At 43.2% G+C, this 144,179-nt stretch overlaps 2 protein-coding genes and 1 pseudogene across 2 annotated transcripts; 1 reads left to right on the forward strand and 2 right to left on the reverse strand.

Moving 5' to 3' along the window:
* Positions 1-17,152: 17,152 nt before the first annotated feature.
* Positions 17,153-72,486, reverse strand: LOC147421811 (uncharacterized). Its single transcript, XM_086503736.1, has 11 exons — positions 70,766-72,486; positions 22,919-23,513; positions 22,694-22,824; positions 22,302-22,613; positions 21,981-22,137; positions 21,611-21,903; positions 21,454-21,513; positions 21,250-21,327; positions 19,933-20,137; positions 18,747-18,877; positions 17,153-18,665 (listed from the first exon to the last, which is right to left on the reverse strand). The coding sequence occupies exons 1-11, from the start codon at positions 72,425-72,427 to the stop codon at positions 17,874-17,876; spliced, it is 4,416 nt and encodes a 1,471-aa protein (XP_086359862.1). The 5' UTR covers positions 72,428-72,486; the 3' UTR covers positions 17,153-17,873.
* A 5,981-nt stretch (positions 72,487-78,467) lies between these two features.
* LOC147421812 (uncharacterized) lies at positions 78,468-78,923 on the reverse strand. Its single transcript, XM_086502975.1, has one exon. It carries the CDS (start codon positions 78,921-78,923, stop codon positions 78,468-78,470), a length of 456 nt encoding a protein of 151 aa, XP_086359101.1.
* Positions 78,924-139,288: 60,365 nt separating this feature from the next.
* Positions 139,289-140,156, forward strand: LOC147421813 (uncharacterized; annotated as a pseudogene).
* The last annotated feature ends 4,023 nt before the right edge of the window (positions 140,157-144,179 follow it).

A 144,179-nucleotide genomic window follows, 5' to 3' on the forward strand; every position in this document is an offset into this window, starting at 1 on the left:
AAAATTGGCCAAGAATAGCATAAGTTTGTTTGGCTCGCGTTGGGTTTGCAAATGTTATTCAAACAAAACTCTTAAAATAGAATCAATTGACAAAATAAATTTCAAGTTTTTTTAGGTCATAAATTGAATGAACTACCTATGTTGGCTATGTAGCACTTTAGAGGTCACTAAGATGTGTTTCAGGGTGATCTAATGTCAATTCTATGAAAACTGGCCAAAAACAACATAAGTTTGTTTGGCTCGAGTTAGGTTTGCAAATGTTATTCAAACGAAACTCTTAAAATAGAATCAATAGACAAAATAAATTTCAAGTTTTTCTAGGTCATAAATTGAATATTTGAATATAGAACACTTTAGAACTTCCTTGACATCTCAAGTAGTTATGCACTTTTTTGAACTTAATTGTATGTTCAAAATAAAAAAATTGGGTCTCAGCAACCATAGACTTTGATCAGAAACTCATTGGTGTTTACAGGAAAAATAAGCTCGTTGTCTAGAGATTTTTGTAGCTTGTCTAAATTGGGGTTCACCTAGCAAATATGTTGTTTTTTATCAAATTGAACATCCATCTAGCTAGATATTGAATACTTTTAAAAAATCTTGTTATAACCTTAGATACATGCACAATCCCTTCCATTCCATCACAACTTCAAGCAAGCCATGATCAAAACATGTGAAACCCTACCACGACTCAAGTTTCTATTTTCTTGATCTCTCCTAATGAGGTCTTTGCATTCATCATCATAGTCATTGCCGAAATATCATTATATCTATGTGTGTGATCATCTTGCTTTGTGTGAGTCCCGATCATCATCATCCCTATGGCTATGATCCCTTCTTATATTTGGAGAAAGGGAATCTCTTGGTATATGGTAAATAGCCATGTGGGGCCTAGCCCATATCTCCCTAGTTGAAGCTATGTGGATCTTGCAATCAACATGTACACGTTCCAAGTGAAGGCATTCTAGATAGAAATCCCAACAAGAAATTCTTGTACTTTTTTCAAGGCACCACATTTGGACTATGCTCCTAAATATGTGTCTCTCTGATTTCACCTGCTACTATTGTGAAGCTTCGTGTGTATTCTATTGACGATGCAAATCCTTCTTTTGAGGATGGGATTTTAGTCTGGTTCAAATAGAAAACCTTGTTGTTTTTATTCCCCATCAAGATTAAATTGTATAGTGAGCAAGACCTCATCCCAAGCCTGTGCCACTCCTCTTGTGGGCACAATACAGGCCGTAGTAGATTTAAATTTCAAAGATATTCTTACATAATACACAAATTGAGAACCAAAATGTCTTAACAATTTGGTCTAATAAGATCATTTTAATAAATATTTTATAACAATTTGATTTTAAAAACTATTTTTGACTAAATGAAGAGCCCAAAATATCCAAAATTTTGAAAAACAAATGAGGGCAAGAGCCTCCTAATCATCCGCCTGCATGCGGATGACCAGGGGGCTCCTAGTCCCCTTTTCCCTCCCATAATGTTAGATCTATAACTTTCTAGTGGGCCTCGAACAAGCTTGTGCTTTTTTTTTTGTGCAAAACTGGACTTATACCTTCTAATGGGCTTCAATGGAGCTTTTGCATTAAAAAAAATACCGCACGCAAGAGGGGGGGGGGGGTGTTCCCCATCATCCACGTGCGCACGAACAACGAAGGAGGCTCTGGACCCTTGATTTTTTGTTTGTTGCACCCTCGCAAAGCCATGCCAGGCATCAAAGATGTAAATTTTTTGTTTGTTTGACAAAAGTACTCCCTCTCTCTGTCTATGTATACTTTCTTTTTCTGGAAAAAAGGGGAGCACGTAGATGATGGGGGGGCTCTTGGTCCCCTCCTTTTTTGGGGAGAGAGAGAGAGAGAGAGAGAGAGAGAGAGAGAGAGAGAGAGAGAGAGAGAGAGCTTTGTCTTGCTCGCATCCTTCTCAAAACTAGCTATCCCTGCGGCTATCAAAGATGTTTTTTTTTGTGTAAAAATACTCCCTCTGTCTGTCTATGTATTCGTTTTTTTGTTGAAAAAAAGGGAAGGTCCCCCTCCTTTTTGTTGCGAGAGAGAGAGAGAGAGAGAGAGAGAGAGAGAGAGAGAGAGAGAGAGAGAGAGAGAGAGAGAGAGAGAGAGAGAGAGCTTTGTGTTGCTCGTGTTCTTTCACACCGGCTATTAACTTTCAAATGTGTAAATTTTTATTTTTATTTGTAAAAAATATTGCATCTCTCTACCTACAAATACATTTTTTTGGGAACTAAAGGGAGGGCCAAGAGCCCTCCCATCGTTTGCGCACACGTGGACGATGAGGGGGCCTTGGCCCCCTCCTTCTTTCGTGCAAGAGAGTGATGTCTTGCTCGTGGGCAATGGAACTTGAAAGATCTTTTTACTCCAACAGAGCCCGCAATTGACCGAGCAGCCAGCAGGAGCAAACCGAGTTGAGCGAATGACTGGTACAATAGTGCCAAGGATTGGTGCTAGAGCAGACAACCCAACAGCAATAGCAGGTGTAGCAAGAACTACAAAATTATATTGATTGAAAATGGAAACTAGAGAGCTAGGACCTTGCAGCATGCCCAAGTGACATTTAACATAAGTGCCCAGTAAGAGCGAGCAATGCTCCTCCTGGCACACCATCAGCTTCCATCAAACCACCCCGCTTCCACTTAGCCCAGCTTTTAACCTCTTTTTCCTTCTTGTCTTTGTTCTCTTCAGTATCCTCTTGAGGTGCCATCATAGAATATGCAACAGCGACAAGCTTGCTCGTGCTCATGTTTTTCCACAACGACAAGCTTGCAAGACATTTGTCTTTGTTTTCCGCACAAAGACAAATTTGTGCCTCTCCTGCATCCGCTTCTGTCACCAGGATGAGTTTTGACACCATGTTTACTTCGCCATCGCCACTTCACCTCCTACAAGCATCAAACAAGCCAAGACTATCTCTAGCCCTATCAATACCCACTCCATCTCCAGAACAGTGAAATCAAAGCTAATGGTTTTGATGAATCGTGGAGACCCTGATATTTTTGCCTTTCCAGAAGGAGATAGGGTAGTGTATGAAACCTTTTGTTCAAATTATCTATGAAGGTTCCCACGGACTATATTCCTTTAAGATCTTTTCATCGTGATGTGGATCAATATGGCAATATATGCCTTGATATTTTGTAGGACAAGTGATCTTCAGCTTATGATGTCAGAATGATTTTTCTTTCCATCAAAAATCTTCTTGGAGAGCCCAACAATGATAGACCGCTGAACAGCAATGTATGGGTCAATTAAGAAGAATACCAAAAAGAAATGCTAAGGCATTACTAGGATATTGGGTGTCGTTGATATGAACTACGTCAAGATGAAGGTGTAGGGAATGGTCGTGCACTGACCATTCTCGACAAGGTTGGATGTCAGGGGGCAATGCATCTTGGCACTTTATTTGTTGTCCCTTACAAACAAGAATGTCAGCCTACAATCAATGGATGGACAACACGTCAGTATGCGTAATCTATGTAGGCTACAACTATTCAGGTTACTCTAGGTTAGAGCACAAAATGCTGCAAGTAGCAGACACCTCAACACCTAAAATGGAAGGCCCCGTTGTCAATAGCTAGAATGGCCATTGATGCTACCAACTCATCCCGTGGAATATTGCCACAACACACCCTTACATCTCTACACAGTGTTGGTTTGCACACTTCAACCCTTGCACAATACTGGTATCTAATGTTTGTAATGATTGGTGTCTTGGTTAGCTTCCTTCACAGTGATTGGCCTCCCCCCAACCCTTGATGACTAGGAATGGACCATTCTTCACAATCCTTCTCCCCCATGGCTCCCAAAATCCACCGGTTTCACTTGGTCACCAAGGGATCAAAGGATTATATGGTCTACCCCATTAATCATGGGCGACCAGAAGAGGTCGGGATCCCTGCATTATTTTTATTGTAAACCTTGCAAAATGGATAACGAGAACCTATTTGGACCAGAGAGAGAGAGAGAGAGAGAGAGAGAGAGAGAGAGAGAGAGAGAGAGAGAGAGAGAGAGAGAGAGAGAGAGAGAGAGAGAGAGAGAGAGAGAGAGAGAGAGAGAGAGAGAGAGAATCAGTAGCAAGCAAGCACAAATAGAATACATGGAAAACGTGATGGAGAAGATAGGCAAGAAGCTCCACAAGGGGCTCTTGGCTTCCTCTTTAACATGAGAGAGAGAGAGAGAGAGAGAGAGAGAGAGAGAGAGAGAGAGAGAGAGAGAGAGAGAGAGAGAGAGAGAGAGAATGTTAGTCCAACCATGGTTGGCTGTGAAGACTACAATACACACATTTTTGATGCCAAAATGGAGTCCCTCTATTTTGCTCTTGACGATTACCATCATTTGTGCATTAGCATCGGTAGCATTATCCACTACCCCCAATCCATGCTTAACTTCAAATGTCACACCGCTATTGCATGATGCCTGATTAGATAGAGGGCTGCCATCTCTTCTCCCTCATGAGCTAGCCAAAATCTCCATGTGATCATGTACATGCCTATATTGTGTGCCCATGAATTGCATGCAATCCATTTTGTCCACCCCTCTAGCTTATCACCCGACTCACCCTCGTTAGCCAGTCATCAACATGATAAGTTGCTAGTCACACGTTGAAATTACAAAATAGAGGAGAGCCGACTAGTATGTGTAAAAGATTGCTAGAGAGAGACAAAGATAAAATGGGGCGAGCCCCTGGTTGTGACAAGCTACTTGGGCTCAAGAAGGGGCTGTGGGCACCAGATGAAGATGAAAATCTTGTGACTTGCATCCAAGAGCATGGCCATGAAAGCTCAAGAGCCCTCCCTGAGCAAGCAGATAACTTCTATCAATCTCTTTTTTAATTTTTTTACCCAGCAACACACACACACACACACACTCACACGGACTCACTTACACATGCATGTAGGCACCCCTTTCGTTAAACTATCGATTTTCCCTTCAAATTTGCCATCAATTAAGTCTTGCAACAAGGAGAAGGCAACAAAGAGAGTGTTGACAACTATATTGTTTGATAAATAGAGCTATTTTTTTTTGCTTTAGGAGTTGAGTGTGGGTGTCCATGATAATACATATGGTGCTTATAGTATGGTTGTTGAGATAGTATTTTTAGTAGTGAGCGGTCCTTGTTATTGTATTCTCTATTTGTGCAATAAAATTGGCTAACGGTGGCCACACACTACTTCCACTTAATCCTTGCTTGGAAGTTATGCCTTAGAGAGGGGGTAAAGCTTGTTGATGCTTGCATATGTGTGATCATGTCAAAATTATTGAGGTTGAGTGTAGGAGGATTGGTGGGGCAACGTGACTCCACGCACAAACAAAACTTTGTGGGACAAGGGGTTCATTTATAACCCACCTTATAAAGTTTCACTACAATTTGACATTGAATCAAAGATCTTGTTCACACTAGAGTAATCTTTTTGGCCGTTCTCCCACCTAAGATCTATCACAATATTATGGCCCTGGTGCAGCATTGCACTATTGTGTCACAGTGATTGTAAAAAACCTCCCTAATCTATATAGAGGCATCTATGTTTATTTTGGGCGTGTTTCCCATTCCCCCCTCCAACATACTCTCTCCCATTGTCATTGTGAAAAGCCTTCAATTTCTCGTCTGACTGGTTTTTTGCCATAGCTAGGAACTTCTAAAAGACATTAAAGTATTCATCTATCCTTTTCAAGAAATGGAACCACACCTTTTGAGTAGAGTCATCTCTAAAAGTAAGGAAATATAATGCACCCCTAAAGACTTATGTAGCATAGGCCCACATAGATCACTATGAACCAAGTCTAGTTGTTCAATGGCAAAGTGGTAAGCCTAGTCTATTTACCATATTTGCAATGCTCACACAAATTAAAATTAAAAACATGGATATATCCAAAACATTGCAACTATTTCATTTCCTTCTGACTCATATGACCAAGCCACCTATGCCACAACTCAGTAGAAGGCATCTTGGATACAAAGATTTTTTTTTTATAGATTGACATATAAGGAATAACAAGTAATCTTTTTGGGCTTTGAGCATGACCAAGTTATCTTTTTTTATCATCCATCAGCAACCATTGCCAAACACTATAGTGTATCCAAGATCATCAAGCTGTCCTGCCGAAACTAAAATCTTAGTTAGCTCTAGCACCTTGCAGCATGAACTCAGTACCATTATGCATACACAACTTTACATCTCCAATGCCACATATCTCAAGCTAATGAGAATCACCCAACTTAACTAAACCATGTGTAGAAGCATAAATAGAGAATTTGTGAAGAGAATCACTCAACTTAATTGTAGAAGAATGATTGGGGAACCACTCCTTGTGAGGAGTAACATGAAAATTGACATTTGATTCAAAAATCCAATTTTGTGCATAGCATTTTGTCAAGAGCTAACAATGCCTTTATACTCAAATCAGAAGTGAAGATTAGTACATCTGACGGGTGAGAACGTCAAGAACAACATCAACATGTGGAGACTCAATAACATTTCCTCTATCTTCACACTACTCTTAGGAGATACAAAAATTATGACAATGGCTTTACCCTTCTCTCTTTGCAACAAACAGAAATCTTTCTTCACGTGTCCTTTCTTGTGACAATCGTAGTGTTACTTGTGTGCAGTGATGAATACAAACAATATTTAAGACAACTCCATTACACACAGATAAGGTACAAGAGACAAAAAAAAAACAATAAAGCACTAGTATCATTCTCATCAGAATACATCAGCATCAACATTAGGTACAATACAAAAAATGCAAAGCGCACCTGATTTTATAGATCCACATGGTCATAATAGTACAAAAGGGTCGCACCATTTCCAATCAATGCTCGTACCAATTCATACATTGATTAAAATTTTGATGGCCTAACATTTGGCATGCATGGAGGAACTGATCCCATATACAAGGAAACTACTCCCCTTCAAAAGAATCGGCATGCTGATTGAAAGGGGGAGGTGGTTTGAGATTGACATATGGCCACAATTCAAAAAAGTTTTGATAATTTGAAATTGGAATAGTGCCACCTTAACAAGTTAGAAGCTTCATTCTACTAAGGGTGGAGTTGGAGGATTATAGAGATGAAGAGAATTAGCACATTTTATTGAGTAGAAAGTAGTGCATCAAAAAAAGAGCTTTATACTCCACCACACTGCTCTTTTGTTGGGCCACTTCTTCTTGTAGCTTCTCCTCCTCCTCCTTGCTCAACATCGATAGGGTTTTTATAGTTTCTAACTCCACCTCCGTCACCCAAAGTGCCATTTCCACATTTTGCAAACCAGTTAGTATTGTGTGCATCAGATACAAGGTTTGTAAAAATGGCACTCTGTAGAATTTGATCATAAATCGTGAGCCTTTTTCTTACCTCGGTCCACCGATGTGACATATGATTCACCTGGTTGACCCTTCAATGGGGGGCTGGAACTCCAGAGAGGAGATTTCCACTTCTCAATTTCCCCTCCCAATGCACTTGAGGTCCTCCTTCAACAACAACACTACTACATCCACATCGTCTTTAGTTAAGGGAAGAAAGTCAAAGTTGGCCTTCTAATAATCCATTTTGAGGGAGTGGTCCACCCAATGCCTTGCTAACTCCTTTGAAACACTCTGGGAAAACCCCACCTTCCTTTCCTCTGCTATAGTGGCCGCTTTTGTAACCTCACATATTTGTCACCAATCTTGCTTCCTTGCACTGCTCTGAAGAAAAAGCACAAGACTCAATTTGGTGCAAATGATTTTCCATCTCCTCCAGTCTCTCCATCAGCTTGCTAATTTTGCGGAGTGAGATAAGATATATGCTTCCTTTGTGCCAGTATGGCCTGCAACTATTGGTTTTTTTTCATGCCACTATCGGTTGACATTGAACATAAATTGAAGGCAGTGCATAACATGTTGAGCTTGTAGTTTATACTCGGGTTTCATCCAGGGGTAAGTCAGAAATTGGTCTGAATCGATTGATATCTACTGTAAATTGGAGGTAGTCCATAACATGCTGAGCTTGCAATTTATACCCGGGTTGCATCCAGGGGTAACTTGCAAATTGTCATGAACCAGTTGGTATCTGCTGTAACCCCACAAAATCGGGCATTAGTCACAGAAACTATGTATGCTCATGTGTCATGGGCACTACCATAGATGTAGTCTCTGTAGACATAACGCTGGCCATGGTGGAGATAGCACTTGTCGTTATAGGAACTACTATTGTAGAATTCAACACAAGAGTAGAGGGTGGTATGGATGCCATCTGACCCGTATCACTACTGCCCTGGTTTGGCAGACTGGTTTGCCAACCAATGCCTACAACCACCGCTCCTGCATTTCCTATTTCCATATTTTGGCAGGGGGTTGTTGTATTGCATCATTTGACCAAGAAGTTACTAATGATTGGGAAGTTTTTGTTACCATAATAGGGTTATTGGTGGACGTAACATAGGCAAATTCAAATGCACCACCAGAACCTATAGTAGATAGTCATACGACTGGACTCGCCATGTTCGGATGTAAGGAGCATAGAGGTAACTAGGACATTAACAGCTGGCAGTATCACATAAGATGAAACAAGAACAAAAGTTCAAAACGTGGGGCCATGTGAAATCATCCCAATCATCCCATTCCGATGTCACTAACTTGGTCAACATCCGCATAATGACCTTATTGCTGCTTTCAACCAGATTATTCACTTGTTGCGAATAGTAAGGCATATTCTTCATATGACACAACAATTCCCTTATCACCTTATTTTAGCAAGTGTGTACCCCGATCACTAACCAATTCCACAGGTAATCCAAATTACAGAAACACATCCTAACATAGACATTATGTAACTGAGATTATCCTCTTTCAATGCCCAAGCTTAAACCCACTTTGTACAGTAATTATCCAAGTCAGAATATATGTGGATTGAAACCGTTTTGAATGGACCAAAAAAATTCAATCCTCACTTTTGGAACGGCTCTAGTGGCAAAATTGGATTAAGGGGTAACCGATCCTTATTCTCACTAGCTTTTCAATCCTTTGAATGTCATATTGAGCTGCAAACCACATTGCATACGCATGAAATGTAGGCCACCAAAGCCTGGCTTGGAATACCTTTCTTGCGATTAAGGGTTTGGACAAGTGACCACCTTCATGCGCTTTGTCAAGTATGGCTCTTTGTTGTAGTTTTGGAACACACCGCAACAAGACTCCCCACAAGTTTGATTTTTTATCATAGGAAGAAAAGAAGTGTCTTAAAGAAAATTTTTCAAGACATGGTAATGCTTTTGCTTTTCAACCACGTGAGATAGGGTGTGTTGATCCTTGTGTTGTTGTACCTATGTCGATCTTCACTATAGCTCATGTACCTTGGAATGTATTTCGAATCGTGGTTCTAGAAGCACACATGTCAAAGTTGAAAGAGCTACTCAATGAGAAGATTAGAAAATATTTTTTTGAGCTTCTTGTGTACCATGTTTAATTAAGTGGTTTACAATGCCCAAGAAGATTGGAGCTTTGAATTTTATAAAAGACAGGTAGCTTGTAAAAAAAATTACTATTAGAAATGGCCAATTTTGGACAACTATACAAAGGTGTTTGTAGGAATAGAAAAGGAAGACATATGGGTACTTTTTTAATAATGGGTTTATGTGGAAGCATCCAAGAGGTGGATTGCCACAAATGGTAGAATGTAATAAGGACAGTCAAATGAAGCTTATCAAGGAGTTTTATGAAAGTGTATAGCCATGTTGGTCACAGATGTGTATGGACAACCTTTTCCAAATCGAAAGAAAGGTATTGGTGGAAAGGAATATAGAAATATGTATCTCAACATGTGGATTCTTATGTAAGAAATCAAATCTATTCAAATGTAAAGCATCATGACGGGTTGCACCCTACTTACCCATTAGCCATGCACTACAAATGGGTAGTAGATCTGGTAGCTATGCCTTTGGGATTATAACAAATGAGCTACCTAATTCTTACAAGAGAAGATTTTTTAAACCAAGTGGATGTTTGTACATTAAAGACAAAAACTACAGAGGCAATATGCAATTTTCAATTGGAAGATGTGATTTTCCATTGTGGCTAGGTTGGGAAAGTATAGGAGACAAGGGGTGAATGGGATGCTAAGGAGGCCAAGGAGTTTTGGGTATCAAACTTAATCTCACAACTACTTACAATCTTATATGGAATGGTAAGTGTTATCATGGATTCTCCAATCATTGAATATTTGGCTAAGGCTTGCAAAGGTAAAAATTGGAGGCCAAGGTTATTACCTTCTACTTTATGGGCTGACCATACAACCTATAGCTCTGCCACGAGTTATATGTCTATCGGGTTAATGTATCATCAAAACCCGCAATGAAAATGGAATGCATTGCCTTGTGAGGATAAAAATAAATAGGGAAGGCCTTCTTGCTTTATGTATATAGCAATTAGAAAGAAGGCCTGAAGATATTTAGCTTTCCATAACACAATTGAAAAGTAGGTTGAAGTATAAAGGTAAGTCAAATGAGAGGCAAAGGCTCTCACCAAAACCTATAGAGAATGTTGATTGGGTGTTGGTTTAAACAATTTTCTTGATAACAAGCAAGCTTGCAAAGAGAGGTTTGGTCCTTATGTTGTTAAGCAAATACACAAAAATGCCACTTGCATGAGTTGGATGGGACAGAAATGAAGATTCCCATTGTGGGAAAAAGGATTAAGTTTCAAAAGAAGAGATTATTTTGATCCATTTGATGCACAAGCAAGTCAAGAAGGGGATGGATCTGACTATTTTCAAAGTGAGGATCAAAGTTCCAAGATATGGTGTCTCACGTTAAGTATTGATGCTTCACAAAGATAATGGTGAGACATATTGGAAGATAAGCAGGTTTAGAGGGGGTGGATTTCATACCATGGCATGTACACAATGTGAGATGAACATTTTTACCTCATTTTTTAGGTGTATCTATGCATGGGAGGAAATGCTATTGTGTACATAGTAAGATATGGGTAAAATCGATTGTTGCAGTTGACATCGTATACATACCTTACTACGGATTTTTGCCTTGTACATGGTGCAATTTCATGTTTTCTCACTTTAGACTATGCCTTTTTTTTTAAAGAATATGCATAGGTCGCATATCATGTGTTTCTCCTAGAAAGTTTGATTTAGACAATCACTTTCCAAAAAGGCAACTAGCAGTCATCAAAGATGTGTCCAAAGAGAATGAAAAGTGGAAAATTATGTGTGGATGAAAATTAAGGTCAATGGAAATTTTCAAAAAAATGGGGATTTTTTGTCAAGGCTTTTTATACTCAAAATTGGTCTTTTTGGGTTTAAATGGCCAAAAGTTACCCATTTTTGTTACATTAGTCATGGTGCCATGATGCTAATGAAGGAGAATGCTTTCTTATGGCTAAATATCAGCACTTTCACCCTCTCTAAGAAGGGATACACAGAGTTACTATATGGTGCGCATTGGTGTAGCCCCTCATTGCTTCTACCTTGTTTTTGAGTGTGTAACCATTAGGGTTTTCTCTCTTCAAATATGCAATCATGAAGCACACAAGAGTTTTGAGTGGAGCTTCAATGTTTGGACTGAATTCATTGTGTTTCTCTCTTGAAGAAGTTTTGTGTTATGATTCAAGCCACACTCTCACAGTCAAAGGCCCTGTGGCTTCCCAACCATGCCACAAACTTCTTGATATTGTGTGTATGCATGCCTACGTGTGTGTGTGTGTGTGTGTGTGTGTGTGTGTGTGTGTGTGTGAGAGAGAGAGAGAGAGAGAGAGAGAGAGAGAGAGCGAGAGAGAGAGAGAGAGAGAGAGAGAGAGAGAGATTGTTTTTCTATTTTGATGGTTGCCCTCTACTCTTTGCCTTGTTGGAAATGCATTCCTTGTTATTTTTAATATAGTTTATGCACGTGTTGCCTCGGGCACTCACCAAAGCCTATCACTAAGCATAATTGTCCTCTTTGGCTAGAAATGAAGATTTTTTTCCATGCCAAGAAACATTTATGGCCTCTTTTTGCTACTCAATAGGGGATAGTTGCTTGCCTACCCAATGAAAACATCCATTCCCTCTGTTAGCTCCTCAAAGGGGAAATGTTTTTTTCCCTCCAAGGTAGATGCTAATACTCTTGTTGACATTTATATTGATTCTGATGACTCCAACACGCGTTTGGTTAAGCTTAAATGAGAAGTTTTGTTAGTACGTATATTTGATGTATAAGTATGGTTGCATACTAGTCAAAGTGTTCAGACCTACTCAACGTAGCATACCTATGGAAACAAATCAACACGAAAATTCCAAATCTGTGATTTGTGCTCAAAACCATAGCTTGTATGTAAAAGGTATCGGGAGCTAAAGTTCACAGTTACCTTTTTTGGGAGAAAAAAATGCATTCTTTGACCTCTCGTACACACCCAACATTCTTACACACATTAATGTACATCTATTTGCCAAAATTTTAATCACCGTGTAATCTCAGAGTAGTCATCTTGACAACGTCTCCTTTGGATCTCCAAATCTTGGAACCTCCGAAGACTAGAACTCTGTGCCTCAAAAGAGTTTCTTAGTTGCAAACTTACCCTTGTTCATTCTAGCATAAAATATATATGTGGAATATCTTGATGGTGCCCTTCCTATTGACCTAAGTGCAATGAGCAGATGTTGCTTACAATTTAGCAGAAAGAAAAGTCTAGTAAAGATGAAGTAGACAAAGTTCACCTTAATAACCGTGGAGAAGACGTGCGCCCATAAACTAGTCGTTTCCAGATAGTTGAATATAGAGTAGATTGAAACAAAAATGTATAATTAAGGGATTAAACATATCAAAGGCTCTGATTTGATGGGGAATATATGGTTCTTGGTGAGAAGAGGTATGCCCATAAACTAGTGGTTTCCACGCAGTTGAATATACAGCAGATTGAAACAAAAATCTATAATTAAAAGATTAAACCTATCAAAGGCTCTACTTTGATGGGGAATATCTGGTTCTTGGCAAGGCAGCTTACATAAGCTATGATCACATATCAGATGACGATGCCAGAAACCATTGGGAATCCCTAATCCTAGGATCCTTGGTGTCCAAAGTTTGTTGTGATTGCCTAGTCGGGGCTTGGAGAGGGTGCCAAAAAAAACCATGGCCAAAGGAAGTCTCAGATGGCAAACATGCACCCTCTCCAAGCCTCGGCTAGGCGATCGTAGTAGACTTTGGAGACTAAGGATCCTAGGTTCAAGGATTCCCCAAGGGTTTCTCGCGTAGATAGTGTGTAATCAGAGCTCATACTGGAAACCTCATCAATAATTTGATACCCCCCAAGGGTTTCTCACATAGATAGTGTGTAATCAGAGCTCATATTGGAAACCTCATCAATAATTTGATATCCCCCAAGGGTTTCTTACATAGATAGTGTGTGATCAAAGCTCATATTAGAAACCTCATCAATAACGTGATACCCCCCATCAAAGCGCAACTTTTGCATTGCCTATAGTTCATCTCATGACCCCTGTTTAGATGTGACATGCGACACACAACGAGTTTTACTCTTATTTTGGGACATATTTATGTGAAATTACAAGAAAATATGAATCAAATACTTGGCTTCAAGAACCTTCTCTCGAACACCATTGCTAGGGAGGGCTCCAAAATCTTTTGTCAATCCCTCTGGGCTCAAGGAGAGATGTTGAAAATGGGATCTTGATGTGTGGTCAAGCAACATATTTATTTCAACAACATGAATATTAATTTTGATGCCAAAAGTGCAGAGTGGGAATTTCACAATTGGCCATCATTTGTAGGTTGGTCTATACTCCACCATGTCTTCTCATATACAATATTGCCAAAACAAAAGTAATTTTACACTTAAAATTACTTTTGTACAAATCCAATTTACATTACCAAAAAACTCAAAATATTATAGAGCTTGAGTGCTCTTGCACAACGACAAACAATAGAGTCCAAATTTCTTCACATCAACGTTATCAAGACATTTATGAAGAGCTTACAAGGGGTAGTGCTATCATAATTATTGCATCCATTCCATGACATGGTGTGCGTTTTTGTATTGCCCTACTAGGGCTCCTCACATGTTAGCATGTGGTTCTTTAAGTAGTGGAGGCCACATTCCATTAAACAATGGCATTGCTGCCTTGCAAGAGGCACGTTATTCATGCACACTATTTAACAATGTGAGAAAGCAACCCTAGAATTGATGACGTATTGTTGCAAACACTTGAGATGCTCTTTTATTGTTCCTAGTTGCATATCGATCTCTTCACTCTTTCAGTATTAAGTTTTAACAATCTCATTGTACGTTCTCTTCATTTCATTGTACGGTCTCTTCATTGTGGGCTTATCTCACTTTGTGGTTTCTCACAAGAAAGTAAGTTTTCTTCTTTCTTTTGTTAACAATTTTCCAATTGTATGTCTCTCCCCGCTCTCTCAATATTGAGTTTTAAGAGTCTCATTATACGTTGTCTTCATCGTGGGCTTATCTCAGTTTGTGGTTTCCCAATTGTATACACAGGCTCACAAGAAAGTAAGTTTTCTTCTTTCATTTATGTGGTGGTGGTATTTGTTTGTATGTGTGTGTGTGTGTGTGTGTGTGTGTGTGTTCTTTTTTTCTTTTTTTTTATTTGGGGGGGGGGGGGGGGGGCACCATAGGAACAACCCCAAGAGACCTCAAAGATCTATTCGACTAGCTTCAGCTCAAGACCTAATACTCTAAGAGGGAACTAGTCTTGCTTGGTGGGCGTTGCTATAGAACATAACAGACCATACGCAGATTGACATCAAGCATCTAGTACTGAAGTAAACGAGTACAAAGGGCATTGACGAATTTTTAAAAAACTATTGCATATATTTTTAACAATGGCATGGTCTCTTCCTCTTTCCTACCTTGTCTCACGTCGATCTTCATCATGGTATCGATCATGTCTAATGCAATCTCCATCATCATCTCTTTCACGAGTTCTACCATCATGTAAATTATCACGTTCACTACTGCTATCATGTCTACCATCACTACTACTTCCATGATGGTCTACCACGATCTCCATCATTGTATCGATCATGTCTGTTACAACCTTCATCATGATCTCTTCTGCAACTTTTGCTTGCCTATCGCATCCAGTTATGCTATCATGCCTTCCATCACCATTGCTTCTGTATTCTTCCTCTTCAATCAACTTTGCCTCATGCTCCAGCTCCATTTGCAAAATCTTTGAGTATTCATCTGTCATCAATGATACCTAGAGTCTTGCTTTTAGAGCGGAGCAAAACACAAATGCCGGTGAGCACAAGGGGTTGCTCCATACTCTTGACTTGACAACGCTGGATAGTATTCATCATCATCATCAATGCAACATATCCTTTCTATCTATTCTTGTGATCACCATGCACTCTATGGGTAGTAGCATTTCACTCAAGGTCCTCCATGAAGCCTCCCCACCACTAACGTATTAGCTTATCATCATGGCAGATTTTTTATTCTCTCACTGTCATCAGGAGGCTGAATCTAAATGCTTACTTCTAGGGGAAAGAACATGAAAGAAATTTTTGATGGCCATTCTCTTTATAACATTTATTGGGACCATTGCCTCCTCTTGCTGATGTAGCCGGCTCAAATAATCTTCTCAGCTGCCACTAGATTCCTCGCTTTTGCAGGACCTCTACAAGCCTCATGCGCCCATATTGATTGTCCCTTGCACCACATAATCGACTCAGGAAGCTTAGCACCTTTTACTTGTTCTTTGATTCTTTCGGAACGTTTCCAGCTTCTCAGTACTCTTCTTGGTAGGATGTCGATTATGAACTCTGTTGACACTGTGTGATGAAGAAGAAGAGAGAACAGCAATGCTGGCTTCCAGCTCTGTACAGACCTTCAAAAGTTCTAAAGCTTTCAACAGATCGTCACCCTGCTGTATTGTGGACATATGACATCGTCGCGGATCCTTAGTTTCGTTCCACATGCGGCTTAAGCCCCTCGTCCGGTGTGCACTGTGATCTCCGAGAACAAGAAGCTATGGGAAGACCTTCTAAACGCCCCCTCCAGCAGCCCCTCTGCTGTCGCCATCCGGATATGTATTGCTCAGCGCAAGCTATGTCTTTCACAGAGCAGGCGATTAACCAAAGCAAGCGTTATTTACTTGGTAAACCTAATGAGGTTTTATGGGTTTTTTCTGTAAATAGGCGCACATTATTAACAGAGTCATCATTCAGAATAGCCCGAAAATCAGTGCGCTGATTGTCACCGAAAATCAGTGCGTAAAGAATCTCCTGAGAGGGGCCAGAAACTCAGGCGAGATGTGCATCGCCCTGCATCCGGCTGAGCCAGCTCCCTCCCGAATCTGGTACACACACCCAACTCTGGAGTCTAGCAGAGCCAATGTTGGCCACAACAACACCTAGAGCGATGCCCGCATAACGCGTGTCCAACAGCCTTCAGACGCCGCACCTCTCAGCGCAGCTGTAGGACATGGTCGACATCTCTGCTCGGCTGTTGACACAGGCCTCCATGGGCACGTCATTTACCACCATGTCCACAAACAGCGCCGTGTTCACCCTGGCAAAGACTTCAGGGTAGTGCTCATGGCCTCTAGCCAGTTGTCGTCGATGTTCTTCTGCTGGATGTTGGCTAACAAGGATGACCAGCCTACCACACTAAGCTCTTCTTATTCTCACACGCAAGCGTGCACGCACTCACCCCCCATGAGAGGGGAAGTTTTTAGCATCGTAGGAACAATCCCAAGAGACCTCAAAGATCTACCTGACGAGTCTTGAAATCAAGACCTACTACTAAAGAGGGAAGAGGGATAACAAATTTACACAAAGAGAGAGAGAGAGAGAGAGAGAGAGAGAGAGAGAGAGAGAGATGAAATAAAATGTTATATTAACGTCTTCAAAAGGCCAAAATGACCTATGAGCCAATCTGTTACAAAATGGTGAATCTAATACCAAGAGACCTCAAAGATCTACATGACGAGTCTTAAGATCAAGACCTACTACTCAAGAGGGAAGAGGGATAACCAATTTACCGAGAGAGAGAGAGAGAGAGAGAGAGAGAGAGAGAGAGAGAGAGAGAGAGAGAGAGAGATTATGTCAAAGCTCACAAAACATGGAAAGTTATCAAGCACTAGGAGAGGAGCTGAAAAAGGATCAAGGATCCGACACTTTCCAAGGCAAAGAACAAAAACTTCCCCAACGAGTCTTTTACACATTAATGTCCAACCAATAGCCAGCTACTATGGCTGTGCAATGACAATGTAATCCAGAAAAATCGTACATAGCTAGCAATGTGAACAATCAAGTGAACAAAGGATAAATTTTTCCTGCGTAAAGCACATATTGCTTGCCTGTATGTATGATTCATTCCTGCTTCTGTTCCACTTCCACGCTAGGAGAGGGATAATCTTATGTGAGAACTACCAACTTGTTCTATCATGATTTTCACAACTGTACAATCGAAGGGGTAAGTCAACATTGATACAACCTGCACACATTGAACAAATATATACCCCCCCCCCCCCCCCCCCCCCCCCCCCCTCCCTCTGCAGGGTGAATGCATGCTGTCAATTTTTAAACCACATGAGGCTGTTGATGAGGCAATGGACAAAACCACGGGGCTTGCAAGCGAAGTTCCACAAACATTTTGAATGCTCAGCAGTCTCAATTCTCAACATCTTTCTTCTATATCTGTCGAATAGTCCACGTCTGTGGTCACCCATTGTAAAACCACGAAATCTGCAAGCGTCTATGCACGAACATTTTGATAGTCAATAGTCCAATTTTCAACATCTCTCTTCTATACCTTTCGCTTAGACCATCTGTGGTCCCCCATCATAAATCGTTCCATTATAGAGAGAAGGTAGCAGAGCACTTGAATCTGTGTCTCAAAAGATCACACATCTTCATCTAAGTCGAAATCCAGAGCCATCTCATCTCCACCCACACCACCACTACCCCCTGCCAGGGCCCTGTCATAATCTACCTTAACAGATCTAAAGTCTGCCTTCTCATCATCTGATCTTACAAAATTTCTGACCAGAATTGCTTCTGACCGCAACTCGTCATTCCCATCTTCATCATGAACATCCTCATCATCATCCTCATCTGACAAACTGTCCCAATCCTCATCGTCTACCTTCATCGGTCTAGAGTCTGCCTCATTGTCTAAACTCACAAAACTTCCACCCAAAATTGCTTCTGACCTCAACTCATCATTCCCTTCCTCATCGCCCTCCTCATCTGACAAACTATCCCAATCCTCATCTACCTTAATAGATCTACAGTCTGCCTCCTCATCATCTGAACTTTGAAAACTTCGGCCCAAAATTGCTTCTGACCTCAACTCATTATTTGCTTCCTCATCATGAGCATCCTCGTCTGACAAACTGTCCCAATCCTCCTCATCCGAGACTGTGTCCCAATCCTCATCTTCAGCATCTTGATCTTTGTCACGTTCTTCATTTTCACGCATTTTCTCAGCTGCCTGTGTCGGGGTATTTTCCATCACGCTTTCCTCGTTATCATCCTCGCCTTTTTCCTCTTCATCATCTTCCAAAATATCACACTGCTCTGGCGAGATCACATCGTACAATCCACCCAGCGGCATATCTTCTCCACTTGGCCATCCTCGATATAGAATGACTCTGAAGTCGTCTTGTGCATATGCAGTTCCACCTGTCAAATCCTGCAAGGCAAATATACATTATGTAAAAATTTAAACACTTATCTAAGGTCCTGAAAGAAACATGATAAAGATGCAACTCACCTCAAGCTCCTCCACAACATCTTGCACAGAGGCACCTCGAGGTCTGTAAGCGACTCCAATCTTCACAAATGCATGGTGCAGGAAGTATAGTCGGATTCCTTTTGCTATTGCAGACATGGGATTGCTCCTGCCTGTAGAATTGAATAAATCTCTAAGCTATGTGATCTCAAAGTTTGTTTAGGTTAATTTCAAACAGGAAACAAGAAACCTGCAGCAGATTGCACGCCTTCTCAACATATATACCTTCATGGTGTCAGAAAAGCCCCTAACTCGCTAACTATAAGCAGGCTTGAGACAGACTTTGCAGGGCAGCCGCGTACCCTGTAGCACTGTACAGCCACTACAACCCTTCGACAATTCCCTGCTGGATCTGCATGCCAACCTCACCCAGCCACGCCCTGAGTGTCTGCATATGTGATTTGCCACAGCGTCTTCCCTCGCCCTTGCAGATCTCTCCAAAAACAAACCCCCCACCCCCGCTTCCCTCTCCTCCTCCTACCCTATACCTTCTTTCTTCTGTTTTTTTGTCTGTGCTTTCCTGCTTCATTCTCTTTGCTGGTTCTTTGTTTCAGTTTTCCTCTTCTTCTTGTTTTCTGTATTATGCTTCCCGTTTTTTTTCGCTTATTTTGTTTTATTGGCAAGTTGCTTTTTGCTATTTTCTATGTGGGTGTTTGTGTTAGAGGTGAGGTGTGCACTGGATGAATGCCTGTGGAGCGTGGGTGTGTTGAGGGGTTATGGGTGTAATCATGGTGCTCGTTTTGTCTTGGGTGAGTAGGGCTTTTTACTTTGAAAATCGGGAGTGTGTGTGTGTGGGTGTGGGTGGGTGGGGCGCCGGAGGAGAGAAAGGGGTTGGGGGGGGGGGGGGGGGGGGGGGGGGGGGGTCTGTTTTATATTATAGGTCCCCAGGTATGTCTACCTTTTGGGCGTGCACTGTCACCCAAAATTACCAGGAATCCCAACTAGGAACTTACAAAATAAGATACTCTGTTCATACAACCACGCCTCATTCACAACTATGTAGCCCACATCCCCGTAATCACCAGATCCAAGGTCACAAACGGCATAGTATCTATTAGCATAGTAGGGAACCTCTGCCCCAGGTTCCTTTACAATACAGAAAAAAAACACTTACACTGCATACAAAATAGGCTTCAACAAAGCAAAGAAGACAAAGCATGACACGTACCAACAAGAAAATGGGGTGCCTTGTCCATTTTGAGAATTTCGTTCCTAAATGCATGCCTTTCTGACTTTGAAAGACGCACCGCCTTAAATATGGGACCTATTTCACATAACCTCTCAAGCTTCCACCTGCTTAGTTTTGGCACAGATGGTTCTTCATCATCTTCAAAGAGGACTTCATTCTGTTGGCTTTCATGGGACCCATCACGCTATAGCAAAAAATTTAACAATAGTAAAATATTTAATCTAGCAGATAAACAAAACAGAATTTCTCTAGAAACAAGCTGGACGGACAAGAAACCTAAAAGGGTTCTAAGAACATGCACAGTCCAAAGGTCACAAGCAAACCAGCTCGCAAGGACCTTCAAAGAGCTCCAAACTCTGAAAATCCATCATCTATGCATAAATACTGCATATTTGGGGGTGATACTCTCAGTACATAAAACGTGTCCAAGAACATAACCCTTTTTTCTAAGATTCTATAGATGATAATGCGGTTCAGCCTATTTGTTGAGTATCAAACAATGTCTTATACACCCTGTTAACCCCATGAAGTAACAACTACTTATGAAGTAGGCGCCTGGTATGATTATCATCCTGAAGTACGGATTTTTCGTTGCACTTTCAATTCATTAATCCTCTCTTATGCATATTGTGTTGACTTCGGTGTAACTTTCTATAAAAGCTTAATTTAGCATAATCAAGCTGGCTGTCACTTTATGGAGCAACACTATTCCAATTTGTCAATGACTTTTGCATTTGCCCACGAATTGACAATTTTTTTGTGTTAAAGCCCTAAACCTTAAAAGATCATTCAAAGATCAACACATATGAGAAGTCAAGGGTCTATCATCATAAGCAGTGAAATCACCACTGGAGTCAATCGACACCAAAACACTCAGGTTGCTCAATCTTTATTTTCCTCCCCTTAAGGTGACTATAAATGATTATCGTAGAAATGGCCAACAAGAAATCAAATTAGAGTCGTGAATAGTTTTTCCCCAAGAGGACACAATACACCTTTCCTCTGAACTGCCTCGAGGTTGCAAAAGAGACCAGGCCACAGGCACTTCAAGTAGGTTGATAGCACGGCCATGTTTTGGGAGAGAGTAGTCTGCCTCTCATCATAAAATAAAGGAAATTCCTACATGCACACTAACACAAACCGCCATAAAATAACACCCTCATCAATCAAACTCTTGCAAACCTACGTAAACCCTGCCCTAGCAGAAAATGTTACAGCCCCGTCATGCTGCATGTTGCTACATTACAGTGACACTGCACAGCAACAACTCCATATGAAGCATTAAGGAGCTTTTACCTCCAATGTATCATGTGCATTGTTGCTCTCTTTGCTTTGGACAGGTTCGTCACTATTTTCGAGCATCTTCATCTTACTCTGGAAGAAAGAAAGGAAACAGAAGATTTGTTGATTATTCACATAAATTGGTAGCCTTGAATGAGAAATGATTTAATATTCTGAAAAATACACAGTAAAAACTAATCTTTAAGAAAAACAACATACTAGCCCTGCTCGTAAATGAGCTATCTCCTCCTCCAGGCCCTTCATATGCCTTGACAAACTCTAACAAAACAAACAGAAAGCTTCAGAACAGAGATGCATGTCAAAACTGGAAGCAAGACGGCACACTGCTCTAACTCAAGCTCTACTGCCAACCTACCTCACGTCTCTGCATCTCCAACGACCTCCGCAGTGCCAATCTTTTTGTCAAAAGATTGGGTGGTCGTAGCTCGGGTGGTCTTGCATAGTTCTTGCCGCGGTAGACAACAATTGCAAAGCCTTTAGAAGTCGGATCTATGGATATCAAAGTTCCTCCACTTTCAGCCTCGAGCATCCTTGCCATCTCATTGAGCTGCACTGGATCCCTCTCTTTGACAACAATCTTGACCAATTCCCTATGCTTCCAATGCAAATGCATGTTCTGTACCACACCAGAGAAAACACGCCGCCGCCCTAACAGTGAAAAGATAAAACTTAGAATGCAACCGTGTCCCTGGATCAAGCACTCATGCACCACATTGCAAACTTACCAAGCAGAAGAAACGCCTTCATCTTTAACCCAAGTTTTTTAAGCATAAACCTCTCTTCATCAGTGAGGATCTCTTTATCATCAGATGAAGCCACTGGTTTTGAGAGCTCTTCTACTTTGGCAAGCTCTCTCTCTGCCTTTTGTCTCTTTTCTAGTGCCTATAAAATGACCAGATATCCAGCACAATTAAACACAGCCAATAAGTTGTTGCAAGGCTGTTATGAACCAAGCCCCACCCAAAATATTGGTTACACAACTATTCAACAAAATACTCTTAAGGTAGGTGAACCTTCACGATAATGAGCACTCAGGTATAACTCACCATTTTGAGTTTTCTCTCCAAATGAGCTATCACTTGATATCGTCGTGACCTAGCAGCCTCCTTTTTTAATCGTATTTGCTCCTCCGGATCAATTATATGTACCCAAGATGGTTGTGCACCGGAACTCGTGGAACCTTTTACAATATGGACGCTTCCATCGGCGCGTCCTCTCTCTTCTTCAACCTGCAAGTCTTCCACCCTAGTTTGATGATCAGCAAGAGCAGCAGAGATTGTTTGTGGCAAAAAATCATTCCCTCTGTAAAAGGTAATGGAGTACTTGTCCCGGGAGAGGAGAAATCCACCAGTAAGTTGCTACAAGACATGAATGGCATTTCAGTTTGCCACAATCAGGAAGACTAAAGAATACAAATGTCAATGTTCAGCAGACAAACCTTAAGATCCTCAATAATTATCTCGTGACTGGTATTTAAAACACCCCTTTTTACACCAATTTTAGCTATTTCGCTTTTCTCCCAGAGCTTTACCATTGCCGCAGCGAGACCTTGCAAACCTCTGTCCCTTCCTGATAGCACATCAAAGATAGAGACAAGCAGCAGATTATTACTAAGCAACAAGCAAAAAATTCATCCCAGCGACCTTTTTAATAAACAACCTACCAATTACAAAGTGAGGTGGCAAAGGTCGTGAAAGCCTGCGTAACTGGGTTGCTTTAGTATTGCCCAGGTTTCGTCTCATGCCAAAGGGAAGCAGTCTGTAAGGAGGGCTATAGTTGGGAATGCTGGAAAAAAGTAAGTCCCCATCGACAGGCAGTGGCTCTCGGCCTGTCCACTCCTCATAGCGAGGCCCTAAATCTTTCAAGAGATTGTCCACTTCCATTGTGTATTCTTCTAGCTTTTCAAACTCAGGTCCTGAAGTTCTGGTCCTCTTCTTCAATGCAGCCTGTTTACTAGCATCGCCTAGGTGCTCACGAGCATCATCTACGCTGTCACCAGAATTGAGCTGCTCAGTAGCAACCTCTGTGCCATCAAAGCTGTCCATATGACCTTCATTCGAAAATCCAACCTCGTTAGCCGCATGCTTCTGACTGGCACGTAAAGATGCCTCTTGAGTACCATTTGATGACATCAAACTTCGGTATTTCTTGGCTAAAAGGTCATCTACAATTTCTGAAACTGGTTGAGCATAATGTTGGCCCCTATAAAGCACTGCTGCACTTCCAGATTTCCATATAATCAAGCCTCCGGTTTGCTCCTGTCATATAGAAAAGCAAGTCCATTTTTGCCAGAAGTTCACATCATCATAATGTGAAGACCATATGAATACTGAAAGTAATAATGCTATTTTCCAAAAATGCAGGATGTATATTTCCCAGGATACCTTAAAACTGATTACTGATCTCTAGTGAGATTGGAGGGGGACACATTAGAGGAAGACTAAAAGAGTAAAAGCAGAGTTTACAAAACCAATTATAAAGCACAGAAAAAGATATCCAGTGCAAAGAGGGGTGGTGACACAAGGTCCTTTCTGACACAACATAGAAGCCTTATACCTGCATTTTTCAGCCTTCGCGAAGTGTGTCACGTAGATGGCTTCCCTGCAGAGGATGGGCATTGGTACCCCCACCCCGGGCAGCCCCCTTGCATCTATGTTATCAGCCCCAGAAACCTCTTGTACCAGCATTTTCAGACCACAGAGAGAAGGCAGATCTGTGTTCTTTCAGCTCTGCTCAGAAGCCTCGTCCCTGCATTTTCAGCCCACAAGGAGGAGACAGATCTGCATGCCCGGTGGAAACTTGTTTGGCTACGTTTTAAGCCATGGACAGCTGGATCTCCATCCGAGCTTTCCAACTCAGAAGAGATCGTCTGGGTTTCAGCCGGTACCTTCTTGGACTCATGGTGGCGGTACCTGGCTGCAGAGATCTCCTCTTGAGACACTTGTTTGCTGTGTTTTCAGCGGTAATCACAGTCATAAACCCATCTATGGTGGATACTCTCTAGTGACTTGACATCTACATGATATGTCAGGACAATGGAGAGTCTATGGTGTACACTGACAAAGACAACAGTGGTTCCATCTAGTATTATGTATCTCTTGGAAGGTGGCTGTCACATTCCAATTCAGAAGAAAGGATCATCTTGTTGACTTTGCTTAAGTGAAACACGTGGATTGACGATGGTGGCTGGGAGGTGTTGCAAGTGCCTCATGTCTCGTGCTCTATAACTAGAGGAGGTTTGTGCCTCGTGTAGAGACAGCATGTCAGGATACACAAGGAGGTTCTCGATTCACAGAGGGATGTTGATTCTCCGGAATGTGGTGCAAAAGGCATCTATATGTGGTTTAAAGGAATATGCTTAGATGCCTTCTCGAACCAGCTTTCATTTTGGATGGTCTTGAGTCTATGGGCCCTACTATCTTCTATTCTCTACCCACATCTACTCTTCCCGTAAGTAACTAGAGTCCCACATGGGAATTCCACGCTGGCACTCTGAGACTTGAAGAGAGATATGCCTCTTAAATATTCACTCAACAAGTTGCTCCTCCTCTCTTGGTAGAGCCTATGGTCCTATTCACTCCTTTTTTAATTTTATTCCTTGAAGGCTCCACCGCAGAACTCCACGGGCCTAATGCGTTGGAAGTGACCCAGTAACCACATGGACAATGGAACTTCAAAAGTAGAAGCGAAGCTGCCACAAGTTAGTAACATGGCCGAGGGGCCTAAAAAGGGAGCAACAAAACTGATTACATTGCTGACAGAGTGTCTAAAGCGCAAGACACGTGCTAATGTATTATGTGGCACCCGGGCCGCAAATCGCGGAACTGTGCTAATGTGGCAGCAATGAACGAACATGCAGTTTTGTGCAAACTTTTGAGACCAGTAGCTTTTGGGCAAGGTGCTTTTGGATCTAATGCTTTTGGGGGCTCTGCTTTAAGCATCCCATGTAGTTTATAAGGAGCCCTTGGGCCACTCTCTGGTAGAGCATCTAGACGCAAAGCCGCGGAGAGTTGGACCCTTGAGAGTTGTACCTTTGTGATCGGCAATCATGAAAGAAATAGAGTATGTTTTATGTGGCAAACTTGACCTTTTGACACACAAAACAAGTGCGTACAAACTCATCCACGTCCTTAGCTAAGGGCCGTAGAAATACTTTTCCACCCCTCTCAAGGTACTCTCGATGCTGTTAGAGTTCGGGCACCTCTCTGGATTCGTCTAGTCGGTCCCACTTCTCCCAGGGACAAATGTTAGAGAATGAGGGCTGTTTTGTGGCTGTGCTTGGCCAATGTGAGGTTGTTTTCTCATGTCAGGTTGTGTTAGCCATGTTAAGGCTCCAACTTTGGCTTGTTTCCATGGACACATAGGCTCCTGTATTTTATGAAAGATCCGATCCCTTTTCCTGTAGCACACATGAATTCTAACAGTGAATCCGGTAAAGAGGAAAGTATTCCACCGACTACCCGACTTCAAGAAGACGAAGTCAACCCCAATCCCAATGAGAAAGTAGCAAAAACCAGCAGAGTTTCCAATGGGAGCCGATCTCCTTCTGAGGAATGGAAGAATTCCCGCCAAACGATCTCGACCCGATGGTATACAGGCATCAACTACAAGTTAGACACTTGTTCAAAAGAATGATCAAGTACCCCAAGGACCCGAAGTACACCGAGTACATAAAGAACCACCCGCTTGACGAGATTCACTCACGATGACGATATGTCGTCTACTTACCTCTCAAGTTGGCCATGAAACAGAAAGCAAAGTTGGGTGTAGAAAAGCAGAAATTGTACTCGCAAGAAGAGTTTGACAACGCTCTTGAGCAACAGGTCAACAAATTGATGAAAACTACAAAGCATTTTTGGAACAAGGGCCATTCAAAAGATCATTCCGGCTACTTAGGATGGTATCCACTTTCCCAAAAGCAAGTAAATTCAAGAAGCGCATTCGCTTTGAGGATGACCCCAGTTTTTCGTCTTTGTTCTCGTCTTTTGACAACTCACAGAGGAGTTTTGTTCAATTCTTTCAAATTCTCTCGCGTGTGTTGTACTAGATCTTTGGCTTGGAGTGTCCAAGTATATTACAGTGGTATCAGAGCTCAAACCATTCTTCTTCTACGGAGGATCCAATCCCTTTATTTGCAGCACACATAGATTGAGTCGACGAATCCCGCCACGAGGAATTTGTTACACTGGGTCACTCGGGTACAGAAGAAGACAACAGGGATTCAAATGGACATCGACCACCTTCTTCCGAATCGGAAGAAGAGTATGGTCTGGCTCCACCCACAGAGTACGAAAGAATGGAGATGCAACATCAATAGCAGGTTGGCAATTGTGCTCAACAAATGAAGTACTTCAAGGATCCCTAGTATGCGAAATTTATGGCGAAATATAACCGGCTTGTACAACGTAGAGGACGGTACTATTTCAATTACCTGTTAACTTTACAAAGAGCACTGAGAAGGGAAGAGAACACAGTTGCGTCCAGCAACTAGAATGTCACTGCGCACACGAGACCGACACCCTGTAGGCCCCAAAGACTGGCGCCCCTTTCGGTATTTCTTTATTCAAATTAAGGTAGACGATCCGACCACTTAGCACAAGCTTTCACAAAGCTGTCAAAACCTGGCGAGGGCTGCAAACGCAGGTTTTCGACCTGATTTTGGCAACATAACAGCGCAAAAACCCCTGTAGGTCAAAAGCACCTGTCTAGGACAGATTCCCTCGCTATCTAGAAGCTTTCTGGTGAGCTGTCACAGAAATTCAGCGGGCTGTAATTCCCTGTTTTTCACTGCCTGTCCGGTGCCCAAAAGCCTGTACACGCATCCCAAGGCTCCCCCGGGGTTTCCTTGCAGTTTAGGTGCGAAACCCTAAACAGGCTGTAATTCGTTGTTTCAGATCGTTTTTAGCGGAGCGAACACGTCTACGCGTGTCCCAAGGGTTCCCGCACGCAATGGGACAGTTCCCCTGAGAATTGGACGAGTTTTCACGCGAGAAAACTCTCCGAACTCGCAATCTTTCACGATGGAACTGTGCGTACCTGTGGGGGATTAGCAATTAGCTAATCCGGTTCCTGTTCAGAAGGCTCTTGCCTTGGCAAACGCGCATAAACCCCCAGAATTGTACATGTTCATCTAAGTAGCCCAACTAGTGGGGCATTACCATATGTGCCAAAGGGGAAAGAGAGATGCACGAGAGCAAGTCATTGCACTACATGAGGCAGAGGAGAAGGCAAGCTTTCCATTAAAGCTGTAGACCTGCACCCACTACTCACACACACACACACACACTGTAGGTCACTTGTGTGTAAAAAATCAGCCCCCTCTCTCTCTTGGGCGCCTCCTCTAGCTGAGGTGTCCTGCAGGCAGCTCTCCTCCTGCCAAGTGTCCAGTTTGCCCCTTTGAGTTAATTCTCTAGTTCCCACTGACTTATAAAGTTGTAAGTGACTTTCCGAGTGGCCCATACTTCGTTTGGCGGGCACAGGCTTCCATACTCATCAGAATTCAGTGCTAATTGGCCCGACCAGTCCCAGACTGACCGAACCAGACTCCCGATGTGAGAAACCTATTCAGTCGCAATCGTTTCACACTGGCCATGCAATGTCCACTTGCACCTTTTCAAGGGTCCCGAGGAAACAAGTAAAAATAAAAATAAATAAAAATATCTAGTACTTATTTATTAAAGGCAATAGGAAAAATACACCTCCTGGTGACACGAAACATCCACTTGACGAGGTGCACTCTCGATGGCGTGCCGCCATCCGTTCGCCTCTCAAGTTGGCTTTGAAGAAGAAATCTACACCGATGGTATGAAGGCAAAGGGTATACTTGGTATACTCAGAGGATGAATTTGATGAAGCAGTAGAGCGACGAGTCATCAAACTCATGAAGACCAAGAGACAACTGTCACAAACTACTATCGTGTCAAGCCACTAAAGAATAGAGTCAACCTGTAGATCCCGATCGAGGGGCCTAAGCCCTAGAAGAAGGGCAGAAGAAGTTTTACCAACTTACAAAGTCTTGCCAAGTAGCCTATTACTAAAGAGGAGTTCCCACCAACTTATGGGATCCCGTCCAATGGGGCCCAGAGTGACTAAAGACATTAAAACCAAGCAGGACACACTCAGAAGAATGCGCAACCAGCTGATGACGTGCAGATATGTACGGATTTCCGGATTTTGCGCTGACATGCTGACGTGGCAGATATGTACGGATTTCAACTTTTGCGTTGACATGCTGACGTGGCAGATATGGATTTCAACTTTTGCGTTGACATGCTAACGTGGCAGATTGTACGGATTTTTGCGTTTTGTGCTAGCATGTGCTGACGTGGCAATGTTCGGACTTCCCTGTTTTGCACTCGCAGCTTTTTGGCAAGATGCTTTTTGGACCAGATGCTTTTGAGTTTGAAGCTTTTCATGTAACTGCTTTTCAAGGCCAAGGGCCTTTAAATATGTGCAGAGCGCTCATTTTTTGGCACGCTTCAGTACGAAGGTGCAGAGGGTGGAGTATCGGCATTGTACTGACTTCAAGCAATATAAAGAAATACCGAAAAGGGGGCCAATGCTCTCTTGGGGTAGAATTCCGCCACTCCCCCTCTTGTGTCGTCTATCTCTTTCAATTTAGTTGTTTTTTGAAGTGCTTAAAGTTGTTCAGTCTCTCCTTCTCCATTGGCACGTGGTACCCGTCTCCCGTGACACGTATCGCTTCGCTTCCGCGATATAAAAAAAGATTAAAAGGTGAAGATCTTACTTGACTGAAGTGTATATGGTAATTGAGCAATGATGGGAAACAATGACAGGCAAGTGCAAAGGTTCATGTATGCCAGAATATCATAGCAGGTGTGCAAGCCCAAGTGTAGAGATTTGATGCTTACAAGAAAGAGTTGTATGGAAAATGCCTCTTAAAACATGCAAGGCAAGTTGGGTAGTTGGAGGCCATGTGGTCAATGATAGACAAGAAAGTGGGTGAGAGACTAAAGGTACTGCTATGAAAACGATCCGCGAGAGACAAGGAAAACACCTTATTGGGCATTTTTGTGTCTCACGCACATAGGCCAATTTTGCATCGATTGGGAGGTATCGAAGTTTTTGTACTCTGCTGACTTTTAGGAGAGCTGCAGGAAGAAACAGGAGAGGAAGGGAGGGGGGTTTATTCTTCTTGGATGAGCTCACTCTCAGATTTTGTGCAAGGGAAGAGATGTAAAGAAAAGAGAAAGTGGATGAAGACAATGAATTGACAAAGGCGAAAGAAAGAAGATGCAATGATTTTAGGGAGTTTTCTCGCAAGGTTCGAAGACAATGCAGTTGATGCTTGACAAGCAACAATTTCATCAAGAAAGTAGATTTTTGGGATTTGGGTTCGCAAATTGAGGTGCATACCAACGATAGCTGTCACAAACTACTAACGTATCAAGCCACTAAAGAATAGAGCCAACATGCAGATCCCGGCCGAGGAGTCTAAACCCTAGAAGCAGCGAAAGCAGTAGAAGAAGTTCAAGAAGCAGAAGCAACCGAAGAAGTTTTACCAACTTGCAAAAGTCTTGACGAGCGTTTTATTTTTAAAGAGGAGTTCCCAACAACTTATGGGACCTCGTTCGATGGGGGCCCAGGTGACCTAAAGAGATTAAATAAAGCAGGACCCACACACACAGATTTGCGTGGAGCATGATGATGTGGCAATTGTACGGACACCCTTGTTTTGCACTACAAAGCCACGTGGAAGATTGTACAGATTTCCGCGTTTTAAGCTGCTGACGTGGCAAGTATATGGATTTCCGTAATTCACGTTGGTAACTTTGGGCGCCAGCTTTTGAAGACTAGATGCTTTTGAGTTTGAACCTTTTATGTAAACTGCTTTTCATAGACCAAGGGCCTTTAAATACGTGTAGAGGGCTCTGTCTCTGGCATGCTTCTGGGTGAAGGTGCAGCGCGCGAGTACCGGCATTGTATCTGCACAAATACCAGCATTGTACTGAGTTCAAGCAATATAAAGAAATACTGAAACGGATGCCAAGGCTTGGGGCCAATGCTCCCTCGGGGTGAAACTCAGCCACTCCCCGTCTCGTGTCGTTCATCTCTTTCAGTTCAGTTGTTATTTGAAGTGCTTAAAGTTGTTTAGTCTATTCTTTTCCATTGGCACGTGGTGCATATCCCTGTGACAATGGTATCAGAGCTTCATGTGTGTGCTTTTCTAAAAGCATACTGGTCCTACCACAGAGCAGACAAAGCAACGTGGTGCTTCCAAAGTTTACTGAAATTTATTATAGGACCTTCATGTCCCGACCTCTGACTTATTAGTCTCTGGTATCAGAGCTTCAGGCGTCTGCTTTTCTGAAAGCATACCGGTCCTACCAAAGAGCAGACAGAGCAACGGGGTGCTTTAGAAGTTTACTAGAGATTTTATTTATGGAATCTTCGTGCCCTAACCCCGGGCTTATTAGTCACTCCCACCCTTACTCCATCGCGCATCGGGCGCGCTCCTGTCTTCATTGCTCTGTCTTACACAGCATAAGCCGTAAGGAATTCAAGATTACTTGCACAAGAAGGATCATTTTATTTTTTTTTTGAGCCACTATTTTTCTCAAGAACAGTGCTATGCACTCGTGGATCTTTATAGCTACCAAGTCGCACACTCCAAGGACTAGGCAAGCTTTCAAGAAAATTTTTGCCCGAACTTATATGCCTTCTGACATCTTCCTTCATAGTACAGCTTCTGGCAAAGTGGGGTATCTTGAAGTGCTTGCCACAAAAACCCTAGCAGACTATAACTTGAAATTTCTCAACATCTTGCAATAGGTGTTTCTTCTCGAGCTGATAGCCTTGGAGGTCCAGTGTGATTGGTATATCTCGAGGCTACCATCACCGCCACAGGAACACTATCTGTTGAAGCATGTTTCGACAATTCGAGAGCTTATGGACCATGTTGCAATTGGCTACAACCTTATAGAAGAAATCTAACCCTAATGTTGGTGCCGGTTTCTAGCCGAAAGCCTTGACTTTCAAGCTCGACTCATGTCGAGAATGCTTTTTCAGTTTTTTTTCCCAAGACAAGATCCTTCATTAGTTAACAAATGTCACGTGACACATCCAACCCTATGTGTCCGTGGACAAGCTATAGCATGATCAGGGTTCAATCAGTCCAGTCAGTCTAGATTTAGAAGTGATCTAGCACTTTTGTGAGTCTATTCGTAGACCGTGCATGCCCAATCACTTAGTAGAGATGCATATCCTTTGGTTGCACACAGCATGATCATCAATATTCCCTTCAGAAACCAACAGATTCAGTTAGGGGAATTTTCCAGTGCATTTAGCCTATTTTCCCTATTTTTGGTATTTTTCACTTATTAATTTAAGTGACTTTCCAACAAAAGTAGGTAGGGCAATTTTGCTAAGTTAATATATAAGCAAACCCAAGTTAGCACTTTCTCGCAGAAGAGGCAGCAGGAGCTTCCCGCTCAACAGGCAACTTCTCAGCAGTACCCCCTCAGCACTCTAGCGTTTTTGGATCTTCCTCGTCGCCGGGCATTTCCAGACCTCTGGCGCTTCCATCCATTGCCACCATCACCAGCATCACCTAGCCATTGCAGATTCCCCTCATCGCAAGCAATCCCAACTTGCTAGCGTTTTCCAATCTCAGCCCTTCCAACGTTTTTGGAGTTCATCTACCAACGTTTTTACTGACGCTCAGCCATGCATCAGCATTTTTTACTTTCAGCCCCAAACTGCAGCAGATCCACAGCGTTTTCAGCAAGCCTCATCAGTACCATATCAGCCCTAATTGGTTGCAGAAGTTCCCCCTATTTCAGCCCATAAAAACGCAGCCAAAACAGTCATTTTCAGCCACCGAAACAGTCCCAAAATTCAGCAGATAGAAGACCACAGATTTCGGCCATCAAGTCGTCGTCGTCATCGGCATAGTCCAAGTTGCATCAGTCCATTGCATACACGTTGTACCACTTTGTGCAATCATTAAGTAGACCACTCTCGCCGACGAGAGTGGGGCCTTCGGAGGAGGGTTTTACAACGTCTGTGGTGTCGTATCTCTCTTCTCTCTCTATCTCTCAGTCTCATACACTTGCACGCACATTGTCCATTCACTTTGTTCGTGATCATAGCACTTTCCATTAAGAACGGAAGGCTCTCCCTTCCATAAGAACTAAAAGGAACCTTGAGCACAGTTCGGAGCACTCATCTTGAGCAAAGGGCAAACAATCATTCCGCTGCACCTAACATTGGTACCAAAGCTTTGGCAGTGTTCTATATCACTCAAGGAAAGAACCACAAGAACCACAAGAATTTTTTTGCTTGTTGAGGTCGCACGAACCCAAGTTCGCTTGGGCGTGTCGATTCCTAATCGTGTTTTATTGAAGAGTGACAAGAATCCCAAGAAAGAAGGGTTTGTCCAGCCTCCCCTTGTATCTCTTTTCACTCATTGAGAGTGGACCGTGCACTTAGCGGCCGGCCAATCGACGTGAGGTGGGAAAAAGCAACCTTGGTGTGAGCACAAGGCCGCCAAGGGGTGCGCCCGCAGAAAAGAGTAGAACTCGAATGAAGAGAAGATCCTTCTCAACATGATTTGCAAGCGAAAGAAAACCTCAAGAACCTCAAGAACCAAGACCCTCAAGACCCCAAGTTCCTCGTGAACTTAAGAACCAAAGATCATAGTGCATGGTCGTCACCCGAAGCGGAATGGATACTTCGCATACAGGTGATGAGCATGAGAGAGGCGGCGAAGATTTTTCCCACCAGGAGACTTTTTCGACCCTCCCCCTTCGCCATCTACGCCACGAGTTGCACTCACTCCTAAGGAGATGATGGTCAAGTTGATGTTGGACATGATGGCACAACAACAAGAAACGAATCGAGCTGCATTGGCACAACTCGCCAGCAAAGCAGAACAACAAGAAGCTAGGGACCCTGAGCGCGACGACAGAATTGCAAAAATTGCCGCAGAACAAGAAGCCAAGGACCGCGAGCGCGAGGAAAGAAACGCCAGACATGCCGCACAACAGGAAGACAAGCGCCTTGCTTTAGAACGCGAACGCGACGCAAGGAAAGAAAGAAAAGAACTAAGAAAGGAGGAAGCGGCAGCACGAAGCGCGGCCTTGGAGGCCGAGTGTGAAACTCGAAGGGAGCTACACACTCAAGAATTGTTTGCCCAAGTCCTAGCCTCGAAGACTGAACCACCCAAAGATCGTGGGAGTTCATCAAGTGGCGCAAACCACGACGCGGATTCCAACCATCCAGTCACATAGAAGTTGACTTTCAGTAAGTATGACGGTAAGATGGATGCTACAATTATTCATTCTTGGTTGCATCCTTTTAATGCTTATTTTGCGACAACTAAGAAGACAAGAAATAGCAAAGTTTTGACGGCAGCTATGTACCTTGCCGGTGATGCCATCAATTGGTACCACGCATGACAAGAGGCACAGCTAGCCGCGCACCTAGAGGCAGCCGACGGATTCACGTCCCTTTCCTTCGATTGGGCTGATTTCCAAGACAAGCTCAAGGCGCGATTTATGCCACCTCAGTACCTCGCACGATTGAAGGACGATTGGCGCTCTCTCAAGCAAAATGGTATGCCAGTCATGTCTTTTTCTAATCGTGTTTTGCAGCTAGGCACTCAATTACGGAAATCAGACGATGAGCACAAAGAGGCTTTTCTCTTTGGATTGGACGAGTATATCAAGTATGATGTCGAGGTACTCGATCCAATCGATCTCAACAGGGCGGTAGCGATTGCTCTCGCACAGAAGATGTAGCACAACAAGGGAAAGCCTAAGGAGAACAAGACTTCCACAAGTACCTTGCAGACTTCTCAAAACCCGCAAAACGGTAAGAACGGTAAGAATGATAAGAATGATAACTCTTCTAACCAATCTTCCAACAGTCTCTCATCAACCATCTCGAAGCGCAGTGCTGGGCCCGAAAGGGTGGACCAGGCAACGGCACCCCAAGTATACTGACGAGTAATATACAGATGAAGGAAGCGCTAGCAGACAGAGCGGAACCAGCCCTAGTGTTTTGCACCAGCCTGGCGTGTGGGAGAGTTGCAGATTCCCTAGCGTTTTGGCAGCCCTCAGCCTGGCGTTTTTCTTCCTCGGTCCTAGCGCTACCACATTCTAGCAAATCAGCCTACGTTTTCAGAATTTAACCAAAAAATCTGTAGGAATCTCATTCCGAGTTTCCTTATGTCATCGTTGACCAAAAAGTCATTGTGGTTTACATGTGAAGATTTGAGGGAAACCAATGAAGACACCTCATAGTTTGACACCTCTCTGTAGGTGCTTTTTGACTTCACCTCTGGTTTTTATCTACGCTCAATGCTAACTTCTATTTGGTGCATAGTCACATAAAGCACCGGTTTGAACTTTTGGCAAGTCCAAAATGGAAAGCTTTCTTGGCCAATTCGGACTGACCAAGCAGAGTGATGAGTGCGCAACAATGTGTGCAAGTGATAGAGCACGAGGAGATGTGCAAGACTTGAGCCTTGGAGAGGAGGCGTTGGTGTGCAGAGATGGGGGCGTGAGAGGTCGAAGTAGGAGAGAGAGAGAGAGGCTGCACGATTCTTGTAAGGGGAATAAGTTGAGAGTGAATTGGGCTCTCATTCCCTTTATTAAAGTATAGGACCATTTTTAAGTTAATGGCCAAGTTCAATGTGAACTTGGCCAAAGGTTAGTAACCTTTAAAAATTATACACAAAAGGGGTCATTTGGGTTGGCCATTGGGCCTTTAACCCAACAACCTCCCACTTAAAGGCATAAATGGTGCCTTTAAGCTACGTGACTCCCACCATCTGTATGCATAGCTGATGTTGTGCTTTGGGTAAGCACTTAGTGAGAGCATCTGCTGGATTTTGTGATGTATGGACCTTAACCAATGTAATAAGGCCATCCTCAAGCACTTCTCGAATAAAGTGATAGCGCACATCAATATGCTTTGTGCGTGCATGAAACATGGCATTCTTTGCCAGACATATGGCACTCTGGCTATCACAACCAAGCATAGGTGCCTTGTCAAGCAAACCAAAATCACTGCATAGACGTGCTAACCAAATGGCTTCTTTGGAAGCCTCAGTGGCTGAAATATATTCAGCCTTTGTAGTAGACAATGCAACTATCTTTTGCAATCTAGAACACCATGAAACAACACCTCCTGCAAGAGTAAACACATAACCACTTGTGGATTTCCGTGTATCCACAACACCAGCCATGTCAGAGTCACAAAATCCCTTCAACTCCAATGGTCCTTTACCATAGCAAAGGCATTTGTTTTTAGTCCCTTTCAAGTACCTCATAATGGACTTCACTGCATCCCAATGCAACCTGCTTGGATTAGCCATAAACCGGCTCACAACTCCCACTGCATGGGCTATGTCAGGCCTAGTAGCAACCATAGCATACATAAGTGAACCACAAGCTGAAGTGTAAGGTACACTTTGCATGTCATTGGCTTCTTCCTTTGACTTGGGGCAATCATCCTTGGAGATTTTGACATATGGCTGTAATGGCACGCCAAGAGGCTTTGCTTCAGCCATGTTAAACCTGTCCAGCACCTTTTCGATGTACTTTTCTTACGACAAATACAATATGCGCTGGTCCCTTTGCCTTCTAACCCTCACTCCAAGTATATGTTCAGCTGTCCGAAGGTCTTTCATTGAAAATGCAGATTTCAGTTGCTCTTTAAGAGCATCAACAGTGCTTCTTTTCTTTGCAGCTATCAACATATCATCCACATAGAGCACAAGAATGATAGGGCTGCCATCCTCATCACGTTTGATATACAAACAATGGTCTGCATGGCTTCTTTTGTAACCATGTTTGAGCATGAAGCGGTCAAACTTCTTGTACCATTGTCTACATGATTGTTTCAATCCATACAAGCTTCTATTGAGCATACATACCAAATGTTCCTTGCCAGGAATAACAAAACCCTCGGGTTGCTTCATGTAAAGCTCTTCCTCCACATCACCATGCAAGAAAGCAGTATGTACATCCATTTGGTCCAATTCCAAATCAAGGGCAGCCACTATGGCAAACAATACACGCAAAGTGGTCATCTTCATTACACGAGAGAACACTTCCTGAAAGTCTATGCCCTTGGTTTGAACATATCCCTTTGCAACCAGCCTTGCCTTATACTTGGGTTTTGCATCAACTGTCTTGATTTTATACACCCATTTGTTAGGAATAGCCTTCCTACCTTTGGGCAATTCCACCAAATCCCAAGTATGATTAGCATGCAAAGCTTTAATCTCTTACTGCATAGCAAGCTTCCACTTGTCGTTGTGCTCACATGTCTTTGCCTCTTTATACGTAAGAGGCTCTCCCTCATCTGTCAACATAATGTAATGCAAAGAGGGATCAGATCTACTCACAGTCCGTCTTGGACGAGTAGACCGCCTCACCCAATGATCCACATTATCCGGTAATGGGTCTCCATCAGGTGGCATGATAAAATCATCAACAATGGACTGTTGTACATCATTTTCAGCACCATTTTCAGCATTGTTTTGTGGCTGCAAATGCCCTTCAAGAGCCTGCCTAACATCATCTGGCTCAAACACCACTGGATCATCTACATTTTCAGCCATATGTGGTGCATCCTAAGGGTCAAGAATAGGGCTAACAGGTGGCTGGTCATGCTGAAATTTGTCCCTTTTATGGTCATGCTTTGAGGCACAATTGTTTTGAAGCAGCCTTGCCTCATTAAAAACAACATCCCGGCTGCGTGCAACCCTTTTGAGCTGAGGTAACCAAATCCTGCAACCCATTTCGCCTTCTTCACCATATCTCATGAAGAGGCCTTTAATGGACTTAGCATCTAGTTTGCTTCTCAACTCAGGTCTAATATGCACAAAAGCTTCGCAACCAAAAATGCGTAAGTGATCATATGAAGCAGGCTTGCCAGACCAAACCTCTTCAGGGATGTCACCTTTCAAAGACATGTGAGGGGATCGATTGCATATATGCACTGCAGTTTTCAAAGCTTCTCCCCAAAATCCATGAGAGAGATTAGATGTGGACAGCATGCATCTCACCCTCTCACAAAGTGTCCTATTGAATCTTTCAGCCACACCATTAGAAGAGGGGTTGTATGGCACAATAAGCTCCTTCTTAATGTCCAAATTTTCACAAAATTTGTTAGATTCAGCACTTGTGAACTCTCCCCCATTGTCCGTACGCAAGCATTTCAGCTTTCTACCTGTTTGGAAGGTCACAAATGCATGAAATTTCTTAAACGCAGCAAAGGCTTCATCCTTAGATTTAAGCAAATAAACCCAGATTTTCCTAGAATGATCATCAACAAAGGAGACAAAATAGCATGTACCTCCCATAGACTTAGTAGGCATGCTACATACATCAGAATGTACAAGATCAAGCACACAAGATTTACGAGAGACACAGGAGTAATAAGAACGCTTTACTTGCTTGCCATATTGACATTCATTACAAAAGTCAAGCTTTGTGCCTTAGCATCAAGCTTGTTCAAAGTACAAAGCTTAAAAAGGCCATTTTGGCTCATATGGCCAAGCCTCTTGTGCCATAACTCCATGTGAGAGTTAATTTCAACCAACGCAATAAACTTGCCCAACGTGGCCTTTCCATGCATGCAGTAAAGTGTCCCTTTCTTTGTGCCCTTTACAATCAGCCTTTAGCCTTTAGTCATTTTCCATGATCCTCTCTCAAACAAGATGTTGTAACCATGCATATCCATCTGACCAACAGAAAGCAGACTCTTCTTGATTTCCGGCACATATCTAACATCATGCAAGACAAGCTCATTTGTACCATCTATGAAGAGATGCACAGTGCCAATACCCTCAATGGAACATGCATGATAGTTTCCAAGGTATACATGGCCATGCTTGCCTGCATCAAAAGTAGAGAAACACTACTTGATAGGAGTCACATGAAATGAAGCACCGGAATCAATTATCCAAGTGTGGGATAATGCATCATTGACAGTCAACAAAGCATCAATAAGATCACTCTTGGTGATCTGTATGTCTTGTGAATGAACATTAAGAGGGGCATCAAGGTCATAAGCATCATCATCTAACAAAGTGGCACACAAGATGTCCTCTACATCTGACAGCTCCTAAATCACAACACTAGAAGCCACATTGGCCTTCTCTTTGTCCTTTGAGTTGTCCTGTGCATCTCTCTTGACTTCCTTCTTCTCTTTCTTTTTGTCTCCGCCATTCTTTTTCCGTTCTAACTCGGCTTTGTAGTATCTGCAATCGGGTTTCTTGTGACCTTTCCTGCCACACTGATAGCAAGTCACATCACCCTTGCCTTTGTTGGCATTTCCCCTTTCCTTACTCTTACTCTTACTCCTTTGTGCATAGACATTCTTCTTCTCTGTCCTGCCTCTAACCATGATGGCAGATCTGCCTCCCTCTCCACCTGCTTTCCTCCTGATTTCCTCATTCAAGGTAGAACCCCTAACACCATCAAAGATCAAATTGGGGTTATTCGGCAATGAAACCACCAATGTTTCCCATGAATCAGGTAAGGTCATAAGCAAGAAGATAGCTTTCAGCTTATCATCAAAAGGAGGAAAACCTGAATCCTGTAACTGTGATAAAGTACCTGTAAACAACGATAAGTGCTCTGCAACGCTCTTGGACTCATCTAGCTGCATGCCAACAAGTTTTCGCATCAAATGCACTTGGTTGACAAGCGTTGTATTCTTATACATTGCCTTTAACTTCTCCCACACATCAAAAGCATTTGTGAGACCTTTCAAATCAATGACTGTCTCATCGGTCATGACCATTTTGATGTATGTAACTGCCTTCCTGCTCAAGCTAACCCATGCTTCATCCGACATATCCTGTGGCTTTCCCCGTTCAAGTGCCCCTTCACAATCCTTAAGAAATAGGATTCCCTGGATCTTGTCTTTCCAAAGGTCGAAACATGTTCCATCGAACCTCTTAATCTCGAAGAGATTCTTCATATCCGAAGAAGATGAGGCCATAGATGCACGAATAAGAGGGCTAATACGCTGAATTTTTGGGTAAAATGCACCAAAACCGGAGTATAACCTCACAGAAGTGTGCACTACAGCTGCAAATGGTCACAGGAGCAATTTGGGGCAAAATGAGTCAATTTAGGCGCAAAAAACATTTCTAAAATTTCTACGCAAGAAATTTCAACAAGTGAATTTGTGCTCAAAAATAACAATTTTAGTTGTTTTTAGCCTCACAGGACATACATAAGGCTAATGCACAGCCTTTAGAAGCATGTATGAGCAAAGCCCCAATTTGTAGCATCAAATTGCAAAAAATTGAGCCACAAATGGTCATACACAGCCAAAACTTGTCAAATGTGCATAAATTGCATCAATTTGCACTTTCCTCAATGTAGATGCATCAAAAATACACTCGCAAAAACCTGCGTAAATCTGCAATTTGCTGAAAATATCTATTTTGGGACCTGATTTTCAGCAATTTCTTTGTTTTAAGGTAGCGGAGACCTAGTACAGATGTTCCCTCACCTTAATACATGATTTGCAAAACCTGTATTTTCCTGTCATAACCTGTAATTTGCTGATTTTGACCTAATTTCAGCCTGTTTTAGGTCAATTTGACTAGCCGGGAGCCCTCTAATGTCCGGGGACGAGTCCTTTGGCGATAAAATTGCAAAACCTCGTGTAAAATTTGACCTCATTGTTTGAAAAGCAACGTTTGCAGGTTTGGAAGCAAACCCTAAATTTGCTCTGATACCAGTTGATAAGTGCGCAACAATGTGTGCAAGTGATAGAGCACGAGGAGATGTGCAAGACTTGAGCCTTGGAGAGGAGGCGTTGGTGTGCAGAGATGGGAGCGTGAGAGGTCGAAGTAGGAGAGAGAGAGAGGCTGCACGATTCTTGTAAGAGGAATAAGTTGAGAGTGAATTAGGCTCTCATTCCCTTTATTAAAGTATAGGACCATTTTTAAGTTAGTGGCCAAGTTCAATGTGAACTTGGCCAAAGGTTAGTAACCGTTCAAAACTATACACAAAAGGGGTCATTTGGGCTGGCCATTTGGGCCTTTAACCCAACACAGCGCCATACAACTTTTTAAATGGTTAAGATGTGCCCCAAAGATCAGTCTTGGTCTCCACACTCTTTGTGCGAACTTAAAACATCAACCAACCAGTTTCGCTTGTGCAAAAGCTTGTGCAAGGGGGTGTGGGCTGCCACTTGTTGGACACCCTCATGGCTTCACCTTACTGCCAGCGCGGCTGACCTGCACTGTGCAGGAGCTAAGTTTCTGACTTGTGGCCATCTGAGCTGCTACAAATGTCCCGAGTTTTGATGCAGCCAGCATGTATACACGATTTGCCCACATAATGTACATTATTTGACAACTCAAGAGGCCTACCTACCACTCTCTTTGAGTTGAAGGTTCCTCGTCTTAAGTAAACGTTTGAACTTTGAACTCAAATTCATTGTCTTTCAATTTCATTTGAAAAGAGTATTGATTTATCCTACCATTCCCAAATATATATACTGGCTCAATCCACATTCAATTAGTAAGAATCTTTCTAGATTCGGCCACAACCTACTCGCATCAAGTGAAATTGCCAGCAACAGGGAGAATCGAGCTCAGATCCTCCCGCATACATTTCAAAACCTTTGCATGTCACGTGACACATCCAACCCTATGTGTCCGTGGACAAGCTACAGCATGACCGGGGTTCAGTTGTAAGGTGCAGCGGAATGAATGTTGTATTTTCTCAAGATTAGTGATCTATATTTGCTCAAGGTTCCTTTTAGTTCTTAGGGAAGGAGAGAGCCTTCCGTCTTTATGGAGAGTGCTATGATCACGAACAAAATGAGTGGATTTTGTGCATGCAAGTGTATGAGACTAAGAGAAAGGGAGAAGAGACCAGAGACATTGTAAAACCCTCCTCCGAAGGCCCCACTCTCGTCGGCGAGAGTGGTCTACTTTTGATTGCACAAAGGTGTACAGTGATGATGCATGGACTGATGCAATTCGTGACTATGTTGGTGACGACGATGATGACTTTAGAGCTGAATTCGATGCTCTTCTATCTGCTGTCCACAAGGGGGTAATGGCTGAGAATCTGGACCACTTTGGGGTGCGGGTGCTGTAAATGATTGTTTTGCTGCTGTTTTTATGGCTGAAAATCCCAGATTTGTCGAGGCTCTTATGGCTGATAAAAACGTTGAAGCTTTAGCAAGATAAGGCTGCGTTTTTATGGCTGTCGTCGAAGGCTGAAAACGCTGATTTGTCACAGGTTTAGGGCTGCGTTTTCTGGCTGAAAACGCTGCCCTCTTGCAGGTATTGTTGGCGATCCAAACGCTAGGGTTTGGGGCTGCTGATCGTGGGGAAAAACGCCAAGAAGCAGGCCTTGTTGGCGATGGGCTGCTGGTGGGAAAACGCCAAGGGGGGAGATGGTATGGCGATAGCAAACGCTAGGGGCTGATGGGGGTGGACTCACCAAGGCAAGCTTGAAGAGGGTCTTGTTGAGAGAGGGGGGGAGTACCTGTTGCTTAAAAGCCTGTTGTGCTCCTTGCTCATCTGCCCAAGAGTGCTAACTTGGGTTTGCTTATATATTAACTTACCCAATTTGCCCTACTTAGCTCCCAACAAAAGTCAATAAATAAGTGAAAAACGTCAAAATAGGGAAAAATAGGATAAGTCACTGGAAAAATCCCCAAACTGACTCAGATGGAATCTGATGGAAATGCTTATGTTTATGCGGTGTGCAACCAAAGGATATGCATCTACACTAAGTAACTGGGCATGCACGGTCTACAAATAGACTCACAAAAGTGCCAGATCACTTCTAATCTAGACCGACTGGACTGACGGGAAACCTGCTATGATGTAGCTTGTCCACTGACACGTAAGGTTGGATGTGTCACGTGACATCCCCTCCTTTTTAAAGTGAGGTACTGGTACCGAGCTGCATGGCTTCCTTGCAGTCTGCCAACAACTCTAGATAATCCTTGAAGAACTCTTCATCTACCCACACCGCTTCATGGGTTCCTCGATCTTTGAACTTCAAAAAATATTGTCGTACTTGTTTCTTCGAACCATGGCGAAACCGATGCAACAAGACTTGCTCCGGCTCCATGACTTCGGCTTCATCGATGATCTCCGGTTCTTCTTCTTCCGAAATGTCCTTTGGAGGTGTTCCCTGAAACAATTTCAACCAAGAAACATGGAAAACGTTGTGCATTGACCATGAGTTAGGCAGCTGCAATTTCATTAAAACCTCATTAATCTTTTTGATGACTGGAAATGGACCATACATACGAAAAGACTACTTAGGAAATTTCTTTCCAACTTGCTTAAGACGTTGTTTCATGATTCATAGATACACCCAATCTCCTTCCTTGATCGAGACCTCCTGACGATGCTTGTTAGCCTGCCGAGAATAAGATTCCTGAGCCTTGCTTAGCCGAAGCTTCACACTCTCAGAAATCTCATCCAATGACTAACTACTCAGCATTGGCATCAGGCATTTGACTGACCGATCTAGTCAAAAGTGGCTGGAACGGACGGCCAAAAGTTGCCTCATACGGAGTTCGACCAATAGCAGAAGAAAATGAGTCATTTAGAATAGCCTGAACCAATAGCGGAAGAAAAGGAGTCATTTAGAATAGCCTGAACCAATGGGAGATAGAGCTCCCACTGAGACTACTGAACATGAACATAAGATTTTAACACATCAAAAGCCAACTGATTATAAATTTCTGTTTGACCATCTGACTGTGGATGAAAAGCCGATGAAAAATTCAACTTTGTGCCAAAATTTTCAAAGAGTGCACGCCAAAAGTTGGACGTGAACTTAACATCCCTATCTGAAACAATGGACTTTGGCAAACCACAGAGGGGGTACCAATGCTTGATGAACAATCGTGCTACATCTTGTGCAGTAATTGTGGCTTTAGAAGGACTCAACATGCAAAATTTGCTAAAACGATCAACAATTGTTAAACATTGAGTGTTCCTTGAATGCAACTTGATGGTAAGTTAGTCACAAAATCCATAGAGATATCCTAAAAGGTCCCTCGGGAATAGGCAGTGGAAGCAAGAGGCCTTGCTGCTTACCCCGAGGAGCTTTTACTTTTTGACATATAGTGCACTGTGTGACATAACGAAACACATCTTTTCGCATTTTAGGTCAATAAAAAAATCGTTCAATCTTTTCCAATGTGGTGTTCATTCCCCTGTGCCCACCCGTGAGAGAATCATGTGCATCATGCAATATGGTTGGCCTGAGAGAGGGCAACACACATAAACGCTGACAAAAAAATAACAATCCATCACGAATGAGATAGTTGCTGGGCCCTTGGGAAGCAAGAGTCTGCAACCAATACTTACCAAACTCCGAATCTGCATACTGATTCTTCATGCTGTCAAAAGACTCATCCTGTATAGAAAATGTGGTTCTTGACTCAAGAGCCAAAATCTGTCCTTAGCGACTCAACGCATCTGCAACAGGGTTAGCTTTTCCAGGCACATACTCAATCAAACCTCCAAATTGCTCCAAAAATTGTGACCACCGTGCTTGGCGATCACTCCAATGTGCACTAGGTATAGACTGGAGCCACTTGAGGGCTTGATGATCTGTGCGCACTGTAAACTCTCTACCATACAGAAAATGCTTCCAATGCTTAAGAGAGTGAATGACAGACAAAAGTTCTTTATCATAAACTGAATAATTCTTTTCCGCACTATTGAGCTTCCTGCTAACGAAAGCTACTGGGTGACCATGCTGCTGGAGCACAGCACCTATGGTGACATTACTCGCATCCGTCCATACCTCAAAGGGATCGTCCCAAGAGGCAAGGATAAGACACGGTGCTTCTGTCACCGCAACCTTGAGAGCTGCGAAAGCCTCAATGACTGCCTCGGGCAAGTCTACGCGTTGACGGCGAGTCTTTACCGCTTTCAAAACATCAGTCATAGGTTGAGCAATGCGTGCAAAATTCTCTATGTGCGAACTATATGCTTGACATAGACCAAGAAAAGGATGCACATCATATGCAGTTTTGGGCAAATCCCAATTACGAACCTGTTCCACCTTCGCGGGGTCTAGCTTGACGCCTTCTGCAGAAATGATATAACGCAGATAAGTGACTTCAGTAAGAAAAAATTCAGACTTCTTAGCTGCAATGTACAACTGACACTCATCTAAACGAGTTAGTACCCATCTCTTTCATGTTGCTCCCACGATACAGAAAAAATTAGAATATCATCTGAAAAGATGAACACACATACACCGACCATATCGCCGAAACGACCTACCATGAGACGATTGAACGTACCCACGGCACCTGTCAATCCAAAAGGCATAACAATATACTCCCATTGCCCTCACTCGGTGCGAAAAGCGGTCTTGAAAATGTCACCTTTGAATACCCGTACCTGATGGTATCCACTTTTGAGATTGACCTTGCTGAAAACCTTTTCCCCATTGAGCCTATCAAGGATATACTCAATGCGAGGCATCAGAAACTTGTTCTTGACGGTCATCTTGTTTAATGCCTTGTAATCAACACACAAACAAGACGAACCATCCTTCTTGCGAACAAACAAAATAGGAGCAACGAAAGGACTTACACTAGGACGTATGAATCCTCTAGCCACCAACTCCGTGAGTTGTCGCTCTAACTCTTCCTCCTGTGACTTGTTCAAACGGTAGGGAGCCCTCCATAAGCTCGATGTGATGGTACTCCGGCCGCTCGGGTGGGAGACGAGGTGGAAGATCATCCTGCAAAAAGAGATATTTAAACTTGGTAAACAACTCTGAATACTTAGCTGGAGCCTGAATGCTCTGGGAAACTGGAGCAGCATAGATGAATGCCGCTTGTGCTCCTCGTCGTAATTCACGCTTTATCTACACATGAGAGATGAGAAGCAAAGAATGCAAGCCCTCCTCAGCACGAATGATGAGGGGGGAATCAGTGTCAGAATGTAAAGTGATCGTGTTAGCACCAAATTTAATGTGAGCTCAAGTTCACGAAACCATTTAACGCCCAAAATCATATCTCATCCTGAGAGAGGAGATACAAGAAATTTCCTACGAAAAGAAGCTTGTTGAACGATAAACATCACATCAAGCTCCTTCGTGATGAGAGAGTCCATACCAAGAGCGAAGCCAGAAACCTCGAGAGGAGCTTTCTGACTAACCTCTAAGCGGGCTCTCTCAACGAGAAGGGGACTAATCACATCATGCATACTGCCTGGATCAAACAATATGATAAAACGCTGCCCCTTTACATGACCATAACACTTCAAGAGAGACTCATCAATGTGTGTGTCAGAGTCGGGAGAAGATACAGGTTGTGTTGTGACATTGCTTGTGGTAGCTGTGGGTGCCTTTGGTTCCTTAGGTGGGACTGTCTTAGGACACGCCTTCTTAATGTGACCCTTGACGTGACATTGAAAACATCTACCTTCTTTAGCATAAATCACTTGTTCTTCAGCCGTGATGTATCCTCCTATAGTTCCTTGTGAAGCTTTTTCATAAGGGGTTAGCTTAGGTTTTGCAGGTGCTTTAGCTTTACCCTTAGATTCATTGTTAGAGTTCTTTTCCGAGGAATTAGAGGAAGAAGGGCTAGTAGAATTACCATTCTTACCGTTCTTACCATTCTGTGTGTTCTCAGAATTTTTGCGGGGTTCCTTGAGAAGTCTTGTTTTCCTTAGGCTTTCCTTTAATGTGCTTCAACTCGTGTGCGAGAGCAATCGCTACCGCTTTGTTGAGATCGATTGGATCAAGTACCTCGACATCATACTTGATATACTCGTCTAATTCGTAAAGAAATGCCTCCTTGCGCTCCGCATCCGATTTGCGTAATTGAGTGCCTAGCTGCAAAATACGATTAGAGAAAGACATAACCGGCATACCGTTTTGCTTGAGAGCACGCCAATCGTCCTTCAATCGTGCGAGATACTGAGGTGGCATAAACCGCGTCTTGAGCTTGTCTTGGAAATCAGCCCAATTGAAGGAAAGGGGCGTGAATTCGTCGGCTTCCTCTAGGTGCGCGGCTAGCTGTGCCTCTTGCCATGCGTGGTACCAATTGATGGCATCACCGGCAAGGTACATAGCTGTCGTCAAAACTTTGCTAGTTCTTGTCTTCTTAGTTGTCGCAAAATAAGCATTAAATTGATGCAACCGAGAATGTCACAAAGTGATGACGTGGCGGACAGCAGAAACCCTAATTTCTGCCAGAAACCCTAAAATTCCTGCAAACCCTAATTTCTGCCAGAAACCCTAATTTCCGGAAATCGCGAAGGCTGAAATTTAATTTATTTTTTATTTTATTTTTTTGGAAAATGATGAGCGACGCAAATTTCGCTTTTTCTCTACTTAAATGAGAAAGAGAGAGAGAATGCTTTTGCTTTCATGTTTTGACTCTCTGTGAGAGAGAGAGAGCAATTGGTTTTGATTTGAAGCTTTTGGGGCTCTGCTTTTGGGCATCCCTTGTAACCTTTAAATTAGTGGTGAGGGCCTCACTTCTCAGAGCATCTGGACGCAGAGTCTGAGAGTGAAACCCTAACCGCTCTCTTGTACTTTGATGATTGATTAATATAAAAAGAAATACCGAAAGGGGCGCCAGTCTTTGGGGCCAATATCTCTAGGCACGGAACTCCGCCGGGCCAGTGCAAATCTATTGTGATCTGTGAATTGTTTTGAAGTGGTTATTTGGTGCTGTCGCAGTTGATCCTTGACTTGGAGTGTCCAAGTCTGTTACAATGGTATCAGAGCACGGCCGATTTCTCTTCTACGGGAAATCCGATCCCCGAAAATTTTTTTCGCGGCACCTATGGCTTTAGGCAATGATCAGTCGACTCCCTCTGCATCTGGAGATGCGGGCAGGGATCACAAGGAAGATTCTGGCAGAGAGTACGGCCCGCCTTGGCCTACTTAGGCGGAGCAGCGAGAGATAGAGCGTCGCCAGTTGATCGGCGATGCAACAAAGATGATGCTCAATTTTGCCAAGGACCCGAAGATGGCAAAATATATGAATCAGACCTCTTTGGAAGAGGTACAGATGGAGTGGCAGAGAACCACAACACCACTTCCGAAACCCGCTCTCAAGAAACCTTCTGCCTCCAAGAAATATACGGAGAAGGAACTGGAGAACGTGGTTGATGCACGGATTGCTCAGCTTTTCGACGTGCAAAAGAAGGACAAAAAGCACGGCAAAAAGCAAAAGAAAGGCACTGACTTCCCAGGATATTTGGGTCGTCGGTCGACATTTGACAAGGCAAAGAAATTGAAGAAGCGCGTCAAGTTTGAAGACCTACCCAGTTCTTCTTCTTCTTCTTCTGAGAGTTCTTCTAGCTCCTCGGATTTGAGCGAAGAAGACAGAAAAGGTAAAAAAGCGAAGCAAGAAGCAACGCTTTGGAAAGGGCAAGAGAAAGGCAAAGAAGGCTAAATCTCGCCCGGAGACGGACAGTTCTACTGAGGACTCGTCTACAGACAGCTAAGATTCCGATGAGGGAAAGTTTTATGCGAACAAGAAGAATTTTTTTTACAAAGCTAACAAGTATGACTTTCTCGAAGATAAAAGCAAGAAAGTCCGAGAGTTTAAGAAAGGTGGCCACTCGATCAAGTTTCAGGATACTCAAATGCTTCAAAGGCTTTGTCTTTTATACAACAGTTTGACATTGCTTTCGCGGGAGGACGCTATTCAGAGCACTCCAAGATTCGGAGAGCTGCCTCTTACTTTAAGGGGAATGCTCGTACTTGGTGGTCCACACTTCTTTTAAACAAGACTGCGCCAGTTACATGGCTGAAATTTAAGAGGCTTTTTATTTCTTCTTGGTTGATGCAAGAGTTTAAACGAGATATACGAGCTGCTTGGAACCATCTTCGGATGACCAAGAGCGATACAGTGAATTCTTATTGTGAAAGATTCTGGAGCTCTTTTCTACCCGCCTCTTCATTCAAGAAGATCTCGTTCAGAGAACAGATTGAGCGGTTTACCTTGGGTCTACCTACAGAGATCCGAGATCACTGCTTGGAACAAAAGTCAGCTTCTATTCAAGAGTTGATGAGTCATGCGAAGCGGGGCTTTGCCATTCACTCTGGCAGTCTGATCTACCCCACAGATGAGGCCATGACACAACGAGCCGAACAGACTTCTGAGAATGAAAGTAGAATGAAAAAGAGCAACCCAGAGAAAAAAAAAGGATGCACGACCCAAGCTTACTCCTGAGGAGAGAGCTCGCTTCATCAGAGAGGGGAAGTGCTTTGGATGCGGGGAACAGGGACATATCTCCGCGAAGTGCCCTAATAAGGCACAGAAAGAATAGAATGATAAAGACGACGATAGGTCTGAGAGTTCGAGAGCAGATGAGGAATGTGGCAGAAAAGGTAGATAGAAAAGCAGAACTGGTACCACATGGCGTGGGACCTGCACCGAATCTAATGAATGAATGTACAAACTTTGCCTCTTTTGGGGCAAAGTGAAGGATTAGGAAGCTCTTTCGAAGGAGCCAAGGCCAACTTCTTTTCACTTGGAATTGGCGGCTCGATTTGGAATTACGCCCGACAGACTGACACCACAGGCGGAGGTAGTTCGACTGGCACCCGGATGGGATATTGCCATTACACCGAGCATTCGCAAACTTTGTTTGCAATGACAGGGGTGTTCAGGGCACGCGAGTGACGTTCTACTCAGGATCCCTTGGTACCACAAGAACTACGCCGTGGTTGACTACCGGGCCGAGAAAGAGACTTTGATAAATGAAGGGCTTAGAGATTGTACTTGATGAACTTCAGTTTTCTTACTCATTCTTTTGGGAGAACTGAACGATGGATAAAGGTTGAATATGTTTTGACCTGAAGAAAAGAACGCCAAGATTTTTTTCTCCACGCTCATGCCGATTGCTTTTGAGAGGGCCTGAAGATCATACCATTGATCTGATATCTGGAAGCACGCCACCAAATCGGCCACCTTATCATGTGAGCCGAGTACAGAATGAAAAGATTATGAACCAAGTGAAAGACCTCTTGGAAAAGGGTCTTGTCCAGCCTAGTACTTCACCGTATTGCTCTCCAGTGTTGTTGGTTTTTGAAGAAAGACGGATCTTGGAGAATGTGCATCGATTATAGCACTCTCAACGAAATCACCATCAAGAACAGATTTCCGATTCTTAGGATCGATGATATACTTGACAAGTTACACGGATCCTCGTGCTTTAGCAGGATTGACTTGAAGAGTGGATATCATCAGATCAGGATAGCGCCAGGAGATGTCTACAAGACAGCTTTTCGGACGACTTTTGGGTTATTTGAGTTTTTGGTGATGCCTTTTGGCTTAACCAATGCTCTTGCGACATTTAACCGGATGATGGATAGGATTTTTCGAGAGTACAGGCTATTTGTTGGCACTTTCTTTGACGACATCATTGTTTTCTCCAAGAATGAGGCAGAACACAAAGATCATCTGCTTCAAGTCTTTCAGGCATTACGAGATCACACGTTAGTGATTAATGCAAAGAAAAGTGAATTTTTCCTACCAGAGATACACTTTTTTGGGACACATTGTGTCAGCAACAGGAGTGCAAATGGACCCGGACTATCCGTGATTGGCCCGATTTGAGGAATGTCCATGAAGTTAGAAGCTTCGTGGGATTGTGTTCGTACTACAAGCGGTTCATACGAAAGTTTGCAGAGGTTGCTTCCCCTTTGCATACCTTGACACAGAAAGGAGTACCTTTTTCGTGGGGACCCACAAAGGTGACTGCCTTTCGGACATTGAAAGAGAAATTGACTACAGGACCAGATTTGACTTTGCCGGACTTGCAGAAGTCATTTGAAGTATTTTGTGATACTTGTGGTCGTAGTCTGGGTGCGGTCTTGATGCAAGAAGGCCATGTCATAGCTTATGAGAGCCGTTTGTTCTCTAGGCCGGAGATGACAGCACAGATCTATGAGAAAGAGCTTTTGGCGGTTATCCATGCTCTTACTCAGTGGCGGCATTACCTACTCGGAGCGGATTTTACTGTCTTTACAGACCATCAGAGTTTGCGCTACTTCTTGTCACAGAAGCAGCTTTCGGAAAAGCAGATGCGGTGGGTGAACATCTTGTCACAGTTCCACTTCCAGATTGTCCATGTGCAGGGACAGAAGAATGTAGTGGCAGATGCTTTGTCTCGAAAACCGTTGGTTCTGGCTATAATCGCGATACATCATAGGAGCTTCGAGGATATGGTCGATCAGTATGCCACAGATACAGATTTTGCAGATATTTTCACACGGCTACGGGATGGGGAGACAGTAGCTGGATACTCCCTTCGGGAAGGCTACTTGATGAAAAAGACTATGTTGTGCGTTACACAACCGTTGAGGGATAAGGTTATGACTGAATGTTACAGTCCACCTTTTACGGGTCACCGCGGCATTGCTACCACCATTAAAGGGGTAGAGAGATACTTCTTTGGGCCGAGACTCAAAAAGGATGTGGAAGAGTTTGTGCACAGTTGCTTGGTATGCCAGAAGGTCAAGTTTGACAGGCATAAAGCACAGGGATTGTTACAGCCTTTACCCATACCCACCCGCCCCTGGGAAAATATTGAAATGGATTTCATTTTTTTGATCTCCCGAGAATACAGAATGATCACGATGATTTTCCGATTACATGGCTCGTCTGAGACGATTCTCTCTGACAGAGACCCCAGATTTATGAGTTGGTTTTGGAAGGCAATTTGGACGAACATTGGCACGCAGTTACAGTTCTCGTCATCGTTCCACTTGCAGACTGACGGCGGGCAATTTGAGATTGCCAATTCAGTGATTTTAGATTTATTGAAGTCTTGTATCTCAGATCAGAAGACTCAATGGGAAAAGAACTTACCTTTGGTGGAATTTGCCTATAATAACACGATACACTCTTCAACGGGGAAGACGCCATGTGAGATTGTTGAAAGTGCTGCGAAGGTTCCATCCTTCCTAAGCACGAAAGATTAGATATTGGAAGCGGATGAATATTCGCGAGATTTGGATACGGCTTTTGCCAAGGTTCGCGAGACTTTACACGAGTCTCAAGAACGACAGAAAAAGGCAGCGGATCGCCATCGTCGCGACTTGAAATTGAAGGAGGATGATTGGGTGCTCTTACTTTTGAGAAGGCACGCCTGCGAAAGAAAAGGGGAAAGAAGAGGCTTTTTCCAAAGCTTAGTATGTGATACTACGGACCTTTCCAGATCACTGACAAGATAAATGATGTCTCCTTCCGATTGGAACTGCCAGATACTTGGAGGATTCATAATGCATTGCATGTGAGTCTCTTGAAACCTGTTAAGGGTGATGTGCCTGATGATGGGGAGCCTGATGAGCAACCCGCAGTGGAGGAAAACGAGGAGATCGTTGTTCCTGAACAGATTTTGGCACATAATGATACGAAGAAAGGTAAAGTCCGAAGGCAGTTCTTGGTTAAGTTCAAGCACTTTCCTGCATTTGATGCGAAGTGGATGGAGGAGGAGGACCTAGCAGATACTCCTCGGATTGTGAAACTTTACCTCGATGTTTTGGTTTAGCATAGTCTACTCCAAACGGAACCCAGAAACTCAGCTTGGCCGAAGATCTGGTGTAGTGGGATGCACAAGAGGGGAGTTACTCCGCTCCTTTGTCAACACATGCCTCGATTTTGATACTAAAGTCACTGATGTCTCTTTGAGCTTCAGGGATACTGAGAGCTGACAGTATTCTGCTGGATGACTTTATGAAATGGAATTCCTGATTATGATACTGATTTGTTCTTGACTTCTTGTGAGTACAGGAACTGATAGCCGAAATGACTGCAGCATTTTGATCTGATTGATCTCGAATAGACATGGTTGCAATAGGGGTTAGTCAATCGGACATCGTTGAGGTCCCGCTTGGACCTAGATGTGATTGCTAGGTACATTGCCGATAAATCATGGTCTAAGATCCGAATGAATGTTGAATGTCATGTGATGTCCTGTGATGTCGTGTGATGTGACTGTCGATTTTGTACATGTGCTAGATGTGTGTTCCTAGTACGTAGGTACTAACAGTCACTGTCTGCTAAGACGGTTTATGGCTTTTGTCGGTTTTGCAGGCGTAATCGCGGTCAATTACAATGCTTTCAAGAGGGGGTATGTCACAAAGTGATGACGTGGCGGACAGCAGAAACCCTAATTTCCGAAAATCGCGGAGGCTGAAATTTAATTTATTTTTTTTAATTTTTTTTGGAAAATGATGAGCGACGCAAATTTCGCTTTTTCTCTACTTGAATGAGAAAGAGAGAGAGAATGCTTTTGCTTTCATGTTTTGACTCTCTGTGAGAGAGAGAGAGCAATTGCTTTTGATTTGAAGCTTTTGGGGCTCTGCTTTTGGGCATCCCTTGTAACCTTTAAATTAGTGGTGAGGGCCTCACTTCTCAGAGCATCTGGACGCAGAGTCTGAGAGTGAAACCCTAACCGCTCTCTTGTACTTTGATGATTGATTAATATAAAAAGAAATACCGAAAGGGGCGCCAGTCTTTGGGGCCAATATCTCTAGGCACGGAACTCTGCCGGGCCAGTGCAAATCTATTGTGATCTGTGAATTGTTTTGAAGTGGTTATTTGGTGCTGTCGCGGTTGATTCTTGACTTGGAGTGTCCAAGTCTGTTACAAAGAATGAATAACCATAGCATCCATCTTACCGTCATACTTACTGAAGGTCAACTTCTCTGTGACCGGGTTGTTGGAGTCCGAATCGTGGCTTGCGCCACTTGATGAACTCCCACGATCTTTGGGTGGGTCGGACTTTGAAGCAAGTACTTCCCGAAGCAATTCTTGAGTGCGGCGTTCTCGTTGAGCTTCACGCTCAATCTCCAAAGCCACTCTTTGAGCTGCACGCTCGGCCTCAATGGCCGCACTTCGTGCCGCCTCTTCCGCCTTTCTTTGTTGTTTTCGTTCTTTGCGTTCGCCGCGCTCGCGTTCTAAAGCAAGGCGATTTGCTTCTTGTCTATCCATCATGGCCATCATCTGTTGGACCATTGCCTCCATAGGGTTTGGTGCACTTGGTGGCATAGATGGTGAAGGGGGAGGGTTGAAGAAATCTCCTGGTGGGGAAAAGTCTTCGTCGCCTCTCTCATGCTCATCACCTGTATGTGAAGTATCCATTCCGCTTCGGGTGACGACCATGCACTATGATCTTGGGTTCTTAAGTTCACGAGGAACTTGTGTTCTTGAGGGTCTTGGATTCTTGGTTCTTGAGGGTTCCTTCTGCTTGCAACTCGCGTTTGAGAAGTTCTACTCTTTTCTGCGGGCGCACCCCTTGGCGGCATTGCGCTCGCGTTTGAGAAGTTCTACTCTTTTCTGCGGGCGCACCCCTTAGCGGCCTTGCGCACACACCAAGGTTGCTCTTTCCCACCTCACGTCAATTGGCCGGCCGCTAAGTGCATGGTTCGCTCTCAATGAGTGAAAAGAGACACAAGGGGAGGCTGGACAAGCCCTTCTTTCTTGGGATTCCTGTCACTCTTCAACAAAACACGATTAGGAATCGACACGCCCAAGCGAACTTGGATTCGTGCGACCTCAACAAGCAAAAAAAGATTCTTGTGGTTCTTTCCTTGAGTAGTACAGAACACTTCCAAAGCTCTGATACCAATGTAAGGTGCAACGGAATGAATGTTGTATTTTTTCAAGATTAGTGATCTATATTTGCTCAAGGTTCCTTTTAGTTCTTAGGGAAGGAGAGAGCCTTCCGTCTTTATGGAGAGTGCTATGATTACGAACAAAGTGAGTGGATATTGTGCGTGCAAGTGTATGAGACTAAGAGAAAGGGAGAAGAGAGATACGACACCAGAGACATTGTAAAACCCTCCTCCGAAGGCCCCACTCTCGTCGGCGGGCGAGAGTGGTCTACTTTTGATTGCACAAAGGTGTACAATGATGATGCATGGACTGATGCAATTCGTGACTATGTTGGTGACGACGATGATGACTTTAGGGCTGAATTCGATGCTCTTCTATCTGCTGTCCACGAGGGGGTAATGGCTGAGAATCTGGACCACTTTGGGGTGCTGTAAATGATTGTTTTGCTGCTGTTTTTATGGCTGAAAATCCCAGATTTGTCGAGGCTCTTATGGCTGATAAAAACGCTGAAGCTTTAGCAAGATAAGGCTGCGTTTTTATGGCTGTCGTCGAAGGCTGAAAACGCTGATTTGTCACAGGTTTAGGGCTGCGTTTTATGGCTGAAAACGCTGCCCTCTTGCAAGTATTGCTTGCGATCCAAACACTAGGGTTTGGGGCTGCTGGTCGTGGGGAAAAACGCCAAGAAGCAGGCCTTGTTGGCGATGGGCTGCTGGTGGGAAAACGCCAAGGGGGGAGATGGTATGGCGATAGCAAACGCTAGGGGCTGATGGGGGTGGACTCACCGAGGCAAGCTTGAAGAGGGTCTTGTTGAGAGAGGGGGGAAGTACCTGTTGCTTGAAAGCCTGTTGTGCTCCTTGCTCATCTGCCCAAGAGTGCTAACTTGGGTTTGCTTATATATTAACTTACCCAATTTGCCCTACTTAGTTCCCAACAAAAGTCACTTAATAAATAAGTGAAAAACGTCAAAATAGGGAAAAATAGGATAAGTCACTGGAAAAATCCCCGAACTGACTCTGATGGAATCGGATGGAAATGCTTATGCTTATGCGGTGTGCAACCAGAGGGTATACATCCCCACTAAGTGACTGGGCATGCACGGTCTACGAATAGACTCACAAAAGTGCTAGATCACTTCTAATCTAGACCGACTGGACTGACGGGAACCCTGCTATGGTGTAGCTTGTCCATTGACACATAGGGTTGGATGTGTCACGTGACATCAGTTCAGTCTAGTCAATCTAGAATAGGAAGTGATCTGGCACTTTTGTGAGTCTGTTCGCAGACCGTGCATGTCCAGACACTTAGTTAGCTGCATATCCTCTCGTTGCACACAGCATGACCACCAGATTCCAGTCAGATCCCATAAGTAGCATTTTTACAGTGCATAGGCCTATTTTCCCAATTTTTGACATTTTTCACTTATTATTTTTAAGTGACTTCTGTTGGAAAGTAGATAGGGCAATTTTGCTAAGTTAATATATAAGCAAACCAAAGTTAGCACTTTCTGGCAAAACAAGCAGCAAAAGCAGCTTGCTCAACAAGCAACTTCTCAGCAAGACCAACATCCGCAGTAGCCCTAGCGTTTTCTCTCAACAGAAGACCTAGCGTTTTTGCATCAGATAAGCCTTGGCGTTTTGTGCACAGCAGATCAGCCCCGGCGTCATCACGACACAGCAGATCAGCCTAGCGTTTTGCATTTGCAGAACCACCGACGAGAGCAGGACAAATTTCAGCCCTAGCGTTTTTGGTTTGCAGCACAACCTCAGCGTTTTTGCGGATCATCGCGACAGAATCAGCCATAGGACCAGCGTTTTCAGTTTTCACCCTTTAGCACTCGCAGAAGAAGTCTTGAACCTCGCAGATCTCACCTTCCCGCAGCAGATCCTCACCGCACGATCAGATCCCGCGAAGTTTGCAGTTTCAGCCCGGAAAACGCAGATTTCAGCATCTGCGTTTTCAGCGCGTCGTCGTCGTACCGTCGTCATCGACATCGTCACCAACATAGAGTCAGAATTCAGCAGATAAAGATCTCGTCGTCGTCCTCATCGTTGGCAAGTCCAAGCATTGTAGAGATTTGTGCAATCAATAGTAGACCACTCTCACCATAGAGAGTGGGGCCTTCGGAGGAGGGTTTGACAACAGTTCGGTGTCGTATTCTTCTCTCTCTATCTCTCAGTCTCGGCACCTTCATTCACAATGTTCATCCACTTTGTTTGTGTCCATTGCACTCTCTCACTAAAGGAACGGAAGGCTCTCCCTTCCGTAAGTAAAAGGAACCTTGAGCACAGTTCGGAGCACTCATCTTGAGCAAAGTTCAACATTCACTTCCGCTGCACCTTACATTGGTATCAAAGCTTTGGCAGTGTTCTGTATCACTCAAGGAAAGAACCAAAAGAACTAAAGAAATTTTTTGCTTGTTGCGATCGCACGTAACCCAAGTCCTCTTGGACGTGTCGATTCCTAATCGTGTTTTTGAAGAGTGACAGGAAACCCAAGAAAGAAGGGCTTGTCCAGCCTCCCCTTGTGCCTCTTTTCACTCATTGAGAGCGGACCGTGCACTTAGCGGCCGGCCAATCGACATGAGGTGGGAAAAGGCAACCTTGGTGTGAGCGCAAGGCCGCCAAGGGGTGCGCCCGCGGAAAAGAGCAGAACTCGGGTGAAGAGAAGATCCTTCTCTAACACAGATTGCAAGCTAAAGAAGAACCTCAAGAACCTTACGAACCTCAAGACCCGCAAGAACCTCAAGACCCTCAAGAACCCCAAGAACCAAGACCCACAAGAACCCAAGTTCCTTGTGAACTTAAGAACCCAAGAACACAAGCACCCACAAAAACCCAAGACTTCAGTGGATGGTCATCACTCGAAGCGGAATGGATACTTCGCTTGGAGGTGGTGAGCATGGGAGTGGCGAAAAAGAATTTTCCTCACCAAGAGGTTTTTCCGACCCTTCCCTATCTACGACAAGGATTGCACTAACTCCTATGGAGGCTTTCAACAAGATGGTGATGGACATGAAGTTAGAACGCGAAGCACGAAAAGCAGAAAGAAAGGCAGAACACAAAGAAAGAATGGCAGCCATAGAGCGTGAGCACGAGCAAGCGCGCTTGGAAGCCGAAGAAAGAAAAGCAGAATTTGATAAGAGAGACCAAAGCAAGAAAAGCAATGAACGATCGACACATGAAAGAAATGTTGCGACTCTTTTCTCAAGTTCAGGCACAGATGCAAGAGATTCGGGAGAAGGAGACTCTCTCAGTCTCTTCTTCTCCAAAGCAAGACACACAAGATTTGCATGATGATAAGCATGATGATTTGAATGATAATGATGAAATGCATGATGATGATTTGCATGATCAAGATGTGATTTCTCACAAAACATGATGATTTGCATGAAGATGTTGTGATTGTTCACAAGGATGATGTGTTAGTGGATACTTTCTGTAGTGAAACTAACCTCATTGCAGAGACGACCAATCACGAAGAATCGATCTTGGCTTTCGAGTCGAGGTCCGCAGCACCCCCCCCCCCCAGGCAGATTTGATCAAACACGACGAACCGATCTTGGCTCTTGAGCATAGGTCCAAAGAACCCTTACAGGAAGTATTATGTGTTCGCATGATTAGTCACCACGCATTGTTCGAGTGTTTCATTCGTGATCGTTTCCTGTATTTTAGTCAGCGTCTTTATGTGATCCCTTTTCCTAGGCATCACATATTGTACGTTGAGCACGTTTCACTCATGAATGAGCACGGATGTATGCGGATTGTTCATGAAAAGCTGAAAAGTATGCATCCAAGGAAGTCACATTCCGTGTCTCTTCCTTGGCACGACACAGTTTCAAAAAGAGCACAAGAAGGATTGAGCATCAAGCATAGGCATTTCCGTTGTGAATTGCCACAGTCGATTGCTTTAGATCAGAAAGACAAGATTCGATCGCATTGTTTGCGTGTGTGTGGTCAACGGTTTGGCACTCCATCTATTTGTTCATCTACATTGCATGCACAGTCTTTTAAGAAGACAAGATTTTTTCCAGTCACTTTACATGGAGTAGGTATGTTCATGTTTTTGTGTTGGAAATGGTTTCAGGAATTTTCAGCCATCGAGATTCTTGAAGAAGAAAGAAGCATGACTCTAGACGAAGTTGAAGCATCGAAGGAGCCACAGAAGACTTTGTGTCGCTTTCAGCGTGGCCCAAAGAAGCAAGCGTTGCACACCTTTATGAAGTTCAAGTACCGCACAACCCACACATTAGAGTGGGCCGGCGAAGAGTCCCTTCCAGGATTCCAAATGTTGTTGGCGATCTCCCTCAACGCCATACAGTTCTGTACCAGTACCTCACTTTGAAAAGGAGGGGATGTCACGTGACACATCCAACCCTATGTGTCCGTGAACAAGGTACAACATGACCAGGGTTCAATTCAGTCTAGTCGGTCTAGAATAGGAAGTGATCTAGCACTTTTGTGAGTCTGTTCGCAGACCGTGCATGTCCAGACACTTAGATTAGATGCATATCCTCTGATTGCACACAACATGACCATCAGATTCCAGTCAGATCCCATCAGTAGCATTTTTACAGTGCACATAACTATTTTATTTTTGACATTTTTCACTTATTATTTTTAAGTGACTTTTGTTGGAAAGTAGGTATGGCAATTTTGCTAAGTTAACATATAAGCAAACCAGAGTTAGCACTTTCTGGTAGAAGAGGCAACAGGAGCACCTTCCTCAACAGGCAACTTCTCAGCAAGACCAACACCCGCAGTAGCCCTAGCGTTTTCTCTCAACAGAAGACCTAGCGTTTTTCCATCGGATCAGCCTCCTTGGCGTTTTGTGCACAGCAGATTAGCCCCGGCGTCATCACGACATATCAGATCAGCCTAGTGTTTTGCATTTCCAGAACCACCAGCGATAGCAGGACAAATTTCAGTTCTAGCGTTTTTGGTTTGTAGCACAACCTCAGCGTTTTTGCAGATCATCACGACAGAATCAGCCATAGGACCAGCGTTTTCAGTTTTCAGCATTTAGCACTCGTAGAAGAAGTCCCAAACCTCGCAAATCTCACCTTCCCGTAGTAGATCCTCGCCGCACGGTCAGATTCCGCGAAGTTTGCAGTTTCAGTCCAAAAAACACAGATTTCAGCATCTGCGTTTTCAGCGCGTCGTCGTCGTACCGTCGTCATCGACATCGTCACCGACATAGAGTCAAAATTCAGCAGATAAAGATTTGCAGATTTCAGCCCTTGGCGTTTTCAGATTTCAGCCCGTCTCGTCGTCCTCCTCATCGTCGTCGACATTGTCGGCAAGTCCAAGCATTGTAGAGATTTGTGCAATCAATAGTAGACCAATCTCGCCATAGAGAGTGGGGCCTTCGGAGGAGGGTTTGACAACATTCCGGTGTCGTATTCTTCTCTCTATCTCTCAGTCTCAGCACCTTCATTCACAGTGTTCATCCACTTTGTTTGTGTCCATTGCACTCTATCATTAAAGGAATGGAAGGCTCTCCCTTCTGTAAGTAAAAGGAACCTTGAGCACAGTTCGGAGCACTCATCTTGAGCAAAGTTCAACATTCACTTCCGCTGCACCTTACATTGCACTAGCCGTATGAACATGCTGGCCACTCATCTGCGTTGCCCTATCTATATTTAAAAGAAGACGCTTCTCCCTCTGCTCCCCCAGCTTCTACCATGTGTCCCTCCATGTGTGCTGCTGTCACCAGCGTGTGACTACTATCTATCCTTTTTGTTGATTTCTTTCTTATTATCTATTTACTTTCACTTTTTGGAAACACCCCTCGGGAAATCTAACTGCCTTGCATTGCATAGCTAGTGTGGAACTGTCCAGAGGGAGTCCAGGCCTGAGGGCAAGAGAGCACTAAGGTTGGACAAAGACTATGGTTAGCCAAGTGGGGTCATTGACTAACCAAAGTGGAATCCTTTGCTACAGAGGCTACATTTCAGTTCTGGATGTGGCCGCAGTGTACAAAGAGGGTCGGATGACCTAGACAGATACAATGGCAGCATCTCCTAAAATTTAGGGAACTGCTATTTTGGGACCTGAAAATGTGTTGGTGTCATTACCTCCGGAATGACAAGGGGAACATTTTCTTACTCTGCCGTGAAGTCAATTGGGCAACCCGTTGGGAGATTTTTAGGCGGCAACCCCGAAACGGGAAAATGCTTGTAAATGTGCCAAGTGGCACATTCTGGTGCAGTTTCTAATGCAAGAGAGAGTTGGCGCTGAATTTGAAGAGAAGAGGGGCTGTTTTGCAGAAATTGTCACAGGTTAAGAGCTATGGAGTGCTTGCTTTCCCTCTTATGCACAATGCGGTGCCAGGAGTGATGCTCTGCACACTACGCACTGCCCTCTCTCTCCCCTTTGGCAGTATGTTATGCCCCACTAGTGGGCTCTTCATTTGACCAATGTACAGTTGTGTGGGTTCATGCGCGATTGCCGAGGCAAGAGCCTCTTGTACAGGTACTGGATTAGCTAGCGGCTAATCCCCCCGCAGGTACAGGTGAATTCGGAGAGGTTTCACACCAGAAATCTCGTCCGATTCAAAGGGCAAGTAGCCCTACAGGTGCGGGAGCTCGAGGACTTGCTACGGATGCGACCGGCACGCGAAACGGAGCCCGAAACAGTAAATTACAGCTTGCTGTGTATTTTTGCAGGTTTAGGGTTTTGGCCCTAAACGGACCCTAATACCCCCAGGAGGTTCGGGGACGCAAGGGGACTGCTGTACAGGAGATCTGGCGCATTTTCAGGGCTGAAAACAGAGAATTCAGCGTGCTGCAGATTCTCGCCAGGTTTTGCAAAGTGCTCGTATGCGTCGGGAAAGTCACTCAATGCGTGGGAATACTGACTGTGAAGGATCCTAGTACAGTTATGCTGCCGAAATCGGGCCGGAACAGTTAAAATTCAGCCAAGTTTGTGCGGGGCAGCTTGTAGGGATCCACGGCGTTTTTTTCCCTCTTTGGAAGAAAAAAGAAATACCGAAAGGGGCGCCTAAGTTAGGGGCCAATCTGGTGTCGGTCTTCTCATACACGTGCATTCTAGCATCTGTATCCCATTCCCCTCTCTTGTGTCACTATAGCGCAGGTATAATAGACGACTATTAATGGGTGAAAGCTAAATCAAGGTTTGAAGTAAAGTCTACCACCCTTTTTGGATTGAACAGGCCGGTTTCAGCTGCTCTTCACGCCCACAAACGGATGCGTCTGACAGCCGACAACTATAACAGACTTGGACTCTCCAAGTCGAGAATCTACCGCGACACCACAAATAATCACTTCAAAACAGTTCACAGTTCACAATTAATTCAACACTAGCCCGGCGGAGTTCCGTGCCTAGAGATATTGGCCCCAAAGACTAGCGCCCCTTTCGGTATTTCTTTTTGTATTAGTCTGCAACTCAAAGTACAAGCAAGTAGCCGGGACTCACTCTCAGACTCTGCGTCCAGATGCTGTGAGAAGTGAGAGCCCAAGCTACCAATTTAAAGACTTACACGAGATGCCAAAAGCAGAGCCCAAAAGCTTGAAATAAAAAGCCTGTTCTTTTCTCTCTTGCAAGCTCTCTTAAGCCTAGAAATAAAGCAAAAGTAAAATAGCTCTCTCTCTCTTTCTGCATTGCATAAAATAAAGCAATGTCCAAAAGTTGCGCCAGCTGCCGTAAATAACGCCGCAAATCGCGCCGAAAATCACGGAGGGTCCGTACGGCAAGGTGTAACAGACAAAAACTCAAATAACCCAAAAGTCGTCCGAAAAGCTGTCTTGTAGACATCTCTTGGCGCTATCCTGATCTGATGATATCCACTCTTCAAGTCAATCCTGCTAAAGCACGAGGATCCCTGTAACCTGTCGAGTATATCATCGATCCTAGGAATCGGAAATCTGTTCTTGATGGTGATTTCGTTGAGAGTGCTATAATCGATGCACATTCTCCAAGATCCGTCTTTCTTCAAAACCAACAACACTGGAGAGAAATACGGTGAAGTACTAGGCTGGACAAGACCCTTTTCCAAGAGGTCTTTCACTTGGTTCATAATCTTTTCATTCTGTACTCGGCTCACACGATAAGGTGGCCGATTCGGTGGCGTGCTTCCAAATATCAGATCAATGGTATGATCTTCAGGCCCTCTTAAAAGCAATCGGCATGAGTGTGGAAAAAAAATATTGGCGTTCTTTTGATAGGTCAAAACATATTCAACCTTTATCCAGCGTTCAGTTCTCTCCCAAAAGAATGAGTAAGAAACTGAAGTTCATCAAGTACAATCTCTAAGCCCTTCATTTATCAAAGTCTCTTTCTCGGCCCGGTAGTCAACCACGGCGTAGTTCTTGTGGTACCAAGGGATCCTGAGTAGAACGTCACTCACGTGCCCTGAACACCCCTGTCATTGCAAACAAAGTTTGCGAATGCTCGGTGTAATGGCAATATCCCATCCGGGTGCCAGTCGAACCATCTCCGCCTGTGGCGTCAGTCTGTCGGGCGTAATTCCAAATCGAGCCACCAATTCCAAGTGAAAAGAAGTTGGCCTTGGCTCCTTCAAAAGAGCTTCCTGATCCTTCACTTTGCCCCAAAAGAGGCAAAGTTTGTACTTTCATTCATTAGATTCGGTGCAGGTCCCACGCCATGTGGTACCAGTTCTGCTTTTCTATCTACCTTTTCTGCCACATTCCTCAACTGCTCTCGAACTCTCAGACCTATCGTCGTCTTTATCATTCTATTCTTTCTGTGCCTTATTAGGGCACTTCGCGGAGATATGTCCCTGTTCCCCGCATCCAAAGCACTTCCCCTCTCTGATGAAGCGAGCTCTCTCCTCAGGAGTAAGCTGGGGTTGTGCGTCCTTTTTCTCTAGGTTGCTCTTTTTCTTTCTACTTTCATTCCCAGAAGTCTGTTCGGCTCGTTGTGTCATGGCCTCATTTGTGGGGTAGGTCAGACTGCCAGAGTGAATGGCAAAGCCCCGCGTCGCATGACTCATCAACTCCTGAATAGAAGCTGACTTCTGTTCCAAGCAGTGATCTCGGATCTCTGTAGGTAAACCTGTCACGAGGACGTGGCAACTGCTAACCTTAGTTGTTGGTTTCTTTCCAATGATTTTTGTTTAATTTTTGAGACCCTCTTTTTGAAGTTGCAAATGGTCGGACATTGTATGGCCAATGTGAACGGTAGTTTCACCCGCAGATGGGAAGTTGGTCGGCATTGGAATCCGTATGGTAAGAGGATGTCTAGGCTCAGAGCAAGATCATACAGGTCCCCCCATCGCAGTTAGCAAGTTGGTGGATACTAGGAAGTGAACTCAATAAAGGCATAAAGTCAAGGTGGGATCACCAACAGAAAGTATCCGACAGTTGGGCCACATTGCACTTTTGGATGCGGTCCCAATGAGGATAGATGGTCAGAAGACCAGCGGGAGCCCAACGGAAGTATCTCCTAAAAATTAGGGAACTGCTATTCTGGGCCGTGAAATGTGTTCGCGTCATTACCTTCGGTATGACCAAGGAAACATTTTAGTACTCTGCTGCAAAGTCAACTGATGCACAAGTTGAGAGATTTTTAAGCAGGAAACCCAATGCGGGGAAATTGCATGCATGAGTGCCAAGTGGCACTTTTTGGTCAATTTACCAAGTTTGGGAGAAGAGAACTCGTAACTGACTTTGGAGAGCAGTTTTGGAGGCTGTTAACTTGGATTTTCAGCCATTTCTCTCCATTTTTGAGCTTCCCATGACTTTGCCTAGGTCCAAGGAGCTCATTTTCAGCATTGGAAGGCATCAAATGCGTGTTTACAAGGCTTTTTTGCTGCGTTTTCAGCGATACGCAGGTTTTGGCAGCCATGGAAATCTTCTCTTTTTTGCATCTATTTGTTCACAGATGCATTACAGGTTAAGGGCAGAAGAGGGGGCGCTCGATTTATGCTGGGAGGATGCTTCATTGAGAACCTATCACAGGTTAAGAGCTATGGAGTGCATGCTTTCCTCTCTATGTACAGTGTGGTGCTAGGAGTGATGACCTGCACACTACACACTGCTCTCTTTCTCCCCTACGTGCAGTTATGTGATGCCCCACAAGAGGGCTACTCATTTGACTGATGTACAGTTGTGTGGGTTCATGCTTTTGTGCTGAGGCAAGAGCCTCCTTGAGCAGGAACAGGGGTAGCTAACTGCTGCTCCAAAGCAGGCACTGGTGAGGGTCATAACCTCACCGTACAGGTGCAAAATCAGCGTTGTGTATGCGCTGTAAATTCACTGTTTTTCAGTCGTACGGACGCCAGGACCATTGGGAATCGTGCCCCACTGGCAGAGGACAGTTAGGGGACTGTTTGGGGCTGAAAACAGGGCAAAAACCAGTAAATACAGTGTGCTGAATTTACTGTTTTTGGACAGGAATCAGAGGGTATACGACAGTGCAAGCGAGTTCCAGCAGGGGAATTGGTTTCGCGCAAGTTTTGGGGCTGTTATGCTGCCGAAATTTGGCCAAATCAAATGGTATCTAGGTGGATACACGTGAAAGATTCCCAGGACCTTACCTTGTAATTTACCCTCCTAAAGAATAAAGAAATACCGAAAGGGGCACCAATTTTGGGGCCTACAGGTTGTCGGCGTCTGCTCGGAGCATTCTAGCTGCCGAGCCGTGTGTGTATTCAAGTGTTAACTCCCGTCGCAGGTTCTCTTTGCAAAGTGCTCTGTGTGTGTGTATAAAGTAAAGAATTTCGGGTGAAAGCCAACGCCTACCGCCCTACGGGCCGGTTTCATGGTTCCATTGCCGGGATATCAATCACTTTTTCCTCAAAGAGTGAGCCTGGATTGTTCAGGGTAAAGACACACAGTGCAGGAATACGGGATTACACTATGGCCGACAAAGGGAATGGAATTATGGAAGAGGGTTCCTCTTTACAAGACAGACAAGAAATTCCGCATGTTCGCCCTGCCAAAAAGTGGTCAAATTAGGGCTGATTTTCTGCTGCGTTTTAGGGTTTGCAAGTATGAACCAAGATGAGATAGGGAGAGGTCTCACGGTGGTAGATTGGCCACTAGATCTCCTGCGGGAGTGATGTGGGTCTGCCAGGTGACATGCTGCTTGCCGATTCTCTGAGGCGATTGCTTGGATTCTATGACGCATTGGTAAATCATCTTGAAATTTGAGCTTGCTTGGACGTGGGTGGTACGTCAGGTTGTGGAATTATGTTCGTTTGCAGAGGCAAGAGCCTTTTGCAACACGTAAAAGTTAAGGGACACGTTGCAAGATGCTATGTGGTGAAGTTCAAGAACTATCCACCTATGGATGCAAAGTGGATGGAAGAGCATGAACTGTCAGAGTCACCAAATGTATTGCAGCATTACCTTGAAGCCTTTGGGTTACAGCCTACTTATGCCCCAACCCAACGTGTGCAAAGGAGGGGTAATGATAGAGCTAGTACATCAAATGTACATATGGATTCAGTGCAACAGGACTGTACAGTTTGACAAAAGTATGAAGGCCTCATTAAGTCATTTGTACACATGTTTTGACAGTCTTTCTTGCGGATACATGCGATGATAAAAGAGTGCTAACAACACAAGATCATCAGTGGCATGTATTTATGGTATGCAATCGAGGACGTTTGCGATTTCAAGAGGGGGGTATGTCACGAGGACGTGGCAACTGCTAACCTTAGTTGTTGGTTTCTTTCCAATGATTTTTGTTTAATTTTTGAGACCCTCTTTTTGAAGTTGCAAATGGTCGGACATTGTATGGCCAATGTGAACGGTAGTTTCACCCGCAGACGGGAAGTTGGTCGGCATTGGAATCCGTATGGTAAGAGGATGTCTAGGCTCAGAGCAAGATCATACAAGTCCCCCCCATCGCAGTTAGCAAGTTGGTGGATACTAGGAAGTGAACTCAATAAAGGCATAAAGTCAAGGTGGGATCACCAACAGAAAGTATCCGACAGTTGGGCCACATTGCACTTTTGGATGCGGTCCCAATGAGGATAGATGGTCAGAAGACCAGCGGGAGCCCAACGGAAGTATCTCCTAAAAATTAGGGAACTGCTATTCTGGGCCGTGAAATGTGTTCGCGTCATTACCTTCGGTATGACCAAGGAAACATTTTAGTACTCTGCTGCAAAGTCAACTGATGCACAAGTTGAGAGATTTTTAAGCAGGAAACCCAATGCGGGGAAATTGCATGCATGAGTGCCAAGTGGCACTTTTTGGTCAATTTACCAAGTTTGGGAGAAGAGAACTCGTAACTGACTTTGGAGAGCAGTTTTGGAGGCTGTTAACTTGGATTTTCAGCCATTTCTCTCCATTTTTGAGCTTCCCATGACTTTGCCTAGGTCCAAGGAGCTCATTTTCAGCATTGGAAGGCATCAAATGCGTGTTTACAAGGCTTTTTTGCTGCGTTTTCAGCGATACGCAGGTTTTGGCAGCCATGGAAATCTTCTCCTTTTTGCATCTATTTGTTCACAGATGCATTACAGGTTAAGGGCAGAAGAGGGGGCGCTCGATTTATGCTGGGAGGATGCTTCATTGAGAACCTATCACAGGTTAAGAGCTATGGAGTGCATGCTTTCCTCTCTATGTACAGTGTGGTGCTAGGAGTGATGACCTGCACACTACACACTGCTCTCTTTCTCCCCTACGTGCAGTTATGTGATGCCCCACAAGAGGGCTACTCATTTGACTGATGTACAGTTGTGTGGGTTCATGCTTTTGTGCTGAGGCAAGAGCCTCCTTGAGCAGGAACAGGGGTAGCTAACTGCTGCTCCAAAGCAGGCACTGGTGAGGGTCAACCTCACCGTACAGGTGCAAAATCAGCGTTGTGTATGCGCTGTAAATTCACTGTTTTTCAGTCGTACGGACGCCAGGACCATTGGGAATCGTGCCCCACTGGCAGAGGACAGTTAGGGGACTGTTTGGGGCTGAAAACAGGGCAAAAACCAGTAAATACAGTGTGCTGAATTTACTGTTTTTGGACAGGAATCAGAGGGTATACGACAGTGCAAGCGAGTTCCAGCAGGGGAATTGGTTTCACGCAAGTTTTGGGGCTGTTATGCTGCCGAAATTTGGCCAAATCAAATGGTATCTAGGTGGATACACGTGAAGGATTCCCAGGACCTTACCTTGTAATTTACCCTCCTAAAGAATAAAGAAATACCGAAAGGGGCGCCAATTTTGGGGCCTACAGGTTGTCGGCATCTGCTCGGAGCATTCTAGCTGCCGAGCCGTGTGTGTATTCAAGTGTTAACTCCCGTCGCAGGTTCTCTTTGCAAAGTGCTCTGTGTGTGTGTATAAAGTAAAGAATTTTGGGTGAAAGCCAACGCCTACCGCCCTACGGGCCGGTTTCAAAACCCAAGGTAAACCGCTCAATCTGTTCTCTGAACGAGATCTTCTTGAATGAAGAGGCGGGTAGAAAAGAGCTCCAGAATCTTTCACCATAAGCATTGATTGTATCTTTCTTGGTCATCCGAAGATGGTTCCAAGCAGCTCGTATATCTCGCTCAACTCTTGAGTCAACCAAGAAGAAATAAAAAGCTTCTTAAATTTCAGTCATTTAACTGGCACAGTCTTGCTTGATAGAAGCGTGGACCACCAAGTACGAGCATTCCCCTTAGAGTAAGAGGTAGCTCTCCGAATCTTGGAGTGCTCTGAATAGCGTCCTCCCGCGAAAGCGATGTCAAACTGCTGAAAAAAAGGACACAGCCTTCGAAGCATCCGAGTATCCTGAAAAAGTATCAGCTTGATCGAGTGGCCACCTTCCTTAAACTCTCGGACTTTCTTGCTTTTTTCTTCGAGAAAGTCATACTGGTTGGCTTTGTAAAAATTCTTCTTGTTCGCATAAAACTTTCCGTCATCGGAATCTGAGCTGTCTGTAGACGAGTCCTCATAAGAACTGTCAGTCTCTGGGCGAGATGTAGCCTTCTTCTTGCCCTTTCCGAAGCTTTGTTTCTTGCTTCGCTTTTTACCTTTTCTGTCTTCTTCGCTCGAATCTGAAGAGCTAGAAGAACTGTCAGAAGAAGAAGAAGAAGAAGAACTGGGTACTCCTTCAAATCGAACACGCTTCTTCTCTTTCTTTGCCTTGTCAAATGTCGACCGACGACCCAAATATCCCGGGAAGTCAGTACCTTTCTTCTACTTTTTGCCGTGCTTTTTGTCTTTCTTTTGCACGTCGAAAAGCTGAGCAATCCGTGCATCAACCACGTTCTCTAGTTCCTTCTCCGTATATTTCTTGGAGGCAGAAGATTTCTTGAGAGCGGGTTTTGGGAGTGGTGTTGTGGTTCTCTGCCACTCTGTCTGTACCTCTTCCAAAGAGGTCTGGTTCATATATTTTGCCATCTTCGAGTCCTTGGAAAAATTGAGCATCATCTTTGTTGCATCGCCGATCAACTGGCGACACTCCATCTCTCTTTGCTCCGCCTGAGTAGGCCGAGGCGGGCCATACTCTCTGTCTGAATCTTCGTTGTGATCCCAACCCGCATCTCTAGATGCAGAGGGAGTCGACTGATCATTGCCTGAAGCCATAGGTGCCGCGGAAAAAAAAAAATCGGGGATCGGATTTCCCGTAGAAGAGAAATCGGCCGTGCTCTGATACCACTGTAACGGACTTGGACACTCCAAGTCAAGAATCAACCGCGACAGCACCAAATAACCACTTCAAAACAATTCACAGATCACAATAGATTTGCACTGGCCCGGCGGAGTTCCGTGCCTAGAGATATTGGCCCCAAAGACTGGCGCCCCTTTCGGTATTTCTTTTTGTATTAATCAATCATCAAAGTACAAGAGAGCAGTTAGGGTTTCACTCTCAGACTCTGCGTCCAGATGCTCTGAGAAGTGAGGCCCTCACCACTAATTTAAAGGTTACAAGGGATGCCCAAAAGCTTGAAAGCAAAAGCAGATTCTCTCTCTCTCTCAATGAGAGTCAGTAAAAAGCAAGTTCTCTTTTTCTCTTTCTTTCTCCCAAATCAAAGCGAAAAGCTGAGATTTGCATCGTTCAAAATTCCCCCAAAAAAAAAAAAATTATAATAATCCGCCTCCACGATTTCCGGAAATTAGGGTTTCTGGCAGAAATTAGGGTTTGCAGGAATTTTAGGGTTTCTGGCAGAAATTAGGGTTTCTGCTGTCCGCCACGTCATCACTTTGTGACACAAGGACACGTCAGCATTCAGCGCATTTTCCGAGGCTGACCCATGTCAGCATTTTGCCAAGCTTTCCTGGACTGCCCATGACCAAGGGGAGGGTGTGTGGATGTCCGGTCTGCAACCCTATCAGGCCACATCACCTGTTTGTGACAACAACGCAGGCGACCGCCCTTCATGTGTCGCCTCTTGCCCCCCCTTCCATTTTGTTTTCAGTTCTTTACCCTTTGATTTCCCTTCCAATCTCGACAGATACCCCTTGAAAATGCAATTTCAAGAATCATGGGCACATACATTCTAGTCTTCTTGTTATATAAATTTAAGTCCTATGTAACACTAATTGTACATTACATTTTATTGACCGTTCTGGTCTCGAGAATGAAACCCCGGAACACCAGGTTTCCCATTTCCATTTCCATGGTTTGCATTCGGGTGGTGACTATGTTCTGGTGGTGTATCGAGAGGCTGCTCACCACCATCTACAACAAGTCTCTCCACCCTCCTCTAGACAAAGAAATGGTTGTACCTGCCTCTATCTACCTGGCTCACTCTGATTCTCTGCTGACTATTCTGACACAACTGTTTTTGGCTCTCACCCTACTGATCCCTCATCCTCTACTATGAAAAACTCTGATGCTACGCTAAGCTATGCTGGGATTGACAAAACTATGAGGATCGGGCTCCACCTTGTGAAGGACTGTCACAAGGCCTAGCCACAAACTCCAGAGACAATTTGGTTATAGGGGCCCATCGTATGACATCTCAAGCAATGGTTCTGTCTATCCATGGGCCGTCACAACAATCCTACAAAAACAAATCTCCCTTCTACTCAAATCAACAGATTCAACGAAATCCATGGAAGGAGCTATAGCTATTAGCCATACTATAGATGGGACAGATGTTTGCAACTCTACCGAGCAGAATCCATAGATTCAAGGAAATCCTTGGAAGGAGCTATAGCCACATTTATAGATGGGACAGATGTTTGCAACTATACAGAGCAGAATGAACGTAAGAGGAGTGTCAGATAGATACCATTTGCTCCAGCATGCCAAGCAACCTAAACTCAGTCAGTAACTCTGGGAAGGCTATCTTCATGGAAAACTGGGGAACCTACAACTATCCCCAAAGCCAGATATATTAAAAGCCTCATGCCACGGAACCAAGAAAATCAGTTTCTCCTCAACAGAGAGAGCAGAGCAAGCCATTAGAGTGGAGGCTAACTCCTCCAAGGATAGAACAATGATAAATGCGCCTCAACCCAAAAGAATAGTATCCTCTATACGTTGAGAATTACTGATGATCAACGTGGCCTTCAGCCAATCCGTGATCTTTTGGAATACAAAATCCAATTATCCGACCAAGGAGGCATTGCTGAGACAGAAGCGAGCCCATAACGCCTTCAATTCCTATACATACACAACACACACACACACACACACACACTAATTTATTTGATGGGGTTGTCTGTGTAGATATGATTTAGGCAAACAATAAAACATCTAGATTATCTCAGTTAGATACATATTTACACACATACACACACACACACACACACACACACACACACACAAGTGCGCACTTTGAGAGCAGCAATCTTCCAATCATTATAGATCATAACAAAATAAGAGTGTGCACTGAAGCTCTACTCTATTCTCTCACTCACATATCTGAAACTCACATTAATTTTCACTTAGTTTCAATTTGCCTTTATGCATCTACTAAGTCCAATTTATGCCTGTACAACAAGATGGGCATCCATTCAAGCCATATCTTAAGATGTTGACACAACAAGTGCGATAAACAAGGGGCTAACCTCTAAAGTCTCCAATGTCTTTTTCATATTCCCTGCTGGGGGCCCATCACATTTAACTTTCACAACCTCACAAGTCTGAAATCTCTGCTGTACGCTGTTGACAAGATCGCGTGTTACTCCGTGCTTTCCAATCTTAACTCTCTGTTTCAAGTGAAGCGCTAAGATGCGGAGCCTTCTCAGTTCAGGTCCAGGAATTGTCAGTTCTGCTGGCGTTTGAGGCCTTAATTTCCTTGCCCTGGCAACTGTTGAATCTTCCACGTCTTTTCTTTCCCAAGGGAATCTAGTGTCTACTACCTGTTTTTCTAGCTGCTCTGCGGGCAACTTAGGCAAGCTCCTGTCTGATAGGTACTCTCTTGCACTAGGTAGAGCCAAAACATCTGCTAGTTCGCTTCTTGGACGTGAGACTTCCCTTGCGTGTAGCTGAGGAATTCTGTCCTCTACACTGCGGAGCTTTTGCATAATTCTGGAGATTGGAGAACTTGAAACTGAGCTATTCTCTTGCTCTCCCAGAAACTCCGAGTTTGCTCCTTCAACTCTCTCTACCATTTCTTTTGGGTAAGCTTGTACTTCCTTTTGCCACATTTGTTCTGAGTAGGAATTATGGACAGGTGGCTGTAAGCTTAAAACACCATTACGTGAGTGGGATCTTTGCCCTGTAGCCGTTGCATACTTATTTGACTTTCGTTCAAACTCCTCTGAAGAAACTGCACCTGAACCCCATGGTTTATTGAAATTTCCCCTCTTTTCTTGATATCCACTGGTGTCCCATGGGGAGAAAGTATCGGGAGGGCTTGAAGAATAAGACCTCGATGCACCCTGCTGGAAAGACTCCCCCTGCCTTTGCCAAGGAGTACTTCCCCTTTCTCTATATGCATGTCTGGGCCTGGCATAGTCATTGTTTTCCATGTCTCTGGGGCTGGCATAGCCACTGTTTTCACCCCGGTGGAAAGACTCCCCTTGCCTTTGCCAAGGAGTGCTTCCCCTATCTCTATATGCATTTCTGGGCCTGGCATAGCCATTGTTTTCCATGTCTCTGGGCCTGGCATAGCCACTGTTTTCCATGTCTGTAGGCCTAACATAGCCATTGTTTTCTATGTCTTTTGCCTCAAAACCGTATCTTCTGCTATTCCTACCTGTCATTGCCTGGTCGTGATGTCCTGTCTCCTCTCCTGCATGTGAAGTCCATGAAGAAACATTCCGGTTACCTTGTGAGCTGAACGGCTTGTTATAACTTGCATTCACCTCACGTTTAGCAAATCCATGCTTCTTCCATGGTAGATCATTATTGAGTTCCCACTCTCTGCGGCCGACATTACCATCTGCCTTGCCAAACCTGGGTGCAGAGCGTGCCCTTCCATAAAGGTCTCTACCGGGCTGACCAGAGCGGCCTTCAGCATATGGATTTTGCACATCATCGAAAGAAACAGCTTCGTCCGGAGGCCGATTATGGCGACTTTGCTTGTAAGCCCGGATATTGTGGGCCTCTAAGACGCCAGCAGAGACGGAGAAGGAGCTCCTTTGGCAGGAAGGATGGAAAAAGAAGGAAGAGAAATGAGGATACGCACCGGCAGCACTACAGACAGAGGCCGAGGAGAGAGCTGAGGAATGGGGAGGCTCCACAGCGCGCACGGGAAGCAGAAGGCGAGCTGGCGCAAGGGCCATCCTCTTTAGCGCGAACACGATGCCATATCTGGCTCGCCAGCAAAATCAAAATATCAGAAAGAGTATTTGATAAAATCACAAGGCCTCTGCATTTTTATTTTTATTTTATACAATCACAAGGCCTATGTAGTGCATTTTATTCAAACTAGTATGTGACCTCGGCGTTGTTGCTGCGGCTAATTATAAAAGCATGACATGATCCTCCTCTCCAAAGTGGAGTTTTACTAATGCTCCCAGTAAGATGGTGCTCCACTATGTATACTAGCTCGCGTGCCCCGCCTATCGGCGGGTCTCGCTCGCTCTTACCACCTCACTCTGTATGTGTTTGTGTGTGTGTGTGCATCTTTATACATCTCTCCATGACACTCACACGATCGACACTTTCCGTCTTTGGCCCCTTTAAACTACTCCTGATACATTTAACCCATTTCGCGCACACAGAGAGAGAGAGAGAGATTACATAAAAGCACATGACTAAAGAGTTATATTTTGAAAGAAAAAATAGTTTACATTATTGCCAAAAAGGTTCAAGAACATATCTACATAGCACTCTTAGTTGTGCTATTTCAACACGTTCAAGATATTGAGCTGGAGCTCTACAAACTTCTTTTAAATCTATTTTTTGAACCCAGCTCAAGTAAATCTTGTAATGACGAATCAACCCAAGCTCTTGCTTTAAGAGCATGAGCCTAATGTTGGGAAAGAAATAAGGATCAAGCAACTTGATGTAAATCGTGTCCAACTCTTCATCTACATATGACCCCCAAACAGTGTAGTTTTTCTCAATCACTTCCCATGTCCATTGCCATCCCCGTTCAGCAGGTAACAAATTTTCTTCAAAGGCATCAACAATAAGATTTTTTACACTTGGAAAAACATTCACAATTTCGTGGGCCATTTAATTGGCTGCAAGAAAAGAAGACAACATTAGTACTCAAAGCTAAAAATTAGAGAGAGAGAGAGAGAGAGAGAGAGAGAGAGAGAGATGATCAACATGACCACTTAAACACTTTAAAAAAGTATAAGCGCAATACGAACACTTCAATTACTAATTGTCATGCCAAAAAGTGTCAAGAGGTTCATTAGGTCATTAGTCTTTACAACAACCTCAATTATTTTGTTTACAACGACTCATATTCTACTCTATAATTGGACGGTTGAGGATCGCTCCAATATACCCCATTGATAAACTTCACCATTAATTTCAAAATTTCAAACTCTTCATCCGAAATGTAAGATTTGTGATTGTGATATATCTTTTGCAACTGAATATCACAACCACAAACATTGACATAATAAATATCAACCATGTGTAGTTCTTGTAGGACTCTCATCAATTTTATTTCGCTCAATATTTGTGATACTTTGCATAGTGAAATGCTTAATCGTCCACAATTTCCATACCACCCATCAGCATATGAATACACCCAATGATGCCACCAACACCATGTATCATATCCTTGACAAATGTACTCTTCCTTAACCTTCAAATATATAATCATCCTTATATGTATTGGGAGAATAGCCAATACATCATGACCCATGTTAACCTACATTAGCAATTCGCAAATCTCTCTCTCTCTCTCTCTCTCTCTCTCTCTCTCTCTCTCTCTCTCTCTAACCTATGTAATAGATAAAAACCCACTTCAATAAGCCAACAATAACTAAAAAAATATGGTACTTAGCATGCATAGACAACGGATCAAGTGTTTGATCATCTAGAGCAGTTGAGCGTACGACACACTCTACTTGGAACTCTCAAGATCCAAGGTCCGACACGTCGAACACTACGACCGAGGCGTCGAGGTGATTCACCCAAAGAATATATTCTAAACATCCATTCATTCACTCGATAGGGACCGTATGAAAAGTTGCAATTGAGAGGCCGTTGCATACCTAACTCTCGTATAGTGATTCGCATATCATCTATATCAAACTCTATGTGATAATAACCTACAACACTTCTAAAATATCGTGCTTCATATAATGCCAAGACAGAATGTCTACAATAATATTGAAGCCTGCAGTGAAAATAACAACCAACCATTCAGACATAAAAAGTAACAACACATTTAACGTCATATGGATTCAAGTTCAAGCTATACGCACCGAAGGATCTCAAAATCCTCTATAATACGAACAATATCCTCAGCATGTGCAGGACCCCTCCACAATGGAGGATCTAGAAAGAATATAACACGTGTAAACATACAAAATAAAAGCCACAAAGTTCTCATTCATGGTAAAAGTAAGTAACAAAGATAAGATTTTACATTTACATTCCTCTAATATAAGTAGGTACATCATTGAAGGTGTACGAAACCATGATGTATCGTGCCATTCTTTATCTGCTCTAACAACAAAGATTTAAGAGGAACAAAGATGAAATAGAATAAAGAAGACTTTGACGATCATGCCATAGAGAACCATGTCCTTCTTTCTTTTGTTTCAGTGAAGGATTTAAGAGAGAGAGAGAGAGAGAGAGAGAGAGAGAGAGAGAGAGAGGAATGAAAGCAATTCAAAAGACTTTGAAATTTCACAACTTCACAAAGAGACAATACAAAACAGTTATTCAAAGTGTAGCCTTCGAGAGACCACATTAGGGATTCTATAAGTCCAAGGACCTATGTTGTATACATTTTGCAAGATACGGGGTGGTGTTTCAACTTGAGTAAATATCCTCAATCTATATGGTGTAGTGCGGTCTCCAACAACCCCCACCTGTTGTGCATTGACTGGCCTCTCGTCACTCACAAACCAAATATTAACTTGAATTTGACGATGCTCGTGGTCCGAAGAAAAGGCAACATGGTAGTATCCAAGAACTTCCATAGATATATCTCTACCTAAGTATAGCATTTCATAAACACCTACGATGATAAAACCTTGATGGGCGTGATCTCTGCAAAGGCATCCATGAATTATGTAGAGCAATAAAAGCTTAAAACTACCAATATACCATATATAAAAAATAAAAACTCTTACAATATAATATGAGTTGTGTTAATTAAGATCACCAAAACCATAGCAGGAACTCTTCCTCTCCATTGCGGTGGATCTTCAACAGAGTAAGTCAATGTATAAGCCAATCTTCTCAAGAAAATATTAGGTCAAGTTAATAAACTAATTCAAAAAAGAAGATAAATACCTCGAATGAATTCTGTGATGTGACCCACTACATAGGAGGCACTGCGTCGAGGATCCATATGTAGGCAATACTTTGATCTAAGAGATATGAATAAAATTTAACATCGAGTGTGTCTGACTTTAAGTGAGAGCCACAGTGTCAATTTGAACTTATTGTTATGAGCTTGCTAGTTGTAATACTTCCTTGAATAGAATGTTTGGAGTGTAGTAACATTCCGCTTGAGTGTTTTCAGTTTTGACAACAATCCTCATAGAAGCTGCACTTCGTACACGTGACATTGCAACATACAATTGTCCATGAGAAAAGATCGATGATGCAAGATATAGACCAAGAATTCCAAGTGTTTGCCCTTGTGCTTTGTTGATAGTCATCACAAAAGCATGCCTGATTGTAAACTGACGACGCTTCATTTGAAATGGAAGCCCCTGATGGTTTCCAATAATAAAGTCAATCCTTGGAAGAAAAACTCTCTCTCCAATATTCGATCCTGTAACTATCTCTGCCTCAATTACCTTATGATGAAATTGCTTGCATATCAATCTGGTTTCATTGCATAATCCATGTGTTGGATCCAAATTTCGCAGCAACATGATAGGAGCATTTTCTTTCAATACTAAAGCATGAGGTGGAAAACCACCACCAAGAGTAAGGCTATTTAGATATTCAATTGTGTACAAATGTGTGTTTTCCTCTGACATACAAATTGAATATGCACTTAGATACTCTTTGCAATCTCCATGCATTCTTTGCAATGCATAGTCATTAATTAGATCCACTTCTTTATTCCGCGGAGCAAATATTGCTCCATCTCTGAAAAAAGTTGCATGATCTTGCACATGACACAAATCTCCATATATAAAGCTTAGAAGATCTGCCAAACTATTTCCTTGAATCATCATGTGTGAAGGTGTTTTGACTCTGTCTAATTCTCCTCCATCATCCATAACCCCATTGCCAATATCAAGCACCCAACGGGAAAAACTTTGTTGAAGTGAATTTGAACCGCAATCAAGTATAAGCATATTTTTGGTAAGCCTCGGTATCTTCATACATTTTCATATGTGAGAATGACACAACGAAGCATTTACAATGTCTGTACGACTACCTTTTGGTACAACATGTAGTATTGTCGAAAGTCACCTCCAAGCAAAATGACTTTTCCACCAAACAAAGTATCTCACTACATAATATCTCTTAAAGTTCTGTCCATTGCTTCAAATGCATAGCGATGTGTCATGGGAGCTTCATCTCATATAAGTAAAGCTGCATTCCTTAGAAGTTCTGCATGGTTGACTATTTACCTTTATATTGCAAATTGCTTCAGAGTGAAGATCCAAAGGTATCTTAAACCTAGAATGAGCAGTTCTTCCATTATTCAAACGCAAAGTTGCAATACCCGAGGATGCACATGCAAGAGCAACTCTACAACTTCCTCGCACTCGTGAAAGAAGTGCATTATATAAGTAAGTTTTTCCTGAGCCACCAGGACCATCTAGGAAAAATATTTTCCCTGAATATGTGTCAACAGCTTGTAGCACTTGGTGGTAAGCATCTTGTTGATCCTCATTTAAGGAAGTCTCCATATAATCTGCTATACTACACTGTTCATCAACGTTGAGCATTGTTTCTTCAGCCATAACACCATTTTCACTTAAGGATACCATTGTTGAGTCTATTGCAAGCAACATATAATCGCAAAGCCTCTTGCCATGTTGTTGCAAAAAGCATTCTATATGAAGCAAAGCTTGATTTTTTGCCACATCAAATCGTATGCTTGCATATGAAATACGCATCCTTAGGGCATAAACATAGTCCTCACAAAATTTGGTACAAAACCTGTCCCAAAGAGCAACCGGATGAAGTGGCTCACAAAAGACTAAAATGATCGCAAACAGTTGTCTCAACTGCATTCCATTTTGAAAAAAAGATGCCTCTTGGAGGCAAAGTGACCATTCTTCATCATCTTGCAATAATCCTCTAGCTATACATGCCTCCTTGTATGTATCATAAATGTGACCATCATACATCCGCAAGTCTTCAAAAGACTTACATCCCTTGCAAATATTGAGAAGCATTCGTAGGTTATAAACCTCACTAGCAGTAGGGACAATATTATACATTCTTCCATAGAAACACCCTGTTGTCGTGGAGACCATGCCTTTTGACTTTTATTCCATACCCAACTATTTGGAAAATCTGAATATGTGAAGCTATTTTCTTCTGGATAGTTTTGGTTTGCAACAAACTACTCTGTCTTTAATTTTGCTCATTATCCAGCAAATGCGATACATCATCACTATCTTGAAATGTAACCATATTCTGCAATGGAAGGTGTACTTGCAATCGTTGAATAGATGGCCTTTCACTATGCATGTAGAAGCCAAATATTCTCCACATAGCCTCAGATGCAGAAACATAACGTGCATTGAGATAACTCTTGATCTCATCAGTAGCTCCTTCACAATCTTGAAGAACAATAGTGGCTCGAACATGTCCCTTGTAGACATACTTATAAAGATATTTCACGGCAGTGACAATTGAGCAGATCTCCACATTAATATGGGCTTGGTATCTTAGTGATAAGAGAGGGCTATAAGGTACAACCCAACGATTATCTAAATTGTAATTTTTAGACGGAACAAACCTTCCATCATCTTGTCTCATATACACAGGATATCCACTTTCGCTTACATTTGTAGATGTAGAAAATGTTTGTGGAAACTTGAATCAGTTGAGCAGATCTCCACATTAATATAGGCTTGGTATCTAAGTGATAAGAGAGGCCTATAAGGTACAACCCAATGATTATCTAAATTGTAATTTTTAGATGGAACAAACCTTTCATCATCTTGGATATCCAATTTCATTTACATTTGTAAACGTAGAAAATGTTCATGGAAACTTGAATGTACACTTTCTATCAACCATGCATGGAGAACTTGGGTTCAAAGGACCACATGGCCCATGAACATTACAACGACTCACTACATCAAATAATTCTCGAAATACATTCTTGTCAGGGAGCTCTTTACAAACCCACTTGTCATAGTGTAATGTATCTATGGGTTTATATTCGGATGCAAGTATCAACAATATATGAGCATGAGGAAGACCTCTCTTCTGAAACTCAATCACTGAAACATGTCCAATCACCTCCCCAAATACGGCTTGCTTGATAAGTAAATGCATCATATCTTGGAACTTCTGATAAAACACTCGTATAGTCAGATCAGGACGATCAACAACACTTTGTCCAGGTAGTAATGCATCATCTATTTCCTTCCATCGTGGATTACATGTGAATGTGATGAAGAGATCCGGTTTACCCCTACTACGAACAATTGCCATTGCATCTTGAAATAGTTGGCACATATATCTTGGACCTCCAACAAAAGATGAAGGCAAAACAATTCTACGGCCAACATTTTGACCTTCAGCCCTCTCGAAGCCATCTCTAGCCTCAACCATGTCAACCAATCCTTGGTACACTTCACCACGAAGTGTTTTTTGGTTATTGCGCATCCACAAAAGCTGTAACTCCTCTAGAGTACTATAAGCATTCACGACATACTGTTGTAATATCCTACCCCCTCGAAGAAGACACTCCACGATATCATCTCTTATTTGTAAGCGAAAGACATAATATTGCTTTTGACTCAATTTTTTTCCATCGGTAGTCTGTAAATAAAGATGTCACCCATCCTCTCCACTTGAAAATAATAAAACATACAATAAGGACATGTAAGCTCGATGCATGCTGGGGATTCTTTTCAAGTCCCCCGGGTCAAAAATTCAGTACAATGTCGTGATATCCAATATTTCTATCATCCCCTTGTCCTGGCATAATTGCAGCAACTTCCGAACCCCTTGGAACAAGATATTGCCAACCATCACAACGATGCTCCACAATAACCATCCTCATATTGGGTACAATAGCATCTCTAGACAAAGAAGTAGCAGATCGTAGAGCATTTGCATAGGGATTTACTCTATGCATCATCAATTGTAAACACTCTAGAATACTACGATCTAAATTTGAAACATGATGCAATTTGTTGCTCAACTCATGTTCGGTATCAAAAAAATATAATTGTGCAAAGCGTGGAACTTCATTTTGTCCTTCAGTAGGCACTAAAGAACCAATGTTATGATAGACAGAGCCATGAACTTTAAAAGTGTATACACCTCTCCGACCATAATTAATAGTCTCATCGATATGGGCACCAAGAGACAAAAATACCAATGCATTATTATATCGCCGAATGTTTTTTAAGAATTGTCTACTTCTTGTTGTGGTTGAGCTCATCAAATCTTTCAATTCATTTGGTGGCTAATTCAAAGGAAGTAATCGAACTTTTCCATCATAGCAGCAATATTTACCCACAAATGTTTGGATAGTCTTTCCTTCATCCTTCCATGCCTTTGCTCCACATTTGGAGCAAACAAAATCTAAGCTTCCTAAGTTGTGCAACACACACTTTTTGGATATAATTGGTGCTATAGACTTGTGATGTAAAAGGAGAGATGTTGGATATTTAAAGCGGATGAACAAACAATGCTTTTCTACTTTCGAATAGTTTCCCTCTACTATGTTCATTGTTGTCCCAACATTCATGGGTTCAGAGTTTCCTTCATGTACATCATGCATGCTCTGCCTTTCATTGCACTCCAATAAAGTTCCAATAGTACTTTGTAGTGAATGCCTTGTTCTTTCTTGTGCTATTTGCTGCCTTGTCTTTCAGGAATCATCACATAGTCGACTACGTCGTGGATGACCAGGTGATAATATACGTGGTCCAGATACCATCTATGAAATCAAGTGCAAATAGATCTCATATTATAAATATAATATACTTGCTATAATTTTGATCAATCACTAAAAGGACATTCTTATGCATAATAGAAAATCAATATAAAAAGGAACATCTAATTATATCCTCTAAACTAAATACATTTGACACATTGATAGTGACTCAATTAAAAAGTACAGTTTGATGAAGATACAGCATAACATTACATATTTCTACCATTAGTAGGACTAAATACATTTGACACTGTTGATAGTGACTCAATAAAAAGGTACAGTTTGATGAAGATACATCATAACATTACATATTTCTACTATTAGAAAGATTAGTAGGATTAGGTCGTTGAGAAACTTGACGCTGCTTTGGTCGAACTAATCTAGCCAAAGCACTTAATTTATTTGAGGTAGCTCGAATATCTGAAAGTCTTGAACCTTGAACCTTTGTCAAAGCACCGAGCTTGTTGATGATACTTCTCAATCCTGGCAGGATTTGTCGTAGATTATTGTCTTGCATTCGTCCTTTTGATTTACGTTGACTCCGCGAAGCCTCTTTTCGAAGATTCTCAATAGATGCCAATATCATCTTTTGAGAATCCTCAACTTTGGAAAGTTTTTCTCTCATGTATGCCTCACTCTCTAGTCTCTGCAAGTTTGATGCTTTTGTCTCTTCTTGCAATTTCCATAGTATCCCACTTTCAATCTCCAATGCAGAGCTTAAAGTTTCAACCACATCCGAGACATTGGTTTGCATTGTCTCCATCCTATTGCAGGAGGCTTTGATCTCTAGCAAGGTTTCAGTAATTTGCTTCTTAGAATTCCACTCGACATTTTGAGCTGCTCTCTTTGCCGCACGCACATTTCGAATACAAAGAGATGAAAGCATCTTTCGTTCATTAGCAGATGCACTATTCCTCCCGACATTTTGAGCTGCTCTCTTTGCTGCACGCACATTGCAAATAGTAGGAAGAGATGACAATATCTCCTCTTCACCCGCTGATGCACTTCCAGCTATCCCGGAAGATATCAAGCCGTTGGTTGCAATAGCCAATGGAATGGCACAACTAATCTCCATTTTACTGTACACAAAAAACTACAGTGGTTGCAAAGAGAAATGTGACAACCAAAGAGAAGGTTTGAATGCTTGTAAATTAAAAAATAACCCTCATAGAATATAAGATATCAAGCCGTTGGTTGCAATAGCCAATGGAATGGCACAACTAATCTCCATTTTACTGTACACAAAAAACTACAGTGGTTGCAAAGAGAAATGTGACAACCAAAGAGAAAAATACTTCATTTCTATCTAGATGTGAAAAACAACAAAGGATTGCATGAGAAGTGGAAAACAAACCAAAATGCTCATGAATCACTTTTGTTCAGTAGATAAAAGTTTTGCTCAATACATGATCAACCCCATCTACATTTGAAAATGGAAAAAGAGAGTTTAGCACTGGGACGCTTGAAAATATTTGCTCCTTATCAGATCCTACAATTCTCTTTAGCACATTAATTTTGCTATAAACTTCAGATATAGAACAACAACTTAATTCAGAATCAAGGTAGAGGGCATCTGAGTTCCCATCTTTACTCAAATTTGCAAAAAGGTGTAGGTTGCGAAACCATTGACTGGGATCATTCTGGATTCTGACAAATTCTTCTATAGTAACAACCCGGAAAGAAACCTCAAACAATGCTTTGAAAGAAGTCAGCTTTGTTTTCCGGAGATTAGTGAATCATTATATGATCCATTACTATCTCAATCGCTTCCAATCCATGACCAAAACATTCAGCAAATACCCTAGGTGCCATAAAGTTCCTAAGTAAAAAAAGAGAGACATTGTAAGTCTAGCTGCTCTAGGATTTCATCCACAAGACTTTACAATATGTCTCTTTAAATAAGTATGTTTCTAGGTCTATTTCCCATCCCTCTCTCTCCCTCTCCCTCTCCCTCTCTCTCTCTCACTCAATATCTAAAATTTATAGGGTTCGGAAGCAATACTGGATCTTTCAATCACACGTGTTATTCTCTCTATCCAACCCTTTTTGAAATCTATAATGATTTCATATGATCTTCTATCCATGTGGTCACCTTTTGGTGATCAAACTATGGATTATTTTGAATTGTAATGCATATGTAATTGCATTAGGAGAGAAGCCCCCAGTTCGCATCATATGGAAAATTAGATCAGTCCTTGCCTCTTTGGGACATCATCTCCTCCTACAATTATCAAACTCGGCATAATGTATAGAATAATCAGGTGTTTTATCTTATTATTAAGAATAAGATGTTGATTATCCAAATTCCCTCTTGAATTTCATACATTAGGGCACTTATAATATCCTTGGGATCTTTTGAAACTATTTGTATGAGAGTGACAAACTGGTTATGTTAATTATCACTGGAATAGCATAGCTAGATTTGGAGGGCCTATCATTAGATAGATCTTTCAATACTTCCATAGACAGGACCCTAAAAACCTCTTCCTTATTAGGGTGAAGACAAAGATCCCATCTTGGTTTAGTATGATGGCTCTCTTGGGATTGCCTTTCGAGTATCATGCCTTGATTTTCAAGACTACACATGAATCTCTAAGGTCTATTGGAAAATGCTCTAGGCATTTACATCAAGCCCGAGATCTTTGGAAACCCTCTGACATTAAAATCTACATCTTTGGATGGAATTGTTACTCACATTTAACTCTCCCTATGTCTCTCCCTCCCTCTCTCTCTCTCTCCTCCCCCCCCCCGCCCCCCCCCCCCCACCGCCCCCCCCCCCCCCCACAACCTCCCCCTCCCCCCCCCCTCTCCCCCCCTCTCTCTCTCTCTCCCCCCCCCCCCCCCCCCCCCCCCCCCCCCCCCCCCCCCCCCCCCCCCCCCCCCCCCCCCCCCCCCCCCCCCCCCCCCCCCCCCCTCCCCCCACCCCCCCCAACCCCCCCCCCCACCCCCCCTCCCTCCCCCCCCCCCCCCCCCCCCCCCCCCCCACCCCCCCCCCCCCCCCCCCCCCCCCCCCCCCCCCCCCTCTCTCTCTCTCTCTCTCTCTTCTCTCTCTCTCTCTCTCTCTCTCTTCTTTGTTTGTGTGTGGTTGTGTAGCATGCACGCGTGTATGTGTGTAAGTACCCTTTAAACTCAGTTCATTTTCAACTATTTGTCTCTCTATGTGTGTTTGTGTGTGTGTTTTCTCCCTCCCTCTCTCTCTCTCTCTACTTAGTTCACGCCTACCAGTTTAGGACCCCATAGTACTTTTATCTTATCATTTTATCATTTCATTTTATTACTCAGACTTTGTATCAGATTCAACACATTGTAACCCTCTAGTCTCATAGGTCATTTTGGCCTTTTGAAGACATTAATATAACATTTCATTTCATTTTATTTCTCTCTCGGTCAAGCACAGGAGCTATCAAGATCCAGACAATAGAGGATTTGAGCCATACTCTCTCGATATCTAGAGTGCTGAAGATGTTTGGATTCTAGTAGTAGTAGTAGTATTTTTGTTCTAGTCTTTTAGCACCCAGACATGGTATCATAATCACAGTTTTGTAATAGTTTGGTCTCATAGTTGATTTTGGCCTTTTGAAGACGTTAATATAACATCTCATTTCATTCGACTTCGTTCTCTCTCTCTCTCTCTCTCTATCTATCTTCACATTTTTTGTAACAGTTTGGTCTCATAGGTTATTTTGGCCTTTTGACCTAATTTACCTAAGTTTAGGTCAAAACATTCACAACTTTGTAACAAATTGGTCTCAAAGGTCATTTTGGCCTTTTGAAGACATTAATATAACATTTCATTTCATTTTATTTCTCTCTTGGTCAAGCACAGGAGCTATGGAGATCCAGACGGCTATGTAGCTATGGGGCTACATAGTGTTGGGGTATAGGCGCATGTGCCTTGCCCGGCCGCCCAGAGTCTGGGCGCCCACTGACTTGTATACCTTATACATAGCATAAGTGTATAGGGGGCTGCTCACTCTTTGAGTCTCCCCACCCACATCGTGTCTGTCTCCTTCTCTCTCTCTCACTCTCCGTCTGTGGTGCTCCCCGATCCCCTTCAATTGGTATCAGAGCTATGGTGACCGCAGAGAGCACGACGGCTTTGAGAGCTTCGAGACGATAGCTCGCGCGATAGCTCGCTCGCTCTCGACGGTGGAGTTCGATCGCGGAGTTTCACGGAGAGCGATTTTAGCTTGAGGAGCATTGTCTTTGGAGCTTGGTGTGGTCAAGCTTGGTCGAGGAGGCGGTTGCGGCTTCCTTGGTGAGAGGAGCTTTTGAGCTCAATGGAGCTCGTTAGAGAAGTGCTCGGCGGAGGAGAGCTTGACATTCGAGTGCTTGGATGCTATTGTGGCAGAGATCTTGCGTTGGAGCTTGCATTGAGAGGACATTGCATCATGCAGAGTGGAGCAGGAGCAGGTTCAAGACTGTGTGCAGCTCGTTTTTGCCATTTTCAGGCTCTAAAACGCAGTTTTTTGCGTAGCTCCGTCATACAGAGTCAGATCTACATGATCTAGGAGTCTAGGTCAGGGTTTTGGCACACTCCGGACACGATGGTGATGTCTATTTTCTGAAATTATGCTTTGAATTACAGCAGGTACAGCAGCAGGTTTATTTGTGCACTTTCGGGTCCCAAAAACACTGTTTTTGGTATATCTCACACACACGGAGTATTTTCTGCAGCAACTAGCAAATTCATAGGTGTACACAGGTTTTTGGATATGCATTTGTCCAGAGAGCCACTCATGTGAGAGTGAGCTATGTTGCCATGGTCTTGGCGGTTTATGTATGCCATATATGGATTTGTGTATTTGTTTGTGGCTGAGATTATTTAAGATTTGGCTCAATTTACGTATTGCTTCTACGTATCCGTAGGTTGCTCTTTGACAGTTTAGTGGTTGAGTTTACTCCCACTTTGACAGGTGATTTTCAGTCATCATTTGGTTGGAGTTTGGAGTCACTTGTGTATGCCCTTGTGTGCCGTATTTCGCATTGCGCATAGCGACAGATCTTGCAAGGTTTTTCGAAATGTTGCTATAGTTATCTGGCAGACATTTGGTCATCGATTGAAAGGTATTTTGGCAGCAATCATCACTCACATGTATGTCATTTGCGGTGCCGTTGAGTGGTACTCCGGCAAGAGCGGGTATGCTCATATGTATGACTTTGTGAGGTGATTCCGGTCGAGTTTATTCCCGGATTGGCCATCGTGGCATATATTATTGTCTCTTTGAGGTTTACTGTTGAGACTTTGCTCCAGTTACAAAGGACACTCTGCCAAAATTTTGTCAGATATTTATGCGCGATTGAGTCATATTGACTTGTGATTTTGTGCAAGGCTTTGCATGGTTATTGGTGCAACTTTGCATCAGATTTTATAGCCATATTTGCAGACTTTTGTTGATGCGATTCGAGCCAGTTTAGGGCTGAGAATTTTGTAATTTTGGGTTGATTCAGTGAAGATTATGCACAAGGTTATGGTCGTCATGAATGCGTCTTGTAAGTAGTGCGTTTGATTGCAGTGTGATACTAGAGCAGGCGAGGCTTGTATTGACATTGCGGGAGCTCTATTTTGGAGTGTGTCTCACAGGTTTTACATTGTGTTTCTGGCCATATTGGTAGACAGTTTCTAGGTGTTGTCGGTGAGGTGGTTTTGCTTTCTAGTTTGCTACATTGTGCTCATGGCAGAGACAGGTGATCGATCAGATTGTGACCTCTCACAGATGCGCGTGTTTGATGGGTCAGACTTTGCGGCATGGAGAGAGTGTATGCTTGATGCATTGACACAGCGAGGGTTGCATCGACCATTGAGTGGTGATGCAGGTAGACCTTCAAACATGTCTGACGATCAGTGGCAGGAGCTAGAGGAGATGGCACTATCTACGCTCTCTTTGCACCTTGCGGAATCTGTATATGCTCTTGTTATGTATGAGACTACTTCGAGAGCACTTTGGCGCAGATTACATGATATGTATGATAGATCTGAGTCATCACGGACTCGTGTGAGACATGTACATTCACGAGCACGCCGACAGGTGACATGTTGGTATTGTGGTCATTCTGGACACGTTAGACGGCGCTGTTTTCGTCGTATGCAACATCGTAGGAGACATGGCAGTCTCAGAGATGTATGTAGTGATGCCATGGACTCAGTTGCTTTGACAGTTGATGCAGATGTAGTATCAGAGTATACTAGTGACGAGGATGTCACTTTTACCTCGAGCTATGCACGAGATTCTATACATGTGGATAGTGCACTCCCTTCGCAGTGGTTGCTAGACGCAGATGCTATGTTTCATGTCACGCCGCATCGTGAATGGTTTTGTAGCTATTCTAGCGAGATGCTTGGCAGTGTACGTTTGACCGATGGATCGGTGCATGCGATAGCAGGTGCAGGAGATGTGAGACTGTCATTACCGAGTGGTGCATCTTACTTGTTACGACATGTGCACTATGTACCAGATTTGACAGTGAGTCTGATCTCGATTGGTCAGCTTAGAGATTATGGATGTCAGATTTCGCTACAAGAGCGAGATTTTGTGATGCATTTGGGTTCTCTAGTGATTGCAAGAGGTGCCAGGAGTGGTACAGGTTACCCATTGCATGTGGATCACGCGAGAGACGGTGTTGTCTCTGTGATCATGCAGCCAGGTAGACAGCGAGAGAGCAGGCGAGTCTCTTTTGCTTGTGGGTTGCAGGATGCTTTGCATGGAGTGCAGAGTAGTGAGCTCGTTGTGCACACAATTGGGGCACGACTTGAGCAGTCACACAGAGAGGTGACAGAGTCAGACATGCATGCTTTGCTAATGACTGAGCAAAGCAGAGAGTCAGTTGTGCAAGATACTTCTATGCAGGATAGACAGGTAGAGCGGTCTTGCTGTAGTGAGTCACGACAGGAGGACGTTGTGCAAGAGTCTATGCATACGGAGTTAGAGCATGAGAGCTCTAGTGAGTCACAGCAGATTGAGTGGTCATGTTTGCAGTGGATGATTGCAGAGGAGGCTGAGACGTCAGCGATTATGCAATCATTCCTTTCTATGCTCGACAGTGAGCATGGGGATATAGTTGTGCAGGATATGTCTTCCAGCAGACACCTAGAGCAACTAGTTTTCTCTGAGGTTGCACGACAGGTTGATGCGTCTTTTGTGGACAGTCAGGAGATGCATGTGGCTGACACGCCTTGTCAGTTAGAGATGCCTATTGCCACGGATATATATGTTGATGCATGCTCCGTAGAGCTAGCAGGGCCCGCTAGCATTGCATCGGCATTCGGTGGTCTCATGTATGAGATGCTAATCTTGAGACCGGATATCGCAGCTGCAGTGGGAGCATTTGCAGTTGGGGTTGTCAGTCGTTTGTTGACTGATGATGGCATAGTGCACGAGGGAGATATGCAGGTATTGCATACATACTTGCAGTACGTGTGCGGTACGTCTGGTGTATGGACTTACACGGGAGCAGGACAGCCGGATGCACACGATCACAGCCAGCCAGTGGGCATCGGTTGAGAGCGGTTTTCTCTCACCTTTTGTAGTCTTTAGACTAGGTTCCCTTGCTTAAAGGCACAGTCACCTTTAAGTGGGAGGTTGTTGGGGTATAGGCGCCTGTGCCTTGCCAGGTCGCTCAGAGTCTGGGCGCCCACTGACTTGTATACCTTATACATAGCATAAGTGTATAGGGGGTTGCTCACTCTTTGAGTCTCCCCACCCACATCGTGTCTGTCTCCTTCTCTCTCTCTCACTCTCCGTCTGTGGTGCTCCCCGATCCCCTTCACATAGCAGAAAGTACAACAGAGGATTTGAGCCATACTCTCTCGATATCTAGAGTGCAAATGAGGATGGATTATAGTAGTAGTAGTAGTATTTTTGTTCTAGTCTTTTAGCACCCAGACATGGTATCAGAATCACAGTTTTGTAACAATTTGGACTCATAGTTGATTTTGGCCTTTTGAAGACGTTAATATAACATCTCATTTCATTTGACTTCGTTCTCTCTCTCTCTCTATCTTCACATTTTTTGTAATAGTTTGGTCTCATAGGTTATTTTGGCCTTTTGACTTACCTAAGTTTAGGTCAAAGCATTCACATTTTATAACAAATTGGTCTCATATATCATTTTGGCCTTTTGAAAACATTAGTATAACATTTCATTTATTTCTCTCTATCTTCACAATTATGTAACAGTTTGGTCTCATAGGACTTTTAGCCTTTTGAAGACGTTAATATCATTTCATTTCTTTCTCTCTATCTTGTATTTTTATGGATTATGGATTATTTTAATTTACCATTTCCGATTACTTGACAACTCTCTCTCTCTCTCTCTCTCTCTCTCTCTCTCTCTCTCTCTCTCTCTCTTTTGGTCTCATAGGTCATTTTGGCCTTTTAAAGATGTTGATATAACATTTCTGAGCCATACTCTCTTGATATCTAGAGTGCAAATGAGTATGGATTCTAGTAGTAGTAGTAGTATTTTTGTTCTAGTCTTTTAGCACCCAGACATGGTATCAGATTCACAGTTTTGTAACAGTTTGGACTCATAGTTGACTTTGGCCTTTTGAAGACGTTAATATAACATCTCATTTCATTCGACTTCGTTCTCTCTCTCTCTCTCTCTCTCTCTCTCTCTCTCTCTCTATCTTCACATTTTTTGTAACAGTTTGGTCTCATAGGTTATTTTGGCCTTTTGACCTAATTTACCTAAGTTTAGGTCAAAACATTCACAATTTTGTAACAAATTGGTCTCATAGATCATTTTGGCCTTTTGAAAACATTAGTATAACATTTCATTTCATTTCATTTCTTTCTCTCTATCTTCACAATTATGTAACAGTTTGGTCTCATAGGACTTTTAGCCTTTGAAGACGTTAATATCATTTCTTTTCTTTCTTTATGGATTATGGATTGTTTTAATTAACCATTTCGAATCACTTGACAACTCTCTTTCTCTCTCTCTCTCTCTCTCTCTCTCTCAAATAATCAACAAATCAAATAATTAAATTGAAATAAAAATTAGCCAAGACATTTTACCTGGCTGCGCTACCTAGTTGAACTGCCTCACCACAACACGACTCCACTCTCCCTGGCTTGCACACTTGCTACCTACAATAAAAATATAGATTTTTAAGTTACATTCGAACGATACTTAGGAGGACACACACACACACACACAAACACACACACACACACACACACACACACACACACACACACACACACACACACACACACACACACACACACACACACACAGAGTTTTGCTGCAGTGTCGAGTGCATGGCAGCGAGAGGAACCGCTCACTGCACCCTAATCCCTTGGTGGGAGGTCCCACCATGCAACGCGAGGAGACGTCGGCAGCCGTTTCCGGCATGCAGCCTCTCAGGTGTGTGTGTGTGTGTGTGTGAGAGAGAGAGAGAGAGAGAGAGAGAGAGAGAGAGAGAGAGAGAGAGAGAGAGAGAGAGAGAGAGAGAGAGAGAGAGAGAGAGAGAGAGAGAGAGAGAGAGAGAGAGAGAGAGAGAGAGAGAGAGAGAGAGAGAGAGAGCTCTACCATATTGCATGTGTCTCTAAAACACACACAAGCACACACACACACACATGGAGTGGTCTAGTGGTGAAGAATACAAGGGCGGGTGCACCATAATACGCTGCCATGCAAATGGCCATGGCTCTATGGGTCATGTTTACCATTTGCTAAGCATGGATCAGAGGCGGGTTTACCATGGAGGTGGCGACTCTCTGCAGCCTACCCATGGCTCTGAAGGCAGTGTGGCGGAGCTCCACGTGCCCAACATGATCGCCCAAATAGAACTGGATAGAGTCTCAACAGCAAACTCTTCTTGCTCGTTGGAAGTACAAAGATCGTGTGTCCTCTCTCTCTCTCTCACACACACACACAGTACCCTCACGTACATTCTTTCGTGAACGTAGGAGACACATACAATGCGGAGCCTAGGACTTCACAACGCGGGTCAATGAATGACTGCACACGGTATCCAGCTGATAGCCAAGCATTTGCGCCAGCTTAGGACTTCATAGCGTGGGTCAGTGAATGACTGCACATGGTATCCAGCTGATAGCCAAGCACTTGCTCCAGCCTAGGACTTCACAGTGCGGGTCAGTGAATGATTGCACACGGTATCCAACTAATAGCCAAGCATTTGCACCAGCCTAGGACTTCACAGCGCAGGTCAGTGAATTGTTGGGATATAAAGCCCAATGTGGTCGCCCAGGTAAGTGGGCGGGCCGCCAGGTATGTACACATATTCTTTTGTAAAAACCTAATAAGAACTCACTATGCTCTACACATTACAGTAGAGCGAGTTCACCATATCGTCGTGCTCTTCTTCTCGCACTTTCTCTCGCGTCGCACTTCCACTCGTACTCCTTCAACTGGTATCAGAGCTCAGATCGAGGCTCGGGGCAGCACTGCAGGAGGCTAGAGTCACTAGCTCAGATTGGAGTGAAATTCGACAGGCAAAGACACGGCCCCAAATTTTGTGGGAAATGCCGTAGGGCTTGGTGTGCTCAGAATTTCATTCTGAGATCATCTCGGTCACCGTTCGGCTTCGACAAAGTTCTGCGCACGCCATTTTCGACTACGTGGTCTCAGCGGGTGCAGATCCGACTCTGCAAATTTGGGGTTTTTGGCCTACGACTGCAGGTGCTGAGGATATCGACACTCCCAGAGTGTTGATTTGTGGCTGTCTACACATCGAAGGACGGCTCACAGTTCTTGGAGGCGTGTCACATACGACACGGGCGCATCTACACACAGACTGTAGGCGACATCCACTAGTTCATCAGGTAGCTTGTGTTTGCTGCTTGATATTCCAGATTTCATCCTGACATTGCAGGTACTTCCACATGGGATGTATTGTCAGAGATGATGTATGTCTGTTGAGGGTTTGCTGGTTGAGTCACGCAGCAAACAACCGCCGCAGCGGTTACAACATATAGTGGGAAATTTGTGGATGTATGACTTTGTGGGAAGTTGTGCGCTCCTTGCCGCACTGTCGAAGCAAGGGACTTGCCGATACACCGTGTGCGAGCCACAAATGGATCCAAGCACACAACAAGACTAATCTAGCAAGCTCAAGAGAGCAAAGGGTGTGTCACTCATCGCTCTACGCTCGCCTTCGTGGTGGATTCCTCGCCGCGATCAAGAAGAAGCTTCAGTCGTGCCGCGCTCAACCGCTTCGCCGCCGTCGTGCCTTCGTAATGCTCGATCGCACACACACTCTCCCTCTCTCTCTCTCTCTCACACACACATACACACACACACAAGGAGGTGAAGAAGAAGAAGATGGAGATGGAGATGGAGCAAGAGCACTCTTCTATTGCACAAATGAGAGAATGAGTGAATTTTAGGTTTAGTTGGCTTTTATATGAGCGCACCCCATTCACACTTGGGCGCCCATGCTTAGCCAACTAATCCCTTGAATGTCCCAATTAGAGTGCGCCTCTCATCGGCGATCACTCTTACCCTTTTCCTATTGGTCCGACAAGCCCGGTACCTGACTCTACCAAATACATAATACACGCCCGTCGTAGGTGATGGGGTGTCCGTGAGCCGTGAGGGTTAACATGCCCCCCTTCCTAATGTAGATTTCTTCCTCGAAAGCTATTTGAGTTGAAGCTCGTTCGTCGAGGTGGAAGAGCATTTGAGATGAATGTCCTTAGCCTTCTTCAGTCACTACAAAATCAAACAACATTGACACAGTAATTGCATTCTCATAAGTGATTAAAAAGCATATGCAGTTTTAGGTAGACAAATTGATTGGTAAAAGAATTTCAAACAATTTGTCAGCAATGAACATTAAATTGCAATGTAATCAAATGCATAAACAGATGTAAAGGTAAAAAATTAAACAAGTCTGGGGTCGCTAATTTGACGGTCGAAAGGCACTAGAGATCGAATATTAATACCATGGGTAAGCTTCTTAATTTTTTGTGGTCAATTAAGTTGTTTAATCGCGAGAGCCAAGTATTCCTGTTCGAGGGCTGACTAGAGGCTATATCTAGAAGACCTTGTAGTTAAGCTACCATAAAAGGAATTTCTCATGAAATCATCGCCTGACTGATTACTTTTTCTTTGACCCCCCAAAGTCTTTTCACACTGATTCAATTTTGATGTGTGTTCTTATTTTGTATGCCTTGGGTTTTTTGATTTTCAAGTAAAAGCGTCCATACTGGGAACCTCTAGGGCTCTAGTACCATAGGCAATACATGTGAGTGAAGTACCAAATCAAGCTGAGATTTCTCTTCCAGCTTAAGATTTTACAGTGTGGCACTTTCATTTTTTGTTTGTTCATTTTCAGCATTTTAATTTTGTAACTTTGGGGGGTCATATAACACTGATACACCTCCCCAGGCTCATCACACTAGCAAACTCCCTTTATAATACTTAAGCTAAAGGTCAATAGGGTCAAGCCCACTAGAAAGCCCTAGTACATTTCACACAATGCTGCTTAAATCGGATTAAGAACCTAAGTAACCATTAATTATTAGGAAGGCATTCCCCATGGTATTAAGAGAAGATTTCTAACACCTAACTTGGTCAAACTAGTTTGTCGGACTGCTTGATTTTTAAACCTAGACAAGTGATTATGACAAAAAATTACATTGAATTAAATGTTTGATACTAAGCAAATGCGGTGAATATTAGGCTACCAATCACAATTAAAGCTGACAATCATAGATGCAAAAAAGATAAGGGGCAATGCTAATGGACAAGAAACATCTGTTTGTGTCGATGGTCGCGCTTGATTTGAAGAGTGAGTCGAGATAAAGATTCCATGAAGGTCCAAATCCTACCAATAGCAACACGCTCCTGTACACACTAGGAAACAAAAGGAATACCTCAGGCGCTCCCCCTAGAGAGTCAAGGGAATAGGATCTTGTAGAGGTTGGGGGGAAACCCTAAGGCTAAACCCCTATCCTCGTCGTCGAGATAAACAAAGTCATCATCCATGAGACCATATGTGCCATCCGTGTAGTCGTGTAAATTTTCTTCTTCATCATAGGTGCCCATGTTTACTAAGAAGGTCACAAGACGCCTATAGTCATCTTTGTCAAAAGGGTAGGCTTGTGCAATGGGAGAAACGCTCTCTACTAAGTATGGATCAGACGTGGTCAAGAGACGTATCAACCATTCTAACTCCTCAAAATTCCTCTCACATGCTAGCGTACCTATCAAATCCCATTCACATGCAAGCACTGGAAAGACCATGTGAAATATTTGTGAAAAGTAACGAGGGTACCTCTCACCCAAGGCAGGAGTGGATGACTCTAGCGTACTAGCCATATCTGTACACGCAAATAGATGATGGTTAGAGTGCAAATATTACAAGGGTCGTGTTCTTGTGCATAATTTGTTTTTATGATTTGTGTTATGGCTCTTGCTCTTTTACTTTTTTATCTTGTTTTTGTGAGTATAAGGCTTTATATATACATTCCCTAAGATCGGAGATTAAGAGGTCGAGAGGGAAGCAGGTGAATGATGGATGTCCACAAACACTCCCCCCTTCCTTGGGTAGATCATACCGTTTGAAATGATGTCGTCACCCTTTGAAACCAATTGTTCCAGTTGGTAATAGGTGAGGCTTTTTGCAAGTAGTTTTCTATTACCCTAGGTGCCTCGTCAAGTTGCAAGGGTGGTAAGGTACTCTCCCAGGATCGAACTTGAAGTGGTTCATCAGGTGATTCTTGAACACTGGGAGGTGTGGATTCTTTTGTAGCTTCATGGAGGTCCACTACTATAGATGGAAGCTGTGTAGAAGCTTTTACCTCTATGGATGTATTACATGAGGAGCTAGAAGCTTCATGAAACTCCCCCCTTCCTGAGCTAGGTGGAATAAATTGGTTTTGCCTTGGAGCCCAAACTAGCTCTGGACTAGGTGTGTAGCATTCTGTGATCTTTCCCTTCCCACGGTCTGCCATTGGCTTTAGCGTTACACTGTTTGACTCATATGGGTTTGTTGTCGATAGGGAAGGACACATTTTACGTTTAGGTACCCAAATTTGCTCATTTCCATCATAGTAGCCTTGGGCTTCTAATAGTTGTTTTGGAATCCATCGTGATTTGGTCTTGACTCTCCTAGGGCGCGCTCTTGGTTTTCCCGGGAAATTTTTTCTTGGAATGGATGGGAGGGTTGAGGTAGTTGGAAGTAAGGCCTTGGGGACCCATTGATATGTACTCTTAGGTCGTGTAGGTTGAGTACTTGCAATATTACTGCTTGCTGCAACTACAAGTGTTGAAGTGCTAGATTCATGGGTAGCCGGCAAAGACGAGTTAACCACCTTGGCTTGTGAATGTTGGCTATCCTTCAACTTTGCTAGAGTTTGCAACGTAGGTGACTTTGCTTGAATGATAGGGGTAAGAGTCGGTGGTCGCGTCGTGACACTACCAGTATCCCAATCAATAGTGCATTTGGTTGCCAACATCCACGTGCGTCCCAGGTTTACGTTGCCTTCCATAGCTCATGCGGGCATGACTAGAAACCTCTGCACTATGCTTCCATTGTCATAGACAACAGGGGTCTGAAGGACTCCAAGAATAGCAGGTTTCTTTTTATTAATGCCCTTGACTTGCATCGTACTCGAGGATAGAGTCGGTTTTCCTAATTGGCACCAAACTCCATAGGATAACAAATTGTGTTTAGCTCCCGTATCTAATAAGGCATTGTATAGTACTTTCCCATAGGGGCTATTTAGCTCAATTGGGTATCGTAGGGGTGGCTCAGATTCTAATGAGTCGTCATCTGTGTCCTCGAAAAATGCTTGCGTGATTCCCAGATTAGCCTCTCGTTGGCGTCTAAGACGTTGTTGTCGTTCTCGAGCCTCAACTCTTGCTTGGATTTTTTAAAGCTATGCTTGTTCCTTGGCAGCCTTCTTTTGATGGATGGCTTGCAACTCTTCCTGGCTTAGAGGATCATAATATCTTTTGAATTTACTCCCATTAAGGAATCCAATGGTTTCAACTCCATCTAGAGTCTCCACACGAATGGTACCTTGCGGAGTAATTTCACACACTCGATATGGTCCCTTACCAACGTATTTCAATTTCTTCTTTTCATTACGTACCCCGTACATAAGAACTTTATCACCAACCTTGATGTCTTTATCCTTTAAATGGCTATCAAACCACTTCTTTCTCCTATCCTTCTCCACTAGAGCATTTCGCACAGCTAATTGCCTTTCTTCATCTAGCCTTTCCAGGATATATAATCGCTCCACTAAGGGGTTACCATCCCAACCTTCTTGAGAAGCTACTCGAAGACTAGAAATGACAAACTCCCATGGCATAACTGCTTCTTGGCCATACACCATCTTAAACGGTGTGCAATTAATAGCAACTTTATACGCAGTACGATAAGCCCATAAAGCTGATGTAAGCTTTAGGTCCCAATCAGTGCGATGAGCCTTGACTGTCTTTGTCAAAATGGAGATGAGAGTTTTGTTGGTACTCTCAGCTTGGCCATTTGCTTGGGGATAATAGGGTGTAGACTTGTGGTGAGATATCATGAAGTTTGATGTGAGTTCTTTTATTACTTCATTTATAAAATGAGTTCCATTGTCACTCACAAGTTCAAAGGGGCATCCAAAACGCGTGATAATGTTCTCAAAGAGGAACTTAGCTGTTGTTTTTGCATACGCCTTTCGTGTTGCTTTTGCTTCAGCCCATTTGGTTACATAGTCGGTAGCGACAATGATATATCGTGATTGCGTGTTACGTGCAGCCGGACTATTCGGTCCTACAAAGTCTAAGCCCCACTTTTCAAATGGTTGGGTTACCTTGATAGGATGTAGAGGCATCCTATCCCTTCTTTGTGGCTTGTTGAAGCATTGGCATTCATCACATCCCTTTGCAAAAAGTGATGCATCCTTAAACAGAGTGGGCCACCAATAGCCTGACTGTAAGATCTTTCGGGCAGTCAACTTTCCTGAAAAGTGACCACCAGCTACGTCCATGTGTGCCTCTTGTAGAATATATAAATACTCATCCTCGCGGGCACAGCGTCTAAGAACATCATCTTTTCCTCTCTTATAGAGAGTTCCAGCCAGTAAGCAATAGGGTTCGCATTCCTTGATTAATTTTCGAGCTATATCTTTTCGCAGTTCTTTGGGTGGAAAACCATTAACTAAGAAGTTAACAATCTTTTCACTCCATTCAGGCATTGTCTCAACAATGAACAAAGGAGTATCAGGCAATTCATCATCAACCCCCGTAGGAGCTTCGCCATTAGGGATACGAGATAAATGATCCGCCATGACATGTTTCCTCCCAGGCCTCACAACAACGGTGAAGTCAAACTCAAGAAGAATTAACAACCATCGTGTAATTCGACCTGTGGAACACGGCTTGTTTACCAAATATAGAAATGCTTGATGATCAACATAAAACACAAACTTGGTAGCAAGAAGGTAATAGCGAAATTTCTTTACTGCGTAAATCATAGCTAGACTTTCGCGCTTTGTAGTAGTGTAGTTCATCTCGGCATCATTTAATTGGCGACTTGCAAAGCTAATAGGGTAGTCCAATTTATGTTCTCCTGGTTGAGTTATAACACACCCAATAGCAAAATTTGATGCATCAATATGCACATGAAAAGGTACATTCCAATCAGGTGTTCGCAGGATTGGAGCACTTGTTAGGGCCTTCTTTAATAACTCATAAGATTGATGACATTCTTCCGTCCAGTGAAACTCGATAAGAAGCTTGTACAATGGACGCGCTATCTCGGCAAAGTTTAAAATAAACCTTTGATAATAACCAACATGGCCCATAAATCTTTGAACTCCTTTATAGTTAGTAGGTGGTGGCAAATCGGCAATGGCTTTAATCTTACTCTCATCTGTGGATATCCCGTTCTTGGACACTATATGCCCTAGAATGACTCCATGCTTAACCCAAAATTGGCATTTGAAAGGGTTCAATGAGATGCGATAAAATCTGCACCTTTCAAATATTTTTCGTAGATATAACAAATGCTTCTCCCAAGAAGAATAAACACAAAGGTCGTCTAGGAAAGCTTCACAAAACTCCCTTAGAAATTCTTTAAACGCAGTGTTTATTAATTGTTGGAATGTAGCAGGGGCATTCGTTAAGCCAAAAGACATAACACGAAATGCAAACACTCCAAACTCTGTGATAAAAGCAGTTTTAGCTTGGTCCTCTAATGCAATTGTGATTTGATTGTAACCAGAGTACCCATCTAAAAAGCTATAAGCTTCCTTGCCCGCAACTCTTTCAAGCACATGTTCTGAATATGGCAAGGGATAATGATCTCTCCTAGTGGCTGCATTAACTTTCTTGAGGTCCACGCACACTCTTAGTTTCCCATTCTTTTTTGGCACAATGACTATTGGAGAAACCCATTCTGAGTGCTCAATAGGGTATATGAATCCACATTGGATAAGTTTTTCAATCTCCTCTTGTACAATTTTGGCGTACTTAGGATTCAGTGGATAGGGTCGTTGCTGGACGGGTTTAGCAGTGTTGATCATGGGAATTGTATGTTGCACCACAGAAGGTGGAACTCCCTTCATGTCATGATATGTCCAAGCAAAGATATCCTTGTATTCCTTGAGGAGCTCCTTAAGTACAGCCTCTTCAGTTTCGGTAAGGTCTTGAGCAATAAAGACTGGTTTAGACTCCTCACCTGGTTCTGCTAATTCTATCTCTTTAACTACCGCTGGACCATCATAGACTCCACTGCTTCCATTGGTAGGTATTCGTTGGGCTTTGGCATACACAACCTTTCGCTCCCCCGTGGTATAAGATTTAAAATGTTCAGGAGCCGTATGTAAGTCAGCAGGCTCTTGTCCTGACGGAGACCTTTCTTTTAGTTCTGCCTCCTTTTGTTGTTGTGCTAACTCTCGGTTTTGACGTCTTCTTACAGTTCGACTCAATTTCGGCTCTGTAACCTCCAATTGAGCGAGGTCAATGGGTCGCGGGCTGCACCACATGACACTCTGGAGATGTTCACCCCAATTGTCTACTAGCTTTCGATGAGCATCACATGCCCCTAGATAGCTAAGCCATTCTGCAGTAGTTGTTCCTCTAGCTCCCCATGTATCTATAGTTTCCGCTAGGTGTACCCAATCGACATTGTCTGACTCAGCCATTCCGGGTAGGATATCCATATAAAGAGAGTTCTCCCCAATATCCGTGTCTTCGTTACACGTGTAACAATACTGTAATGGACCTGAGTGAATTGTTGTGTCTGATCGATTATCAATGATGAATTTATTTCCTAGAGGATACGTTCGACCACTTAAAAGATCAACTCGAATGACAGAGTCTTGGAACTGTAAGTAGACGTGGTTTTTGGACCAGTCATGCACCATTTTTGCTTCCCTCATGAATGGACGCCCTAAGATCATCTCAAATGACATAGGATGCTTGGAAAAATCCATAACAATGAAAGTCTGCCTTACCTTGTGTCCCAAGACCTTGATCCTGAGATCCTTAAGCATTCCAATAGGCGTAACAATAGATCCATTAGCCATTTTTACCACTACGCTTGTGGCTTCAAGGTGAGGTCGCCCCATAGACTCCCAACAACTCTTTGTCACCATGCTGACTCCCACACCACCGTCAAGGACTCCCTTTACAGTTAATGCTTTAGTAGTGATTGGCAGAGTAGCATTAGATTCATCACCTTCAAAGTATTGCCCCGACTTGTTAACGGGTACTTCAATTACAGATTCATGTCCCGCTAGGTCAGATGGTGGTGCTAAATGTTCCTCATCATTCATTACCGAGTCAGGTTTGTTCATATGTGCAAACTGTGGTAATCGGGCCTGTAATTCTCCATTGAGGAAGGCTCGAAGAGCTGAGACTAGCTCGGGGTCTTTATATAGTTTGGACATGATGGTGGTTCTAACTTCTGAAGACATGAAATCCATCAATTTGGCAACATTTAATGGCATCTTGTGGGACGTAGGACCCTGACAAGAGAATGGTGAAGATGGAATCTCCACTTCCTCAAGGGGGTCGGGCATTCCCTCACCAAACATTCTCTCTATTAGGAAAGGTGTGTGTCCACTTTCAGATGTCCTACCCTCACTCTCTTCTCGAATGATACTGGGTATAGCTAACGGCCTGTAGTTCTTGTGAGGTTGAACTTGTGTGGGAAACACTGTGTCCGACATCTGGATATGTTTGGGTTCAGGTTCTAATGTTTGTTGAGTTTCTTCCACCAAACCCCTCAGTTGTTGGACTCGTTCAATTTCCACTGTTGGGTTTGGATAGGTTCCAATCTTTCTCTTGCAATCCTCATTTTTCGTCTCTCGTGGCTTATCTTGGGGGTTCGCAACTGGGTGGTTTAACTTTGAATAATCTTTTGGTGTTCATCGTAATTCCCTCTCGTGATCCTCCTCACTGGCTTTTTCCTTTGTAGTAATAGTTTTGGTCTCCGTGGTCTCTATCGAATCTGAGTCATCCTCAGGGTCACTCATATACATGGGATCCTCTCATGTCCCTATGTTAGTCTTTGAACTAGGTTTTGAGCTAGAAGCATTAAGGGATTTCTTTCGTCGTGTTTTCTTCTTTCTCGCTCGGCCAATGGATGTAGCATCTCTCTCTTCGAGGATGTAATTTTGCTTTTGGAGCATCGACCGTGTGAGTGCATTCACTGGTGCTATGTTTATAGTTGGTGGTGTCCTATCAATAATCTCTATTAAGTTCAATGGTGTGATTTTCGGTGCGTTTGGATTGTTAGGACACTGTGCGATCAAATGATCTATGCCACAACGATTACAAATGAGTATTGGCATTGCCAATGCACTCCCTTGACTTGTTTGCATTAGTGCAGCATTCTTTTACATTCTAATGGGGCACTCAGCTACTTGATGTGGTCCACCACATTCGTAGCACTGAAGAGGTGGTCTCCTGGCAAAACTATTAATGTTTTGGCCTCTTGCTGCTAGCGCAGTAGCTTGATATACCGGTTTGATTTGTCCCCAATGGTCTTCCATATAGTACATGGGACACTCCTCAAGCATGTCGACTCCATAGGTGATACTAGGGTCTATGTCCCCTTCGCAATCTACATAAGTACTAGATGACTTGCAACCTATTTGGTTCATAGGTGTAACTCTTGGATGAGGGGGTTGCGGTCCTAGCACCGGAGGTGGCAACGGTGTGGTTTGGACCACATTTTGGGTTCTAGGGACCATGTGCTGTAATGGCAACTGTTGCTCCATGGGTGGGGTAGGCATCAATGCAGGAACTCAAGGTGAGTCTGCCCAAGCTATAGGCGGTCTATTTTCCATGATGCGTTTAAGCATTAGGCAATCCTTCGCTTGATGGCCATACCTACCACACGCGTTACAAGTCCCGTTAAACTTTACTATGAAATTAGGGCATTCACTCGTAGTAGGTGGGCCCAAGCAAATTGAGCGCCATTGTTGCTCCCTTCTTGGATACATATGAGTGTTTTGTGGAGCACGATTACCCCTAAGGCTTTCTTGGATGGCCTTGGTGAGATCTGCCAAAGTCATCTCAGATATCGTTTGCTCGTTCACGATTGGCTTTATCTTCATTGGCTCATGCCCTGATGCTTGCGAGCTACTTGACTTCGCCTTGGCAGACACTCTTTCTCCTGCAATCATTAAATTATCCTCCAATTGGATTGCATTCATGGTGACTGCTTCCCAAGTAGTGATACCTCTAATGACTAGGCCATTATAGATACTTTCATGTCGTAGTCCCCTAATGAATCTATCGAGCAATTGGTTGTTGTTGAATTGCTCGTTTGGATTGCATCGAGAATTCAAATTCTTTAGGCGACTAATGAAGTCTCTCACGGATTCACCTTCTTCTCGTTGGGCTTTCTGGAGCTGAGAGGCTACACCCCAAAGTATTCCCTCTCGTATGTATTCTTTTAAGAACAGTCTCGTAAGAGTAGAGTAGATCATTTTCTCTTCTACTCTTAAGGTTCTATACCAATCTCCAGCCTTTCCGCTTAGGGTCAAACTCAAAGCTTTACACTTATGTAGCTCATTGTGCTCTTCCAAGGAATCGCACACATGTTCAAAGACTTCCATATGCTTTCTAGCATCTCCGTCTCCACTGAATTTCTGTGTGAGCTTAGCTACTTGAACTGCCTTGCTCCTAGGCTCTCTATCAGGTGCACTACGCATGTTTTCCGCAATAGAGCAACCGATAGTTTGAGCAAATGCTGCCAAATCTCCTATTTGAGCAGGTATAATGGGTGTATGTGCTCCTGGAACCACATGTGAGATGGGAGTTGGCCTTGGCCTTGGCATACGCGCGGCTCTTGGGTCCCAAATTTCGTATGGTGGTGTACCAGACGGTGGTCCAAAGTTTACAGGCGTGGCCCTAGGCATAGGGGGTGCCTGATATGGCATGTTATTATTAAATGGCATGGCTCCACTTGTATAAGAGCTTGGATAATTCCATTGTGGATTGTAAGCTCTTGGAATAATCGGAGGTGTAGGAGCTACATGAGGCTGAGGTACGACAGGTGCACATGATTGATACATACATGTAGGTATAGTTGGGAGCACTGTGCTACTAGGCATCGGCGCAGTGTTAACAAATGAACTCCATGGTGTACTTCTTGTCATGCTCACCATTGGGATATGCATGGTAGCCGTAGTGTCATTAAGAGAAAGATGAGCTAGATCTGGGAAGGTAAAGCTGCCACTTGTGGGCCCAGATTGTACTGAGGCTCCTGGCGAAACAACATATGGAGGATCAATGGGGCTCACTGAGGGAGTCTCCATTTGTGACAGGGTTTGTTGGTTGGCCTTTCCCGTATCCAAGAATCTCATTAGGCCTGTTGAAGGCATGTTGATCCCTGTGTTCTGTCTTTCTAACTCGACAATCCTATGGAGGACATCACAGACTTTCTGTTGTTGCTCATCTATGCTAGTAGCACCCGATGTGGATTGTAGAACATCTAACCAACCCACATGATAGGTGTGTCCTGTGTACCGATCAGTTAAAGCTTCTGCTTGTAGGTCATACTCCCAATTTTCGTTTAGGAATATACTATCTAGGCCTGGCGTGCTGGAGGTTTCCCTTCAAGTGGAAGCATTATTGCTCCCCATAGCTTGCCCCTCCGTGACTGCTACCTTGGGAGCACTCGGTTGCTCGGCTGGCATGATTGTTGTCATAGGAGCCTTTGCTTTCAGGGCTCGACTTTGTTCTAGCCTTCGTAGGTTCTCAATTTCCCTCTCCCTTGTTGCTTGCATATAGCGTTCGATCTCTTGTACTTCGGCTAGACTCCTACCATCAAGTAGTAAAACCTCAGAGGGAGATAGTCCTAAAGGATCAGGAGGTGCAGTGGATGGAACATTCACATGCACGCTCTCAAGAAGCATAGGGTCCATTTTAGGCATGAATGACAAATTTACTTCCCCACTCCCTTCATTTATTTCATTAACCGCATGTTCGGAGCGAGTAGCTCTACTAAGGGTCTCTTTTAAGCGGCTAAACACGCTGGACCCAGGCCGTGGGCCCATGGCATGCATGTCTTGACTTGAACTATCAGGGTTTGGTGTAGGATACCCCTCCATGACTTCGTAGTCAGAGGAAGAATCACTAGACGCGATATGAGGATCTTGGGTCGCGTTACCTTGAGTCCAGGCCGAAGGTCCAGAACCTAGGGTGGAGAAATAATGGGTGCCCGCGTAAATGGAGGCACTACCAATATGCTCGTGCTCTAACACTCGTCTAGAGCGTAGGTTCATATGACTTGGATCCCCTAGAAGTGTCAGTGAGGGCCCGTGAAGGCTGCTCACCTAGTAATTTTGGGTGTTTTGCAACCCAAGTCTTTTCTTATTTATTTATTTTTTGATTTTTTGGTCCTTTTTTTTTGACCCAGCTATAGAATAGAACGTATGATAGCTCAAAACGAGCGTCTCGGTTAGAGGGACATGCCGTGCTTTACAGCCCTCCGTTTGGTCACTTTATGCCCTCGGAATCCCTAAAACCGTCAATTTCTAGTAGGGAACTAGGCCCAAATTAGAAAGTCTAAGGGTGCAAGTGGGAAGAGAAGGGAGGAGAGTGGAGGACTTGCCCCACATGCTCTCATTCCCTCTTGAGGGGGTAGGGTATATATATAAGAGCGAGTCTAGTATATATCATAGGACTAAGGCTTGGGCGGGGCTTGGGCTTGGGAAAATGATCCTGATCCCGATCAAAATTTTAGTGTAGCCCCCCAGTCACTCACGCTTAAATATTTTCGGTTTTTTTTAAAAAAATTTAATTTTCTTATTTTTATTTTTATTTTTTTTGGCGATGACCGCGTGCGGTTTAGGTGACCCTTTCTTGGCCACACACACTCTCACCTACCTAACCTCCCAGTCAACAGCTCACAGACAGCTCACTACCTTATCTACTTACTAACAGTGCTGCTAACCACTGACTAATCTGTTAATTGCTTATTGACAGTGAGCTAACTGTCCACCTACTTCCTCTCTCACTACCTTGCTGTGCAAAGACTGTGTGAAGCCAAACCTTGACAGAAAACTGTGTACAGACTGTGTGCAAACAGAAATTGCTAACTGCCTTCCTACTTATTCATTCATTGCAAACAAGCTAACGACTACTAATTGTGCAAACAGAAATTGCTAACTGCCTTCCTACTTATTCATTCACTACAAACAAGCTAACGACTACTAATTGTGCAAAGACTGTGTGCAAACAGAAAACACAACATTATGCAGAAATCATAGAACTTGCAGACAACACAGAAATTAACAACTTACAGAAAAACAACTCATTCCTCTTCCTCTTCCTCTTCTTTCCTACTACAAACAACTCATAGGAGAAGCACAAAGTGCCTCTTGGGCTTAGTGCAGGGCGATTCCCCGGCAGCGGCGCCAAAAATGTGTGCTCCTTGCCGCACTGTCGAAGCAAGGGACTTGCCGATACACCGTGTGCGAGCCACAAATGGCTCCAAGCACACAACAAGACTAATCTAGCAAGCTCAAGAGAGCAAAGGGTGTGTCACTCACCGCTCTACGCTCGCCTTCATGGTGGATTCCTCGCCGCGATGAAGAAGAAGCTTCAGTCGTGCCGTGCTCAACCGCTTCGCCGCCGTCGTGCCTTCGTAATGCTCGATCGCACACACACTCTCCCTCTCTCTCTCTCACACATACACACACACACACACACACAAGGAGGTGAAGAAGAAGAAGATGGAGATGGAGATGGAGCAAGAGCACTCTTCTATTGCACAAATGAGAGAATGAGTGAATTTTAGGTTTAGTTGGCTTTTATATGAGCTCACCCCATTCACACTTGGGCGCCCATGCTTAGCCAACTAATCTCTTGAATGTCCCAGTTAGAGTGCGCCTCTCATCGGCGATCACTCTTACCCTTTTCCTATTGGTCCGACAAGCCCGGTACCTGACTCTACCAAATACATAATACACGTCCGTCGTAGGTGATGGGGTGTCCGTGAGCCGTGAGGGTTAACAGAAGTCTATGTACTGTCAGATTTACTGTAGCCTTTGTTGAGGGTCGAGTGAGGTTTTATTGAGCTGGGGGATTCTCGAATGTTGAGATCCTTTCGGTGATACAGGTCTTGGAGCGATCCCTCGAGCACCCTTAGATAGGCAGCTAGGATGTATTGACTGTGAGTTAGACAGTTGGGATTGCATCTTTGCTTTACTGCCGTCAAGGCATTGTCGCAGTCTATGCTTACAGGACAGTCAGAGACAGTACAGGTGCAGGACAGGTTTACCCACAGCTTACAATGTTAGAGAGATAGTGGTTTTTTGAGCTGTTTTTTGGTCTGTTTTTAGTACACCAGAGCCATTTTACAAAGGAGACTCTGCCAAAATTTCTGCAGAATCTGAAGCTTTCTTGGTTCATTTGACAGGTTGATATTGGTTTGGAGGTCAGTTTACAGGGGAAACTCTGCCGAATTTTTCCCAGGAAAGTAAACTACTGTGAAGCGTAGCTATGGCTGGATCACAGGACACTGCTCTTTACAATATCAAGAAGCTGGATGGAACCAATTTCCCATTGTGGAAGCAGCAGATTTGGCACGTGTTGGTACAAAAGAAGCAGATAAAACCTATAAAGCTCAAGGGGATAAAACCAGAAGATATGGACGAAGATGAATGGAGCGAAATGGATGAATTGGCACTTTCTACCATTATGTTGACTTTGGCAGAAAGCGTTTACTTCAATGTAGCAGAAGAGATGTCGGCTTATCAAGCATGGTTAAAGCTGAGTGATCTTTATGAGAAGCAGAGTGCAGCTTCACAGGTATACTGGCTTAAGAAGCTTGTTGACTTGAAGATGAAAGAAGGGACACCTATGTCCAATCATCTGAATGAATTCAACACAATCTATAGTCAGTTGTCAGCTCAAGGTGTCAAGTTTGATGAACCTGTTAGAGCTATGTTCCTGTTGATCACATTGCCGGAAAGTTGGGACACTTTTCACACAACTTTGAGTAATTCTGCACCTCCAGATGGTTTGAACATAGTAGGTGTAGAAGGAAGCCTGCTTACTGAAGAAACCAATAGAAAGACAATGGACAAAGGCAAAGAAACAGCCTTAGTTGTCAAGGGAAGGACCAAAGAAAAGTACAAAGGTGGAAAGAGGAATCAGTCTCATAGCAAGTCCCGCAGTGCTAAAGGCAAGGGTGACATAGAATGCTACCATTGTGGCAAGAAGGGTCACATGAAAAGAGACTGCAGAGAATGGAAAGCAAAAAAAGGCAAAGAGAAAGCTGAAGACCATGGTGAGAAGAACAAGTCCTCAGTGAAGATTCAAGAAATAAATGTGACAAACACTGTTGTAGAGGATGACAGTCTAGTGTCAGGAGACATCTACTTCTTGAAGAATACAATGGACTCAACTCTTCTTACAGCATCTGATGGAAATGCACTGAGTGACTGGATTATAGACTCAGGGGCATCACTTCACGTGTCTCCAAACAAGGAGTGGTTTACCTCTTATGTGACCACTAAAGATCATGTTCGGCTAGGCAATGGGCAGACATGTGAGATCTTAGGTGTTGGAGATGTTCAATTGAAGTTTCAGAATGGCTCTTCTTTCACGCTGAAGAATGTGAGACATGTTCCCGCAATTACAAAGAGCTTGATCAGCACAGGTTTACTTGATGATGTTGGCTACGTCACCACTTTTGGAAAGAACATGTGGAAGATATCCAAGGGTTCTATGACAATAGCACATGGAGTAAAGTCTGGAGGACTTTACATGATTTATGTATCAAATGTCTCTAAAAATGTAATCAATGTAATCAGATCTGGATGTGTCACGCGACCTCCTGATAGGTTTGTTCCATCTATGAACTATGTCATGTTGACTGATTGCAATGAGCCTTCATGTTACAAGGAAGCAGTGCAAATGAAGGCCTCCGGGAATTGGCAATTGGCCATGCAGTCAGAGATGATAGCTCTGCATAAAAACAAGACATGGAAGCTAGTTAAATTACCACAGGGCAAAAAGGCTCTACCTTGTAAATGGGTTTACAGGTATAAGATCACCGCTCATGATAGTCAGCCAAAGTACAAAGCAAGGCTTGTTTCCAAGGGCTTTAAGCAAGAACAAGGCATTGACTTTGATGAAGTCTTCTCTCCGGTGGTCAAGATGACTACATTGAGATGCTTTCTTGCATTGGTTGCCATATTAGATTTGGTGTTGCACCAAATGGATGTCAAGACAACGTTCTTGCATGGTGATTTAGATGTGGAAATCTACATGCAGTAGCCAGAAGGGTTTGTTGAGAAAGGCAAGGAAGATTGGGTATGCCAGTTGTTAAAGAGTCTTTATGGCTTAAAACAATCACCGAGGGCATGGTACCATAAATTCCACAAGTTTATGCTTTCTCAAGGCTACAAACGTAGTGAGTTCGATCACTGTCTATATACAAAGAAGGCTAAGGATGGTAGTTGGCTGATCCTTATTTTGTATGTGGATGACATGTTGATTGCTGGCAAGCACTTGGAAGAAATTTCAGCTTTGAAGTCAAAGATGGCAAAATCGTTTGACATGAAAGACATGGGTGAGGCAAGTCATATACTTGGTATGCGCATTGAGAGAGACAGATCAAAGAAGTTGATTTGGTTATCTCAAACAGAGTATATTGACAAGGTTTTGCAACGTTTCAATATGGAGAAGGGAAAGGCACTGAGTGTTCCATTGCCACCATATGTGAAACTTAGCAAACAAGATTGTCCTGTGTCTGAGGAAGAACAGGCTGAAATGGATAAGATTCCATATGCGTTTGCAGTGGGTAGTTTGATGTATGCAATGATTGCTACTCGCCCAGACATTGCATTTGCAGTGGGAGTAGTAAGTCGATACATGTCAAACCCAGGCAAGAAACATTGGGAGGCAGTGAAAGGAATATTGAGATACTTGAAAGCTACAAAGAGTATGCGTATATGCTATGGGAGTCAGGAGCTAAGTGTAAAGGGTTTTACAGACTCAGATTATGCAGGTGACTTAGACAACCGAAGGTCTACGTGAGGGTATGTCTTTACATTGGCTGGTGGAGTAGTATCACGGCGTTCTAGATTACAAGATTGTGTTACTCAGTCTACTACAGAGGCTGAATATGTTGCAGCATCAGAGGCATGCAAAGAATCAATTTGGTTTAATCGACTAGTAACAGATTTGGGAATCAAAGAAGAGATGCCTGTGTTATATTGTGATAGTCAAAGTGCTATACAATTGGCTCGTAATCCAGTTTATCACTCAAAGACAAAGCATGTGGATGTGAAGTATCATTTCATCAGGGAAATGCTCGAGGATAAGCAACTTCAGCTTGTCAAAGTTCACACCACAGAAAATCCTGGTGATCTACTTACAAAAGGACTTCCCTCAGAGATCTTTGCGCATTTTTGCAAGCAGTTAGGTGTAGGGTAGTACATCACTTCTCTACATCTCTTGTATATTAGCTTGTATAGTAGCTTCTCTCACACTTAAAGTACCACATTGGACTTTAAGTGGGAGGTTGTTGGGATATAAAGCCCAATGTGGTCGCCCAGGTAAGTGGGCGGGCCGCCAGGTATGTACACATATTCTTTTGTAAAAACCTAATAAGAACTCACTATGCTCTACACATTACAGTAGAGTGAGTTCACCATATCGTCGTGCTCTTCTTCTCGCACTCTCTCCCGCGTCGCACTTCCGCTCGTACTCTTTCATGAATGACTGCACACGGTATCCAGCTGATAGCCAAGCATTTACGCCACTAGAGAGATGCTTTGCCATTTTTAGAAATTACAGGATTGAAGGGCCAGTATCCAGCAGGAGCTCTTTTGTAGGAGATGCCGTGTGGGAAGTGGCCTCAAGGGGGGGGGGGGGGGGAGGTAGTAGGAGACGCAAGCAAGCTTGGTGGTGGGGGTGGGGGAGAGAGAGAGAGAGAGAGACAGACCTTCGAGCTGTATCCAGCAGGAGCTCTTTTGCAGGAGATGCCGTGTGGACAGTGGCATCAAAGGGGGGGCGGGGAGGGAGGTAGTAGGAGACGCAAGCAAGCTTGGGGGAGGGGGGGGGGGGGGGGGGGGGGGGGGAGAGACAAACCTTCGAGCTCCTCTGCGTCTTCTTCTTCCTCTCTCTCTCTCTCTCTCTCTCTCTGTGTTGTACTTCATGGAGAGCAGGGAAGTGAGTAAGGAATATGAGGTGAGGTGCCGAGGTCCTAGGTTCCCTGGTGTACTTCAATGTGTACTTGAAAGCATTGCAGAGCCAGAGCTGTGAGTGCACGGATGCGGTGCGTGTGCGCAGAGAGTGCAAAGGCGAAACAGGGAGAGAGAGAGCACGACACAAGATGTGGGTGGAGCTCCCAAATCTCATTGTGTGAGCACCATGTGAGAATGTGAGTGAGAGCTCCTTATTCTTGGTATGTATAAAGAATAAGGAGATAAATGTGGGCGGCCGGACACTTCCCGGCGGACACGGGAAAAGCACAGTGAGACACACCGCCTTTACCTAACATTCTCCCACTAAAGGCTGTGTGCCGATAAGTGGCGAGAAGACTAGCCTAAGACTAGTATATACAAGAGGTGAGAGAAGACGGCTCTCAACCTATGCCCACTGGCTCACTCTGTAACCACTCATGTAGATGCAACATGCATACCACTAGGGCTAGAGCTATGATGACACTCCTGATGCAGGTATCGAGTGACGACCTGCATGGCTCCACAATGCACAATGCCAATGTCAGTCATCACACGACTGACAACTCCCACTATAAATGTACCAACCGCATAAGCAAGATCAGGTCTCGAAACCAAAAGGTCAGACATGAGAGACCCGAAAGCTGACGAAACATACACTATGTGTGCCAACCTATCCCTGTCAGCAACCTCAGTGCCATATGCATCCTCATCAGGAACCACCTGACTATGCATCACCATGTCAGCATCATCTAGCAAAGGCATGTCCGCTGAGAATGACTGCAAAACCAAAAAATCAGCACCATTGCAATCACACACAGATGTCTGAAGGACACTGTCGCCCTCAAACGTATCAGACGCATCATAGAACAATGCATCGATCTTTGGCTCAATTGATGTCACCTCAACTAATGACTAACAGAGTTGTGCGTCCCCAAAGATACCACTGTCTGCATGAACATCACCACAAGACAAATGCACAACCTGCTCTCCATGCAGCACATCCACAAAAGAGACACGCCTTGTCTCTTGCTCCAAACATGGCTGTAAATACACAGAGACTACACCGCCTCGTGTGTCAGAAATATGCAAAGGGTATACCTGACCACTCCTAGCACCTCAGGCTATCACCAGTGATCCCCTATGCATCTGAAATGACCGCTCTCCAAGCAGTACACAATGTCCACTACTCTGCAACTGACGCACTGAAATGAGACTTTGACTGAGTCTTGGTACATAACGTACATCTTGTAGCGTAAGCAACGCACCGCTAGGTAAAGACATGCATACATCTCCAGCACCCTCTATGTCATATTCTGAACCATCAGCAAACTGCACACTACCAAGTCTCCCACTAGAGAAAGAGCAAAACAAATCACGGCGTGGCGTCACGTGAAAAACTGCATGCTCATCTAGTAGAAAACGCGTAGACAATGTGCTATCCCAAGATACAAAGTAGTCTGAAGGCAAGCTAGACTCAAAAGTGACATGCCTGTCACATGCATACTCTCTAGCATCTATCCTCATAGTAGCACCATGCATCTGCCTCTTCCGCTGCCTCATACACCTGAAGCAACGATGCCTAATATGCCCCTCGTGACCACAATACCAACATGTCAGTCGCCGTGAACAAAAATCGCCTCTCATGGCCATGCCAAACAATGCTCGAGATCACAGAACTCTCCCACCTGAGAGCAAACCACTATCTCAAGCAAACAAAGTGAGAAAACTATTAAGCTCACAAGCCTCTACAATAGGCAAACAAATTTGACAAAATTTTGGCAGAGTCTCCCTTGTAACTGGAGCAAAAACTCAACAGTAAATCGCAAATGGAGACAACACAAAATGGCCAAATGGCCAAATCCGAGAATGTAGTCGTCCGGAATCACCTCACAAAGTCATGCAAAGAGCAAGCACGCTCTAGTCGAAGTACCACTCAGCGGAATATTGACAAAACTTGTCAACTTGTTTGCATAAACAAGCTTCAATGGATGCGCATAAACAAGTGCTCAACTACGAGCATCAACCATGCATCCAAAATACTTAGCCATGATGGCTCCACATCTCCACATCTGTTCCCACATAGAGCATACATCAACACAAAACCATGTGCCGAGAAACTACATACGAATGTGCCTTAGTCCAAGAACCACATCCCAAATCAACAATTGCAAGTTAAATCAGCACCCAATGGACTCCACAATGTGACGTACATATCCCGAGACGCAATCTACACAACGATTTGCAGTATACAAGCCCTTAACTATCAAATCTTTTGTGTCTCAAAAAAATGCAGGTTGCTGCAGAAAATTCAGAGATCAGAATTTCAAAATTTTGATATCACCGTTGCGCCCAAAACGTCAATAAACCCTGGGATAGATCCCTAAATCATATAGATCTGAGTCCAAGTGTGCAAGATATGTCAAAAAACACTATTTCCAGCTCAAAAACGCAGCAAAAACTTGTTACTCTTGCAAAAATTTCAGAGGTCAAAATCAACTCAAATGGACATCACCATTGTGTCCAAAGCGTGCTAAAACCCCAGGTTACACCCTAACCTTGCATAAATCGCATTCCGTATGCAAAAGTTATGCAAAAAACGTTGTTTTTGGGGTTCGAAAAATGACCTGCGGAAATGAAAATTTGCATTCTTCCTGCAAATATGATTGCAAAAAAAGCATACACACTTGCAATACAATCTTCCCTCAAGCTTGGGAATGTCCCTCAAGCTTCCATGAGCATAGATCAGGTGATTGCTCACCGATCTCAAGCTTCCACCGAAAGCGACCTCACCATAGCCGAAAGCTCACTTCTCTGTAGCACTCCATCTGTCGCGAAGCCAAAGCTCTGATACCAATTGTGAGTGCACAGATGCGATGCGTGTGCGCAGAGAGTGCAAAGGGAAAAGAGGGAGAGAGAGAGCATGACACAAGATGTGGGTGGAGCTCCCAAATCTCACTGTGTGAGCACCATGTGAGAATGTGAGTGAGAGCTCCTTATTCTTTGTATGTATAAAGAATAAGGAGATAAATGTGGGCGGCCGGACACTTCCCGGCGGACATGGGCAAAGCACGGTGAGGCACACTGCCTTTACCTAACAAGAGCCACCACCAGCACAATTGAAAGGTCTGCAGAGCCGCCATCCATCACAAAGCGATACGCAGTTACATATTTTTTTTGTCCTTTGTCAAAGCACGCAGAAAGCGACACGTGGCGAAGCAAACCCGTCCGCCATAATATGTTAGTAGATGATCTTTCTCCTATGCGTCAATAAATTTCTCCATCTGACTAATGATTGGAGGACACAATGGCAAAGGAGGTGGTCCTATGAACCATTAAAATAAGGATGGATGGTGCACCAAGAAAGGTGCTATGGACCATTGGATGCAATTATGTGCACCATATGGAAATCGTTGCCAAAACTTGGGTAACCCCCCCTCCCCCTGCTCCCCCTTTCCTACTATTTCTTACACACATAATAGGGTTTGAGTTCAAGAGTCGCCACATGAAAACACCTTACATACTCCTTCTGTTTGAGTTGGGATCACTTCTCATTGAGGTTATAGACATGGAGAGACTTGTGGAGTATATGATAAAGCTACATCAAAAGCTCGCCACGTGGAGCATGGAAGGGAAGTCAAAAAGTTCAAAAGACTCTTAGAAGCAAAATATTGAGCTCATGATGGATTCAAGGTGTGCATGCGTGGTTTGGAATATGGGATGCAACACACTTGCTTCATTATGCATCAATGGACTCTAACGATTGAGGCTTTCCCACAATGCCAATCTATCACTAGATGGGGAAAATATGGAGGCTCACACTCTTTGCATTACGTCACTCCCCAATTACACCATACCCCAACTACAAAAGCATGCTCTTCTTCTTTGAGAGAATATTGTTTGTACACTTGCAGACTTGAGCCCATTTCCTCATCCGCAATTTGTCACATACGGCTTAGCTTCCACTTCCTTTGATGTGAGATGCAGCATTGGGACTTTGAGGAAGAGTCCCTTCATGTATGCACACTATGCACCTTGCAAGCTCAAGAGTCTAAGCATCATTGCCTTCTTGAGTGCTTATCTATTGATCACATTAAGGCTTTATTTTCTCACATTGTGAGCTTGTACCACTCCGTACATACCTTTCTCTCTCAGCTGCTCAATAAACTCTTAGTTACCACCGTCATATCCATAGTCTTCAAGCATCGCAAGCTATTGATCCGCTTAACATGCAATGTGAGTGAATTGTAGTAGGTGAGTTGAATGCCTCTAAGAGATAGATGGATAGATTGAATTATCATCCACAAAGGTCAGGGTGTTTGATACATATCAGTTAAGGACTGAGGGTCCATCAAAAGGGTAGATGAAAAGAACAAAAACCTAAGGGAGGTCAAGTGAGGAGATAGCGGGTTTGGGATTTTGTAATTCTTGCATGATGGATTTATCATCTTGGTACACTTCTCATTTAACTTGCTTGCATGTTTTGTGCATCCTCTTAAGCTCGCTTGCTTTCATCTTGAGTTGCGTCATGGTTAATTGTTTAATGATCCAAAGCCTTGTTCCCTTCAAGAGTCGAGATTGGTGTAGAAACTTGATTTTCTCCTCTTTGTCCTTGAAAATGAGGATATAGTGCTTGGGTGGCTCTTGTTTATGTGTGTCGTTGATCCAAGAAATGGTTTTGGGATTTATCTCAATTGGTTGAAGAACGTCAATAAGTTTGGTGATTTCTTCTTTGAGGGTGTCCTCATCACTGTACCATGGTGGGTCAAGTCCCCCAATCCCGACCTTGATAGTCGGCACTCTTGTAGGGCCGCTTGTATCTTTGTGTCAATATTTTTATGCGCGGACCCGTGAGCTTTCTTTTGGACTGCCGTGACAATCTCGGTAAGGGAGGATTTGACTTTCTATGCTTTTGCAAGCAGAGCTTGCCTCTCTACTTCTTTCCCATCCTCGAGGTGCGCTACTTCGACAAATCCGGCATGTGAGTTGAGTGACTCTGTTATATATATTTATATATATTTGTGTACTTGTTGGAGGTGACATCAGACTGGGAGAGTAGTTATGTGTTTGGCAAGGCTCTTGGTATGCAAAGGGAGGGAGAGAGAGAGAGAGAGAGAGAGAGAGAGAGAGAGAGAGAGAGAGAGAGAGAGAGAGAGAGAGAGAGAGAGAGAGAGAGAGAGAGAGAGAGAGAGAGAGAGAGAGAGAGAGAGAGAGGCCAGCAACATGGAGCTCCGACTCAAAAAGATGCCTTAAGCTACGAAAAATGAGGTGCAACTAGGGTTGCAGCTAGGGCTTACCTCACATTATCAACCCCCTCCATCTCATTTGTGAATGTTATGGCAAGTGCAGCCTCTAGTCGCCAACCCTCACCCTCTCATCATCAGTGACAACGCGTAATTTTTTTTTCAAAAGCAACTGCCAAGAATGGCTTTGGATTCTTGCAAGGGCTCGCATGATTGCACACAACCCCAAACAGTGACACATGTTGGAAATAGGGTTGCAGGGAAACACACACAGCTTGGAGAAGATGAAGAAGCTCAAGGCACACAATAGAGAGTAATATTACTTAGTGTGTATTTTAAAGATAAGATAGCCCTAGAGTGTTGGGCGCATATACAATGCATCATGAGAACCAACCCAATCTGAGTCCAAAAAAGCTTGTAAGTCTGTCGACAATGGTTCCCCCTTGGGATAAAACAACCCAAGATGTAAAGTGCCACTCAAGTGGCGAAAGATCTGCTTGACTGCTTACAAATGCTTAGACCTTGGGCTATGCATAAATCTGTTGACATGTGAGATTCAAAAATGAATATCTTGCCTTGTGTTACATACATAAATAATGCATCCCAACAGCAGTTTGGTAAAGAGTGATATTGGCAAGATCACCGGCATCATGAAGACACAATGTCAAACCTGTTTCCATGGGCATGGCAATAGGTTTTGAAATCCTCAAGCCCAAACTTACATAGCAATGTCTCTATGGAACATGTTTGACACGAGGCAATATCACCATCACAATGCTTAAATTGTATGCCCAAGTAAGATGCAAGAGCCCCAAATCTTTCATCTTGAAAGTAGCATTCAAATCAGTATTAAATTCAACAATATGTGCCTCGTTCAGACCAGTGATCAACAAATCATCCACTTATAGAACAACAATGAGAAGTAATCACCCTGACATTTTACATACAATGTGCTTTCTATTGGACTATTACAAAAGCCTCGTTTAACCAAATGAGTGTTAATTTTCTCATACCAAGCACAAGGAGATTGTTTACCCCCATACAAAGCTTTCTTACATTTTCACACCTTATCTTCGCACCCTTCAATGACAAAACCGTGACGTTACATTACATAAACTCCCTCAAATATGTCACCATTCAAGAGAGCAGTAACAATATCTGATTGATGTACCATCCAAAATGAGCTGCCAATGCACATAGGAAACGCACAGTAGTCATACGAAAAGTGGGAGCAAAAGTCTCTCTATAATCTATGCTTTTTTTTCTTGTGCATAACTCTTTGCAACAAGTTCAGCCTTATAGTGATCAATCTCACCATCTAGCTTACGTTTCAACTTGTAAACCCACTTTGTACCAATGGAATTTTTGCCAAGAGGCAAATCACATAAAGTCCATGTGTCATTTTCTATAAGTGCATTATTATATTCTAATTGCATGGCACCCATCCAATTTTTTGAAATTTGTGCTTCATCAAAAGACAGAGGTTCCTCTACATAACATGAGCTAGAAACAACCAAAGTATACCAAGTTGATGCATAAGATGCATGGCAAGAACCTAACCAAGTACGACTAGACAAAGGTGCATGCAATTTACTGTCACACAAAGTATGCATTAGCCATTTTGACATACCTCTAGCCTGCTCTTTCAGAGGCCCTTTCCACATCAAGTACATCATGTACATCTACATCAGAAATGGGCTGATCTGTAACATTTTAAAAAACCGCCATAGGGTGTACATTTTCCTCATTCGAATTTCCATTCAAATTTCCACCACTGAAAAGAGGCAACAAACTGTGATAAATGTCTTGTGAGCTTACAATATTGTCTCTAGTACATGGCAGCAAGGGCTGAACAAAATCTTCCACAAACACAACATCCCATGAAACCAAGATATGCTTTGTTTGCGGATGGTACAACCTGTAACCTTTGCTTTCAGTACTATAACCAACAAAAATGCATTTGACAGCCTTGTCATCCAATTTTTTGCGCTGCGTTTGTGGAACCAAAGCATAAGCCAAACAACCAAAACCGCGCATGTGATCTATAGATGGTTTTCTATCATGCCATGCTTCATAAGGAGTCATAGATTGCAAAGCTTTCATAGGACACCTGCTAAGTACATAAGTGGCACACATGACGTTTTCAAGCCAAAATGAATGTGGCAAAGCTTGACTTTGACCATACATCATACCATTTTCGTAAAGGTAACATGTTTTTCCTTTTAGCAACACCATTTTGCTGAGGTGTATACGACACTGTACATTAGCTAGAAATGCATTGAATTCATGAGACATATAATCCCCCCCTTGATCGGAACGGAGGGTATCCATAGTACATTTAGAGACATTTTCAGCCATAGCGAAAAATTGCTTGAAGCACATAAACACTTCGGACTTTGCTTTAAGCTGACACACCCATGCATGCATAAAGTAATCATCAATGAAAGTTGCGAAGTAAAGGAAATTTCACAAGGATGGAGTTTGATGGGCCCACAAACATCACTATGCATAAGCTGCAACCTGCATGTAGCCCTAACTGAACCATCCTTTGGAAACTTTGAACTCTACATCTTACTCAAAAATACAACCTTCACAAACATGCTTCACAAGTGCTTCAAGAGGCGGCAAAGAAGCAACCATATTAGGTTTTTGCAAACGCAATAAATTGGCAAAATTCAGATGCCCAAAGTGTGCATGCTAAAGTTTTGCAGCTGAAATAGCCTTTGAATCCACAACTACATTTGCAAAATTTTGCCCATACTTGTTATACAAAGTGAGCTTATATAGCCCACGGCATAAAATGCCAGGTGCAATAATTTCATCAACAGAACTGAGATCATGAATTGTACATCTTTCATCAACAAATTTCACAACGAGATCAAGTCTAGCACGTGCAGATACATACAAAAGATTCTTCTTGATCATAGGTACATAAAGTGAATCAACAAGTGTGAAAGAAGTGTCATTCATAGCAGTTTAGCTCCCGAATTATACCATACGGCAACTACAAAAGCATGCTCTTCTTCTTTGAGAAAACAATGTTTGTACACTTGCAAACTTGAGCCCATTCCCTCATCCGCAATTTGTAACATATGACTTAGTTTCCACTTTGATGTGAGATGCAGCATTGGGAACTTTGAGGAAGAGTCCCTTCATGTATGCACACTATGCACCTTGCAAGCTCAAGAGTCTAAGCATCATTGCCTTCTTAAGTGCTCATCTATTGATCACATTAAATCTTGATTTTCTCACGTTGTGAGCTTGCATGACTCTGTACATACCTTTCTCTCTCAGCTATTCAATAAACCCTTAGTTACCACCGTCATATCCATTGTCTTCAAGCATTGCGAGCTATTGATCCGCTTAACATGCAATGTGAGTGAATTACAGTAGGTGCGTTAAATGCCCCCAAGAGATAGATGGATAGATTGAATTATCATCCACAAAGGTCAGGGTGTTTGATACATATCAGTTAAGGATTGAGGGTCCATCAAAGGGGTAGACGAAAAGAACAAAAACCTAAGGGAGGTCAAGTGAGGAGATAGCTGGTTTGGGATTTTGTAATTCTTGGATGATGGATTTATCGTCTTGGTACACTTCCCGTTTACCTTGCTTGCATGCTTTGTGCATTTTCTTAAGCTCGCTTGCTTTCATCTTGAGTTGCGTCATGGTTAATTCTTTAACGATCCAAAGCTTTGTTCCCTACAAGAGTCGAGAATGGTGTAGCAACTTGATTTTCTCCTCTTTGTCCTTGAAAGTGAGGATATAGTGCTTGGGTGGCACTTGTATATGTGTGTCGTGATCCAAGAAATGGTTTTGGGCTTTATCTGAATTGGTTGAAGAATGTCAATAAGTTTGATGATTTCTTCTTTGAGGGTATCCTCGTCAGTGTATCATGGTGGGTCAAGTCCCCCAATCTTGACCTTGATAGTCGGCACTCTTGTAGGGCCGCTTGTATCTTTGTGTCAATATTTTTATGTGCGGCCCTATGAGGTTTCTTTTGGATTGCCGCGACAATCTTTGTGAGGGAGGATTTGACTTTCTATGATTTTGCAAGCAGAGCTTGGCTCTCTACATCTTTCCCATCCTCAAGGTGCACTACTTCGACAACTCCAGCATGTGAGCTGTATGCCTCTGTGATATATATATATTTTTGTGTACTTGTTGCATGCGACATCAGACTGGGAGAGTAGTTATGTGTCTGGCAAGGCTTTTGGTATGTAGAGAGAGAGAGAGAGAGAGAGAGAGAGAGAGAGAGAGAGAGAGAGAGAGAGAGAGAGAGAGAGAGAGAGAGAGAGAGAGAGAGAGAGAGAGAGAGAGAGAGAGAGAGGCCAGCAACGTGGAGCTCGGGCTCAAAAAGATGCTATAACTACGAAAAATGCAGGTGCAGCTAGGGTTAATCTCACATCATCAACCCCCTCCCTCTCATTTGTGACTGCTATGGCAAGTGCAACTACAAGTGCAGCCTCTAGTCGCCAACCCTCACCCTCTCATCATCACCGACAATGCGTAATTTTTTTCAAAAGCAACGGCCAAGAAATGGCTTTGGATTCTTGCAAGGGCTCGCATGATTGCACACAACCCCAAATGGTGACACATGTTGGAAATAGGGTTGCAGGGAAACACACACAGCTTGGAGAAGACGAAGAAGCTCAAGGCACACAATAGAGAGTAGTATTATTTAGTGTGTAATGGAAAGATAAGATAGCCCTAGAGTGATATGCGTATATACAATGCATCATAAGAGCCAACCCAATCTGAGTCCAAAAAAGCATGTAAGTCTATCGGCAACGGTCCCCCCTTGGGATAAAACAACCCAAGATGTAAAGTGCCCCTCAAGTGGTGAAAGATCCGCTTGACAGCTTACAAATGCTTAGACCCTGGGCTATGCATAAATTTGATGACATGTGAGATTGAAAAATGAATATCTGGCCTCGTGTTATATACATAAATATTGCACCCCAATAGTAGTTTGGTAAAGAGTAATATCGGTAAGATCACCAGCATCATGAAGACTCAATTTCAAACCTGTTTCCATGGGAGTGGCAATAGGTTTTGCAATCCTTAAGTCCAAACTTACATAGCAATGTCTCTATGGAATATGTTTGACACGAGGAAATATCACCATCACAATGCTTAAATTGTATGCCTAAGTGATATACAAGAGCCCCAAATCTTTCATCTTGAAAGTAGCATTCAAATCAGTCTCAAATTCAACAATATGTGCCTCGTTCAGACCAGCAATCAACAAATCATCCACTTATAGAACAACAATGAGAAGTAATCACCATGACATTTTACATACAATGTGCTTTCTATTGGACTATTACAAAAGCCTCGTATAACCAAATGAGTGTTCGCTTTCTCATACCAAGCACGAGGAGATTGTTTCAACCCATACAAAACTTTCTTACATTTGCACACTTTATCTTCCTGCCCTTCAATGACAAAACCGTGAGGTTGCATTACATAAAATCCCTCAAATATGTCACCATTCAAGAGAGCAGTAACAATATCTGATTGATGTACCATCCAAAATGAGCTACCAATGCACATAGGAAACGCATAGTGGTCATACGAAAAGTGGGAGCAAAAGTCTCTCTATAATATATGCCTGTTTTTTGTGCATAACCCTTTGCAACAAGTTCAGTCTATAGCGATCAATCTCACTATCCAGCTTACGTTTCAACTTGTAAACCCACTTTGTACCAATGGAATTTTTGCCAAGAGGCAAATCACATAAAGTCCATGTGTCATTTTCTATAAGTGCATTATTATATTCTAATTGCATGGCAGCCATCCAATTTTTTGAAATTTGTGCTTCATCAAAAGACAGAGGTTCCTCTACATAACATAAGCTAGAAACAGCCAAAGTATAACAAGTTAATGCATAAGATGCATGGCTAGAATCTAAACAAGTACGACTAGAGAAAGGTGCATCCAATTTACTTTCACACAAAGTATGCATTAGCCATTTTGACATACCTCTAGCCTGCTCTTTCACGGGCCCTTTCCACATCAAGTACATCATGTACATCTACATCAGTAATGGGTTGATCTGTAACATTTTCAAAAACCGCCATTGGTTGTATATTTGCCTCATTCAAATTTACATTCAAATTTGCACCACTGAAAAGAGGCAACAAACTGTGATAAATGTCTTGTGAGCTTACATTACTGTCTCTAGTACATGACAACAAGGGCTGAACAGAATCTTCCACAAACACAACATCCCATGAAACCAAGAGATGCTTTGTTTGCGGATGTACAACCTGTAACCTTTGCTTTCAGTACTATAACCAACAAAAATGCATTTGACAGCCTTATCATCCAATTTATTGTGCTGCATTTGTGGAACCAAAGCATAACCCAAACAACCAAAACCGCGCATGTGATGGACGCAATTTCTGGGCGAGCAGTTTCTGGCGAGCGCTTTTTAAGAATCGGGCGAGCGGATTCTCAAAAGAAGGGACAATCTACCCATCTCTCTCTCTCTCTCTCTCTCTCTCTCTCTCTCTCTCTCTCTCCAACTAAAATTTGATTGTCATTTCAAGACCAACTTACATTCAAATAAAAAACACCGGCGAATCATTCAATACACTATTAATAAGAGAAATAGAAGTTCCTTACACACAATTAGGGTCTATTTCATCTAGCAAACCCCAAATCTATGAATTCCATTGCATCCAAAGTAAATACATATGGGGGGTGATACATCATGGGTGACGTGGAGGAAAGAAGGGCGGTGGGGGGCCATATCCTCTGGGAGGAAACAAAGGTCGTGCCAACGGGGGCAGTGCACCAAATGGTGGGGGAACTACTCCAAATGGCAAAGGGTATGAACTATATGTGGGGGGGGGGGGGGGGGGGGGGGCTGCAGGTAGTGAAAAAGGCAATGGATCAACCCCGGGCAGGGCCTCAGATGTGGAGGCAATGAATGCACTGGGAGACGGTCCAGTTGCACGCCATGCCAAAAATGGGGCTGTGAAAGTGGGATATGGTGCTGCTACTGCCCCGCCCTGACTGCTGAGTGGTGTCGGGAACGGTGGGTCAAGCGGATGAAGCTGCTCGGACACCTGCTGCGGTTGCTTAGTTACCTGAGCTCTGACACTCCTATGAAACATCAATGTCGAGCCTAAATCGGAAGGTAGGCGCTGAGCTGGCTCCAAACAAGCACTGAAAACTGCCCAATCCTTCTCACAACTGATGCAATGTCTACGTAGTAATAAAAATTGTGCTACCAATGTCCCAACTCCTGCAAAACAATCCAACACAACATCTCCCATGTCTGTGAAGGTACCTAGTAGCCATCTACAAAAAAAAGTTACCTTTAGATTTATTATACCTATAATTTTATAGGAACAATAAAAACAGCTAACAAAAAAATTCTACCACCTGGCAAACGCTGGACTCCTCTCAACACCTCTACCATAAGGCCGGCCCATACGATCAAGCGTCCACTGTGTGGAATCTGATCCTGGTAGCTTCTCCCACAACATGTCGTCATCTGCAAAGAAGCCACGTACATTTGCTAAAATCTCTCCATCCGCTCGATCGTACCTCGGAAGCCGGCACCCACCAGTTCTAGGGGGTGAAAAAATGGCTAGCAACAAAGTACCAACCTGTGGGGAGCAAGTAAAACATTATTTTTTGACCCACGAACATCGAAGTTACTATTCATTATCAAAACAAAAAAACAACATACCCCCTCTAAATAGTCTTGAACAGTCGTACAACTAGCCTCCGGTAGTCGTAAGTACAATATCCTCAACAACTGGAAACCAGCTCCTTCTGCCTTCGAAGTGACGATGGAAAGATGTTCTGCACGACATGTCGCCACAATCATGCCATCCACCAAAAGAAACTCGGATGCCAAAAGGAATGCAACATCCACAAGGTCACTATCCCATTGGTTCCATAAAGGAACCCCACCCGTGCTAGCTGCATGTGGCCTAGTGTGTAAGGGAAAGGCCATGTACACCAAACGTACGCCACCCAATCTCAAGCTCGGGTTCATCTGCCCTGTTCCTGATAGAGAGCCCAAGAATCTACGTAGTGACTGCATAGAATTGCATGCAGTTTTTGTTAGCACTATAAGTGTGCACATAAATATGATTGTAAATAAGCGTGGCTTACCTGTCATTGCACAACACATCTGGAATAGCTTTTGCCAACTCTTTGGCACTAGCATGCACTGCAAGGTGGCGTGGCTCTACATGCATATCTGTATGTAGCAACATAAGATCAAATATATCTTTCAAGCAATGCTAAAGAGAACAACACAACATTAAGCATTTTCACATACTTGGATGGTTATTTCCCACAACTCTGGCCATGTCTGATAGGTCCTCTGCAGCCCTACCATGCGATGGTGAACATGGAGGGGACTCCCGGATGCCCCCCACTGGTCTAGGAGTGAAGGATAATGTCGGTACACTATGACTCATAGCACCAAGGCTATGAGCAATATCGCTGACTTCTACAGAATACTCCGCAACCACATGCTCGCTCTCACTGTCGCTCGAAACTACAGCCCTCTTCTTTCTCTTCCCACGATCTTTTTAGGAATCTGCTCACCTGATTCCTAAAATGCGCTCGCCGGAAACTGCTCGCCTAGAAATATCCCTCGCATGGGATCAATAGATGGTTTTCTATCATGCCATGATTCATAAGGAGTCATAGATTGCAAAACTTTCGTAGGACACGTGCTAAGTACATAAGTGGCACACATGACATTTTCAAGCCAAAATGAATGTGGCAAAGCTTGATTTTGACCATACATTGTACCATTCTCGTAAAAATAACATATTTTTCCTTTTAGCAACACGATTTTACTGAGGTGTTTACGGCACTGTACATTAGCTAGAAATGCATTAAATTCATGAGACATAAACTCCCCCCCTCGATCGGAACGGAGGGTGTCCATAGTGACATTTCCAGCCATAGCCAAAAATTGCTTGAAGCACATAAACACTTCGGACTTCGCTTTAAGGTGACACACCCATGCATGCTTGGAGTAATCATCAATGAAAGTCGCGAAGTATAGGGAATTTCCCAAGGATGGAGTTTGATGGGCCCACAAACATCACTATGCATAAGCTACAACCTGCATGTAGCCCTAACTGAACCATCCATTGGAAAATTTGAACTCTACGTCTTACTCAAAAATACAACCTTCACAAACATGCCGCACAAGTGCTTCAAGAGGCGTCAAAGAAGCAACCATATTAGATTTTTGCAAACGCAATAAATTGTCAAAATTCAGATGCCCAAAATGTGCATGCTAAAGTTTTGCAGCTTAAATAGCCTTGAATCGACAACTGCATTTGCAAAATTTTGCCCATACTTGTTATACAAAGTGAGCTTATATAGCCCATGGCATAATATGCCGGATGCACTAATTTCATCAACAAAAATGAGATTATGAACTGTACATCTTTCATCCACAAATTTCACAATGAGATCAAGTCTAGCAAGTGCAAATATAGACAAAAGATTCTTCTTGATCATAGGTACATAAAGTGCATCAACAAGTGTAAAAGAAGTGTCATTCATAGCAGTTAGCACAATCTTTCCAACTCCCTTGACTGGATGAGAGGCATTGTTTGCACAAGTGACTGTGCCCATGAGGGACATCCTTGAGAGAGGTAAACAAGTCACGATGAGAGGTAATGTGCTTTGTAGCACCATTATCAAAGTACCACACCTGTGAATCTACAACAACTGACATACATGCATCATGGATAGAAGGATCATAAGTGCACTCTACACTAAATGCCCACTCTGCATCTACATCAACACCACAATCTCCTTTCACAGAAGACTTTACAATTGCTGCACTTGTAGTGGAATCAAACTCTTTCTTCTTAGCCTCTGTTGCCTTCAATTTTGGATATTGCTTGATCAAGTGATCATTAGATTTACAATAATGGCAACACATCCTTTTTTCCCCCTTTTTACTAGAATTCTCAAAAGAAGTGATGCCAGCAGAAGCATTAGGAATAGGTGCCTTTCTGCTCACAGAAGAACCATGAGGAGTGGCTACATTGATGTTGCCACTTTTTCATTGAACAACAATAAAGGCATGTCCACCTGCACGTTGTTTAGCCCCGCTTTTTAGTGAAAGTGACTCTTGCAACAACAATGTGCATAATGCATCAAACTTGACAACTTCACCATTTCTTGGGTCATAAGTCTCCAAGTACTGTCAAAATTCTGTAAAGAATATGGCAAAGCATCACGAATAGTCTGCACAAGGGAACTGTTAGAAATGACTTGGCTTGCAAAAATAAGTTGCTTATTAATATACTTGATACCAGCAAGGAAAGTGTCCATTTCATCTTTCTCCTGCATCTTTTTTGACTCCAGCTCTTTACTCAGCAATACAATTTTAGCCTCATTGCGACTTGCATGAAGACCAGCCAGAGCCTGTTTTGCAGATTTAGCTGAAGGAATGTAGGAGTAATAGTGCTTTTATAGATAATGCAATCAATGCATGAGCCTACGTATCTCTTACATCCCAACAACGAGCCTACTCAATCGTAGGCAAAACAACTCTAGCATCAACAATTTTGCCACTAAAACCTGCAACATCCTCAACATTGATGTATCCACAGAACCAGGACATACGTCAATGCCTTGCATAAGATTCCAAACACCCTTTGACACAAAAACATGTTGCATCATGTAAGCCCACATTGGGTAATTGTCCCCATCCAATCTATCCTCAACAGAAAATAGTTTGAATAAATCTGTGTTGTTGTCAGCCACGATGATTGCATGTACCTGATGTGAAAACTGCCCAAAAGAGGAGAAACAAATAAGGACTAACACGTGCTATGTAGCACAACCTGAAGAAGACTGTAAGGGACTTGTTATGAAAAAAATGGCATTGCAACACCAAGTGTTCAACTCAAGGTAGAAAAATAGAAGCAGATATTGTTCACATGAACAAATCTACACAATTGGCTTCCAAACGAAGAGCTGCAACATAAAGCTCCACCTTCATCTCGTGCTCCATCTCTTTGCCATTTTTTGTCCTCATGTGTGGTCCTCATCTCCAACCATGTCTTCATCTACAACTCCATGTCTTGTATGGTCTAACTTGGTTGATGCCCACATTCCAGAATGCCCATTGTAGGTGAAGAATCTGCCATGATGTGAGGGTCTTAGAGATGAGTGATGTAATCCATCAAGGCACAAATATGGATTAAGTAACATTCTTACTTGTGTTGGGGTATAGGCGTCTGTGCCTTGCCCAGCCGCCCAGAGTCTGGGCGCCCACTGACTTGTATACCTTATACATAGCATAAGTGTATAGGGGGCTGCTCACTCTTTAGAGTCTCCCCACCCATATCTGTGTCGTGTGTCTTCTTCTCTCTCTCACTCTCCGTCTGTGCTGCTCCCCGATCCCCTTCAATTGGTATCAAAGCTATGGTGACCGCGGAGAGCACGACGGCTTTGAGAGCTTCGAGGCGATAGCTCGCTCGCTCTCGATGGTGGAGTTCAATCGTGGAGTTTCACGGAGAGAGATTTTAGCTTGAGGAGCATTGTCTTTGGAGCTTAGGAGCTTGGTGTGGTCAAGCTTGGTCGAGGAGGCGGTTGCGGCTTCCTTGGTGAGAGGAGCTTTTGAGCTCAGTGGAGCTCGTTAGAGAAGTGCTGGGCGGAGGAGAGCTTGACATTCGAGTTCTTGGATGCTGTTGTGGCAGAGATCTTGCATTGAGAGGACATTGCATCACGCAGAGTGGAGCAGGAGTAGGTTCAAGACTGTGTGCAACTCGTTTTTGCCATTTTCAGGCTCTAAAACGCAGTTTTTTGCGTAGCTCCGTCATACAGAGTCAGATCTACATGATCCAGGAGTCTAGGTCAGGGTTTTGGCACGCTCCGGACGCGATGGTGATGTCTATTTGCTGAAATTATGCTTTGAATTACAATAGGTACAGCAACAGGTTTATTTGTGCACTTTCGGGTCCCAAAAACACTGTTTTTGGTATATCTCACACACACGGAGTATTTTCTGCAGCAACCAGCAAATTCATAGGTGTACACAGGTTTTTGGATATGCATTTGTCCAGAGAGCCACTCATGCAAGAGTGAGCTATGTTGCCATGGTCTTGGCGGTTTATGTATGCCATATATGGATTTGTGTATTTGTTTGTGGCTAAGATTATTTGAGATTTGGCTCAATTTTTAGAAGAAACTCTGTTGGATTTTATCCAGGTTCTCGCCATAGCTTCTACGTATCCGTAGGTTGCTCTTTGACAGTTTAGTGGTTGAGTTTACTCCCACTTTGACAGGTGATTTTCAGTCATCATTTGGTTGGAGTTTGGAGTCACTTGTGTACGCCCTTGTGTGCCGTATTTCGTATTGCGCATAGTGATAGATCTTGCAAGGTTTTGCGAAATGTTGCTATAGTTATCTGGCAGACATTTGGTCATTGATTGAAAGGTATTTTGGCAGCAATCATCACTCACATGTATGTCATTTGAGGTGCCGTTGAGTGGTACTCCGGCAAGAGCGGGTATGCTCATATGTATGACTTTGTGAGGTGATTCCGGTCGAGTTTATTCCCGGATTGGCCATTGTGGCATATATTATTGTCTCTTTGAGGTTTACTGTTGAGATTTTGCTCCAATTACAAAGGAGACTCTACCAAAATTTTGTCAGATATTTATGCGCGATTGAGTCATATTGACTTGTGATTTTGTGCAAGGTTTTGCACGGTTATTGGTGCAACTTTGCATCAGGTTTTGAGCCATATTTTTAGACTTTTGTTGATGCGATTCGAGCCAGTTTAGGGCTGATTTGGTTGACATTTGCTACTCATTGTTGGTTGCTCTTTTGCGAGCATTATGGCTGATTTTTCATTTGACTTCCAGCGTTATGGTCTGACACAGTTTGATGGTGTAGATTTTGTTGCTTGGAAAGAACATATGCTTGTTGCATTGGCGGATTTGGGGTAGGATAAACCCTTGCGTGGTTTATCGGCGAAGCCCAATTCTATGCGTGATGATGATTGGCAGGATCTTGATGAGTTAGCCATGTCTACGATTTGTTTGCATCTGGTTGAGTCTGTTTACTAGCAGGTCTCGAGGGAGACTACAACTCACGCTTTATGGCAGAGTTTACATGCTATGTACGCGACATCCATGTCTATAGGGGAGTCTAGTCCCACTTCTATGTCCATGGGAGAGATTGGTCCCACACGTAAGTCTCGACGGCATAGAGACTTGACATGTTGGCATTGTGGACATAGAGGGCACATTAGGCGTCGATGTTTCAGGCGTTTGAGACAACGGAGGCGACAAATGCGTGATGCAGATTTGGGCATGACAGATGCTAGTGAGATCAGTACGGTGGTTACTGAGTATGCTTGTGACGGCGATGTCACATTTACATCTAGCTTGTCTTCAGACGACCTTATGTCTACGGATTGCATATCGGATTGCACATTGTCTTCACATTGGTTACTAGATTCAGATGCTACTTTCCATGTCACATCTCATCGTGAGTGGTTTAGCACGTTTTCTAGTGGGAGACTTGGTTGTGTGCACATGGCTGATGGTGCTGTGTATGACATTGAGGGTGTAGGAGACGTATGTTTGTCCTTGCCCAGTGGTATGAGATTTACCCTACATCATGTGCGTTATGTGCCAGATCTGAGACGGGATTTGATCTCAGTCAGAGAGTTACAGGATAGTGGATGTCGGGTGTCGCTGCTTGAGCGATCTTTTGCGTTGCATTTGGGTTCGCTAGTGATTGCGAGAGGTGCCAGGAGTGGTACAGGTTACCCATTGCATGTGGATCATGGGAGAGATGGTGTTGTCTCTGTGATCACGCAGCCAGGTAGACAGCGAGAGAGCAGGCGAGTCTCTTTTGCTTAGGGGTTGCAGGGTACTTTGCATGGAGTGCAGAGTAGTGAGCTCGTTGTGCACACAGTTGGGGCACGACTTGAGCAGTCACACAGAGAGGTGACAGAGTCAGACATGCATGCTTTGCTAGTGACTGAGAAAAGTAGAGAGTCAGTTGTGCGAGATACTTCTATGCAGGATAGACAGGTAGAGCAGTCTTGCTCTAGTGAGTCATGACAGGAGGACGTTGTGCAAGAGTCTATGCATATGGAGTTAGAGCATGAGAGCTCTAGTGAGTCACAACAGATTGAGTGGTCATGTTTGCAGTGGATGATTGCAGAGGAGGCTGAGATGTCAGCGATTATGCAGTCATTCCTTTCTATGCTCGACAGTGAGCATGGGGATATAGTTGTGCAGGATATGTCTTCCAGCAGACACCTAGAGCAGCTGGTTTGCTCTGAGGTTGCACAACAGGTTGATGCGTCTTTTGCGGACAGTCAGGAGATGCATGTGGCTGACACGCCTTGTCAATTAGAGATGCCTATTGCCAGGGATATATATGTTGATGCATGCTCCGTAGAGCTAGCAGGGCCCGCTAGCATTGCATCGGCATTCGGCGGTCTCATGTATGAGATGCTGATCTTGAGACCAGATATCGCAGCTGCAGTGGGAGCATTTGCAGTTGGGGTTGTCAGTCGTCTGTTTACTGATGATGGCATAGTGCACGAGGGAGATATGCAGGTATTGCGTACATACTTGCAGTACGTGTGCGGTACATCTGGTGGTGTATGGACTTACACGGGAGCAGGACAGCCGGATGCACACGATCACAGCCAGCCAGTGGGCATCGGTTGAGAGCGGTTTTCTCTTGCCTTTTGTAGTCTTTAGACTAGGTTCTCTTGCTTAAAGGCACAGTCGCCTTTAAGTGGGAGGTTGTTGGGGTATAGGCGTCTGTGCCTTGCCCGGCCGCCCAGAGTCTGGACGGCCACCTACTTGTATACCTTATACATAGCATAAGTGTATATGGGGCTGCTCACTCTTTAGAGTCTCCCCACCCATATCTGTGTCGTGTGTCTCCTTCTCTCTCTCACTCTCCGTCTGTGGTGCTCCCCGATCCCCTTCAACTTGAACCCACTATACTCTCAAGTAACATTTGTCACATTGACTTTTCTATGCCCTCATCTTTTCACATCATGTTGACTTACCCAGTTTGTACCATTGATCTTGGTAGAATTGCATCACCTATACACAATAACAATACTAACTGAGTATTTTCTTGTTGCAATGGGTGTTTTTGAGGACTACCTTCTTTAATGTAAGTGATTTTTTTTTTCTATTCAAACTCAATTTAAACTATGGAGCGGTAGACCTTGTCTCCATTTTTTATACCAATTGGTTTTTCTCCTCTTTGTACTATTTTATTTCAATTGCAGATATTTTTTGTACAAATCTCATTGTACTTTGTCTAGAGCCATGGGCCTCTGAATAGGTGGTTGCTCATTTGTGAATTAGTTATAGTTTGTAACTACTACACACATACACATATAAGCATAAAAGATAGGTTGACTAGTCAACTTCTCTAAGACCTTAGCTCTAGCATTTAAATGCTTATTATAATAAGAGATCTTGTGTTATTATAGGCAGGGTGCTAACACACAATCTTAGTGGTCCTATTTGAATTGACTGGTGTTAAGGTTGTTAGTGCTACGAAGTCATTGACCCTTACTTTTTTTCTCCTCTTTCTCCTCTTTCCTCTTTCCTCTTCCCCTAAATTACACTCCTTTTGAATTTAGACTTCTAAAATGCAATTTTTTGCTTACCAGAATATTGGGCGGCTTACGGCAAGAATGAAGGTTTGCTATGACCTAGAAAAAACAGTCGTTATTGCGGCTAAAATGCAGAAATCTTGGGAATTAGAGAAAATCTACCCATCTCTCTTGCTCATGATGGGAATGGGATCATGCTAGTTAAGGTGGGTGATAGAGAAACATAGTACAAGTGTGTGTGTGTATGTAAGCAAGATTATCACTCAAGTGAATTAGGTTCCAAGATAGAGAAACTTGGACTCATAAACACATTCTTGAGTATTGACTTAGCTTAACACATGCTCACCATAGACAAGAATGTAGTGCAAACTTGAACTGTGTTGTTTATTCATGAAAGTGAGCTTTAAGTAGCTCTACAACTTGACTCCATTACATGTGGGATAATTCCCCCTCTTCCCTTCTTCACTCAGACTTTAGGACAAAACCCACACTTTACATTCACCCAGGACAAAATACTGAAGATGCAATATCCACTCAGGATGATAAGTTGGTATCCACACAGGATGACAAAATCCACACAAGATGATAATATCCACACAGGAAAAGAAAAGCCCTCCCCTACAAGTAGAGAGGCTGCATCTTCAAAGTATGTCATCATAGAAGACAACATTGTTCTCGCCTTCATCTTCTTCTTTGTCCTCTACCATGTGAGTTGATCCTTTGATAGGTCTGTTCCCTTTGTAGCTTATGTTGTTGTTGCTACTACTGCTGCTTTCTCCACTACTACTGCCTCCATTTGAGTAGCATCGAGAAGGAGGATGTCCCTTCTTATCGCATTTGTTGCAAGCTTTGTTTGTGTAGCAATTTTTAGCTACGTGTCCCATTCTTCCACATTCATAACACTTTTTTCCAATTGATGATATCGATGGTGGTGAATATCTTCCCCTTGAGGATGACGTGACAAAAGCCCCTCCTGATGATGTTAATGAGTCTTTTTGCTTTCTTTTTTCTGCTTGAAATGAGTTGATGACATCTTGGAAAGGTGGAGCCCGTTGTTTTTCTTCAAGAATGGTGACTAAGTGGTCATAAGAGGGTGGAAGTGCACTTAAAAGCACAACCACTTTGTCGTCTTCTAGTACTTTGCACTAGATGTAAGTGAGCTGTGTGACAATGCTCTTAAGCCTATTTACTAAGCTAGCAATGTCCTCCCCTTCAACCATAGTGAGCTTGTTAAGTTGTCTTTTGAGACTAGCCTTACTTCTTTTAGCCTTGGCTCCAAAATTGCTTTCTAAGACATGCCAAGCTTCATGTGCATGCTTACATTCGTCTATGAAATGCACATAGTTGTCATGCAAGGACGTGATGATAATTCCTAATGCTTGCTCGTCTTTGGCCAAATTTTTTGCACTCATTATGAGCGTAGATGCCCTAGTGTGCACTCCATCGGTTTTGGCTTGTTGCTCTAGGGATGTGCTGATAATAGACCATAAACATTCTTTCATGAGGTATCCCCTTAACTTTGTTTTCCAGGTGTGAAACTCTTCCCCATTGTACTTTTCTATTCCCTTCTCTTCCATTGTGCTAATAGAGGGGTGTTAGGTTAGGGGACTCTCCTAGCCAATGTCTACCTCTTTACATGAGCATGACAAAAAATTCATCCCCATTAATGTAGATTATGAAAATGGTGCTTGGTTGCAAAATTTTTTAGAGTTAATTGAGAGAGAGAGAGAGAGAGAGAGAGAGAGAGAGAGAGAGAGAGAGAGAGAGAGAGAGAGAGAGAGAATCCCCGTTGTGAATCTCCTCTTCACAAATGGAAAGTCTTGATGCAGAATTGCTTCGAAGTAGCCAAAAGAAGCTTTTGAATGTCGAGGTTGGATGCCGTAGAATGTCTTTGGAAGCTTGGGGCCTTTGCCTATGGCAATGCTCCCTTGGCAGCAAAACAGGTGTGGCCGCAGGACAAAGGGCTTTGTAGACGAAATGGTCTCTTCTAGATCCACTAGGTGGGAACCCAAGCTTACGATCAATGTGGCTTTAAATTTTTACCTTTTTTTTAATTGAATTTTTTTTTACAAATGAGCAGAAGACTGCATCGATTACATGGCGATTTTCTATAGGCAATTAATGGGTGTTGGTGAGGCCGTTGCGGGCACAAAGCAAGAAGCAAGGGGCCAAGGGTGCGGACGACAACAAGGGCAGTGTCGATGAGTGATGGGCAACTATAGGCCATCGGGTGTGTGAGGGTAGTATGCGGACTGGGGCAGTGCACATTATTAGGGCAGCGACAGTCGAGGAGGACATTCGGCAAAGTAGAGCCGATCATAGGCAGCGGTTGATGAAGATTAGGTTGAGCTTGGAAGGCAAGTGCAATTGTAGTACTGAAGAGGGCGGGATGTTGTGAGGCAACAAGCAATTTCGTAGGCTACAAATTTCGTGTGTGGACACTGGACAGACTGAAACCTTCGATGGCATAGAGCTACAACCAGATGAGTTTGTCGATGCTTGCGGGCATGGGAGGCTAGTGGGCCTAGGGGCAATTTGCACTAAAAGTGCAACAAATTAATCTCACAGCAAGGGAGAGCCAGGGCGAGGGCCCGTGTGTAGGCACTATTGTTGAGAGAGTAGCATTGCTTTTTGGAGTCGTTGTTGACGGATGGGAGGCCCCCCTTTGAAAGGCCCTTTTTTGGAAGAAGTAAAGAAAATCCCTTAAAACAAGGAGTTATCCCATGTTTTGAAAAACTAAAAAAAGGTTTAAAGTTCCAATTATCCACCAAAAGTTGCTATGAGCATTAAATGATCTTCTCATATACACACATAACTCTGAGATGTTGTTGCAGGCTAGCAATTCCAGAGAGCAAATGGAATCACTAATTTTGCAAAATCAATTGGGAAATTAGGTACAAACCTGGAACCCGATTAGAGCAAAGAAATAGTCATCGGATAGCACTTGATAATGCCTATGCACACACACCTCTAATGCAAAGAGATTATGAGATGTAAGGGATTGATTGGAGATATAAATTATGCAAAAACCATACTAAGTGCAAAGGCTAATTGAAGGTAGATTATGCAAGCAATCCAAAAACTATTGCCTCACAAGCTTCTGAAGCTAGTGCATGCGTGGAGAGGTTAACCGAAGCTCTGACACCAATTGATGGGAATGGGATCGTGTTAGCTAAGGTGGGTGATAGAGAAACATAGTGCAAGTGTGTGAGTGTGTGTAAGTATTAGGAAATTTCGGAGGTCATTTGGAGGGCCTTCTAAGAAAATGTATTTTATGCACTCTCTCTCTAGAAAAAATGGCAAATAAAAGAGCTGGGTCTTTCATAGTAAAAGTTCAAAAAGTGTACTTTAAGTAGATTCCTTACTCTTCTGAACATTCGTTCGTAGTGATTGAGGGATAATCCTCTTTTTAGTTGCATTGAATGAACCTCGTCAATATGGAGGGAATGAGGCTAACACGGAGGGACGAATCCGCAGCCGCTATTCACTTTCCGTTAAACCTGCACATTTGGCTAATGGCGCACTCCTCAAATGGCACAAATGTTACCCAGAAATGAGCCAAATATCACCTTCACATTGATTTGGACAATGAGTACCAACCATTGATTAAGCGCAGTAAAACAAACACACATATACCTCCCGCTTCCATAGACACGCTCAGAGCTCAAGGAGCTAAACACATAGATATCTGGACGAGAGGCTCTCTCTACCCTAAGAATCCAATGACTAATGCGTCTCCACCGTTTGTCAATCCTACAAGCTTATTGACCTTTGCTGGTGATGAAGAAAAGGGCCTTCTGGGTTATTGTAAATCACTTACAAGAGAAGCTGAAACTTACAAGAGCATTCTCCAAGCTCAACAATGTGAGATTGTTCGCCTTTCACATTTACATTCTACAGATCAGGTTACCATTTTGCAACATAAAACAGAGGTACAAGAATGGAAAGGAAAGGTGCGAAGTTGTCAAATGAAGGACACCATCTTGGGTGGTCGTATCCGAAAGAAGAAATTGCGCAATCTTGAAACATTGCAGGTTGCATCAGGAGGTCTCAAGAAAAGAATCCGAGCATTAAGGTGATGCTTCTTGGTTGGCTACATTGTCTTAGTTAAGTAATCTTTTTGTTTTTTCTTGTTATGCATTGTTTTCATGTGCCTAAATAGTGTTAGTGAAGCAAATTTTCTGTTATTTACTTATGCATTGTCTTCATGTAGAGATTCAATCTATCCTGACAAGGAAAACATTGACCCCAAAGCCAATATAGGAAAGAGATTGAAGCCACTTATAAGTAGAAGCCTGGCAGCAGATATAGTACATGACAAGAAGTTTAAGGTCCTACAACGAAATGTAGTGGACCGCTTTATTTTAGAGAACTCAGTGCCTGCAGACTTTGCTAACCACATACGGAGGTTACAAAGGCATCAAAGGAATGGTTGGACAATCAAATGTAATATTGAAGATGAGGACTCACAAGTCTCAAAGCGCCCTAACATTCTTGTTTCTCCTTCTACTTCATACACTTATTTTTTGACACCTTCTTCATCAACTGGATCTATGTTTGGAAGAGGAAAAGCAAGAATTTTTTCAAGAGGTAGAGGCAGGAACTTACCAGTCTTTTCGATATGTAATGTGCAAGTGATAAGGAAGGCATGCGCCAAACGCATCCTCCCTCCGAATAATGAAGCAAGTTCAAATTTTGTTACACATTGTTTATTTACCATCAAGATTTTTGAATTTTTCTCTCTTCAGTCTATTTTTGACGAATGCTTTAGACATTTTTTTGGATCAAATGTACTACTGAAGGATGTTATGTTTGGATTGAAATACCATTCATCAGATAAAAACCTTATGCCTTTTAATGATTTTATCCACAAGGATGAAGTTTTAGAGTGTGATTGTATCCCATTACCCTGAGTTTTGCAAAGATTTTACTAACTTTGATTTGCATGTTTGTACTTCTAATGTTGAACTCATTTCTGCTACTCAGGTAAGGATCCTCCCAAGTAAAGGTTTGAATCGCATACATCTTTATCCACTTAATTTTTATTTAGCCTTTGCGGCTCTACTTGAATGCCTAGACGACTTGGCCTTAAAGCTCCAACTGGAGCATGAAATTAACCCACAACTAGCATCAATACTTCAACTAGTCTTCCTAAGAAAAATCAGATATATGCCTCAAGAATGGCTAAGTCTAGATACTAGTTGGGTTACACCTAATATTATGCTGACTGTCTCCAAGCTTAGGGGGAAATGGTCCATCATTGGACTTGATAAAGCAGCCAATATTGCATCATTTATTTGTAAAAAGCTAGCCTTTGACTCTGCCTTGGCTAGACTTAATGGTGATGAATTTTACAAACTTAATGATTCTCTTGGAAGAATAGAAATCATCTAAATGAGGAGCTATTTGAACTAGGATATAGACCTAGTTTGCAGAAACTGCCAATACTTTTCCCTACTTATGAGTGTCAGATGGATCTTTGATGAATCCAATGGCATCTCTATTAATATTACCAACAATGACGTAACCATTTGCCTAATTTTTTTTTTACTTGAGGTAGAAGCAATTTGTGCAGAAAAGAGAAGTGAGCTGAAAAGGTTAATAAACATAGACTGCTATCCATTTTGGTTAATAAAAAATGCGATGGAGGTGTATATTAACCTTCCACATAATATATACTATATCTTTATAGCTGACATAACACAATGTTATGAAAGTATACCGCTTATGGGATCTTTTGGATTATTAAATACTCTGTCTGAACTCATGACTATAGCCTCTGCTCATAAATCTATGTAAGGTTTTACTAGCATCTTAATAAAAAGAAAACTCGGTGGGTTAAAAAATCCACATTAAAAGCACCTCATAATTTTGATGAAGATGATCTATATAAATACATCATTTGGCTACTCAAAACATGATTTATCCAATTAGAGAAATCTTGCTATAGACAAGTGATGGGAATTCCCATGGGCTTTTCCTGCTCACCACTTATGTGTAACCTTTATCTTTTATACTTTGAGTACAAGTGGCTTTTGAAAGTGACCCTCTTAAATCCCCCTTAATAACTAAGTATATGCATACCTCTTTGTAGCATTAATAATCCAACGTTTAAGGAAATGCTCCAAGAAATTCATCCTCCGTGTCTTAGAATTGAATGTACTTATTTGAACATAATACTTTGACATGATAAATGGGTCGTTACAAAAATTGTCATTGATTTGGAACCTCCACACACGGGGAATTTTTGCACACGTTTCTTCTGTAAAAGAGATAATCCCAAGTTAATGTCTTCTCAAATTTGAAAAAGAAAAAGCAATAAACCTTTTAAAAATGCTCTATACACTTGTCTAGGGATGTTGTTCCTAATAGCTTACTCCTTGATCGACGTATTTTCAGTGTATGAAGAAATCAACAATCTCATGAGCAAGTTTGTCAATAATGGGTTTTATAGGAAAGACCTCGTGGCTTGTATATGCAAATCTTTGAGGATGCATGATTGGCCCGGTCTCAAATTTGACCTTCCAAACTTATGTGGTCTCATAAAACCCTTGGAGATATCACACGTAACATTTGAAAATGCTCAATAAGCCTTCAGTCCCCGACAAAAACTTACTTCCGAGGGATGAACATATATAGTCTCATCACTGTGACGGGGTAGTAGGCCCATATTCTATGGGTCTACAATTGAAGAGTGCGTGTGCATGGATGTGTGCGTGCACGGTGCGGTGTGCGTGTGGGAGGGAGAGAAGGAGAGAGTACACAGTGTGTGGGTGGAGCAAGACTCAAGTATGAGCTGCCTCTTATTCTTTGTATATGTACACAAGAATAAGGTGTTAGTGGATGGGCACCCATAGCTTGCGCGACCGGGCAAGGCACATGAGCCTATACCCCAGCATCTACTACCTCATAGGATATGGTGCCTAGGAAAGGATGGACGAGCACGCGCACGTGCATGCACATATGAATTTATACAATTTGTCATATTGATTAGCCATACAGGCTCAGTGTGACCTAACTACACTGACTAGTCGCACATGATCTTTGAAGAAAATGCAAATAAGTTTGGCCATTAGTCTACCCTAACTCCGGGTAGAGGCACCATTGTAACTGAATGGGATCTGACAAATATCCCTGCTTGTGACTATGCTTGGAATATTGAAGGTCTGGCAAAAAACACTCTGATATTTACTGTCACTTAACCAACTTTAAGTGAACCTAACTAAACTTGATAATCGTTGGAATTGTTTGGAGCCCTTAGATTTTGGTAACTTAGGCTAGATAAGTTACACCTAACTAAACCATTGATAGTTAGGTTTTCTTGAAACATTGGTTGGTAATGAAAACATGATTAATGTTTTTAAAAAAAATGCAAAGAAGTGTCTTGACATGATTTTGTGAAATGGGACATTTAATGACCTAAAGAGTGGAGTGTAACTGTCACGGGTTCTCAAATTGGTCTCTGAGCGGTCTGTGACCTGCGAGATTGGAGCCGTTCAACTCAATAAAAAAGACTTACTTCAAGTCACTTAGAGCCTTCTATGGTTAGTCTAGGGACTTTGGGATAAAAATGGGCTCGGTGGGTAGATTTGAACCATCGATGAGGTTAGGGATTATAGAGACACATAGGGCTATCACGTTAGAGTATAGGTTTTTCTTCCCCATGAGTGCTACCACTTGTGCATGTGAGGAATGACACATGTAACAGGGAGCACTAGACGATACGTTTCTTTTTCATCATGCATAGGCAGGGGCGACCTGCACAGAAGTGTTAAGGTAAGCCCAACTTGCGGCACCAGTATGGAAAAGCTCTCTAGTCACCTAAGAAAGGTAATTGATGGCATGGTCTAATAGCAAGAGGATGAAACCCACCTAGCCAATGATTGTAAAGCATCAAGCCTGTATAGAGGCTGTTTTCTAAATAATCAATTGCACTTTGACTCTTATCAATTGTGTCTATACTCTCTCTCTATGCTCTTGGATTTGGCATAATGTAACCTTAATCACCATCTTTCTAACCCTAACCCTAACCCTAACACCATGGTTAAACTAAAGCTTCACCCTCCATAGCCGAACGCTAACCATCGGTGATTAGGGAGTAAGCTTTCACAACCACTAACCCATCATGTGGTATCACAACCAAGGGTTCATATCTAGGCTTAATCAATCCGCTCTCATTATATTACCTCTCCCTAATCATTAGCATCTCCAATTAAGCTTGGGCACATTCTTGGCAATACCAATGAGCCATTACCCTTCTTTATTGGTGAGCTTTTGGTTAGCAACATCCTAATAATTACATGTGTGTGAAAATTCAGTTATTGTGCTTCTTTATGCTCATTTTTCATCCCATTTTTGCATTAGCATTATTCTAGGTGCATTTCTCATTTTCTTGTGCAACTTGTGTGTGTGCAAAGTGCTCATCGACACCATTTTGTAGAGCTATTGATGACTGCCGATTTTGCCCAAGGATTGATCTTTCAATATTATATGTGAAATCTTTGTGTTTCCAGCTCGAAAACAAGTCCTTAAACTCTGCATTTGATCTTCATTAGCATTTGATGTCTTCTCACTGGGAGAGTGTCCCCATGTTTTTGATGCAGCCCTCTCTAGGGTAAGGGAGCCAGTTTAGAGGCGTTTTGTGGAAACGTGATGTTTTTGGGGGGGATTTTGCAAATCTCATCATTTTCAATATTTACGCATTGCACGAGATTCCTCATGAAAAGGTGAATCAAATGATACCAAAATTAATATTTTTTAGATTTTATTTGAATGCTTCATTTGAAACAATTCAGCTTTTGAGGCATTTTGAAGCATTAGAGACACTCAAGACCCAGTAATGGTACACTTTTCAGCAAATCACAACAAGACACATAAGCAAGATTCTTGGAATATGCCAAATTTCTTGCCTTTAAATTGGGGGTGGATATGTATCTAATCTGGGGGTCAAAATTTGAGTGGATATGTATCTAATCTTACCCTAGCAAAGTAACCTTTTGGGCAGTTTTACTTCACCTCAAAGAGAACTTCACACTTGAGATGAGACACAGTGAGGCGGAGTTTCCCACGTAGATGCACTGGCCGGTCAATTAGGCACCCCTTATGGTCGTTTTTTGGCTCTTTGAGCCCATAAGCGCATAATCGAAGCCATTGCCCACAACTGGAATCGCACGGCTAGGAGCCTCGCAAGAAGTTGACTTGGACCTGCGTTGAACCTCAGAATCTGAAGGTCTGCATAGAGCCGGCCATCGCGAATCACGATTCAGGTGGGTGTAGAGGTTTGTGTCAAAATTGATGATGAGGCAGTTGCCCATGGAGGAGCAGAACCAGTTTGCAGCTTGTAACTTGCGCCGTTCATAGTCTATACAGAGCTGCGCAAGCCAAGAACGTCTATTTGCACAAAGTGTTAGCAGAGTTTATCATCGATGTCCTTGTCTAGAAGAGTGACAGAGCCGGCCACTGCGATTCAGGTAGGTGTAGAGGTTTGTGCCAGAATTGATGATGAGGCAGTTGCCCATGGAGGAACAATACGAGTTTGCAGCTTGTAACTTTCACCGTTCATAGTCTATACAGAGCTGGAAGCCAAGAACAGCTATTTGTACAAAGTGTTAGTCTAGAAGAGTGACAGGCTGGAAACATTTTTCAAAAGCCTCCAAAAAAGAGGCGCTGAGCTTCCTGAGTACTTCATCAAAGGTTTGCGTGAGGATGAATATGTTGCTGGGATAGATCAATCTCTTGTTAACTGAAATAATGTGAGAGAGAAAGCTTAATTATCAAGCCGATTATGGTTGAACATTGCTTGAGGGTATGCAGCGGCAGTGGAACGGGGGTTTGCATTCTACTTATAGCATGGGAGGAGCTGATCAAGCTCAATCACATGAAGGATGCATATTGGAAGCAATTAAGGATGTGCATACTCAAGCAAGCTCGGAAGCAATTAAGGATGTGCATCTCCAAGCTCAAAAGCAATCAAGGATGTGCATACTGCACATTCTACGGATTTACATGCTTCTCACATAGATAAGGCGAATGTGTCAGGAGATGAACTGAACAAGATGGATAGGGATGAATCTGTAGATGCCAATGAGCAAGCCAACACTCTAAAACAGAGAGAGTGGAACACAAGAGCTGAAAGACATGCAGAATAATCATCTAAGAGATGTCTCTCCAACAGAAGATGAGGATGAAGAGCTTGGCAATGTGGTTTTTGTGAGGTATCCTTAAGGTTATGAGCAAGTCTCAGAGGTCTTGTTCAGAGGAGCTCGCGATTTCTTCCAGCTTTTAGGTAACTAGGCTTGTCTCATTTGCCCCTTGAACTGGTATTACTATTGGCAGTGGCCATATTACAGTTGATGCCTTTGCTTGCTTGCCTTGCCACCTGTGTTTCCAGGTATTTCTTCAGCAAGGGGATGTTAAAACGTGGCGAGGTTTTTCTGTGACTTTGAGCACCAGTTCTTGGTCTTTTCAAAATATTTTCAATCTACACTATTCTCAAATTACTGGCACATCGCATCCTTGGAACGCACTGATTGTAGGATATGCCCAACAGGGGCCCGGAAGCTTTAGGAACGTATGACAAGAGAGAGCATCTCTCTTGATGCAATCACCTACACTTTCGTGCTTGACACTGCCTTGGTTGATTGATTGACATGTATGCCAAATGTGGTGAACTTCAGAAATCACAAAACTTGCTTCAAGAGCTTCTTGTCTGGAATGTCATCTCTTGGAGTGCATTGATTGCGGGCAAAGCTGCCATGATCGTAGCTTTGGGACTGTTTTCAACGTATGAGAAAAGAGAGCATCTCTCGAGATGCAATCACCTATGCTTTCGTGCTTGACATTGCCTTGGTCGATTGGTTGACATATAAGCCAAATGTGGTGTATTTCAGAAATCACAAACCTTGCTTCAGGAGCTCCTTGTCCGGAATGTCGTCTCTTAGAGTGCATTGATTGTAGGCAAAGTTGCCATGATCGTAGCTTTTCAATCTGCGCTGCTCTCAATATATTGGCGCATTGCATCCTTGAAATGCACTGATTGCAGGATATGCCCAACAGGGGCCGGTATGGCCAGGAAGCTTTGGCTTGTTTTCAACGTATGAGAAGAGAGAGCATCTCTCGAGATGCAATCACCTATGCTTTCATGCTGACAGTGCCTTGGTCGACTGGTTCACATGTATGCCAAATGAGGTGTACTTTAGAAATCACAAAACTTGCTTTAGGAGCAACTTGACCGGAATGTCATCCCTTGGAGTGCATTGATTGTCGGATTTGCCCAACAGGGACAGGGCTAGGAAGCTTTGGGCTGTTTTCAGCATATGCAAAGAGATGGCATCTCTCCATATGCAATGATCTACATACACTTGCATTTTAATGAACAATACTTTTGCAAGAGAGAGAGTATTAGAGAACATGGCAATAGTTGAGGACCGGATTTACTCGGAGCCGGTCCCCCCTCCAAAAGACGTTTGTATTATAGATTTTTCCATCAAGAGAGACTTGGTACAATACAATCTTTGTGTTCCTTGTGACCTTGGTGATGCTATGAAGATGGAAAGCTTCATGTATCACGAGCATAACATAAACTTTGCAAAAAGCATTAACTATCCCAATCCTCAATCCCAAGGCCTCAAACACCTTCGAAGGTGGAGAGAGTTAGCGGGGAATGAGGAAAAGAAGAATCATTCATAGGCGAAAGAAATAGTTCCTCTCTTATCATCACTCTTCTTGCTTAGCATAGCATAATAGCATAGTAGAAGTTAAGCATTGAAGCATGGCTCTTGGTTGGATTTGCATTCCATAGCCAAGTGTGTTGCTGTAGGCTCTCAACTTCTCCACAAGCTTGAAGAAGGAGATGGAGCTCTTGCACTTTGCAACACAATGAGAGAGTGTTGTGGTTGTGGGAGAGTATACCGCCTCTTGCACTTTGCACTCCACACAATGAGAGAGTGTGTGTGTGGTTGTGGGAGAGTATACTGCCTCTCTCTCTCTCTCTCTCTCTCTCTCTCTCTCTCTCTTTCGTATTACTTAATTATATCATTTGGACATGTGTTCTCTTTGAGAGAAATAACTTAATAATTTATTTTTATGCATCTAAATTCTCATTGGACCCCTTTAAAGTCTATCCAATAAGATTCAAGCACATCATGAGGGTCACATTTGGAGGATTTTGACATGTGTCCTTTATGTTTCTTAAGTCATTTGGTTTGAATTGAACACTTTAAACACATAGTCTTTCAAACAAGGATATTGTTTATGCCTCTTGAGAGTTTATCTTTCAATTGAGCACTTCAAGAACCTTAGTCATTTAAGCATAAAAATCACCTCAAGCTTTGGGCAAGGTTCCCACAAACAATTTAAGCACTTTAGTTAGCAACCCGACAAGCACCTCATGCTTGGGTAGGATTTCCACCTCAAGGTCAGCCCTAGCTTGCCTAAGGTCAAATGATTTTTTAACACTAACTTTTGGAGGTCTTTAATGGAGCTAATCCTAAGGTCTTTTAAGCTCCATTAGATGCACGTTGCTCTTTGATAGACTACCTCCTTTTGGACCCCTACTGAGATGTAACCATCTCTCCTTTTGGTCCCTTGCTAAGGTAAATCTAGAAGCGCTTATTACACATTGCTCTTTGGTAGACCGTTTTCTTTTGGACCACTATTGAGATGCAACTGTTTCTCCTTTTGGTCCCCTGTTGAGATAGATCTAGAAGCACATATCTATATCCTAAATCTTGTTCCCCTTTTATCTTCCTATATTAAGCAATCAGTTTAATATGAGAATCATTTGATAAAGTTAGATATTATATTATGACATATCCTCTCTCTTGAAATCATAGTCGTCCTCGACTATGAGGTAGAGAAGATAAAGCTTAGTCATTAGTCATGTTTCTTAGAAAGCTAAGGCTCTTCTGTGCTTATTAGCAATAACCCTTTTTGCCTTTGTTGTGAGATGGATATAATCTTTTTAATCTTTGAAAAAGATTCTTGTAAGTTTTGGCTATATTCATGAGCATCAACGAAGATCTTCCCATATCTTTAACCTCGAAAGGTGCTTTCCCCGTCGAAGTATGTACAATGTCATTGTACACATACTCTATAAGAGGTAGATACTTCTCTCATTGAGAACGTTGATCTACTTCCATGACATAGGCTTTTAGTCAATAATCATTAGATTAGTTATTTCACTTTGGTCATCCGTTTGTGGATGATAGGCCGAAAGAGAAATTTAATCTATTTCTTAGATTTTCAAAGGGACCCTTCTAGAAATTACTGGTCATTCTAAGATCTTTGTCTCGACACTATGGATGTTGGGAAGCCATGATACTTGAAAATTTGAGATCTAAAGAGGGTTGCCGTTTGATGTGCCTTAATAGTCTTTTTGACAGGCATAGAGTGTGTTTTCTTGCTGAGCCTGTCGACTAAAACAATCCAAGTTGCTTTCTATCAAATTTCAATTTTTGATATACCACGCATTTTCAAACATACTCTTGTATGTTTACTTTTCATGGTAGACCAATAGAAATACATTTCTACTCCTCCAAGAGTAGATTATGGAATCTCTCTTTGCCCCCCATAAGGAGAAGCATGGTTGGTTGTGCTTGCCAGCACAATGTGAGCAATATGAAATTTTAATTGCAAAAGAAAATTTTCCCACCTCATTTGTTTGTCGGAGAGCTTGGTTTGCATCATGAATTTCTTGAGGCTTTGTGATCCATTCGTAGGATGAATGGAGCTCCCAAGAGATAGTGATTCCATGTGTCTAGGGTATGCAGAACAACTAAAAGTTCTTTTTCATATATGCCCAAGACCCGGTCATCGGCATTGAGCTTTCGGCTCTCATATGCTATGGCATGCCCTTCTTGAAGCAAAACTGCTCCAAGGCAATCACCACAAACATCACATTGGACCTCAAATGGCTTTGAGAGATCCGGAAGCATAAAGACTGGTTGGGAGAAAAGCTTCTCTTTGAGATTGTCAAAAGCATTTGGTTCTTTAGCAGTCCATGAGTACTTAACGTTCTTCCTTGTTAAGTCATGCAATGATCCTGCTATTTGCGAGAATTTTGCTATGAAGCGTCTATAATATGCGGACATACCAAATAAAGCTTCTTAGCTCATGTAGATTCCTTGGATTAGGCCATGCTTTTATTACCTCCAACTTTGATGGATTCATACATATACCATCTTGAGAGATAACGGGACCTAAATATCGAATCTCTTGTAAGAAAAAAATCACTTTTCTTTTGATTAATGAAAAGCTTATTCTCTCTCACAACTTGAAAGATTACCTGGAGGTGTCACTTTACTCCTCAAGAGAATT

Source organism: Adiantum capillus-veneris, chromosome 27, assembly GCF_014529385.1.
Source record: "Adiantum capillus-veneris isolate H3 chromosome 27, ASM1452938v2, whole genome shotgun sequence".
NCBI classification, from domain to species: Eukaryota; Viridiplantae; Streptophyta; class Polypodiopsida; order Polypodiales; family Pteridaceae; genus Adiantum; species Adiantum capillus-veneris.

Excerpts from the sequence above, each read along its gene's own strand:
- LOC147421811 (XM_086503736.1), bottom strand. The coding sequence starts at position 72,427 with ATGGCCCTTGCGCCAGCTCGCCTTCTGCTTCCCGTGCGCGCTGTGGAG. Across the intron at positions 22,614-22,693 it reads TAATTATTGAGGATCTTAAG|CAACTTACTGGTGGATTTCT; the intron begins GTTTGTCTGCTG and ends CATGTCTTGTAG. Across the intron at positions 18,878-19,932 it reads GGCACCCCATTTTCTTGTTG|GCAGGAGCAATCCCATGTCT; the intron begins GTACGTGTCATG and ends TCAATTCTACAG.
- LOC147421812 (XM_086502975.1), bottom strand. The coding sequence starts at position 78,923 with ATGGCAATTGTTCGTAGTAGGGGTAAACCGGATCTCTTCATCACATTC.